The sequence below is a fragment of the Scyliorhinus torazame genome, chromosome 3, assembly GCF_047496885.1.
Source record: "Scyliorhinus torazame isolate Kashiwa2021f chromosome 3, sScyTor2.1, whole genome shotgun sequence".
NCBI lineage: Eukaryota > Metazoa > Chordata > Chondrichthyes > Carcharhiniformes > Scyliorhinidae > Scyliorhinus > Scyliorhinus torazame.
This window is the reverse complement of record NC_092709.1, coordinates 51,331,047-51,475,225: the sequence shown is the minus strand read 5'-3', so window position 1 is coordinate 51,475,225 and position 144,179 is coordinate 51,331,047. Positions and strand designations below refer to the sequence as shown.

The 144,179-nt window shown below is 48.4% G+C and overlaps 1 protein-coding gene and 1 long non-coding RNA gene across 2 annotated transcripts; one reads left to right on the top strand and one right to left on the bottom strand.

The window, feature by feature from the left end:
- Positions 1-55,611: 55,611 nt before the first annotated feature.
- Positions 55,612-138,751, top strand: LOC140408454 (uncharacterized). Its single transcript, XM_072495680.1, has 7 exons — positions 55,612-56,044; positions 56,467-56,873; positions 82,571-82,641; positions 106,292-106,354; positions 119,423-119,565; positions 133,716-133,812; positions 137,438-138,751. Exons 1-7 carry the CDS (start codon positions 55,902-55,904, stop codon positions 137,471-137,473), a joined length of 960 nt encoding a protein of 319 aa, XP_072351781.1. The 5' UTR covers positions 55,612-55,901; the 3' UTR covers positions 137,474-138,751.
- A 290-nt stretch (positions 138,752-139,041) lies between these two features.
- LOC140409492 (uncharacterized) lies at positions 139,042-143,465 on the bottom strand. Its single transcript, XR_011940355.1, has 4 exons — positions 143,117-143,465; positions 141,895-141,940; positions 139,867-139,912; positions 139,042-139,377 (listed from the first exon to the last, which is right to left on the bottom strand). It is a non-coding gene; the product is annotated as an uncharacterized lncRNA (long non-coding RNA).
- Positions 143,466-144,179: the final 714 nt, after the last annotated feature.

Here is a 144,179-nt window from a genome sequence, read left to right as displayed (position 1 = left end):
GTTCTGTTCTTCTGTTTAATCGTTTACGTGGTTTGTATATAGTGTTCATCTCGTTATTCTTGTGACATACTGTTTTTCTGCACCAGGCACCTTCCCATGTAAATAGCTTAGTTCTCATGTACATAGTCCTGTAAATATTTTGCACACATGTAGTCAGAGACATTCACCATACCCTATTTATTGCCACGCAGGTACATTTTTTATAAAAGGGGGGATGTCATAATATACACCAGTATATCATGGTGCAGATACACACTGATGGACACACAGTGGGACCAATCAACACACGCAACACCGCAGCCAATCACCAGTTAGAGCACATGTACTATAAAGACAGGGGCATCAGAGTTCCTGCTCATTCGAGTAGCAGCTAGCTAGGAGGACAGAGCGCACAGCCTGTAACACAGACATTCACCATGTGCTGAGTGCATCGACTGGTTAGGACAAGGCAAAGGTCTTTAGTTAAAGCTAGTATCGTGTTAACCCACAGTCTGAGTATGTTAAACAGTTAATGATTCAATAAAATATTGTTGCACTATTTCAAGTGTTGGCGACCTGCATGTGTTCCACGGATCCAGAACACCCAACACATCAATGATGGGGTGGGCAGCCATTTCATGCTGGAAAGGGGAAATGTGGGCAATGTTTGGGCTAATATTCTGCAAGAGAGCTAGCTGAATAGTCCCAATAAAAGTCTTGAAAGCTCTGAGCGAGAATGCTCTTCAGGCCATCTTTGGATTCAGTCTTTGCTGCCACACCAGAAGTGACAAGTGCTCTTTGAGCCTATTTCTAGAGGTTTTATTAATCTCCTGGGCTATATAGTTTGTCAGGCTGTTCCTCATACCTTGGCATACAACCTGCATCGTGCTCCAACACTGCCACTATCTACACAATATGAGAGTTGTGCACTGCCTGCATTTGAGATCTATGCTTCCAAGTTGTCGACATCGTAAAGATTGTGAGCTAGAAATTATCTGCCCCAATTTCTGTGTGCAGGTTCTGTGATTTGCTACCTGTCCATGCCTGTCTGTTCATATCAATTAAATTAAGACACAAACTTTGTCTATCCATTTCACAATGACTTAGTACTAGCTGGTGTGCTTTCTGTACTGCTTTCACTCCTTCTCAAAACTACAAGCGTGATCTGTGCAAAGAAAGGGGGCCCTGTCAGCCTTGGTGCAGTCCACATGGAACAGGCAGCCTGCTCTTTTTGGAGGCCGGCTGCCTCTCAAAGGGAAGTTGTACATGAATACTTGCTGCAATGGTAATTCTTGCCAACCAAACACCAGGGTGAACAGAGGGATTCAGAATGACAGATCCAGTTCTGGAGACATTAGTGATACAGGTGGGCAGGAGGAGAGAGGTCGTGTTCCCTAAGATGCCAGGAGACTTCCAAGAGCCACCTTGAGAAGGGAGTGGGAGCAGGTGCCCAGACAAATAAACTCCCAGAACTTGAATCAAAGGACCCCTCAACAGTGCCATAAGAGGTGTGAAGACCTCATGTGGTTAGTCAACTTTAGTGAATGCATCTTCACATGGCATCTCTATCGATCACACCCTCAACCTCTCACTCTACTCAATGCACCACATCCCCATCATTGGTTCAGCAACACAGAACATATGAAATGAAAATCACTCATTGTCACAAGTAAGCTTCAAATGAGGTTACTGTGAAAAGACCCTAGTCGCCATATTCCGGCGCCTGTTCGGGGAGGCTGGTATGGGAATTGAACTGTGCTGCTGGCCTGCCTTGGTCTGCTTTAAAAGCCAGCTCTTTAGCCCTGTGCTGAACCAACCCCTGGTTTATGTCTATCATCCAGATACACCACTTCACCTCATGCACCTACCACCGCTGTCAGTGCCGGCAGCCTCATGCCTATCTTTTGCTGCCTCCGAGTACATGTAGCTATTCAGCCACAACAGGCACATCACTCAAATACAGTGCGACACAAACATAGTCTGTTCTTTCTCTTGCAAGACACAGTTAGACATAATAGAAGGGAGCAGAACAGAACTGGTAGGAGACGAGGATGCCCGCATCTCCTGAGCTCTACAGAGGAAATTGTTCTCTGCTGTACGGTGCCAGCTTTCACAGGGTACACAGCATCCAACCTCACTGAAAACATTGAGGATGACTGGATCTTCCTCCCTTATGTCTCTTCTAAACTCCCACCTTGCGATCTGCATGGCGAACAAGGTTGACAATGGAATTCCTGCTCCCCATCATTCCCCTTCCTTCACAGACAACCTTCCCCTTTGTAGTTCCTGCTTTTAGACACCCAACTGCTGCCAGGAGTTCCAAGGTGAGGAAAGAGAGCAACATTACAGAGAGCAACACTGCAGTGTGTCGTGTTGGGTGTTCCGATACACAAATGAACCAACACGGTTGTAGATGGTACAACTCTGTTTTATTGTCTTAAACAATAATAACTAATAACTGCTGGCTGAGGTTCATGCTTCACCAGCTAACCTGTGGACCCAGCCCTTTCACTATCTTGGTGAGGCACTCAGCACATGGTCTATGTCTGAGTGGCACGCTGTGATCTCTGTGTTCTCAGCTATCTCCTGGTAGAATGAGCGGGAACTGTGGTGTTCCCTGTTTTATAGTGCGTGTGCTCTCACTGGTGATTGGCTGCGATGTTGTGTGTGTGTTGGTTGGTCCATCTACCTGTCCATCAGTGTGTGTGTGATTGCACCATGATATGTTAATGTGGATATCATGACATCCCCCCTTTTCACAAGGATATGTCCCTACATGGTAATAAATATTGGTGTGTACTGAGTGCGGCTGAGTATGTGTGTGCAATATTTACAACATATACATGAGACTAAACTATATACAGAGGAAGGTGTCAGGTGTAACAGAGCAACGAGGTTGTACCACGAACAAAACAAGTGCAATCAGCAAACATCGAAAGAGAACTTCTGGAACGACAAGAAAGAAACACGTTAACAGTATTGCAAAACAATTCACTGAGTCCAATGTGCCAACAGGCTCATAAGTCAAGTCTATTAGGTAGGCGACGAATTCGGCTTGACCGCCTCAAGGATGGGTCAGGATCCACCGGCTGAGGAATGGGCCTGGCCACGGGCGAGAGAGGAACAGGCAGAGTGGCAAGGAGCTCAATGAAGTCGACACCAGGGACACCGTTGTCACCGGTGGTGGCACCGGTGCATGATCTCGTAGCGAGCGCGGAACCAGCTGAAGGGCCCGCCGATTACGTCGGCGAATGGAGCCATCAGGCAAGCGAACCAGGAACGAGCGGGGCGCCTAGCGGCGGAGAACCTCGGCGGTTGCCGACCAGCCACCCTCCGGTAGGTGTATGCGGACATTGTCTCCAGGCGCCAGGGCAGGAAGATCAGTTGCCTGAGCGTCATGTGCCACCTTCTGCTGAGCACGCTGCTGTCGCATCCTTTGCAGTACTGGAGCATGGTCGGGTTCAGGAACATGAATGGACGGCACAGTGGTCCTGAGGGTGCGAACCATCAACAGCTGGGCTGGCGAGAGGCCCGTGGACAGTGGGGCCGAGCGATAGGCCAGCAGGGCTAAACAGAAGTCAGATCCGGCATCAGCAGCCTTGCAGAGAAGCCGTTTCACGATGTGGACATCCTTTTCCGCCTTGCCATTCGACTGGGGATGCAAAGGGCTGGACGTCATGTGTGTGAAGTTGTAGGAAGTGGCAAAGGAAGACCATTCTTGGCTCGCAAAACAAGGCCCGTTGTCAGACATGCGGTGAGCAGAATTCCATGGCGAGCGAAGGTTTCTTTGCATGCCCAGATGACAGCTGATGATGTCATGTCGTGCAGGCGTATGACCTCCGGATAATTTGAAAAATAGCCAATCAGAATGACGTAGTCCCTGCCGAGCGCATGAAAGAGGTCCACACCCACCTTTGCCCAGGAGGACGTGACCAACTCATGGGGCTGATGTGTCTCAGAGGGTTGCGCTGGCTGAAACCTTTGGCAGGTGGGGTGGTTGAGCACCATGTTAGCGATGTCGTCGCTGATGCCCGGCCAGTACACAGCTTCTCGGGCCCTCCGCCTGCACTTTTCATCTCCGAGATGGCCTTCGTGCAGTTGTTCGAGGTCAAGCCGGTGCATGCTGTGTGGGATCACAATCCGGTCCAACTTCAGGAGGACACCATCAATGACGGCCAAGTTGTCCCGGACATTGTAGAATTGTGGGCACTGCCCCTTGTGCCACCCTTCCCATCATGTGACGCATTACACGCTGTAGAAGGGGGTCAGCCGCAGTCTCACGGCGAATTTGGGCCAGACGTGCGACAGTAGCCGGCAGATTGGCCGATGTGAAGGCTACTTGTGCGTCGACCTGACAAACGAACCCCTCCGAGTCGGGCAGTGTGTTCACCGCCCTGGACAGAGCATCCGCGATGATGAGGTCCTTCCCCGTGGTGCAGACAAGTTGGAAGTCGTACCTCCGGAGCTTGAGCAGAATGCGCTGGAGGCGAGGGGTCATATCGTTGAGGTCGTTCTGAATGATGCCGACCAGGGGGTGATGGTTGGTCTCCACAGTGACCTGCGGAAGACCATACACATAATTGTGGAATTTGTCGATGCCGGTCAACAAGCCTAGGCACTCCTTTTCAATCTGCGCATAGCGCTGTTCTGTGGGGGTCATGGCCCACGAGGCATAGGCGACCGGGGCCCATGATGCGGTGTCGTCCCGTTGCAGGAGTACCACCCCAATGCCGGACTGGCTGGCATCAGTTGAGATCTTTGTATCCCGAGTGGTATCGAAAAACGCCAGTACCGGGGCGGTGGTGAGCTTGACCTTGAGCTCCTCCCATTCCTTCTGGTGTGCGGGCAGGCACTGGAATTCCGTTGTCTTCTTGACCAGGTGGCGAAGAGCCGTTGTGTGCGAGGCAAGGTTGTGAATAAACTTCCCCAGGAAGTTGACTATCCCGAGAAAGCGCAGCACTGCCTTCTTGTCTGCCGGCTGCTGCATGGCTGTAATAGCTGCCACTTTGTCGGCATCCAGACGTACCCCTGACCGGGATATGTGGTCCCCCAGAAACTTTAGCTCAGTTTGGCCAAAAGAACACTTGGCTCGGTTGAGGCGCAGGCCCTGATCTCGTATCCGTGTAAAGACACGCTGGAGACGACTGATGTGCTCCTTTGGTGTGGTGGACCAGATGATGACGTTGTCTACATTGACGTGTACCCCTTCGATGCCCTCCATCATCTGTTCCATGATGCGATGGAACACCTAGGAGGCCGAGATGATGCCAAACGGCATCCTATTGTAGCAGTATCTGCCAAATGGAGTGTTGAAAGTGCACAGCTTCCTGCTGGACTGATCCAATTGAATCTGCCAAAAGTCCTTTGAGGCATCAAGCTTGGTGAATATTTTTGCCCGAGCCATTTCACTCGTGATTTCTTCTCGTTTGGTATGGGGTAGTGTTCCCTCATAATGTTGTTGTTCAGATCTTTTGGGTCGATACAGATCCGGAGCTCGCCGGTAGGCTTCTTGACACACACCATGGAGCTGACCCATGGCGTTGGCTCCGTGACCCGGGAAAGCACTCCTTGGTCCTGCAGGTCCTGCAGCTGCTGCTTGAGGCAGTCCTTGAGTGGTGCTGGGACTCTACGAGGTGCGTGAATGACCGGGGTGGCGTCCGGTTTGAGCCGTATTCTGTATGTGTAGGGCAGTGTGCCCATGCCCTCGAAAACCTCCTGGTTGTGGGCGAGGAGCGAGTGGAGCTGCGCCCTAAAGTCTGCATCGAGGAAATCGGACGTGCCTTCTGGAGACAGAGTGTGTACTCGCTGAACGAGGTGGAGGATCTTGCACGCCTGTGCGCCTAACAGAGAGTCCTTCGAGGATCCAACTATTTCAAAAGACAATGTGACTTTATGTGAATTGTGTGTAACCGCGAGCTGGCAGGACCCCGTGGCCGGGGTGACGTTTCCGTTATAGTCAACCAGCTGACAGTGGGATGGCAGAATCGGTGATTTGACCTTCAAGGTCTGGAAGGCTGACCATGCAAGGAGATTGGCGGAGGCACCAGTGTCCAAGCGAAATGTGATCTGTGATCGATTGACCGTTAGGGTGGCACACCACTCATCGCCCGGATCAATGCTGTACACTGGCATCGGCTGGTGGTTCCGACTTGGGGACATCCGGTTCTTGTTTATTACCGCAACGCGGAAGGGTTCCCTGTCTTCGGTATCACAGGTCTGTATGTTGTCAGGATATGACTCAGTATATGTGGGTGAATGGTCCGCACGTCCCTGCGAGACTGGCGGAATTGTTGAGAGTTGGCAGGTTGAGCTGCTCGACAGCAGGCAGCGGAGTGGCCCATCCTGCCACAGCGGAGGCATTGCCGCGCTTTGGCCGGACATTGCCGCTTTAAGTGGGCGGAGCCACAGTTGCTGCACGTCGTGACATCATGGCGTTCGTTGCGCCACCGCGCATACGTGGTGCAGTCCTGCGTAGAGCGCGCCTGCGCATCCCGTCCCTCTGCGCCAACGTCCCCTCTTTTGGCGCGTACAAGCGCGGGAGGCCTCGGAAATCGGGCAAAATGGCCGCCCTCGTCCGGGCTGCGGGCCGGGAGGTACTCGATCGATTGGACCCACTCCACCTCGTAGGAGCCCTGCCGTGCCGATTCGGCCGCCTGGATTTGGGAGTACCGGCTGGTCGCATTCTCGTGGAGGACGCAGGTCTCGATGGCAGTCGCTAAGGTGAGGCGCTTTATTTTGTGGAGCTGCTGGCGTAGGGTGTCCAGGTGATCCCAAAAACTATCTGATCCCGAATCATGGAGTTGGAGGTGGCCTCATAGCCGCAGGACTGTGCGAGGATACGGAGGTGTGTCAAGTAAGATTGAAAAGGCTCATCTTTACTCTGCAGGCGCTGCTGGAATAGGTACCCCTCGAAGCTCTCATTGACTTCCACGCTGAAGTATTCCTCAAACTTTAGAAGCACCGTCTTGTATTTTGTCTTGTCCTTGCCTTCCGCGAATGCCAGGGAGTTATAGATGTGGATGGCATGTTGCCCCGCCGTGGAGGGGAGGCGGGCAATCTTCCTGGTGTCCGATGCATTCTCCCTGTCTGTGGCTTCTAGGAAGAGTTGGAAGCGCTGTTTAAACAGCTTCCAGTTGACGCCAAGATTTCCAGCGATTCGCAGCGGGCTGATGTTTTCCATGGAGCAGGATAGCGGAATTCTGAAAAGGTGCAGGTAGGTCTCACAGTCGCTGGCTAGTTTCCACTACTGGTATCATGTCGTGTTGGGTGTTCCGATACACAAATGAACCAACACGGTTGTAGGTGGTACAACTCTGTTTTATTGTCTTAAACAATAACAATAACTGCTGGCTGAGCTTCGTGCTTCACTAGCTAACCTGTGGACCCAGCCCTTTCACTATCTTGGTGAGGCACTCAGCACATGGTCTATGTCTGAGTGAGCTCTGTGCTCTGAGCTATCTCCTGGTAGAATGAGCGGGAACTGTGGTGTTCCCTGTTTTATAGTGCATGTGCTCTCACTGGTGATTGGCTGCGATGTTGTGTGTGTGTTGGTTGGTCCAACTACCTGTCCATCAGTGTGTGTGTGATTGCACCATGATATGCTAATGTGGATATCATGACACAGTGATTTGGCCCATCTCCCAATTCTGCTTATTTGAAGGCTGGTAGAGAGCGATGGAAGTTAAGGCCCTCAGTGATGGGAATTAAAAGTTAAGGCCCTGTGGGATGTTAGTGTATGGCCCCTCAATTTACTTGTTTGAAATTGCTTTTCTGTCATGCTAGTTGGGGTGTTTACCTATTTATTTTAGACATGTTAGCCTTATGAGGCAAAAAAAATCAGACCAGCATATAGATTCACATAACTTATCACTGAGAAGAATCCAAGCGGTTGATCACCTGAAGATCTCTTCCTGCTTCAAAAGTTAAGGGACGAGGTGGAATGAGTAACACCATGGTGTCTACCTTTTATCTTTGCAAGTTGACTTGCTCTTCACTAAACATGCAACAGAGGGTGCTATATGCTTAAAAATAATAAACTTTCTGCATATTCACAGCAGACTTAATAGATCAAAACTCATTTCACTATTTAACTCCAATAGGCAAAAAAATGCCCTAACTCCACCACCACTGCAGATAACACAGCTCCTGGGTGAGCTATCTGTGTTGAACAGGAAGATTCCAGCTTTTAACCTCCATCTATGCTGATTTAGCGAATGACAGCCAGAAGGGTAATATGACCAACACAATTGACTTCAAATTTCCTGGGCTATGGTACGGGCAAGGGTGTGTGGGTCGAACAAAGTTAAACAGAGCTTGGGTTTCCGATTGCTAACAAATGAATCGGACTAGGAAATCAGTGTCAGGTCAGATCAAGATCAGCTCTAATGTACTCATAATCAAATAGCTTATCTCACTGTCTCAACATGTAACTAAAGAACAGTCATTTAAGAAAGATACCAGAGAAAGCAAGGTGCCTGTGAAACTTTACACCAACATCAGCTAATACCTTCAGGAGACGGAGGAGGTTAAAGAGAGAAAATTGCACTTTTTTTTAATTAAAAAAATACCATAAATAAACTCATGATAGCACAACCAATTATACTTAACAGGAAGAGAAAGCAAGGTAACAGGGTTAGCAGTACAACCATATCTATCACTGAACAGGGTTGGAGTAAATATGATACAGATACTGAGATTTTTTTTTCATTAAATATAGGTAAAGGTCATTTCCTGGCTTTTAACTTCTGTTGGCTAATAATGGACACAAACAATAAAACTGGTTCTCTATGTTTCTGATGGAGCTAAGATAACAATGGACTTACAAAGATGAGCTTTCTGTTGAAAACCAGTTCCAATTATTCTTGTATAACATGAGTAATGATTTGGAGAGTCAGCTGTAAATTAATTCAGCAAGTGTAGTACTGAATTTAAAAGGTTGATTTAATTAATGTCCTTTGATTTTTATTATTTAACCAAAATAAGTAAGCTAACTTTTTGTTTAATCTTTCTAAAACTCATTCAAAATGTTAATCTTAGAATTCTAAATTTAATTGATAGCATATTGACTTGCGAATGATTAACATTTCCACCTGAAATTAATTTCTCGGTTGGTTTACTGTTAATAAATTTATTTTAAGCAGCTAGATACTTCTGCTAATGTACCACAGTGAAAAGTACAAGACAAATGTTTCAAGCATCTTTGCAATGGTTTTCTACAGAGTAATGTCAGAGCCTATATTCAGTTCCCCTGTCGTTCCAGAGCGCAAGCTGCCAAACTATCTTCAAACTGTCCTTTTAAAATCAGGAACTAATTGCCAGCATATTACTAACTAACAGAATTTAGGCAATTATTGGGACATAAAGACATTTGGTTTAATTAACAAGCATATTAAAATCCGGGTGCAATTCTACTAAATAGGAACTAAATAGCCACATGTTTCCTGGTGCTCACAGCACATGGCTATAAAACAGCACACACGTTGAATAAGGGGCCTCAGCAGGGCGCCGTGAGGCAGCAGTGCTAACCACTGAGCCACCGTGTTGCCCTTCAAGTATCCCAGTTTTGAAGTCAGCAAAGCAATGCACTGGCTATCAATCCCAGAGGCAGAAATCTCAGAAATGAAAAGTGGGACATTTGTCTCCACCTGTAGGAATGCAGAATAATTCTGACATTGAAATGTTATTGGAAGTCAGACTGCCTGATGAAAGCAATGTTGCATTGGGTATGTTTTAATTAAACAGGAATGCAACAGAGAAATAACTTTATTTATCTTATGTCTTGGTCAAACAGTGCATTTTTTATTGATACAAATATTGGCATGATCAGCTAATTAAAACAAATTCTCACAACATAAAAAGCACTGACATTGTATAACTGGTAATGTAACAAAGCTAAATATTGTTTAAATAGGCTATTCTACCCATTTTAGCTCATCCATATTGAACATTTTGCAGTATCATATCATGCCACCTAACTGCCTTTTAAATGACTAATGTTTTTGCCTGCGAGATCCTATCTAGGAATCTATTTCAAGTACTGATCAATATTTGCATGAGGGAGCACTTCCTGATATCAGTGCTTTCACAAATTTCAATATGTCCTGCTGTCATTTAGATTGAAACATTGTTCCGGATTTATCTTTTTTTCTATTTTATATCTAAATACCTCTAAATGCCTGTCTTCAAGGCTAAGAGACATTAGTTCCGCTAATCTCTCCTCATACTTCAGTTCTCTAGTTCTGAGAATCAGATTTTTGATGCTTCACTACACCTGCCTCTGAATCTTCAGTGTCTCCCTTGTGTTTTGGTGAGGAAAAATGATAAAGTGTGGCCTGACTATAGCAAGGTATATTTTCAACATGAAGGGCAGAATTTAATGTGATCTGCTCAAGTAGGAAGTGAGGGACTCATCCGGTAACAGCCGCATCTTGGGTGGCCCCCATACGGGCTCCGGCACTTTTGTCTGATCTGTGAGGAATTTCTATAATTGGACTTTTAAAAAAATATATATTTTATTAAAATTTTTCAAATACAATTTTTCCACCTTACAAATCAACAAAAAAGATAACACAATAACTAATAAATAACATAATTTAAATAAAATAGTGATATAACAAAGTAACAAAAAATAGTGCTCCCCCCCCTCCACCCCAACCAGAACAAAACAGGTTGCCCCCGCCCCCCCTCTGGGCTGCTGCTGCTGACGATCTATTTTCCCTTAACGTTCCGCGAGATAGTCAAGGAACGGTTGCCACCGCCTGGAGAACCCCTGAACCGATCCTCTCAACGCAAACTTCATCCGTTCCAGTTTTTTGAACCCTGCCATATCGTTTATCCAGGCCTCCACGCCGGGGGGTTTCACTTCCTTCCACATGAGTAAGATCCTTCGCCGGGCGACCAGGGACGGAAAGGCCAGAATATCGGCCTCTTTCGCCTCCTGCACTCCCGGCTCTTCCGCTACCCCAAATATAGCTAACCCCCAACCTGGCTTGACCCGGTCCTTCACCACCTTTGAAATCACTCTTGCCACTCCCCTCCAGTACTCATCCAGTGCCGGACACGACCAAAACATGTGTGTGGTTCGCCGGGCTTCCCAAGCACCTCCCACACCTGTCCTCCACCCCGAAGAACCTGCTCAGCCTCGCTCCCGTCATGTGTGCTCTGTGTAGAACCTTGAATTGTATCAGGCTAAGCCTGGCACACGAGGAAGAGGAATTTACCCTACTTAGGGCATCAACCCACAGACCCTCCTCCATCTCCTCCCCCAGCTCTTCTTCCCATTTTCCCTTCAGCTCCTCTGCCAGCGCCTCCCCCTCGTCTCTCATCTCCTGATATATTTCGGACACTTTGCCCTCCCCGACCCATACCCCCGAAATCACTCTATCCTGGATCCCCTGTGTCGGGAGCAGCGGAAATTCCCTCACCTGTTGCCTCGTAAACGCCCTCACTTGCATGTATCTAAAGATATTCCCCAGGGGCAACTCATACTTTTCCTCCAGCGCTCCCAAGCTCGCAAACGTCCCGTCAATAAACAAATCTCTCGACGGGACGTTTGTGAGCCTAGGGGCATTGGAGGAGAAGTTTGAGTTACCCCCAGAAAATGCCTTTAGATATATGCAGGTGAGGGCTTTTGTGAGGCGACAGGTGAGGGAATTCCCGTTGCTCCCGGCACAAGAAGTTCAAGATAGGGTGATCTCGGGTGTATGGGTCGGGGAGGGCAAGGTGTCGGAAATACACCAGGAATTGAAAGACGAGGGGGAAGCGCTGTTAGAAGAGTTGAAGGGTAAATGGGAGGAGGAGCTGGGGGAGGAGATCGAGGAAGGTCTGTGGGCTGATGCCCTAGGTAGGGTTAATTCCTCCTCCTCGTGTGCCAGGCTCAGCCTGATACAATTTAAGGTGGTCCACAGAGCGCACTTGACGGGGGCGAGGTTGAGTAGGTTCTTTGGTGTAGAGGACAGATGTGGAAGGTGCTCAGGGAGCCCGGCAAACCATGTCCATATGTTTTGATCATGCCCGGCACTGGAGGGGTTCTGGAGAGGAGTGGCGGGAGCAATATCTCAGGTGGTGAAAGTCCGGGTCAAGCCAAGCTGGGGGCTAGCAATATTTGGAGTAGTGAACGAACTGGGAGTGCAGGAGGCGAAAGAGGCCGGCATTCTGGCCTTTGCGTCCCTAGTAGCCCGGCGAAGGATCTTGCTAATGTGGAAGGAGGCGAAGCCCCCCAGCCTGGAGGCCTGGATAAATGATATGGCTGGGTTAATAAAGTTGGAGAGGATTAAGTTCGCCTTGAGAGGGTCTGCGCAGGGGTTTTACAGGCGGTGGCAACCATTCCTAGACTGACTATCTCGCGGAGCGTTAGAGGAAGGTCGGTCAGCAGCAGTAGCAACCTTGGGGGGGGGGGGGGGGGGAACGTCCTGGGATGTACTGGGAGGGGGGTAGAGGGGGGACTGCCTGGAGGGTGGATGAGCAAGAGATAACATGAAGGGTTGGGGAAACTGGCACGTACGGGTGAGGGCCAGTGTACAAAGCTGTGTAAATATATCATTTTGCCATGTATATATCTTGCTCTGCGCGATTTCTCGTTTTTTTTTGTTACGGGGGGCGGGGGGGTTATTGTTTGTAAGGGAGAAAAATTGTGTTAAAAAACTTTAATAAATATATATTTTTTAAATTTAAAAAAATCTCCCAATCTCCTAATTCCTGCCCGATGCCAGCTCTGGAACCCTCCGTCCATCCTTCCTGGGACAAACCTATGGTTGTTCCTGATCGGGGACCACACCGAGGCACCCGTCACACCCCTATGTCGCCTCCATTGCCCCCAGATCCTTAAGGCTGCCGCCACCACTGGGTTCGTGGTATACCTTTTTGGGGAGAGCGGTAGCGGCGCCGTCACCAGCGCCTTTAGGCTCGTTCCTTTACAGGACGCCATCTCCAGCCTCTTCCACCCCGCCCCCTCTCCCTCCCTCATCCACTTGCGAACCATCGCCACATTGGCGGCCTAGTAATAATCGTCCAGATTCGGCAACGCCAGTCCCCCTCTGTCCCTGCTGCGCTGCAGGAGCCCCCTCCTTACCCTCGGGGTCTTCCCTGCCCACACGAAACTCATAACTCTCCTATCTATTTTCTTAAAAAAGGCCTTAGTGATCAAAATGGGGAGACATTGAAACACAAAATGAAACCTTGGGAGGACCATCATCTTGACCGCCTGCACTCTGCCCGCCAATGAGAGCGGCAGCATATCCCACCTCTTGAAATCCTCCTCCATCTGCTCCACCAGCCACGTCAGATTAAGTTTGTGTAAAGTTCCCAAGCTCCTGGCTACCTGAATCCCCAAATATCGGAAGCTCCTTTCCGCTCTCCTCAACGGCAGGTCGTCTATCCCTCTTCCCTGATCCCCGGGGTGTACTACGAAAAGCTCACTCTTCCCCATATTAAGCCTATATCCCAAAAAATTTCCAAACTCCCTCAATATCTGCATAACCTCTGTCATCCCCTCCACAGGATCCACCACATACAGCAGTAGGTCATTTGCGTAGAGTGACACTCGGTGTTCCTCTCCCCCTCTAACCACCCCCCTCCATTTCCTAGAGTCTCTCAATGCTATGGCCAGTGGTTCAATTGCCAGCGCGAACAGTAATGGGGACAGAGGGCACCCCCTGCCTCGTTCCCCTGTGTAACCGAAAATACTCCGATCTCTGCCAATTTGTGACTACACTTGCCACTGGGGCCCCATAGAGGAGTTTAACCCAACTGACAAACCCCTCCCCGAACCCAAACCTCCTCAGCACCTCCCATAAATACTCCCACTCTACCCTATCAAATGCCTTCTCTGCATCCATCGCTGCCACTATCTCTGCCTCCTCCTCCGCTGGGGGCATCATTATCACCCCCAACAGCCGTCGCACGTTAGCATTCAGCTGTCTCCCCTTTACAAACCCTGTCTGGTCTTCATGCAACACCCCCCGGGACACAATCCTCGATCCTCATCGCCAGCACTTTTGCCAGCAACTTAGCGTCTACATTCAGGGGCGAGATAGGCCTATATGACCCGCATTGCAGGATCCTGCTTCAGGATTAATGATATCATCGCCTCCGACATTGTCGGGGGTAGAGTCCCCTCTTCTCTGGCCTCGTTAAAGGTTCTTGCCAACAGCGGGGCCAACAAGTCCACGTACTTCCTATAAAATTCCACCGGGAACCCGTCTGGTCCCGGGGCCTTCCCTGCCTGCATGTTCCCCAGCCCTTTAATCACCTCGTCCACCCCGATTGGCGCCCCCAGACCTGCCACCTCCTGCTCCTCCACCTTCGGGAACCTTAGTTGGTCCAAAAACTGTTGCCTCCCCTCTTTTCCCTCCGGGGGTTGGGACCTATATAGCCTCTCATAAAAGGTCTGAAACACCTAATTTACCTTCCCTGCACTCCGGACCGTAGTTCCCGTTCCATCCCTAACTCCCCCTATTTCCCTCGCCGCTATCCTCTTACGAAGCTGGTGGGCCAACAGCCGACTCGCCTTTTCCCCATATTCGTATCTCATCCACTGTGCCTTCCTCCACTGTGCCTCTGCCTTCCCTGTGGTCAGCAGGTCAAACTCCGTCTGAAGTCTTCGCCTCTCCCTGTATAGTCCTTCGTCCGGGGCCTCCGCATATCTTTTATCCACTCTCAAAATCTCCCCCACTAATCTCTCCCTTTCTTTGCCCTCTTTTTTCTCCTTGTAAGCCCTAATGGAGATCAACTCTCCCCTAACCACCGCCTTCAGCGCTTCCCATACTACCCCCAGCTGGACTTCACCATCATCATTGGCCTCCAGGTACCTTTCAATACATGTCCGCACCCTTCCACAGACTCCCTCATCCGCCAATAGTCCCACATCCAGTCGCCACAGTGGGCGCTGTTCACTCTCCTCTCCTAGTTCCAGATCCACCCAGTGCTCAGGTCATGATCTGAAACGGCTATGGCCGAGTACTCCGTTCCTTCCACCCTCGGAATCAGTGCCCTACTCAAAACAAAGAAATCTAGCCGGGAGTAAGCCTTATGAACATGGGAGAAAAAGGAAATAGATATAGGACAGAGGTCTAGTGCCAGAGGACTGGAGGATAGCAAATGTGGTCCCTTTGTTCAAAAAGGGGAGCAGAGACAACCCCGGCAACTATAGGCCGGTGAGCCTCACGTCTGTAGTGGGTAAAGTCTTGGAGGGGATTATAAGAGACAAGATTTATAATCATCTAGATAGGAATAATATGATCAGGGATAGTCAGCATGGCTTTGTAAAGGGTAGGTCATGCCTCACAAACCTTATCGAGTTCTTTGAGAAGGTGACTGAACAGGTAGACGAGGGTAGAGCAGTTGATGTGGTGTATATTGATTTTAGTAAAGCGTTTGATAAAGTTCCCCACGGTAGGCTATTGCAGAAAATACGGAGGCTGGGGATTGAGGGTGATTTAGAGATGTGGATCAGAAATTGGCTAGCTGAAAGAAGACAGAGGGTGGTGGATGGTGGGAAATGTTCAGAATGGAGTTCAGTTACACGTGGCATACCACAAGGATCTGTTCTGGGGCCGTTGCTGTTTGTCATTTTTATCAATGACCTAGAGGAAGGCGCAGAAGGGTGGGTGAGTAAATTTGCAGACGACACTAAAGTCGGTGGTGTTGTCGACAGTGTGGAAGGATGTAGCAGGTTACAGAGGGACATAGATAAGCTGCAGAGCTGGGCTGAGAGGTGGCAAATGGAGTTTAATGTAGAGAAGTGTGAGGTGATTCACTTTGGAAGCAATAACAGGAATGCGGAATATTTGGCTAATGGTAAAGTTCTTGGAAGTGTGGATGTGCAGAGGGATCTAGGTGTCCATGTACATAGATCCCTGAAAGTTGCCACCCAAGTTGATAGGGTTGTGAAGAAGGCCTATGGAGTGTTGGCCTTTATTGGTAGAGGGATTGAGTTCCGGAGTCAGGAGGTCATGTTGCAGCTGCACAAAACTCTGGTACGGCCGCATTTGGAGTATTGCGTACAGTTCTGGTCACCGCATTATAGGAAGGACGTGGAGGCTTTGGAGCGGGTGCAGAGGGGATTTACCAGGATGTTGCCTGGTATGGAGGGAAAATCTTCTGAGGAAAGGCTGATGGACTTGAGGTTGTTTTCGTTGGAGAGAAGAAGGTTAAGAGGAGACTTAATAGAGGCATACAAAATGATCAGGGGGTTAGATAGGGTGGACAGTGAGAGCCTTCTCCCGCGGATGGAAATGGCTGACACAAGGGGACATAGCTTTAAACTGAGGGGTAATAGATATAGGACAGAGGTCAGAGGTAGGTTCTTTACGCAAAGAGTGGTGAGGCCGTGGAATGCCCTACCTGCAACCGTAGTGAACTCGCCAACATTGAGGGCATTTAAAAGTTTCTTGGATAAGCATATGGATGATAATGGCATAGTGTAGGTTAGATGGCTTTTGTTTCGGTGCAACATCGTGGGCCGAAGGGCCTGTACTGCGCTGTATCGTTCTATGTTCTATGTTCTTTGGCCAACGGCCTAGCAAATCTCCACGGATCCACTCCCCCCATTTGCCCCATAAACCCCCTGAACACCTTGGCCGCTGCCGGCCTTCTTCCGGTCCTGGATCTAGACCGATCTAACCCTGGATCCAGCACAGTATTGAAATCCCCCCCCATTACCAGGCTTCCTACCTCCAGGTCCGGGATACGTCCCAGCATCCACTTCATAAATCCCCCATCATCCCAGTTCGGGGCATATACATTTACCAGCACGACCTCCATTCCCTGCAATCTACCACTCACCATCACATATCTGCCACCGTTGTCCACCACTATATTCCTAGCCTCGAACGACACGTTTCCCCACCAATATAGCCACCCCTCTATTTTTTGCAGCCAACCCTGAGTGGAACACCTGTCCCACCCATCCTTTCCTTAACCTAACCTGATCCGCCACCTTCAGATGCGTCTCCTGAAGCATGACCATGTCTGCCTTCAGTCCTTTTAAGTACGCGAACACTCGGGCCCTCTTAATCAGTCCAATTAGGCCTCTCACATTCCACATGATCAGCCGGATCCCCCCCCCCCCCCACCCCCTCCCCCGACTAGCCATCACCTACTCTAGGCCAGTCCCACGTCCAGGTCCCGCGCACCCACCAGTCCCCCAGGCGGCGCACTCCCGTCTCGACCCTTGCCAGCTCCCTCTCGATCCCAGCAGCAGCAACCCAGTTCTAGCATGATTACTCCCCCATAATGCTTCCGAAAGTCAGCTGACTCCAGCTGACCCCGGCTTCCCCCGCTCTCTCCTTGACCCCCCCCGTGTGTGGAACTCTCCTCCTCCTTGCGCCTATCTTCCTGCCATCATCTCCCTAGTGCGGGAAAAAACCCGCGCTTTCCTTGATCAGCTCCGCCCCCTATGGCGCAGCTCCCACTACAGCCCCGTTCCCGTTCCCCATCCCCCACCTATGTCCCTTTTTCCACCGGCGCCCACATTTCTCAGTGTCCCCCCGTCAAAGAAAAAAGGAATTCTTCTCTTCCCTTTCCCCTCCCCATCTATCATTCTGATACGGTGAACCTCCCATTCCCCAATTTACATTTCTGTACATCAACATCGTCATCTCCCCCACGGCATCAGTCCCTCAGTTCTAGTCCAACTTTTCTTTTTGGATGAAGGTCCATGCCTCTTCTGCGTTTCAAAATAGTAGTGTCTATCTTGGTACGTGACCCACAATCTCGCCGGCTGCAGCATCCCAAACTTTACTTTCTTCTTGTGAAGCACCGCCTTGGCCCGATTAAAGCTCGCCCTCCTTCTCGCCACCTCCGCGCTCCAGTCCTGATACACTCATATCACCGCATTCTCCCACCTGCTACTCCGTACCTTCTTGGCCCAGCTCCAAACAGCTTCTCTGTCCGTGAAGCGGTGAAATCTCACCACTATCGCCCTTGGTGGTTCTCCAGCCTTGGGTCTCCTCGCAAGGACCCGGTGAGCCCCTTCCACCTCCAAGGGGCCTGAGGGGGCCTCAGCTCCCATTAGCGAATGGAGCATCGTGCTCACATAAGCCCCAACGTCAGCTCCTTCCACTCCCTCGGGGAGACCCAGAATCCAGAGGTTCTTTCTCCTCGAGCTGTTCTCCAGGACTTCGAGTCTTTCGATACACCTCTTGTGTAGCGCCTCGTGTGTCTCCATTTTTACCGCTAGGCCCAGAATTTCATCCTCGTTCTCAGCTGCCTTCTCCTTCACCCCACGGAGCTCTATCGCCTGGGCCTTTTGCATTTCTTTTAGCCCTTCGATTGCCAACAACATCGACACCAGCACCTCCTTCTTTAATTCCTCCACACAACGTCTAAGGAATTCCTGCTGATCCGGCCCCCATGTCGTCTGATCTCCACCCGTCGCAATCTTGCTTCTTCCTTCTCTTCTCTGCCGCTGCTCCCGAGGATCCTTCGCAATCGGGCCACTACCACCGATCTTTTCCAGACACACTAGGGGGTGTCCTTACTTCGTCACCCCACACTGGGTTTGGTCCGAAAAATTTCCGTTGGGGCTCCCAAAATGAGCCCAAAAGTCCGTTAAAGCGGGAGCTGCCGAAACGTGCGACTTAGCAGTGCGTCGCCGCAACCGGATGTCTCTATAATTGGACTTGACATCATGGCAGAGCAATCAGCTGGGAATCAGAGATGTCAAAATTGACATCGAAGAGGGTCGGAGGGGTGAAATTTCAAACATCGAGCCTGGACAAGAACACATTAAAGATGGCAGGGGAAGCGGCCATGCCTATCGTCCTCGACATGATGGTGGGGGTGGTAGCGAGATATGGATGAATGCTTCCAGAAACATTGGCTTCACTTATAATTAAGGTGGAAGAAGCTTTGGGCCCAGTCAGGGAGCAACTGAACAAGACAACTAAAGCGGTAGGCATGCAGACGGAGAAATTGAAAGGTGTGGAGGAGATCTTATCTCAACATGAAGACAGATTTATGTCTTTGGAGGCTGAAATGGCGATCGTTGGGGACAGGAATAAGGGCCTCAAGGTGAAGCTGGATAATTTGGAAAATAAGCCCAGATGCATGAACCTGAGACTGGTGGGTCTACCCGAGGGAGGTGAGGGCTCCAGACCAACTGAATACTTTGCTCCAAAGTTCTCTTTGCTGAACGGCGATGAGATATTTGCTGCGCCAGGGCTCAACAGGGCACACAGAGCGGTGATCATTTGGTTTAATTGTTTCCAGAGAAAGGAGCGGGTCCTGGAATGGGCCAAGAAAGCCCAAAACATAAACTGGCACGGTGACATGGTAAGGATTTACCAGGAAATTGGCACGGAACTGATGAAAAGACAGGCGACCTTCAATAAGGTGAATATAGTCCTGTTCAATGGAGGAGTGGATTTACATAGATACATAGAAGATAGGAGCAGGAGGAGGCCTTTTGGCCATTCGAGCCTGCTCCGCCATTCATCAAGATCATGACTGATCATCCAACTCAATAGCCTAATCCTGCTTTCTCTCCATAGCCTTTGATTCCATCCTCCCAAAGTGCTATATCTAGCCGCCTCTTGAATATATTCTATGTTTTAGCATCAACTACTTCCTGTGGTCATGAATTTCACAGGCTCACCACTCTATGGGTGAAGAAATGTCTCCTTATCTCTGTCCAAAATGGTTTACCCTGAATCCTCAGACTGTGACCACTGGTTCTATGTACCCAGCGAATCTAAGGGTCACATTTGACTCAAAAGATTTAGATTTCGAAACTCCCGAGCAGGCTGAGGACTTCATCAGAGATCGTGGTCTGGGCACAGCTTGAGGGATGCGGGCAGGCTGTTGGACGGTTGGGACGTTACTATTTTACTGTTTTTATTGTTCATGCTCATGTTGTTATGAGTTGAGTTGGGTTAATGGTGGAATTGTTTGGATAGGGCTGTTTCCTCTGTCCTTATTTTTTAAGATTATCCTTCTTTCCGGGCTTAGTAGTTGCTGGGACGGCGGGGGATGGGGGCGGGGGGGGGGGGGGGGGGGGGGGGGGGGGGGATTCCTTCGTCAAAGGCCTTGGTTTATTATGGGCAGGAAAGAGGATCAGTGGGGAGAGTCGAGGTTGGAGCAGAATTGAAGGCACTGGATAAGGAATAGGTGGGACCTGCGGTGTGATGGACAGCGTACTAGCACCTAAAGTTAGCTAGTTAACGGAGGTCAAGTGGGGGATGGGGCTGCGACTTATCGGGCCAATTTGCTTAAGCTCAATGGGTCTAGAATGCCGGGACAGGGAAGGGGATTAGAATAGATGATAGGCTATCTGTTGACTGGAGGAGGGAGTGAACTGATAGTGACCAGTTATCTATTTCTGCTCCAGCATTTAGGTGGGATGGGTCGCCATTTTTGTGGGCCTGCTGCCTGGGAATCATCAGAGAAGCTATGACCTTTTGCGGTGGTAATCATAGAATCATAGAATTTACAGTGCAGAAGGAGGCCATTTGGCCCATCGTGTCTGCACCGGCCCTTACAAAGAGCACCCTACTCAAGCCCACATGTCTACCCTATCCCCGTAACCCAGTAACCCACACTTAAGCTTTTTGGACACTAAGGGCAATTTAGCATGGCCAATCCACCTAACCCGCACATCTTTGGACTGTGGGAGGAAACCAAAGCACCCGGAGGAAACCCACGCAGACACGGAGAGGACGTGCAGACTCTACACAGACAGTGACCCAGCTGGGAATCACACGAGGCTGGGAGCGGGGGTTAAGCAACCCCCAAGAAGATTGGTCATCTGTAATGTGTGGGCCCTGGTGGGCCCAGTCAAAAACGGGTGGGTTTTTACACATTTAAAGTACTTGGGAGCCGATGGGACATTCCTCCAGGAGACCACTTGTGCGAGGAAGATCAGGCTTGTCTTCGGAATGCTTGGGTGAGCCAGGTTTTCCACTCAGGATTTGATAGCAGGGCCCAGGAGGGGTGGTGATCCTTATCAATAAAAGGGTCCGGGTTTGTTCTGAGGTCTTAGCAGATGTGGGAGGAAGGCTTGTTACAGTAACGGGAGTCTTAGAAGAGATGCAGGTGATGTTGGTGAATGTGTACACCCTGAATTAGGATGATACAATGTTACCAAAAGGATGCAACATAGATTTCCTGCCAGCTTTCGAGGTGGCAGGAGAGATTCCTAACGTCTCAATAAGATTCTACCTGATGAGTAAGTGAGACGAAGTTGGGTTGAAGGTGGGTTTTTTAATGAAGGAATGATAATAGAAAGTTTTGATGGGAAGGGTACACGCTGCATCAACAGGCCCACCTGTAGCTGAGGCAAGGAAGTTATTTACAATCTCAGCTATCCAGGGACCAGGAAGGGTGGTCCAGAATCTAAGCCAAGGGAGCAAGCAAGTCAGTCTTGTGAATGGGATGAGTTTATAGAGAGCACAGGGAGGTTTGAAAGGCACCAAAGAGAGATATAAGTTCATGGCTAGGAGGAGGACTGGAAGGGGTTTTTGGCTTAATGGGAAAGTGATTCACGCCATCGGGAAGTCAGCCCATTGGGGGCGGATCATCGGGGGAGGGACTTCAGGTGACATTCCAAGGGGATGAAGGAAAATTGCAATGGCAGGTACATCTGGTAATGGATAGCTAAGTCGCTGGTGCACTAGGTAAGATCAAGTTTGTACCCCACCTGATCAGTTACTTTTTTTGTAATCTTTCTAATTTATATAATTTATATCTAGAAGTTTAATGTTACATTATCAGGCTTAAGAGAGGTGGACTAAATACATCTATTACACCTTTCATTTATGATTTCTTCATTTGGCATTTTCACATTCAACGCTCCTGTAAGATTGCCCTGGGTAATTTGAGATGTCAATATTTTTCATGAAGATTTGAATGTCCCAGCAAACATGCAAGGGATAGATAACAGATAAGGGGATAGATATATGAGTGATGTAACTAATCTAGATTAATCACAGTATGGCAAAAATGTATTTGTTTATGTTTAATTTTGGACTTGCATTTTTCATTGTTAGAAATAGCATATAAGGGGTTAACACTAAATCAACCGAAAGCCAATGTTTCAATTTAGACAGTTTAGCAAGATTTTCTACAAGATACAAGATATAAAATTTCAAGGCCGGTACAATAATGATCTAAATTGTGATTGTTTAACTAAGGTAGGCATTACCCTAGTACATCAAAAGCATCCCTGTCACAGTCAAAGATTACCAACAGTTCTTATTGATGTATAGCTGTTTGATCTAATGTAGCAACCTACTTCCTATGTTCAGGATAACTCAGGGGGGAGATAAAAGAAATAGGCCATGCCTGAACTATTGGCATTGAGCGCTTGGAGTCATCTTTGAGAGACAGATTCCTATTCTTATATTAGGCATTGAGGTCTAGTCCCCAGACAATTTCAGTCTTGTATCTGTGATCAAAGTACTGTCTCGAGGTTCTTTTAGCCAGGGGGTAAAAATAAGTGCCAAATGGGTGCCGTGCAAAGAAGAAGCTCCTGTTCGAATGGAAATCTGGATAATCTAGTCCCTAGATCCCCAACCAGTGGGACACATTACTTCTCCCACATTGTGTTTTAGCTCATGATATATAATGGCCAGCATTCCTTTTTGATTATTTTCTGTGCCCATTCTTAACATTTTAATGATCCATGTACTTGGACCCCCTTGCCTCTTTGAACCTCCACTGTTTCTAGCTTTTTTAAATAAAGAATCCTGTTCTACCTTTTTCAGATCCAATGTGGATGACCTTGCATTTGCCAGCATTGAAATCCATTTATCACAGTTTTGCCCAGTCACATAATATATTAATATCTCTTTGTAATTTTATATTTCCACCTACACTGTTTACAATGCCACCTATCGTTGTGTATTTAGACCTCTGTTTTTCTATCCAACATCCAGGATGTTGATAAAAACAGTGAATGATTGAGGCCCCGACACAGGCTCATGGAGGAAATTACTGGTCGCATCCTGCCAATTAGAATACTTTCCCATTATCCCTGCTCTCTGTCTCCTGCTGCTCTCAATTAACCAGAGCAATAATTTTCCTGCAATTCCATGATCTTCAACCTTTATGAGAATTTATCAAATGCCTTCTAGCAGTCCAAATCAACAACATCCATGGACATTCATCTGTCCACTACTACAACAAAAATCAAACATGCTTGTCAAGTATGACCTACCCATTACGATGCATGCTGGCTCTCTCAGATCAACTAAAACATTTTCAAGGTATTCAGTCACTCTGGGTGCGATTCAGTGACTGCGTTGCACCCGATGCAGATCAGGCTCGCCAGCTGAATAGAGAGAGAAGGCAAAATCAAGAATCGCCCTAGGCACGAACCATTTCGTGATTCACCTGGCCCACTCCCAATGGCGAGTTCCGGATCACTTCCAGAAATGGCGAGAATATCATTAACCCTCATTTGCATTCATTTCAATCTCATTAATAAGAGTGAAATCGAATGCAGCGGCTTTCCAGGAATTACCCAACTCCTCAGTGGGAAGTCACACAGGCAGGGTTTAGTACTCCATTTCAAAAATGAGAACCTGGCACAATGGCTACTGAGGGGAAGTGAGGAGGGGAGCAACCATTTCCATTTTCTGGCATGCAACTCAAGGGCACCAGAGCTGCTGCCCCTGCGCTCTGGGTTGGGGGTAACCCACAGGGGAATTGGGCTTGGTCAGGGGGCTGGAGCGTTGCAGGTCAGTGGTTGCCCGAGCCCGGGGAGGGGGGGGGGGGATTGAGGGGGGGGGGCGGTAAGGGGCTTTGAGTCTGTGAGGCCTTCAAGCCATCTTTAAATATTGTGGAGACCCATAACAGGGGCATCCACACCAGCAACCTGTCTGTCCTACCAAACTCCCAGCACAGAGCCCTGCTGCAGCTTGTATGCTGAAATTCAAGCTCACTCCCTTTGACTGTGAGCAGCCTCCAGCTTCACAGTCAAAGTCTATTTCAAATGAGGAATTGGCTTTGTTAGTTGTAAGAGCACTTTACACTCCTCAATTCTCAAGTACCTCCTTGAGGACACATGTGGCCATGCCTCAGAGGATGATTAGTGAACTGCATGTCCAGCAACCTTTGGTGCCTGAAGTGTACCAGAACTCATAGAGGCAGCTGCCAAAGATCAAACAATAAAGAGCAGGGCTTCGCCACTAAGGATTCTCTCATGACCAAAGTGTAAGTGTGTGGATGAACGGAGGGCAGCTGCGCACATACTCGACAGAGGTCTGGGGTCTAAGGGCTGCTGATGTGGCGAGGAGTGAGTGTGCATAGCAAGGTTTGCCAGCAAACTGGCTCACTGGATGGCACTCTGAAAGAAGGAGGGACAATCATGGTGAGGGTGGGCGGGGCTTGGGGGAGTTGAGGGTTTCGGGATGGAAGCCCTAAATGATTGTCGGTCTCTCTCCTTCTCCAATTCCTTCCAGATAAAACTCTGCTTTGGAGTCGAACCCGCAGAGGCTGCCCTCATGGTGCTTGGCACAGCCGAGGCAGGCAGATGTCGTAGAAGGCAGCAGCGACAACGCTGGCTGGAGGCTGCACCCCATGTGCAGGGTTGAATCATGATTTGGTGTTTGTCCTTAGTTCATCTCGCAAATAAAGGCACCGGGGTAAAATGTTTTAGTACTAAACTGGTTGACGTGTTTGATAATTACAGAGAACAGTTATACAGCCACACACCCTGAAGACCCGGTCGCCCATAAGACTGAGGAAAGACCCAGAAGGGGGGCCTAAGGTGTACAGGCGTCATTAGTTATTCAATGGGCTGACCGACACCATGTGCTGCAGAAGACTGCGTCTCAGCAGAGAGACAGTGCGGTACCTGTAGAGGAGGAGGACACCCGCTTCTGGTGGCCTAGAAAGTCACTGCAGCCCTAAACCTCTATGCTACTAGGTCATTCCAGGCCTCGATCGGGGACCTGTATGACTGTTGTCTGCAATTATCAGACACTTCAACCAGTTTATTACTAAAACATTTTACCCAGGTGCCTATATTTCCGAGATGAACTAAGGACAAACACAGATTCACGATTCAACCCAAATTTATTCACAAACACAATTAAACAGTTATCCTCCCAAATTATCCTAAATATAATTTGCCCAAGATTCTAATACTAACCGTGTCGGTGAACTTGATCAAGCTGCAGGTCCAGTATTCTGAGCCTCAGTCATCTCAGGGCTGTCGTCTGCAATGGAGTGTCTCGCTTGCCTCTTCCGTCCATTCTCTGGTCTGCTTTTGAATCTTCTTCGTTGCCTCTGTGTCGTAGCTTTGCTGGGTAGGGTCCCGAATGCTACTTTTTCATCTCCCTCTTCGTGCCCTTCCAGAAGCTTCTCTGGCCCACAACCAATGAGGTAATTGGGCAGGGGTTGCAACACGCAATGGAGTTGCCGATTGCAACTTTGTTGGACACCAGGAACCCCCCCCCCACTCCGGGCTCCATCCTCAGGTGTATTGTCTGCACATAACCTTATCCTATATAAGGTATGGGTGGTAAATCTATGTGCCAGGAAGTCTGGCTTAATCTGGGAAATCCACAACAAATAATCCATTTGACTGGGGCCAATTATGTCCCAATATCAGGCCCAGACTTCCCCCAGCTGTCTGAGTCTGTCCAATGTATTTGAGTTTGGCTGTTTGACTTCCCATCAGACCTCTCTGTGGTTCTGACTGAAGCTTTATTTTGTAAGGGCCACGAAGAATCCAGCACGAGTTTGAAGGATACAAAGTAATAACATTTATTTACTATAACATATATACATAACAGTAGCAGTAACTTCCCTTGCTACATACTCCTTCCTGCTGGTTCCTGAACTGGCCAGCTTTATTTATACTAGGAGTTTACCAGTGGTTTCTCCGCCCCCCTCATTGGGGAAGCTCATACTCCCACAGGATTGTGGGATAGTCATTAGTCCCCAGCCAATGGTAAGTAGGCAGGTTATAACAGGGTCGATTAGGGTAGGCAGGGTTGATTTCGGCGGGAGAACAGCTGGTGAGTCAGTTTCAGCGGGAGCAGTGCGGAAGTGGCTGCTGGGAGGTAAATCTGTCCTTTAAAAGCACTTGTCTTTGCAGGGGCAGGCCAGTCGATTTCGGCGGGAGAACAGCTGGTGAGTCAGTTTCAGCGGGAGCAGTGCGGAAGTGGCTGCTGGGAGGTAAGTCTGTCCTTTAAAAGCACTTGTCTTTGCAGGGGCAGGCCAGTCGATTTCGGCGGGAGAACAGCTGGTGAGTCAGTTTCAGCGGGAGCAGTGCGGAAGTGGCTGCTGGGAGGTAAGTCTGTCCTTTAAAAGCACTTGTCTTTGCAGGGGCAGGCCAGTCGATTTTGGCGGGAGTGGAGCTGGCTGGTTAGTCAATTTCAGCAGGAGCTGAGAATTTTTTTTTTTTAATTTTAAATTAGTGTTTTAGGCGGGAACAGGAAGTCGACCCGCGGACGTCTGGGAAGACCCTCACCAATAAATTCTGGTGGAGAGGAAACCCGAGACACTACACATGTAGTGTCTCCCACCCGCCCTCCTCCTCTAACCTAATAATAAAACCCATTGGTCTGAGGTAAGTACCATATTTTATTATATTATTATTATTTTTTATAAAAATTTAATTTAGTTGTTAGCCAGATCTTGGTAGAAAGTTAGAGGAATGGCAGGGAAGGGAGTGCAATGTTCTTCCTGCAGGATGTTTGAGGTGAGGGATGCAGTTAGTGTCCCTGCTGATTTTACCTGCAGGAAGTGCTGCCATCTCCAGCTCCTCCAAGACCGAGTTAGGGAACTGGAGCTGGAGTTGGAAGAACTTCGGATCATTCGGGAGGCAGAAGGGGTCATAGATAGCAGCTTCAGGGAATTAGTTACACCAAAGATTGGAGATAGGTGGGTAACTAAGAGGGACTGGGAAAAAGCAGTCAGTGCAGGGATCCCCTGCGGTCGTTCCCCTGAGAAACAAGTATACCGCTTTGGATACTTGTGGGGGGGGGACTTACCAGGGGTAAGCCATGGGGTACGGGCCTCTGGCACGGAGTCTGTCCCTGTTGCTCAGAAGGGAAGGGGGGAGAAGAGCAGAGCATTAGTAATTGGGGACTCTATAGTCAGGGGCACAGATAGGAGATTTTGTGGGAGCGTGGATCCTTCCTTCTGTGGGTCTGTATCCTCGTGTCCATTCTTGAGTGAAGAATCCAAGCAGCAAGCATGAGTGCATGATATATTCTGAAAAGAGATCAGGGTATCATCTGTTATTATTGCCCAATATCTGATTCTTTTCCCCCTTTTCCCACCCACTGGATGCTAGCTCACACTCTTACTGACCACCTTTTATGATATTTTTATTCCGGAATCCGAGATGGCCAGGCAACCATATTTAATTTTGCACGTCCTGGGGACAATGAGTTTTGTGGCTAACACCATTAGCCAGAGTCGCCAAGCAGAAGTCGTGTGGCCAAGGAGCGAAGAGTAGGTTTTAGCTAAACACAAACACAGGAAATGAAGGTCTCGGAAAACCCTATGGGCGGGATTCTCCATCGCCGATGCCAGAATCGGGAAACGCGATTGGGCGGAGAATCGGTTTTAACACCAAAATCGTGGCGGCCGCCGTGTTCACGCTAAATTGAATTCCCAATAGCGAGGTTCACTTGTACTTTAAAAAATCGAGAAACAGGCACCATGGCTGATGAGCGAGAGAGAGAAGGTCGGACATGGAGAGACCTGACCGTGGGTTGCCAGTCCGGACACTGGCCGGGCTGGCTGGAGTGCGGAGAGGAGGCCCAGCCAGGGCCGTGGGGTGATGGGTGTATTGGGGGTGATGGGAGGACGGGCCAGGGTCACCCCCCACAGGACTGGGGCAGTGCCTAGGCATGGGCCGCCATTGCTGCAGCCTGCAAGGCAGCAAAATGCTGCGGACCCAACTGGCCAACCACTTTGACCCCGGGTTCTGCAGGGTGACACCAGGTGTATGGGTGCCCCCACCCCTGCACCCAGCCCCCACTCTCCGCCCCACCACCCCTGCACCCCACCCTCTGCCATACCATACCCCTTCCCCAAACGGTTCCCACTGCCTGGCGGGGCATCAAGCGGCAATCCCATGGGCAACGCCTACAGTAGAGCTTACAGAGGGGCGTTGGACAGGACTGCGGACATACCGCGGTGTGGTTGGCTCCTGGCTGACAGAGGTTTTCTGCTCTGGCCGTGGCTGAAGACACCTGTGGGTATGGTGTGGGTGAGGGTGGTGTAGGGGTGGCAGTGGGTGTGATGGTGGTTTGGGGCTGGTGATCGGTGTGGGTGTGAGGGTGGTGGTGGAGGTGTTGGTGGGGGTGGCACACATGCCATGGGGAACTGCGACTCAGCGGGGTCTCACTTCCTTGCCAACACCGACCTCCACCCCGGTGACGGCTCTCTCCTCAGCCCGCCAACCACACCCAGGGCCCGCTGCTCTGCCTAGGTGAGGGGCCACAGATCTGGCGGTCTCCCTCCAGTCTTCTCCCACTCCCGGCGGTAATGGGTGGCCTTCTCCCATCGGGGGGGGGGGGGGGGGGGAAATGCACAGTGTTAGACAGTCCGACGCATGCAGCCCAAGGGGTGGGTAGCTGGTGGCTTCAGTGGCCAGGGCACTGTAGCGATCTGGAATGGCCACTTACAACAAGAAACATGGACGTTCGCAAAGCCTAAAGGGAAATATGGACAATGCAAGATTCAGCCAGGCACAGAGCCTGCATGTATATTCGTGAGCAGAGAATCCAGACAGCATCAAAACCCCCAACCGATTAGCATTTAATGGCCCATTTCCGTAAGACAAAGGACTGATACTCAGGTAACCGACACAATCTCAGACACATCGGCGTCACTCCCTTTACTCAGGAAACATAAACAGCAAGGTCTATGACCACTTAGGACACGCCCAGCCATCAAGGCACCCGCCCCTTTATTGGCTCAGATCGAAGGCAGTGATCGAGAACTGCCCAATTAATTGGGTCAAAACCTAAGGACTGCCCAAAAGGGCGCAAAACCCCCCCAGGATAAAGAGAAACACTGCCATGTGTTCGATCTCTTTTGGACCTGGTGCTCCGGCAACGTCCATCTCCAACTGCAGCACCACGACCAGAAGCAAGTTCAAGTTCAACGCTCGCTACCAGACGGATGAGCCTAGCTGAACCGCAGTTACATCTCCAGAACCAGCAGATCCAGATCCGAACAAAGGCCACTGTTCCTCTGACCTAAGCCGGATGCCTGAAGTTAAGTACAGGTTGTCATTGTTGTTAGGTGTAGTTTAACTCGTGTTTATGGTGCATGTGTAAGTTGTTCTTGTATGTGAATAAAGTATCATTGATCTTGAACTAACTAACTGGTTGTTAGGCTCTTTGATCGATACCCGGTCGAACCTTGTGGCGGTATCATTTGATACCTGGCAACTCTGAAAGCATATCATATCAATATCTAGATAAAAGAAGGGCAACCTTATTGACTGCCATATCTATAGCAGTAAAGATAGCAACAGCACCCAGCCATGACAGCCGGTACATGTGCCGGCATGTGGTGCAGGGTGGGGGTACTGCTGTCGTCTGGATGCAGGGGGGTGGGGTAACGGGTGTGTGGGATGGGGTTGATGCCAGGGGCACAGTGCTGCCTACTCACTCTGGTCGCCCTGAGTAGATCATGCAGTTTCTTCCGGCACCGCTGGCTGATCCGGACAGTGATGCTGATGGCACTGACCGCCTCTGCCAACTGCGCATAGGCACGGTAAATGGCAGAAGCTGGTAGCCTCCTTTCCGGGCCTGGGTATAGGGTCACCTGCCTTTTCTCCACGACGTCCAAGATAGTCACGAGCTCAACGTCCGTAAAATGGGATGCCGCTCTCCTCACTGCCATCTTGCTGGCTGGGATGGTGTGTGTGGGGAGTGAAGTGTGGATATATGATGCTGCACATACTCAGCCTCCTGAGTGTCAATCGTGAAACCAGCAAATCCAGCACCATTTCTCATTGGAATCAATTGTTTTCCACGTGGCGCCGGTGCTAACCCCTTAACGGTCGCTGAATCGGTCCAGCTGCAGAGCCAGCTTTGCTGTCGTAGAACTCCACAAATCCTGCCCCAGCGTCAACACTTAGTCTCAGGAACAGAGAATTCCGCCATATATACCTTCTCTAAATCTGAATAGTCGAGACATCTGTTTAATAGTGTGCTTTTCCTGGGATGATGAGCTGTTTTTGCTTCAAGACAGAGTTTCACAAGCTGAAGCCACATGATCAGGGAGAGATGATGAGAAATGAACTGAGAAGAAACTGGTGGAGGTTAATACTATCCTCCTCGCCAGCAGAAAACGAGCTTATATAAAATTGGCATGACGGCCCAGCTAACGCTCCAGGGATTGGACCTTGGATCTTTCAAGCAAAGCTTGCTCATTGAGCAGAACCAGTGTCTGCTACTGCAAGAAGACTATGTACTTTCCCTGCGTGAATTTTGGGCAGGACAGGCAGTCTTGTGGAGATTATCTTCCGTGAAATCAAAGGAGAAAGAAAATGTGGATCAAGGGAAAGAGAACAAGGAGCCTGTCGCAGGGCATAGAGTTAACACAAAATGAACACTCTACATTCTCTTATTTAAGATGTGGAGATGCCGGTGTTGGGCTGGGGTGGGCACAGTCAGAAGTCTTACAACACCAGGTTAAAGTCCAACAGGTTTGTTTTCTATCACTAGCTTTCAGAGCGCAGCTCCTTCCTCAGGTGAATGAAGGGGCGGGTTCCAGATACACATATATAGACAAAGTCAATGATGCATGACGATACTTTGTGGGGGGGTGAATGTAATGAGACATGAATCCACGATCCCGGTTGAGGTCCCACCTTCTGGCCTGGGCTTGCAAAATCCTACCAACTGTCCTGGCTTGCGACAATTCACACCTCTTTAACCTGTGATTGTCCCTCTCTCCAGTCGCTCCATCTGGACCTGTAAAGACTTAGTTACCTGAAAACACTCTCATTCAAAGTATCATCTTGCATCATTGACTTTTGTCTATATATGTGTTTCTGGAACCCACATCTTCATTCACCCGAGAAAGGCGCAGTGCTCCGAAAGCTAGTGATTCAAAACAAACCTGTTGGACTTTAACCTGGTGTTGTAGGACTTCTTACTGGCCCTTATTTAAAATTAGGGACAGTAGGATCCCTGTATTCCTCCTGGGAAGGTAATTATTTAAGTGGGAGGGCTCTGGCTACCTGGGACCTGCTCATCCACGACCTTCTCAGGCACATCCGGGGATCCCTAAGCCAGATGTCCTTGAGTGTAGGTGGTTTAATCACGAATCCGGGGCATTAGACAGAATTTTGCTTCTGGGGTCTAAGGAGTGGAACTAGCAGCAAGGGGTCAGGGTCCAGACCCGGGGGGTGGGGGCCAGGGGCTACCATCTCAATTCCCTCTAGTGATATATGGAACTTGTGGTAGTTGTTTGGGGAGCCAAATGCCTTCATTCGGTTCACATGGTACCATCCAGCTTTCCCGGAATCCATCAGTAACTGGTAAACGGGTAGGCCCGTCTTATCTGCAACCGGATAGGGTCCTGCATATCGGGGGATAGGGATGTGCCTGGCTGAAAAATTTGAAGCATTACCTTCTGCCAACCTCATACTCAATGGGGTTCACCTTGCCATCGAAGTAGGCCTTACTTTGCTTCTTCCTGTTCCCCATTTTAACAGCTGTTGCCAATTGTGCAGCTTGAACGTTTTCCAGCTGTATTTTGAACTGTGGTCTCATGGCTAAGGACTGCAAGCTTGGCTTCTGATAAATCCAACCCTAGCAGGGGTTCAATCCCTCTCATAGGTTGCCCAGTCATGAGTACATGGGGGGGGGTTGAACCCGGTGGAACTGGAACTGAGTTCCATACTCCCATTATAACAAATGGCAGGACTTTGTTCCAAGTGTGGTTATTTGCTGGACGGTCTTACGGATCATCTCTTTGAGGGTGCGGTTCATCATTTCCACTATCCCACTGGATTGAGGATGATATGCAATGTGGAATTTTTGCCTGATTCCAATAAGCTCATTACCCATTTCATCACCTGGGTGGTGAAATTAGTGCCTTGGTTTGAATTTCTACTACGGCGGAGTCCCCACCTAGTGAAGATTTGCTGCACTAGGATATCTGCCATGATTCGGATCATATTAGTTCGAGTGGGGAAGGCTTCTACCCACTTAATAAAAGTGTCGATGATGACCAGGATGTTCTTGTAACCTCCCGTGCCATGCGGTAGGGGACCGATATAGGCAATCTGTAGATTCATCCAGGGGCCTTCTATGAGTCAGGTGTTCCTCAATTCTCTCTTGAGGGTTTACCTGTCGAGATGTTTTTACGCGCAGACTATACCATTATCGATGTAATGTCACATGTCTTTATCAATGTCTGGCCACCAGCACAATCCCTTTATTCGTTCGCAGGTGGCTCCTGCCTCCTGATGGCCTTGAACATTGTGGTTTTGATAAATAATTTGGTTGCAGTCCCTAGTCGGTAACACCGAAATACCGAAAATGACTTCCAGCTATAACATTCCCCTAAGCTCCCCTCTATGCCTCGGCACCCCAACCAAGTGGGCTAAACAGCTGCTTTGTGATGCAGAATAAGGTCAGCAGCACAGGTTCAAATCCCATACTGGCCTAGGTTATTCATGAAGGCCCTGCCTTCTTAACCTTGCCCCTCGCCTGAGGTGTGATGATCCTCAGGTTAAATCACCACCAGTCAGCTCTCCCCCTGAAAAGGGAAAGCAGACTATGGTCATCTGGGACTATGGTGACTTTACCTTGATTATTCACCAGAATTTGTGCTTTTTTGGGGAATTTTTATATAGTTTTTTTGTTTTGTGTCATCTGTTTTTCTCTTCAGTCATCTATGGGATTTATTTGTTCAGCTAAGCTCTTATCCCTTAAGGGTAGAAACTGGTTCTGAATGACATCAAAATATTTTTGAGCAACTCCAATTGGTCTTCTGTTGCTTTATAATAATAATAATTGTTATTGTCACACGTAGGCTTACATTAACACTGCAATGTGAAAATCCCCGAGTCGCCACATTCCGGCACCTGTTCGGGTACACAGAGGGAGAATTCAGAATGTCCAATTCACATAACAAGCACGTTTTATGGAACTTGTGGGAGGAAACAGGTGCACCGGGAGGAAACCCACGCAGACACGGGGAGAAGATGCAGACTACGTACAGATAGTGACCCAAGCCGGGAATCAAAACTGGGACCTTTACCCAATACCTGACACCCCCAAAATTATAATAGGACTTCCTTTGGCCCCAGTTGCCTTTACATATAACAGAATATCAGCTGCCATTTCTCCCCCTTCCACCATAATGCCACCACCAAACACATCTTCACCTCTTATTTCAGCAAAGGGACCATTCCCGCCAGGACATCCTGGTCCATTCACCTATCACTCCCAATACCTGTTTCCTTCCCCCAAGCACAGGGGATACAAAACCACCATTTTACCACTTCCCGTCTCTTTTTTTTCATGTATTTTATTCCAAGCATATACAAATGGTTACAAAACATAACCAGCCCACGGAGCTTTTCCAGATGGAGAAAGTTTCATGAGTCCCTCTGCCGGGCCACCACCCCCAGTGGCGTTGCCGACCGTCATTCCAATAAAATTCTTCGCCGGGCAATCAGAGAGGCGACCCCCCCCCCCCCCCATCAGCGAACACTCCCACCCGGACTCGCTCCAACTTCTCGCAGCTCCAGAACATATGTGCGTGGTTTGCTGGTCCCACCCACACTTTTTGCACTCGTCTGCCACTCCTTGGAAGAACCAACTCATTCTTGCCCGTGTCATGTGCACCCTATGTACCACCTTGAACTGTGTCAGGCTCATCCTTGCACACGAGGAAGTCACGTTTACCCTTTGTAGCGCCTGACTTCACACTCCATCGTTTATCTCCCCTCCCAGCTCCCCCTCCCACTTCTCCTTAATCTTCACCACCTTCTCACCTCCCTGCTCACCCAGCCATCCATAAATGTCTCCGATCATGCCCTCTCCTTCCACATCCAGAAGCAGCAATCGCTCCAACAGGGCATAGCTCAGTAGCCTGGGGAACTCTTTCCAAACCTTCCACGTGAAGTCACTCACCTGCAAGTATCTAAACTCACTTCCTCTTAGGAGCTCTGCCCCCTCCTTCAGTTCCTCTAGATTGGCAAACCTCTCTTCCAGGTACATATCCCTTACCTTGACCAGCCCCACCTCTCTCCACTTTCTATACATACCATCTGTCCTCCGCAGCTCTAATCCGTGGTTTCGTGTAGCAGCGTCAACACTGACATCCCCTCTATCCTGAAGTGCCTCCTCAGTTGGTTCCAGACCTTCACTGTGGACTGTACCACTGGACTCTCTGTGTATTTCCTTGGCACCAGTGACAGCATCGCCGTCACCATAGCCCTTAGGTTGGACCCCCTACAGGATTCTTCCTCCACCCTAACCCATTTTGCCCCCTCTCCTTCCCACCGCCACCTGCCCTTCTCCACGTTTGCAGCTAATATTAATGCAGCAGGTTTGGCAACGCTAACCCCCCCCCCCTTCTGCCTCTGTCTCTGTAACAGGGTCCTCTTCACCCTTGATACCTTCTCTGCCCACAAAATGTCTGAGATAATCGTATCCAGTTTCCGGAAAAAGGCCTTTGGCAACAAATTGGAAGCGTCTGGAACACAAATAGAAACTTCGGCAAGATGACTTCCGGTGGCGGCCATGGAGGAGTAGGTCGCACATTTGATAGCTCCCGCCTGAATCGGACTTTCGCACCTTTTTTCCTGGGTTTTTGTGGACTTTATGAAATGAATCGGTGGAGTTAGCATCAGTAAGGAGGATTTCCCCCCCCCCCCCGGTGTATGGATAGCTGGACCAGAAGTGGCCGTGTGAAACGAATTAGTCCCGATAGAGGGAAGCGAGGGGAGATGGCAGTGCGGCGAAGCATGGCAGACGGCAAGAACCAGGGAGCGGCGGCTCACTGGCCGAAGGAGCAACAGATGGAATTCTTCAAGAGTTGCTTTGCTGAGCTAAAAAGGGATATGCTTGACCCGATGAAAGCATCGCTCGACCAAATGGTCGCGACTCAGGCAGCCCAGGGGAAAGCGATCCAGGAGATCGAATTAAAACTCTCCAACCAAGAGGACGAGATAACTGTGCTGGAGCATAAGGTGGAGGTGCTAGAGGACCGCCACAAGCAGATGCAGGAGAAGCTGGAGGAGCTGGAGAACAGAACCACGAGGCAGAATTTAAGAATTGTTGGCCTCCCTGAAGGTATTGAGGGATCAGATGTGGGAGGGTATGTGGCGAGTATGCTGGAGTCGTTGATGGGAGGGGGGCCTTTCCCTCGACCCCTGGAGCTGGATGGAGCCCACAGAGCCCTCGCAGGGAAACCCAAGCTGAATGACCCGCCAAGGGCCATGGTAGTCCGTTTTCACCGATTCTCAGACAAGGAGCGTGTCCTGCGATGGGCCAAGAAGGAACGGAGCAGCAAGTGGGAGAATAATGAGGTGCACATTTATCAGGACCTGGGTGCGGAGCTGGCTAAGAGACGTGCGAGGTTTAACCGGGCAAAGACGACCCTCTTTAAGAAGGGGGTGATGTTTGGGGTATTATAACCTGCGAGACTGTGGGTAACGCATGAGGACCGGCACTATTATTTCGAGTCGCCAGATGATGTTTGGACATTTATTAAGGAGAAGAAGTTGGACTCGGAGGCGACGTTTTGTACTTGTACTTGTGTTCTGATTTAATACAAGATTGTGGTTAGTCATGGGCGAGAGAGCGGGTTGGGGGGACGGTTGGAGGGCGCTTTGTTCAGAAGGTGGCTGATACGGTGGGGGGGGGCGGGCGGCCCTGATGCTAGCACTACCTTTCGGGGGATTGGGTTTTGTTTTAAGTGAGTGTGTCTGTTTGGCTTTATGGTTATGCTAATGGATTTTTGGAGAGCTGATGTTTACTTACTGAGGAATGTGATCTTGTAAGTAGGTTTTTTCTACTTGGGGAGAGGGGCCCGAACAATAGGGCAATAGTCTGACCAGCACCAGGGGCGGGGGCTATAGGGGACAGCATGGATCAGCTGACTCTCGGGAGCATGGTGGGGGGTGACTTAGTGTTGAGTTGGCGTTTGATTTGGGAGATTAGGTTTATGGTGTTAGGGGGGGACGGGGTAGGAGGGGGGATGGCTGCTCTAAGGGCAAGGGAGAAATTTTGTTCAGGGAATAAAAGGAGGGTCGGGGGCGGCTGCGGATTGAGGGGGTGCCCAGGGAAGCGGGGGGCGCAGGCTTGGGGCTGGCCAAAAAATGGTGATGGCTAGTTGGGGGGGAGGGGGGTAGCTGATGTGTTGGGTGTTCTGGATGGATCACATACAGGTCACCAACACTTTAAATAGTGCAACACTGAATCATTAACTGTTTAAACTTACTTAGACTGTGGGTTAATACGATACTAGCTTTAACTAAAGACCTTTGCCTTGTCCTAACCAGTCGATGCACTCAGCGCATGGTGAATGTCTGTGTTGCAGGCTGTGAGCTCTGTCCTCCTAGCTAGCTGCAACTCGAATGAGCGGGAACTCTGATGCCCCCTGTCTTTATAGTGCGTGTGTTCTCACTGGTGATTGGCTGCGGTGTTGTGTGTGTTGATTGGTCCCACTGTGTGTCCATCGGCGTGTGTCTGCACCATGATATACTGGTGTATATTATGACATCCCCCTTTTATTAAAAATGTGCCTGCGTGGCAATAAATAGTGTATGGTGAATGTTCCTGACTACGCGTGTGCGAAATATTTACAGGACAATGTACATAAAAACTCAGCTATTTACATGGGAAGGTGCCTGGTGCAGAAAAACAGTGTGTCACATCAATAACGAGATGAACACTATATACAAACCACTTGAACGATTAACAAATAGAAAGTCCACAAAGTTCACAAATTAAGTCTCTGAGGTGGGCGACGAATTCTGGTTGACCGCCTCAAGGGTGGGTCGGGAGCCACCGGTTGAGGAGCGGGCTAGACCGTCAGAGTGAGGAGGATGCAGAGTAACCGGAATCTCTGCATAGTCCAGGTCAGGGTCAACAATGGTTGGAGGGTGGCAATGGTGGAGGATGACGAAGCAAGCGCGGAACGAAATGAAGGGCACGTCGATTACGGCGCACAATGGAGCCATCTGGTAGATGAACAAGGAACGAGCGAGGAGCCACCTGCCGAAGAACCACAGCGGTTGCAGACCAGCCACCATCTGAAAGATGGATGCGGAAGTTGTCATCTGGAGCCAGAGCAGGGAGATCAGCTGCACGGGAGTCATGAGCCGCCTTGTGCTGTGCACGGGACAGCTGCAACCGTCGAAGGACCGGAACGTGGTCGAGGTCTGGGCCATGAATGGACGGCACCGTCGTCCTCAGGGTGCGACTCATGAGCAGCTGGGCTGGCGACAGGCCAGTGGACAGTGGGGCCGAGTGATAGGCCAGCAGGGCGAGGTAGAAATCGGACCCAGCATCGGCACCCTTGCAGAGGAGCCGTTTGACTATGTGGACGCCCTTCTCCGCTTTGCCATTGGATTGGGGGTATAGGGGACTGGATGTCACATGCACAAAGTTGTACCTCCTGGCAAAGTTGGACCATTCCTGGCTTGCGAAGCAGGGGCCATTGTCCGACATCACCGTGAGTGTGATGCCGTGTCGAGCAAAGGTGTCCTTACAGGCACGGATGACTGCAGACGATGTGATGTCGTGTAAATGTGCCACCTCCGGGTAGTTTGAAAAATAGTCTACAATCAAGGCATGGTTCCTGCCCAGAGCATGGAACAGGTCGATGCCGACCTTGGACCAAGGGGTCGTGACCAACTCATGGGGCTGTAGGGTCTCACATGGTTGGGCCGGCTGGAAGCGCTGACAAGTGGGGCAGTTGAGCACTGTGTTGGCGATGTCGTCATTGATGCCGGGCCAGTACACTGCTTCTCGGGCCCGTCGGCGGCACTTCTCCACGCCAAGATGGCCCTCGTGTAGCTGTTCCAAGATGAGCTGGCGCATGCTGTGCGGGATGACAATGCGGTCCAGTTTCAGGAGAACACCATCAACTACCGCCAGATCATCTCTGATGTTGTAGAATTGCGGGCGTTGGCCCTTGAGCCACCCGTCTGTTAGGTGGCACATGATATGCTGTAGCAAAGGGTCAGCCGCCGTCTCGCGGCGAATTTGGACAAGGCGTTCATCCATGGCAGGTAGATTGCAGGCCACGATGGCCACATGGGCGTCAACCTGGCAGACGAATCCCGCTGGGTCACACGGAGTGTTGACTGCCCTGGAGAGAGCATTGGCAATGATTAGGTCTTTGCCCGAGGTATATACCAGCTGGAAGTCGTATCGCCAGAGCTTGAGCAGAATACGCTGGAGGCGAGGCGTCATGTCATTCAAGTCTTTCTGTATTATATTGACCAGCGGGCGATGGTCGGTCTCGACGGTGAATTGGGGAAGGCCGTACACATAATCATGAAACTTGACGACACCGGTCAAAAGGCCCAGGCACTCCTTTTCTATCTGCGCTCGTGGGCAGGGAGCCATTGGAAGTCTGTCATCTTCCTGACCAGGTTCCTGAGAGCCGTGGTATGAGAGGCGAGGTTAGGGATGAACTTCCCAAAAAAGGTGACCATGCCCAGAAATCAGAGGACCGCCTTCTTGTCCTCTGGCGTTTTCATGGCTGTGATAGCAGCCACCTTGTCCACACCCGGCCGCACACCCAACTGGGAGATGTGGTCTCCTAGGAACTTGAGTTCCGTCTGACCAAAGGAGCATTTGGCCCTGTTGAGGCGTAGGCCCTGCTCCCGTATGCGTTTGAACACGCGCTGGAGGCGACTGACATGCTCCTGCGGGGTGGTGGACCAAATGATTATGTCGTCGACATAGACGCGAACACCTTCAATGCCTTCCATCATTTATCCATGATCCTGTGGAACCCTTCTGAAGCCGATATGATCCCAAACGGCATCCTGTTGTAACAATATCTGCCAAAGGGGGTGTTAAAGGTACACAGTTTCCTGCTGGATTTGTCGAGCTGTATTTGCCATAATCCTTTTGAGGCGTCAAGTTTGGTGAAGAGCTTGGCGCGAGCCATCTCGCCTGTGATCTCTTTGCGCTTGGGAATTGGATAATGCTCCCTCATGATATTGCTATTCAGATCCTTGGGATCAATGCAAATTCTCAGCTCGCCGGAAGGCTTTTTTACGCACACCATGGAACTGACCCAATCGGTTGGTTCTGTAACTCTGGAAATCACTCCTTGGTCTTGGAGGTCCTGCAGCTGCTGCTTAAGGCGGTCCTTGAGGGGTGCTGGGACTCTGCGAGGTGCATGCACCACAGGCGTGGCGTTCTGTTTGAGTAGGATCTTGTAAGTATATGGGAGCGTGTCCATGCCTTCGAAGACGTCGCGGTGCTGGTCGATGATGGCGTTGAGTTGCGCCCTGATGTCAGCATCCTGGAAGGCGGGCGTGTCATCGGGAGAGAGAGAGTGAACTCTTTGAACGAGGTTCAACAGCTTGCACGCCTGTGCGCAAAGCAGGGAGTCCTTCGAGGAGCCCACGATCTCAAAAGGAAGGATGGCTTTCTGTGGCTTGTGCGTCACTTCAAGTTGGCACGAGCCGCTAGCAGGAATGACATTGCCATTATAATCCAATAGCTGGCAGGCCGATGGAAGGATGGCTGGTTTGACACGAAGGCTTTGGAAAACAGAACACGCCATGAGATTGGCAGAGGCACCAGTGTCCAGGCGGAATCGTATTTGGGACCGGTTGACCGTCAGGGTGGCACACCATTCATCGTCTGGATCGAAGCTGTATACCGACAGCGACTGGTGTCTTTGCTTTGGGGACCGCCTGTTTTTCGTTACGTCACCGACTCGAAAAGGCGCCTTCGGGTCCTCGGTGTCACTGCTGTGTGGGAGGTCCGCATCGGACTTGGTGACCATGGGTTGAATTGCCTGAACATTCCTGCGAGGCTGGCTGAAGCGATATGAGTTGGCAGGCAGAGCTGTTCGACAGCAGGCGGCATAGTGGCCAAGTCTTCCACATCGTAGGCATTGTCGAGATTTTGCGGGGCATTGCCGTTTTAAATGGGCAGAGCCACAGTTGCCGCACGTCGTGACGTCAGCACGTTCGCTGCGCCACCGTGCATGCGTAGTGCGGTCGTGCGTGGTGCGCGCCTGCGCATTACGTTCCTCAACGTCGCCATCCCTTCGTTTGGTGCGTACAAGCGCGGGAGTCCGCGAAAAGCGCGCGAAATGGCCGTCCTCATCCAGGCTGAGGCCCTGGAAGTGCTCAATCACTTGGACCCGTTCCGCCTCGTGGGGACCTTGCCGTGCCGTTTCAGCCGCTTGTATATGGGAATACCGACTCGTGTTTTCATGTAAGACACAGGTCTCGATGGCGGTCACTAGGGTGAGTTGCTTTATCTTGAGGAGCTGCTGACGTAGGGGGTCCGACTGAACACCAAAAACGATCTGGTCGCGTATCATGGAGTCGGAGGTGGGCCCGTAGCTGCAAGATTGTGCAAGGATGCGGAGGTGCGTAAGAAAGGATTGGAAAGGTTCATCCTTACCCTGCAAACGCTGCTGGGACACGTAGCGTTCAAAACTTTCATTCACCTCTATGCTGCAGTGAGTGTCAAACTTGAGGAGGACCGTCTTGAACCTTGTTTTATCTTCATCATCCGCAAAGGTGAGAGAATTGAAAATGTGGATGGCATGGTCCCTGGCCGTGGAGAGGAGAAGAGCAATCTTTCTGGTGTCCGAGGCACCCTCCCTGTCCATGGGTTCGAGGAAGAGCTGGAAGTGCTGTTTGAAAATCTTCCAGTTGGCCTTGAGGTTGCCGGCGATGCGGAGCGGCGGCGGCGGGCTGATGTTGTCCATGTTGCAGGATGACGGAATGCTGGCGGAAGGCAGATCTCTTGCAGGTAGGTCTAAGAAGTGCTAATATCCCTCAACTCCTGGTATCATGATGTGTTGGGTGTTCTGGATCACATACAGGTCACCAACACTTGAAATAGTGCAACACTATTTTATTGAATCATTAACTGTTTAAACTTACTTAGACTGTGGGTTAATACAATACTAGCTTTAACTAAAGGCCTTTGCCTTGTCCTAACCAGTCGATGCACTCAGCACATGGTGAATGTCTGTGTTGCAGGCTGTGAGCTCTGTCCTCCTAGCTAGCTGCAACTCGAATGAGCGGGAACTCTGATGCCCCCTGTCTTTATAAAATGAAATGAAATGAAAATTGCTTATTGTCACAAGTAAGCTTCAATGAAGTTACTGTGAAAAGCCCCTAGTCGCCACATTCCGGCGCCTGTTCGGGGAGGCTGTTACGGGAATTGAACCGTGCTGCTGGCCTGCCTTGGTCTGCTTTCAAAGCCAGCGATTTAGCCCTGTGCTAAACAGCCCCTAATAACAACCACTGTTATAGTGCGTGTGCTCTCACTGGTGATTGGCTGCGCTGTTGTGTGTGTTGATTGGTCCCACTGTGTGTCCATCAGTGTGTGTCTGCACCATGATATACTGGTGTATATTATGACAATAGCCTCCCGTCCAGGCTGATTATTTGGAACGTGAGTGGTCTGAATGGGACAGTGAAGAGAGCACACGTGTTCGCGCATTTAAAGGGACTGAAGGCAGACGTGGCAATGCCCAGGAGACACATCTGAAGGTCACTGACCAGATGAGACTAAGGAAGGGCTGGGTGGGTCAGGTGTTCCACTCAGGGTTGGACTCGAAGATCAGGGGGGTAGCAATTCTGATCAGCAAGCGAGGGGCATTTGAGGCTGGGAGAATAATGGCAGATAAAGGGGATAGGTATATCATGGTGAGTGGGAAGAGGAGGGGGTCCATGCTTGTGAATGTCAACGCCCCGAACTGGGACGATGTGGATTTTATGAGGCATGTGCTCGGTAAAATCCCGGACCTGAAGTCACACAACTTGGTCATGGGAGGGTACTTTAATACGGTCATTGAACCTGAATTGGATCGCTCAAAATCCAGGACTGGGAAGAGGCCGGCGGCGGCAAGGGAGCTGAAGGGATTTATGGAACAGATGGGGGACGTAGACCCCTGGAGATTTACACGGCCGAGGGTTAAGGAGTTCTCCTTCTTCTCCCACGTCCACAAAGTTTATTCCCGTATTGATTTTTTTTGTTCTGGGCAGGGCATTGATCCCAAAGATGACGGGGACGGAGTACTCGGCGATTACAGTTTCGGATCATGCCCGCACTGGGTAGATTTGCGGCTTGGGGAGGAGAGAGGGCAACGTCCGCTGTGGAGACTGGACGTGGGGTTGTTAGCTGACGAGGTGATTTGCGAGCGGATGAATAAGAGTAACCAGGACTATTTGGAAACAAATGACATGGGAGAGGTTTCGGCAGCGATGGTCTGGGAAGCCCTGAAGGCAGTTCTTTGAGGGGAACTTATATTGATCCGGTCCCATAGAGAAAAGAGGGAAAGGGCGGAGAGGGAGAGATTGGTGAAGGAGTTACTCCGGGTGGATAGGAAATATGCAGAGGCCCCGGACGTGGGACTCCTGAGGGAGCGGCGTAAGCTTCAGGCGGAATTTGAATTGTTGACCACAGGGAAAGTGGTAGAACAGTTGAGAAAGGCTAAGGGTGCGGTGTATGAATACGAGGAGAAGGTGAGTAGAATGCTGGCGCACCAGCTTAGGAAGAGAGAGGCGGCCAGGGAGATTGTGGGAGTAAAGAATAAGGAGGGCAACTTGGTCTCAGACCCGGAGGGGGTGAATAAGGTTTTTGAGGAATTTTACAGCAAACTATATGATTCGGAACTCCTGGCAGGTGCGGAAGGGATGAGGCAATTTCTAGACCAGTTGAGGTTCCCGCGGGTGGAGGAGGGTCAGGTAGAGGGGCTGGGGGCACCGATTGAGACAGAAGAAATTATTAAGGGGCTGGAGGGCATGCAGTCGGGTAAAGCTCCGGGGCCAGATGGCTTCCCGGTGGAGGATTGTTTTTTAAATTTCAGAGGTGTTGAGCCCACTTTTGATGAGGACCTTTAATAAGGTGAGAGAGAAGGGGACCCTCCCCCCTCAATGTCACAGGCCTCGATCTCACTCATTCTGAAACAGGATAAGGACCCTGAACAGTGTGGGTCTTACAAGCCAATCTCGTTGCTAAATGTGGATGCCAAGCTATTGGCTAAGATCTTGGCCACGAGGATAGAGGATTGTGTCCTGGCGGTGATAGGGGAAGACCAGACTGGATTTGTTAAGGGTAGGCAACTTAATGCTAATGTGCGGAAGCTTTTAAATATTGTTATGATGCCCTCGGAAGGAGAGGAAGCAGAGGTTGTGGCAGCAATGGATGCAGAGAAAGCTTTCGATCGGGTGGAGCGGGAGTACCTGTGGGAGGTGCTGGATAGGTTTGGGTTTGGTGAGGGCTTTACCCGGTGGGTGCGATTGCTGTACCAGGTATCTATGGCAAGTATGCGCACGAACCGGCTTAGGTCGGAGTATTCCAAATTGCACCGGGGGATGAGGCAAGGGTGTCCCCTTTCCCCGTTATTATTTGCTCTAGCCATTGAGCCACTGGCCATCATGCTGAGAGCTTCAAGGAACTGGCAGGGGCTGGTCTGGGAGGAGTGGGGGGGCAGTGGGGGGGGTGGAACACCTGGTCTCGCTCTATGCGGATGATCTCCTCCTGCATATTTCGGGCCCATTGGAGGGGTTGGGGGAGGTCATGCGGATCTTAAGGGAATTTGGCAGTTTCTCGGAGTATAAATTGAGCGTGGGGAAGAGCGAGCTGTTTGTGATCCAGGCTAAAGGACAGGAGAAAAGACTGAGAGAGCTGCCGCTGAGGAGGGTAGAGAAGAGCTTTCTGGGTATACAGGTGGCCCGGAAGTGGGATTTGTTGCATAAGCTTAACCTGACCCGGCTGGTGGAACAAATGGAAGGGGACTTTAAAAGATGGGACATGCTCCCGCTGTCACTGGCAGGGAGGGTACAGACCGTGTGTAGTGCACAAAGACTCCGTGAGACGAATAGAGTGAAGTCGATGAGGCTTTATTAAGCGTGTCTGTTCCCCCGCAGCTCGATAGTAGAATGGCCTGCGGGGGAGGACTCCGGCTTTTTATACTCCACCTTCAGGGCGGAGCTAGAGGTTAACGGCCAACCAGGACCCGAGATCTGTCAGCCAATGACATTAGGGCTTCCAGTCCCACATGACCCCTAATACATACTACCACATTCACCCCTTGTCAAAAATGAACCCGGCGGGGTGATGCTTCGTATGGTGGTAAGGGTTTATAGGGCTGGTCCTGGGAGGAAAAACATTCACATGGCAATACAGTATTGTACAATTTAGTCCTGTTTCAACTATTTACAGAAGGTATCGGGAGAAAAGCAAAATGTTCTTGTGAAAAGTCCATATATTGATTTAGATCGACACCACGAGTCGGTCGGGCAGTCTGGTCGTCCGTGTCGATCGCCTCAGCACCGGTGGTGGTGGTGGTGGTGCTTGTACCGGTGTTGTCGTCTCCGGGAGCCTTACGGTTTCCGCTTGGGCTTTATTCTTGGTCGGGCCTGAGGGGAGGGGAACCGATCCTCCTGGGAAGGGGGCGGTCGCGAGGTGCGGCGGTGGCAGGAAGGGGGGGGGTTGGGTGAATGGTGTCGGGGGGGGGTGTGTGTTGCCGGCGGGCGCCAGATCCCGCAGGGAGACCGTGTCCTGTCGGCCGTCGGGGTACTCCACGTAAGCGTACTGCGGGTTCGCGTGGAGGAGGTGAACCCTTTCGACCAACGGGTCCGCCTTATGTGCCCGCACATGCTTTCGGAGCAAGATGGGTCCTGGGGCCGCCAGCCAGGTCGGCAGCGACATTCCAGAGGAGGACCTCCTAAGGAAGACAAGGAGACGCTTATGAGGCATTTGATTAGTGCTCGTACATAATAGCGACCAGATGGAGTGGAGAGCGTCCGGGAGGACCTCCTGCCACCGTGAAACTGGGAGGTCCCTGGACCGTAGGGCCAGTAGGACGGTCTTCCAGACCATGCCGTTCTCCCTCTCTACTTGCCCGTTCCCCCGGGGGTTGTAGCTGGTCGTCCTGCTCGAGGCTATGCCCTTGCTGAGCAGGAACTGGCGCAGCTCGTCACTCATGAAAGAGGACCCCCTGTCGCTGTGGACGTATGCGGGGCAACCGAACAGTGTGAAGATGGTGTTCAGGGCTTTAATGACTGTGGCCGCGGTCATGTCAGAGCAGGGAATGGCGAATGGGAAGCGGGAGTATTCGTCCACCACATTAAGAAAGTATGTGTTGCGGTCGGTGGAGAGAGGTGCGCACCTGATTAAGGCTTCCCGCCCCTTTGAACGCCTTAGTCTCGATTTCAAAGGGCCCCTCCCCTCCACCGACCGCAACACATACTTTCTTAATGTGGTGGACGAATACTCCCGCTTCCCATTCGCCATTCCCTGCTCTGACATGACCGCGGCCACAGTCATTAAAGCCCTGAACACCATCTTCACACTGTTCGGTTGCCCCGCATACGTCCACAGCGACTGGGGGTCCTCTTTCATGTGTGACGAGCTGCGCCAGTTCCTGCTCAGCAAGGGCATAGCCTCGAGCAGGACGACCAGCTACAACCCCCGGGGGAACGGGCAAGTAGAGAGGGAGAACGGCACGGTCTGGAAGACCGTCCTACTGGTCCTATGGTCCAGGGACCTCCCAGTTTCACGGTGGCAGGAGGTCCTCCCGGACGCTCTCCACTCCATCCGGTCGCTATTATGTACGAGCACTAATCAAACGCCTCATGAGCGTCTCCTTGTCTTCCCTAGGAGGTCCTCCTCTGGAACGTCGCTGCCGACCTGGCTGGCGGCCCCAGGACCCATCTTGCTCCGAAAGCATGTGCGGGCACATAAGGCAGACCCGTTGGTCGAAAGGGTTCACCTCCTCCACGCAAACCCCCAGTACGCTTACGTGGAGTAACCCGACGGCCGACAGGACACGGTCTCCCTGCGGGATCTGGCGCCCGCCGGCAACACACACCCCCCCCCCGACACCATTCACCCAACCCTCCCCTTCCTGCCACCGCCGCACCCCGCGACCGCCCCCTTCCCAGGAGGATCGGTTCCCCTCCCCTCAGCACCGACCAAGAATAAAGCCCAAGCGGAAACCGTAAGGCTCCCGGAGACGACAACACCGGTACAAGCGCCACCACCACCACCGGGGCCGAGGCGATCGACACGGACGACCAGACCGCCCGACCGACCCGTGGCATCAATCTAAATCAATCTATGGACTTTCCACAAGAACATTTTGCTTTTCTCCCGATACCTTCTGTAAATAGTTGAAACAGGACTAAATTGTACAATACTGTATTGCCATGTGAATGTTTTTCCTCCCAGGACCAGCCCTGTAAACCCTTACCACCATACGAAGCATCACCCGGCCGGGTTCATTTTTGACAAGGGGTGAATGTGGTAGTATGTATTAGGGGTCATGTGGGACTGGAAGCCCTAATGTCATTGGCTGACAGATCCCGGGTCCTGGTTGGCCGTTGACCTCTAGCTCCGCCCTGAAGGCGGAGTATAAGAAGCCGGAGTCCTCCCCCGCAGGCCATTCTACTATCGAGCTGCGGGGGAACAGACACGCTTAATAAATTGTAGCGCACAAAGACTCCGTGAGACGAATAGAGTGAAGTCGATGAGGCTTTATTAAGCGTGTCTGTTCCCCCGCAGCTCGACAGTAGAATGGCCTGCGGGGGAGGACTCCGGCTTCTTATACTCCGCCTTCAGGGTGGAGCTAGAGGTCAACGGCCAACCAGGACCCGGGATCTGTCAGCCAATGACATTAGGGCTTCCAGTCCCACATGACCCCTAATACATACTACCACACCGTGAAAATGACGGTCCTCTCCAGGTTCTTATTTGTATTCCAGTGCCTTCCCGTCTTCATCCCGAAGGCCTTTTTCAAGCGGGTTAATAAGATCATCTCGGGATTTGTGTGGGCGAATAAGACCCTGCGAGTCAAGAGAGTGCTGCTGGAACGCAGTCGGGGGGAGGGTGGGCTGGCGCTGTCGAACTTTTGCAACTACTACTGGGCAGCCAACATCGCCATGATCAGGAAGTGGGTAATGGGGGAGGGGTCGGCATGGGAACATTTGAAAGCGGCGTCATGCAAAGGCACCAGTTTGGGAGCGCTGGTAACGGCACCTCTGCCGTTCTCGTCGGCCCAATATTCCGCAATCCGGTGGTGGTGGCAGCACTGAAGATCTGGGGGCAGTGGAGGAGACACAAGAGGGTGGAGGGCACGTCGGTCTGGACCCCGATATGTAATAACCACAGGTTTCTACCAAGCAAGATGGATGGCGGGTTTCAGAGCTGGCAGAGGGCGGGTATTAGAAGGATGGGTGACCTGTTTATAGATGGGAGCTTTCCCAGCCTGCAGGCGCTGGAGGACAAGTTTAAATTGCCGCCAGGGAACGGCTTTAGGTATTTACAAGTGCGAACCTTCCTGAGGAAGCAGGTGGTGGCCTTCCCGCTGCTGCCGCTACGGGGGTTACAAGATAGAGTAGTGTCCGGTACCTGGGTGGGGGAGAGGAAGGTGTCGGACATCTACCAGGAGCTGTTGGAGGCGGAGGAAACCCCGGTGGAGGTGCTTAAAGGCAAGTGGAAGGAGGAGTTAGGAGGGGAGTTAGAGCCGGACTATGGGCGGAAGCCCTAAGTAGGGTTAATTCCTCCTCATCATGTGTAAGGCTCAGTCTCATACATGATGTGGAGATGCCGGCGTTGGACTGGGGTGAGCACAGTACGAAGTCTTCCAACACCAGGTTAAAGTCCAACAGGTTTGTTTCGATGTCACATCGAAGTGACATTGAAACAAACCTGTTGGACTTTAACCTGGTGTTGGAAGACTTCGTACAGTCTCATACAGTTCAAGGTGGTTCACCGGGCACACATGACGGCGGCGAGGATGAGCAGGTTTTTCGGGGTAGAAGACAGATGTGCGAGGTGTGCAGGCAGCCCAGCAAACCATGTCCATATGTTTTGGGCATGCCCGAAGCTTGAAGAGTTCTGGCGGAGGTTTGCCAGGGCTGGGTACGCGGGTGGTGCCGAGTCCAGAGGTGGCGATCTTTGGAGTGTCAGAAGACCCGGGAGTTCAGGGAGTGAAAGAGGCCAATGTTCTGGCCTTTGCCTCCCTGGTAGCCCGGAGACGGATACTTTTAATGTGGAGGGACTCAAAACCCCCGAGTGTAGAGACTTGGGTCAATGACATGGCTGGGTTTCTCTGCCTCGAGAAAAAAAGTTTGCCTTAAGAGGATAAATGCGAGGGTTCTCCCGGAGGTGGCAGTAGTTCGTCGACTTTCTTGCGGAAATTTAATTTAAAATATCGGCAGTAGCAGCTTTCTGAAGGGCGGGGGGGGGGGGGGGAGGGGGTTAGTGTTGCGTTTGTTTGTTTTTTTTGCTATTTTGGATGGTCTGTGAAGACAGAACTGTTCGGGGAAATGTCTATTTTTGCACTATGTTACTGTTTTACGCCTATTGTTCTTTTTCTGTTTTTGTTATAACATTTTACAAATATTTCAATAAAAATATATATATTTTTAAATAAAAAAACCTCGGCAAAACATTCATCTTCACCGCTTGGACCCTCCCTACCAGAGTCAGGTGCAGCGTGTCCCACCTCTTCAGATCCTCCCTGACCTCCTCCACCAGCTTTGTTAGATTCAACTTTGTAGCCTCGCACACTCTTTTGCTACCTGAATCCCCAAATATTTAAGATATCTCTGGCCACCTTGAATGGTAACCCCCCTAGGTTGGCTCACCGACCCAGCTCATTCACCAGGAACACCTCACTTTTCCCTATGTTTAATTTATATTCCAAGAACACCCCGAACTTCCCCAACAGGCCCATGATCCTCTCCATTCTCTCCAGCAGATCTGACACGTACCGTAACAGCGGCACGCATGCTCGCTATTCCCCCTCGGAATCCCTTGCCACTCTGCCGACACCTTAAGGCCATTGCCAAAGGCTCTATAGCTAGCGCAAACAGCAGCGGTGACTGAAGGCACCCCTGCCTTGTTCCCCTGTGTAGCTTAAAGTTTTGTGAACCCAAATCGTTGGGCCGTACACTCGCCATCGGTGCTACATATAACAGGTGCACCCATGCCACAAACTTTGGCCCAAACCCGAACCTTCCCAGGACCTCAAACAAATACCGCCACTCCACCCGGACAAACGCCTTCTCCGCATTAATGAACACCACTATCTCCAGTACCCAACCTCTTGACGGAGTCATGATCATATTTAACCGCCTCCTTATATTACTAGAGAGCTGCCTGCCCTTTATGGAGCCTGTCTGGTCCACCGTGACCACCTCCGGGACACAACCTTCCATCCTCCCCGCCACCAACTTAGCCAGCACTTTCACATATGTATTTAATTGCGATATGGGCCTCCAAGACCCACATTCCAATGGGTCCTTTCCCTTCTTTGTTATCAATGTGATTGTTGCCTGCGTCATCGTCTCCGGCAGCTCCCCCTTCTCTAACTCCTCATTGAATGCCCCCAAGAGATGCAGTGCCAGGTCCATCGTAAACTCCTTATAAAATTTTGCTGGGTAGCCATCGGACCCTGGGGCCTTCCCCGGCTTCATATCCCTTATCCCTTATATCCCAATACCTCCCTCAGCCCCAAAGACGCCTCTAGCGCCTGCCTATTCTCTTCCTTCAACTGTGGAAACTCCATCCCATCTAAAAGCCACCCCATGTCCACTTCTTCACCCCCCAACCCCGGTTTGTCTGTACAGTTCCTTATAGTAATCCCTAAATACCTTGTTTATCTTCCCTGGCTCTGTCACCACCTCCCCTGTCTCTGTCCGTATCCTCAATATTTCCCTGGACGCAGCCTGCCTCCGTAGCTGATGTGCTAACACTCGACTCGCCTTCTCCCCATGCTTGTACTGCACCCCCCTTGCCTTGCGCAGCTGCCCCACAGCCCTCCCGGTCATCAACCTATCAAACCTCCCCTGCAACTTTTTCCTTCTCGCCAATCCTTCCATGGTGGATGTCCTCTAATATTCCTTAACTACTTCAACTATCTCATTCATTAAGCACTCATATTCCTCCTTTCTTTCCCTATCCGCATATGCCTTGAACGAGATAATCTCCCCTCAGACCACCTCCTTTAGTTCCTCCCAAAATGTGTCAGGCGACACCTCCCCATTCTGGTTCAACTCTATATAGTCTTTAATCACCGACTGCACCAACTACAGAACCCTCTATCTGCCAACAACGTCGAATTGAGCCTCCACCCCGGCCTCTGCTCCCGTCCCGATCTAAGCCGAATCTCCAGCGCATGGTTTGAAATTATTATCCCTGCGTCCTCTGCCCCCTCCACCCCAACCAATACCTCCCGACTCACCACAAAAAAATTGATTCTTGAATACACCCTTGTCATGTGAGAGCACCTTTAAGAAATGGATGTGTAAGCAATGTACCTTTAAGAAAACAGTGATGTCAGAGTGTGGGTGGAGCTGGGTTTTAGATCAGCCATTTTGTAGTAGTTTAGTTTCAGTTTGAAAAGAGCTTGTGTGTGTCTGTGTTTTGCAGTGAGCTGGATTTTCTGTGATCTTTGCCATGAAAGACTATCTCTGGATTATTTGGGTGATTTGAACTCATAATAGTAAAGCCTTTAACCTGATGTGATTCTGTTTAAAGGTGTTTAAGTCTCTTGGAAGTATGAAGGAACATTTTAAGGAAGTATTTACTGTTGCAATATTTTCTGAGTTATCTTTGAAGTAAGGGGTGTTAAGGGATCCAATGTTTATTTAAAAGGTTAAGTTGAGTTCATAGAATAAACATTGTTTTGTGTTTAAAAACCCACGTGTCCATAATTGTAATCCCACACCTAGGGAACAAGCCGTGTACTAGGAAAAGCAACTAATACATTAAAGGGAGAGGTTGGTTGAACTCCATGATACATTTTGGGGTTCTGAAAACGCCTCGCCCATAACACCCTATAAACCTTTCCCCTGGGTTCTTAAAGCACCACGGGTGCACCATATCCATCTTTTCCATGAACCCTTCCAGATCCTTTGCAATTCCCATCCTATCCATCGACCTGGGGTTCGACCTAACTACCCTCGGCTCTAAAACACATTTAAAATCTCCTCCCATAATCAACTGGTACATGACCAAGTCGGGGATTGCTGCCATAAAACCAACATCATCCCAAATCGTTTTTTTATACTTTCACCAATACCACTGGCATCCCCTCACCATCACATAGCCCCACCCTGATCCCTCACTTCCTTCACACTCACAAACCCCGTTTTCTTGCTCATCAAGATGGCCACCCCCCACGACTTTAGGTCAAACCCCTAGTGGAATACCTGACCCATCAATCCCTTTCTCAACCTAACCTGGTCCTTCATGCGGAGGTGTGTCTCCTGCAGAAAGACCAGCTCCGCTTTTAAATGCCTGAGGTGCGCAAAAACCCAAGATCTTTCCACCGGTCCATTGAGCCCTCGTACGTTCCATGTTATAAGCCTTACTTATTCCCCTCTACTGTCAGCCATCCTCCCCTTTCAGTTCTACCCCCTCTGATTTCATCCTGTACTGGGCCCATCCAAGATGGCCCCCTTCTCCACCCCTGACCATGCTTCCTCGCCAACTCTGCCACATTGTATCTCCCTCCATTCCCCCACTCCCCATCAGCCCCTCCCCCCAATGCCCTTTCCCTCCTCGGCCATTTCTCGCGGCCATCTCCTCCACCTCACTTCTGTTAATCCGCATTACCTGCCAGCGTAGCAACTCCTGCCCAAAGGACATACCCCTCCCTCACCCTCACCTCTTTGTTATGTGTAGAAGGCTCCCTGCATCCCTCCCCCTCCCCCATCCAAACAAAGACACATCTCAGACCACAGGCCACCTCCCCAAAGACAAACAAAATAAAAAAACACCGTCACGGGCAGCAGGATTTGGGGGAGGGGGGGGGCTGCACCCCCTTAAAAACCTTTCACCCCTGCTAACCATTGTCGATCCAACAGAAAAAAGAAATATCCTCCACCTGGGAGGAAAGGAACCCCCTCCTCCCTCCAACCCCACTCTACCCGTATCTTCCATCACTCCAGAGAGCCAGCACCTCCGTCTCCCAAAGTTCTCCCCCAGTTTGTGCTCCTTGATAAAGTAATTGGCCGCTTCTGGGGTCTCAAAGTAATCCTGCCCTCATAAATTAATCCGCACTCATAAATTGCCCATAGTTTCGCCAGGTAGAGCATCCCAATCTGCCATCGATAAAGCACTGCCTTAGCCCTGTTGAACCCAGCACACCATTTTGCCAGTTCAGTTTCAGTGTCCTGCTATATTCGGACCTTGTTCGCCTCCCATTCGCAGTTCTGCTCCTCTGACCCACTGCAGGATTTTCTCTTTCTCCACAAACTTGTGGAGTCTTATGATCGCCTCCCGCGGCAGCTCCCCAGCTCTCGACTTATGCCTCACAGACCTGTGCGCTCTATCCACCTCAGGGGCCTTGTCCAGCACAGCCTCCGCCACCAATCCTGCCTACATCGTCGAGACATAGCTCGTGGCACTCGTGTCTTCCAATCTTTGAAGCAGGCCGACTGTTCGCAAATTCAGCCTTCTCGACCTGTTTTCCTGTTCTTCCACTTTTGCTCTCAGCATCTTGCAAAGGTCTCCTAAGAGCCCCACCTCCTCCTCAAATACCACCATTCGATCCCTGTGGTCCGAAATCACCCTCCCGATCTCTCGGGTCTCCAACTCCTGTGCCTCATAGACACTTTTCAACCCTTTCCATCGAGCCTGCAGGGGCGCCACAGCTCGTTTGGTGGCCTTCGATCTGTCCTCCAGCACCTCCGTCCTCTGCTGACGGAACTCTTCCCCAATAAAGGCCATCAACTGTTCCATCTGGGGTCTTCGAACTTATACTGACCCTTCACCTTCCTCCATCTTTCCAAACGCTACTGCATCATAGGTTTCTTGTAACTCCTTGGCCAGATCCTTCACCTTCTTCTGCCAGGTTTGGTAACCAGCAGACATGCCACACCTGGGGGGGGGGGGAACTTCTCCGACCTTCAGCTACACTTTTCCATCGAAGTTACTCCTGATTTGGGGTAAACAGAGCTCTTTTCTATGCCTTCAAGCAGGAGCTGCTCTGTGTGCAACCATTCACCATGGCCGCCACCAAAAGTCACCACTTCCCTTCTCACTAATCAGGGCCCCAAATGCTCCTTGCATATGAAACAAGGAGTATTGTTTGCTCCTTATGATGCTCGTATGTTGTGCAGACCAAATGCAGATTGGGAGATCGCTTTGCTGAACATCTCTATTCATTCTGCAAGCCCAACTCTGAACTTTTTGTAGCTTGTCATGTTAAATCTCTGTCCCTATCTGGCAGCAGTTCTTACACTGTTCCAATAATAATAATCTTTATTAGTGTCACAAGTAGGCTTACATTAACACTGCAATGAAGTTACTGTGAAAAGCCCCTAGTCGCCACACTCTGACGCCTGTTCGGGTACACTGAGGGAGAATTCAGAATGCCCAAATTACCTAACAGCCCGTCTTGTGGGAGAAACCTGGAGCAGCCGGGGAAACCCACGCAGACATCGGGAGAACATGCTGACTCCGCACAGACAGTGACTCAAACCGGTAATCGAGCCCGGGACACTGGCGCTGTGAAGCAACAGTGCTAACTATGCCGCCCACAAAGCGCAACGAAAGCTCGAGGATCAGCATCTCCTCTTTCAATTAGACACTTTAGCCAGCCTTCTGGACTCAACTTCCAGTTCAAAATAACTTCAGGTCATAACCACTGCTCCTATATTTTTCAGACAGCTGGAATCTGCCGTTGCCATTTACCCCACCTGCAGTTCCTTTACTTTAGCATCCCCTCTTGCTTTTCACCATCATCCATCCCTTCTGTCATTTAATCAACCCCACCTTCCCTTTTGTTTTCTCCCACTCCCTCTTTGTAATTCATTATACCCGAAGACATTTTAAATGACTGCACTGCACCCACCTGCTTTGTAATTGAGAACCTTTCTATAGTACTGAACTTAAAACTCCTGTTTTAAAGGGAAGGATATTGAGATATACAGCTTGAAACGAGATAGGGGACGGGATTCTCCCTTTCCCGACGCCGATTTTCTAATCGCCAATCGGACGGAGAATCCCTTTTTACGACTCGTTCCCCTCTGAAATGACACGCCGCCGTTGGGACAGCCATAGGACATCACCTGAAGGCACCCCCCCCAATGCTCTGCCCCCGATGGGCCAAGTTCACAATGGCGCTGGGGACATGTGGTCCCAGCCATGTGGGAACCCGGCATGGTGGCTGTGGACTGTATCCAGCAGTGCTAGTTGGCCGGGAGCCGTGCTGCTGGCCGGGGGAGCTTTGGTGAGGGCTGGGGGGACTTGTGGGGGATGGCCAGAGGGTTTCCAGGGGGGCACTATCTGGCAGGTTGGGTCCACGCACGACCGCGGCATGTTGTACAGCACGACTGCTGCTGGTCGCCGCCGTGCGCATGCGTGGCCACGGACCCGGCAATTCTCCGGCTGTTTATGTCAGGGAGGCCGGGCATTTTACGTGGTGAGGCTGCTAGCCCCCACCAGTCGCAGCATCGATGAGGGGGCAGAGCCGATTTTTTTTCCCACATAAAACGCCACGGATCCAGCCTAAGCCTCAGAATCGGAGAATCTGGTGCAGGCTTATACTAGATGGTTCATGATGTGGAGATGCCGGCGTTGGACTGGGGTGAGCACAGTAAGAAGTCTTACAACACCAGGTTAAAGTCCAACAGGTTTGTTTCAAATCGCTAGCTTTCGGAGCACTGCTCCTTCCTCAGGTGAATGAAGAGGTAGGTTCCATTGTCTGGCATCTTTGAATCTGTCTATATATATGTTTCTGGAACATACCTCTTCATTCACCTGAAGATGGTTCATGAGGAGGAAAACAGCGCCACAGCCTTGATTGGCTGGATGTGCTGTTTCTTGACTTTCTGTAGATCTGTAAAATAGAGTGGACGCGAGTTGGGACCAGCTCTTTGCCCTGTGGGTGGGAGCTCGTGTCACCAGCAGAGGGCTTTGCCCTGTGGGTGGGAGCTCATATCACCAGCAGAGGGCTTTGCCCTGTGGGTGGGAGCTCGTGTCACCAGCAGAGGGCTTTGCCCTGTGGGTGGGAGCTCATATCACCAGCAGAGGGCTTTGCCCTGTGGGTGGGAGCTCGTGTCACCAGCAGAGGGCTTTGCCCTGTGGGTGGGAGCTCATATCACCAGCAGAGGACTTTGCCCTGTGGGTGGGAGCTCGTGTCACCAGCAGAGGGCTTTGCCCTGTGGGTGGGAGCTCATATCACCAGCAAAGGGCTTTGCCCTGTGGGTGGGAGCTCGTGTCACCAGCAGAGGGCTTTGCCCTGTGGGTGGGAGCTCATATCACCAGCAGAGGGCTTTGCCCTGTGGGTGGGAGCTCATATCACCAGCAGAGGGCTTTGCCCTGTGGGTGGGAGCTCATATCACCAGCAGAGGGCTTTGCCCTGTGGGTGGGAGCTCGTGTCACCAGCAGAGGGCTTTGCCCTGTGGGTGGGAGCTCAGAGGGCTTTGCCCTGTGGGTGGGAGCTCATGTCACCAGCAGAGGGCGGCTCCATTTATTGTCTCCAGATTTCCACTGCCACAAATAGTTCCTTGCGAGTATTTGACCATATTAATTTAAACACATTGCCACACAGACCTGCCTTTGTCAAGGATTTAAGGCAGTACTTCGGCGATAGTCCGCTGTGTAATTAGATTGTGTGGCCTGGCCGGCTGTCCGAGTGTCTTTGCAGAGTAATGAATGGGTGGGGACAGTGGCACTTTGGACTCTTTAGTAAACGGCACCGGTCATACACATGGAGCTGGACTGTGACTGCAGGAGGGGGAGGAGCCGGCCCGAGTACTTCATGTCCCACTCAGTGAGTGCACAACTAGGACAAGTTTAGCGATGGTGGCGGCTCTTTCCTCTCAGCCCAGTCTCGGATCCAGACAGCAACTACCCCGGAGAGGTGGCAGAGATAAACTTGCTGGAGGGGGTCAAAGACTGGGGCATGGAAACTGGCAGCACATAGTCCCTGCTCTGATAACGGGGTGAGTGATGCAAGGCATCGCATTTCTCGATGTACTTCTCCTACGTTTATCCCTCCCCATTTCCCAATCCCTTCCCCCCTTTCCCAGTGTGTTTATATTTGACTTTTTTTTCTTGCTGTCACCGGAACCACGGCAGTCCTTTTATATGTGTCATTCGTATATTTAATGATAACGCTTTGTCGTTGCATTTGGAGAAGGCGCAAGTTGATTCGAAAACTTTATTTTTAAATAAACAAGGTCATTTTGAAATGTTTAATGAAGAAAGTGAAGTTTCATGCAAGTCATGCCAGAATTAAAACTTATTTCCCCTTTTGGATTAATGCTCTTCTTTAATGCAGCAATAATTAGTGTTAGAATCATTGTACGAATTGCCTAAGTTATTCTTATTAAAAATGCTGCCTGTTACTTTTTTCTCTCTGTAGAAACCTGGCAGAAGTGCAAACGCTGGTAGAGACTGGAGGTGAAGAGCTTCTGTCTCAGTACGATGAGAAAGGATACACTCTTGTGCATTGGGTGGCTCTCACTGGGTCCATAGCTCTCCTCAGATACCTATTAGACTTGAGGCTCCCTGTCAATCTGCCCAGCCGCTCTGAACCGGCTCAGCGACCCATTCACTGGGCAGCAGTGAAAGGCCAGATCACGGTCGTAGACATCCTACTGCAGGCTGGAGTTTCAGTGGATGAGATGGATGAGAGAGGATGCACTCCTTTCATAATAGCTTCACAATACGGACACATTGCCCTCTGTTGCTACCTGGTGGGGAAAGGAGCCAGACTGCAAGCATGTGACAGTGAAGGTGACAATGCATTGCACTGGGCAGCATTTAAAGGTGAGGTTTAACAATTTTGTTCCTGCGATATAAATGGGTACATTTTTTGAGGTCTGTGCGGATGAGAGATCGGTTGTACTCTGGAGATAAATTATTACATGCAGGTCTGTAATGAATAATTTAGAAAATGTTCACGAAGAGCAATGGGCAGCCAATCAGATAGCAATATCGGTGCTACCAGCCCCTGGGTTAGATTTTCTGCCCATTCATAGTCAAATAGCAGTACTCTATGTGTCTGACCATGATCAATCAGCTGTGAACCTGCCTCCATTTTCTTTACCTATTATATTACAATATAATCTTTTTGCAACCATTTAGATTTATTGCTCACTTTTTAAATCTTAGATTAAAGGTAATTTAGATTAAAAGTGCGGCACAGTGGCTAGCACTGCTGTCTCATTGCACCAGAGATCCGGGTTCAATTCTGGACTTGGGTGGCTGTCTGTGTGGAGTTTGTATGCTCTCCCCGTGTATGCATGGGTTTCTTCCGGGTGCTACAGTTTCATCCCACAGTCCAAAGATGTGCAGTGTAGGAGGATTGGCCAAGTTAAACTGCCCCTTAGTGTCTAACAATTAGGTGGGGTTACGGGGATAAGGCAGTGGAGTGGCCTACATAGCGTGCTCTTTCAGAGGATCGGTGCAGACTTGATGGGCAGAATGTAGGGATTCTATGATTCTATGAAGAGTATCTCTTTCTGAGGCAGAAGTTCTTTTCACACAGGATATCTTGTAAAGAACAACTACCACAAGTCTTCAATCTATGTACTTGTTATGATTTAAAAGCATACAAAACTGGGTTGGTGGCAAATGACATCTTGTTCACTGTCATATAAACCAGATCATGACTTCCCATTCTAATACTTGCTGGACCAAGAATGGTATTGACTGCAGGGATCTGTTAGCAAATTACTCACATCATTTCAAGGCAAGGGATGTGTGCCGTAGAATAAATTTGGAAAGAAAGATAGAAAATAGTTTCCAAAGTGCAGCCTATAGGCTAAAATCACCAGCAGGTTCAGATTTCCATAGAATCCCTACAATGCAGAAGGAGGCCATTCATCCCCTTCAGTCTGTACCGACCCTTCAAAAGAGCACTCTATCTAGGCCCCCTCCCCTGCACTTTGAGACACTGCATTGTATGTAAATGCATGTCCCACAAGACAAACAACCTGCATTGGACAGATTGCAGCTCATCTGAAAAAAATCTGCATTCTTTCCAACAACAAATGTTGCTTGTTTTCAGAGACTTTTAATAATATCTTTTTGTAACCATTGTCATGTGAGAGTACCTTTAAGAAATGGGTGTTTAAGAAATGTACCTTTAAGAAATGGGTGTTTATCAGTGATGTCAGAGTGGGGGTGGAGCTGGGCTGTCTGTCAACTTTTTACTTTCGTTTTAGGCTGTTTGCTGCAGGGTGTGTTTTAGTTTTGTTTTCAGTGTTGGAGCTGAAGCCAGACAGAGCACGTGTACTGTTGATCTCTCTGCCATGAAAAGACTATCTCTTTATCATTTGGTGAATTCAGAATTATAAATGTTCTCAGTAGTGAATGTAAACCTAATGTGCTTCTGTTAAAAGGTTTTTCTTTGTCTTCTGGATGTTGTTTGGGAAGTTATTAAGGATTACGTAGTGTTGTATTCTTTGGGGGTTGTATTTGAATTGATGGTTGCTAAGATGTTCACTGTATGTTTTCAAAAGGTTAACTTGAGTTCATAGAATAAACATTGTTTTGCTTTAAAAAATACTTTTCCATTTCTGTTGTACCACACCTGTAGAGTGGGCTGTATGCTCCCCATACCACAATCTATTAAAAGTTGTGGGTCAGGTGAACTCCATGATACACCTTGGGATTCTCTAAACCCTGGCCCATAACAAATTGGGGGCTCGAGGAGGATAAAAGTCAATCTATTGGATTGGCTTTGTGAACTTAAAGACGGTGAGGTGTGAGCATATTGTGGTTGCTTTTCAGGTGTGATATTTCAGTTAAGTAGAGAGTGTGTTGTGGATAATGGCTCTTTCAGAGGCTCTGAAGTTTTAGGGGGTGGAGACGGTCACACGCAGTGCCTTACGGACAGAGACTAAAAGCAGACTGTTAGATTTGGCAAAAACATTGCAGTTAACATTACCTGACAAAATGCAAAAAGATGAGGTAATTTAAAGTTGCCTGAGATACAGTCTGACTCATTAGAAATGGCAAAGATCCAGTTGCAGATTAAGCAACAGCACCAGGAGAAATAATTAAAGCAGCTTGAATACGAAAGAGAGGAAAAAGAAAGAGAGAGAGCGGAAAGAGAAAGAGATAGAGAGGAAAAAGAAAAGGAGAGAGAAAGGAGAAAAGAAAAAATAGCCCTAGCAGAACAAAAAGAAAGAGAAAGGGAGATACAGATCAGGGAAAAAGATAAAGAGAGAGAGTTTGAACTTCAGAAAATGGCCATGAAACATGACAGTCAGTTAAAATTGGCAGATGTTCCCTTGCGGGGAGAGTCCAGATGATCAAAATGAACGTGCTGCCCAGGTATCTCTTCCTATTCAGATCCATCCCGATCTACATCCGCAAGGCCTTTTTCAAAGCATTAGACAAACTAATTATGGTGTTCGTATGGGGGGGGGGGGGGGGGGGGGGAGAATGCTAGGATCCCAAAGAAGGTCTTACGAAAAACAAAATCAAGGGGAGGGGTAGCCCTCCCAAACCTACAATTCTACCACTGGGCGGCGACGACCGAGCGAATAAGGGGATGGATCAAGGAGCCAGAAGCCGAGTGGGTTCACACGGAATAGGCCTCCTGTAAGGGGACCTCCCTCCGGGCCCTCGCCACGGCGGCACTCCCATCCCCACCCAAAAAACACTCCAGCAGCCCGGTGGTGATAGCCACCCTCCAGTCCTGGAACCAACTACGGCAGCAATTTGGCCTGACCAAAATGTCGGACAAAGCTCCCATCTGCAACAACCATAGGTTCACACCAGCACTGACTGACGCCACCTTCAAAAGGTGGAGACAAAAATGTGAAAATGGAGAATAAAAATATTTTTTTTAAAAATGTTTTTAAAGGTGGAGACAGGACGGGGGGGGGGGGACACTGAGAAGTCAGGGACCTATACACCGACAGGAGGGTTGCAACACTGGACAAACTGACAGAAAAAGTCCAGCTAGGCAGGGGGAACGAGCTAAGGTACCTGCAACTCAAAAACGTCCTACGAAAGGAGACAAAGACTTACCCACAACTGCCACGACAGACATTACTGGAAGAGTTACTGGACGCAAGCATATTAGAGAAAGGAAACTGTAGTGACATGTATGACTGACTGGTAGAAGGGGCCGACACCGTACTGGACGCAACAAGAATGAAATGGGAGGACCTGGGGATCGAAATAGGGTGGGGACTCTGGAGCGAAGCACTGCATAGGATCAGCTCCACCTCCACGTGCGCAAGGCCTAGCCTGACAAAACTAAAAGTGGTACATAGAACCCACTTAACAAGAACCCGTATGAGTAGGTTCTTCCCGGAGGTGGAGGATAGATGTGAACGGTGCCAAGGAGGCCCGGCCAACCACGCCCACATGTTCTGGTCTCGCCCCAGACTTGTGGGGTACTGGACTGCCTTCGTCGAGGCAATGTCCAAAGTGGTGGGGGTGAGGGTGGAGCCATGCCCGAAAGTGGCGGTCTTCGGGGTTTCAGACCAACCAGATCTATTCCGGGGGAGGAGGGCAGACGCCCTTGCCTTTGCCTCCCTTATCGCCCGCCGTAGAATCCTGTTCGGCTGGCGGTCAGCAGCACCACCCAAAGCTGCAGACTGGCTGTCCGACCTCTCGGAATCTCTCCAAATGGAGAAAATCAAATTCGCCATCCGAGGGTCAGACGACGGCTTCCACAGAACGTGGGAGCCATTCTCCCAATTGTTCCGGGACCTGGTTGTGGCCAACAAACAAGCAGGAGAATCACCAGGTCTCCAAGAACCAGGGGAAAGCAGCCAAAGCATGAGAGGGAGAGATAGACCGGGAGAGGGGGGAGGGGGGGACAGCTCAATCTAAGAGGAAGGAAAGGCAAACCACGGGGTGGGGGGGGGAGGGAGGGAAGAGACAGGGAACAATAGAGGAGAGCCAGGGAGGTAGGTGAGGGAGGGGGGGGAAGGGAGGGGCAGGGAAACGTTAACTAACTTGACATCCACAGGAACAGAGAAAAAGGAGAATACAGGCGGAAGACGGGAGGGCCGGCTGAAGCGGTAGTGTGCACGAGAAGACAACGGCGGCGAAAACAGTCTGGGAGAAGCAAGGGGCAGCACCGGTACCAGACCCATTCGAGGATTGCCCTCTGGAATTGTCTCTCCGGCACAAACAGATGCCTACTTATACATATATCATATCCTGTGTACATAATGGCAAATATACTTTGTTCAAAATTCAATAAAAAACATTTATATAAAAATTGGCGGACATAAAGGGAAATGTACAGTTGGATGATAGTGATGAGGATAGTGAGAAAGAGCGTCATAGTCGAAGGCTTGGTAGGAATCTATTTAAATATGTCCAAGCATTTCCAAGGTTTGGCGAGAAGGAGGTGGAAGCTTTTTTCGTTTCATTTGAGAAGGTGGCTAAACAAATGAAATGGCCACAGGACATGTCAACTCCATGATACACTTTGGGGTTCTACAAACCCTGGCCCATAACACCATCTATCATGGGGCGGCACAGTAGCACTGTGGTTAGCACGGTTGTTTCACAGCGCCAGGGTCCTGAGTTTGATTCCCGGCTCGGGTCACTGTCTGTGCGGAGTCTGCACGTTCTCCCCGTGTCCGCGTAGGTTTCCTCCGGGTGCTCTGGTTTCCTCCCACAAGTCCCGAAAGACGTGCTTGTTAGGTGAATTGGACATTCTGAATTCTCCTCTGTGTACCCGAACAGGCGCCGGAGTGTAATGACAGGGGGATTTTCACAATAATCTCATTGCTGTGTTAATGTAAGCCTATTTGTGACACTAATAAAGATTATTATTATCATCAGAAACTTTCTTGTTTGGTTGTAAACAGTTTATTAACAAATATTAATAAACTGTAAATACATGATTTTTATTCACAGCTTCTTCTCACACATTTATACTAACTAGGCCAGTTTACTGCAGCAGGGTTTGGGAAAGTGAATTACTTTTGGCTTGTTTGACTTTTTTTTAATGTTGATGCGTTTTTGTTGGCAAACAATATATGATTGACACAATTTTTTAAAAAGATAAAACTTCTTGATTCTAATTCAATCCTTATCTACAATGCTTCTATAAACCATGCCCAGTGTATTTGTATTACACAATTCTAATTATTTGCCTTTCAAATCACAGAATAGAACCCATCAAAATGATTGAATTTCAACTAAGAGACTCAATACTGTAATAGATCCTGTAATATAAACTAATTTTTAGGTGTTAAAAACGTTTAATCGTCTGCCAGCTGTGAAGACGTTGCGTTCAATTAGTTTGTACATACTTCAACGACAGTCATTCTGCAGATGTGGTGTAGATGTTAAGTGAAACTGGTTCGCGCCAATGCTCCAAATTTCTACTTTCTGTTATGTGGAGGTCAACAATATAGAACCATCCAGTGTAGTACAAATTAGCAATAATTTTGCAGTCTTGAATGAAGAAAATAAGACTGGCATGTCTGGGGAAATTTTTTTAAATCCCACTGTATATTGTTGGGTCCTATTTTATTTGTTTTCCTCGTGGCACTTAGGTTCTCGGTGTCGGTGCGGCACGGTGACGCAGTGATTAGCACTGCTGCCTATGGCGCTGAGGACACGGGTTCGTTCCTGGCCTCGGGTCGCTGTCTGTGTGGGGTTTGCACATTCTTCCTGTGTCTGCGTGGGTTTCACCCCCACAACCCTAAGATGTGCAGGTTAGGTAGATTGGCCACACTAAATTGCCCTTAATTGGAAAAAAATAATTGGGTACTCTAAACATTTTTTTTTTTTAAGGTTTTCAGTGTCAATGGTCGCTATATTTTACCTTCACCACCATTTCTGGCATTAATAGTTATCTTAATAGTTACACCCCTATTTGAGGTTTTATAATAAGATGGGGAAAAGAGGAAGGACCAATGAAGGAATGTTAAACAGGCCAGACTGCATGAGGGATTCTCTGCATCCATGCTTCAGTATACACACAACAATTACTGCATAGGTGAGCGTGCACAGCTTTGGCAGTGATTATCTTGTTTAAAGAAAGTTGAGACAGCATACCCAATGACATCACTAAGATATGGGAATGCCTGACAAGCTACCTTTGGGTGGAAGAAATTCAAGCACAGTACATTGCACTGTCATTCATGTTGCATGAAGGAAAGCATGACAAGGCAATCATTAGCTAATATGTACCTTGCTTGGCTGAACCCACCAACATATCAACCATGTCTTCAGTGTCCAGCAATGACCATGTGGAATTGTCTTCACAAGTCACTGGAGCCAGTTGAAGAATTGTGCAATTTACTGCAAGGACACTTGTTGCTATCATGTAGCACAGTACCGACGTAACCAGTGACACTAACAATCAGCTGCATCCTGAAATTTGGCTCCATTCCTTCCAGGCATGCTGTAATTCAGACCCATCCTTGGAGATGATGCATGGAGTTGCACAGAGGGCAACCTTCTTTACCTTTTTAGCCTTACTTCACACAACACTTCCCCCACTTCAGCAGCCATCAGATATGCATAGCGTACTGGACTGCGCCCCCATTTTCTTGTACATTGATGTCGGCATCTTGCTATCCCTTCATTTTTGTTTTTCCCATTTTAGTATATTCTCGATTTGGATAGTTCATACTGAGGAACATCTGCAGTAGCAAATGGGCAGACACACACATGTAAAGAGTTTGGTTTCATCTTCAGCCATCAAGCAGACAATGTTGTTCTGGACTACAACATAGTCCAGAATGTTGTAATATCATCACACATCAGCATTGACAATGTGACGATGGTGGTTATTGATAGCTTCACATATCTGGGCTCCACAATACCAGTAACGTCATTTGATGCTGAAGTCCAACACATATATCGCAAAGTCTGCAGCAGTTATATTCAAGCTGAGTAAGAGAGTGTGGAAAAGCAGCAACCTGACTGAGAACACCAAACTGCAAATCAACCAAGTCTGCATTCTCAGCTGACTCCTCTTCAGTGGCGAGGCCCGGAAAACATATGCTAGGCAAGAGAAAATGCTGAACAGTTTCCACCTTCACTGTCTCAGACCTGTCCTCAGCATCTCTTGGCTGGACAAGGTCACCAATTCTGAGGTCCCGGGACTTGCCAATTCCATCAGTCTATGATCATTGCTGAGCCAACAATGTCCATGCTTGCTCAGCAACATTTATCAGATGGATGACAGCATTATGCCCAAAGACCTTCTGTACAGTGAATTGGCCATTGGATCACAAATCTCTGGGCATCCATATCTCTGCTACAAGGACTCTTGCAAGCAAGATATGAAGATCGTGGATAATGATACTGACAACTGGAAGGCAGTTGCTGATGGCCATGACACTGGAGGCTGACTGTTTGAAAGAGCATTAAAAAAGGTGAGCAGAAACATAGAGCTCCACTGGCCAAGAAGAGGGTCCAGTGAAAACACCACCATAGCACAAACCATTGTCCTATATTGGAAAGCTGCCACAGATTCCTTATTTGCTTACTGGGAGTTTCCAATTTCTTGCACTCATCCAAATCTATATCTGAAGCTTTACAAATTAACAACCCTGGGAGAATTGGGCACTTTGAGTCCACTTCTATTTGATTCAATCTACAAACCACCATTAGTCTCTCGGATTTGCACTATGCCGTTGGCAGTACCAACGGAGGTACCATCTATTTTCAACAGTGAAGATAAAAGACACTACAATATGATTTGAAGAAGACCGGGGGAGTTCACCTGATGTTCAAACCAATATCAATCTCCCAACCAATGCCATTAAACAGTTTATTTGGTAATTTATCTCAATACTACTTGTGGGGGCTTGCTTTGCGCATTTGAATATCACATAGTAATTCACTTCAGGTCATGTAAGGTGCTTTATAAATGCAAGCTACTTTTACCCCCACAAAGTACATCCAACAGAGAAGCATAGTTAAAGGACATCTTTTGGAAATCTTTTGATCAGATCTTTTGATCGGATAGCACTGTTGCTTCACAGCTCCAGGGTCCCAGGTTCGATTCCCAGCTTAGGTCACTGTCTGTGTGGAGTCTGCACGTTCTCCCCATGTCTGCGTGGGTTTTCTCTGGCTGCTTCAGTTTCCCCCCCACAGTCCAAAGATGTGTAGATTAGGTGGATTGGCCATGCTAAGTTACCCTTAGTGGCCAGAAGAAAATGTTAGGTGGGGTTACTGGGTTATGGGGACAGGGTGGAGGTATGGGCTTAAGTGGAGTGCTCTCTCCAAGGGCTGGTGCAGACTCAATGGGCCGAATGGCCTCCTTCTGCACTGTAAATTCTATGATCAAACAAGGTAAGCATTTCAACTGCACATAGATTTTTAATTCATTTCATTTGTGCCGTTGTTTTTATTCTATAGTGAACAGTTTACAATATGGACAATAATAATATAGACATTATTGTAAAAATGTAGGCAATGGGATGAGGACTTTTCTGGCAAAGAGTGCAAAAAAGGATTATCTGGGTGCTGAGCTAATTTGACACACCAGTTTGAAAGTTTGATTTTGGCACTCCACTCCTAATTGTTGATCACCTAAAATAGACACCTGTTGATTAATCACTCACGTGCTGATGAAGTAACATATGTGGGCGCCATGCACTCACTTCCACTAAGATGTGGCGTGTCCTGGCTGGCAGAGTGGCAGGAATGTTCAGGGGCTGAGTGAGAGGGTGTACAGGTTTTCGGACACTGAAGGTCCTGTTGGAGGAGTCCTGTACCTGCAGAGCTAAAGGAATCTATCTCACCCTCCTGGAGCTCAGCCTGGCCTCATGTCCACCTGCCATCTCTCCTGGCAAGATGCCAATGATCAAGCAGTCTTTTTCTCCTGGTGACTCCAATAAGGTGCCCTGAGTAGCACAGCGCTTATTGTTTTCAGGTAATTTCCTCAGAGAATTTCCAGAATAATTGTTGCTAGAATGTAGATGAAGTCATGATAAAGGGCAAGATCTTCCAGCTGTTCACGCCTGCGCATCCCCCTGCAGCATGGGGTGGATTCAATGAGAAATCCCATTGACAGTAGATCCGGCCAATGGGGAGGACAGAGAATCTCACCCAAAGTGTCCCAAAACATTTCCTGAGTCAAAACTTCATCAGCAAGTGAACAGAAAAGTGATATTTTGAGTTAAGTGTCAGCTGTGGCTCAATTGATACCATTCTCACCTCGGAGCTAAAAGGTTGTGGATCCTCCAGGACATGAGCACAGAAATCAAGGCTGACATTCCAGTGCAGTATTGAGTGAGTGCTGCACTGTCGCAGATGCCTTCTTTCGGATCAGGCATTAAACCGAAGTCCTGACCATCTTTCAGGTGGGCATAAGAGATCACGGGGCACTATTTTAAAAAAGAGGAGGGGAATTATCCCTGGTTTCCTGGTCAATATTTATCCTTCAATCCATATCACAAAAATAAACATATTATCTGGTCATTATCAAATTGCTGTTTGTGGGAGCTTTGTGTGTGCAGATTTGCTGTGTTTCCTACATGACAATAGTACAACTCTCTTTGCCTTCTGGGACTGGGTGCAGTCCCCAGCAGTGGCCATTAATCCTGGTGCCGCTGCTGCGTTTTCTATCTCCCTCCTGCATTTTGACTCATCGTTGTTCGAGATCTGATCCACTACAGTCATGTCATCAGCAAGCTTGTAAATGGAGTTGGAGCCAATTTTGCCACACTGTCGTGTGTGTTTCGGGAGTATAGTAGGGGGTTAAGTATGCAGCCTTGTGAGGCCCGGAATTGAGGACTATTGTGGACTATCAATGAACTCAGTCGAGCCGCAAGTCCAATTCTCTGCGTTTCAGTTGTCTCAGGGCCTTCGTCCGCGATGGGTCCCACACGTTGCTTCCTTCCATCTTTGGTCGATCATCCAATCTTCTCTGCCACCTCTGCGCCGAGTCTTCGTGGGGAGGGTCCTGGGTGGTCGATCTTTATACTCCTCTTCATGCCTTTTCAGAAGGTTCTCTGGCCCTCAGCCAATGAGGTCTTGGGCCTTAGGTCATAATACCCAATGATGTTGCTGATCGTGACTCTGCAGGATACCCGAAACCCAACCCCAGGTGTGTTGCTTGCAAGTATCCTCTCTCCATATATGGTAACTGGGTGCCAGAAAGTCTAGCTTTATCTGGGCAACCCAATTGATCCATATGAAAAGAACTGATCATCTCCTGATGTGTTGTTGACAGGGCCGGCCCAGACATATCCTGGCAGTCTGTCTGTGTTCAGTGTATTTGATCTTGGCCAAGTTCGAATTCCCAGCAGGCCTGACTGTGGTTTAATTTAAAATGTCCAATTTTTAATTTAGCGTCTCCAATTTTATATTGGGCCTAACATTCGGGTCGCTGTCAATTTTATCCACAGTGATCATTCACATTTATTCTGGTTAAGTTAAATCTGTAGGGACAGCAAATTGAGTTGACAGGTAAATGCAAAGATATTGAGGAGGTTGTGGAGGGATAATGACTGTGACCATGTGGCACAGAGACTGTCAGACATGACTTAGGTTAGGGCTGTTCCAATGTTGTGAGAGTGGAAGAAGTTTGATTTGGAGATATTCAAAAAGAGAGGTGCAGGAGAGATGGACGTGAGTTTGGGAGGCAGCAATATGTCTCAGGACTTTGAACAGAAAAGAGGTCCGCAGTAGTTTCAAACTCTGAGATTTTGAGGTTTTCTTTGGCGAGGGTGTGAAGATAGCAGTTTTTAGATGAGTAGAGAGAAAACAGCCAGAGGAGGAACTATTTACATTTTCATGCAAGCATGGGCGGTAGGTATGGAAATTGAGATGAGCTCACAGAAAGCATGCAGGAGATGATAGAGACAATGAAGAGAGGCAGAAGCTCACAGCTAGGTGAATTTTGGCTGAGTGCACAATTGGAAGAGGTCAGAGGGCCAGCAGCAGCTGAACAGATGGTCTCCATTTGGTGGGAAGTAATTTAAGAGCTGCTTGCACTTGTTGGGAATGGGACAATGGGGGCAGATTTATGGAGGTGGCAATGATCAGAAAGAACCTGAGAGTTATCTTTGCTGTCCAGGATAATCCTAGAGCTGTGGATGGTTTTAGCAGACACAAGCAAGGACCAGGAGGGTTTGACATTCTCCTGCCTGCTCTAGTGATGGATGGCTAGTTCAGTTTTGTGGCAAAAATGTTCACTTTATCAAAAAATAGATTCTTTTACAGGACATGCGTGTCACTGGCAGGGCCAGCATTTATTACCCATTGTTAATTGTCCTTGAGAAGGTGGTGGTGACTTCTGCAGTCCATGTAATGTAGATACACCCACTGGAAAGGGTGTTCCAGGATTTTGACCCAGCAACCAGCTGGTTGGGCAGCACGGTAGCATTGTGGATAGCACAATTGCTTCACAGCTCCAGGGTCCCAGGTTCGATTCCGGCTTGGGTCACTGTCTGTGCGGAGCCTGCACATCCTCCCCGTGTGTGTATGGGTTTCCTCCGGGTGCTCCGGTTTCCTCCCACAGTCCAAAGATGTGCAGGTTAGGTGGATTGGCCATGATAAATTGCCCTTAGTGTCCAAAATTGCCCTTAGTGTTGGGTGGGGTTACTGGGTTATGGGATAGGGTGGAAGTGTTGACCTTGGGTAGGGTGCTCTTTCCAAGAGCCGGTGCAGACTCGATGGGCCGAATGGCCTCCTTCTGCACTGTAAATTCTATGATAATCTATGAAACCATGAAGGAACGACAAAAAAGTTCCAGTCAGGATGGTGTGGCTTGGAGAGGAAGTTGCAGGTGGTAGCATTTCCATGTCTCTGCTGCCATAGAGGTCATGGATTTGAAAGGTGCTGTTGAAGTAGCCTTGGTGAGTTCCTGCGGCGCATTTTGCAGCTGGTACACACTGCTGCCACTCTGTGTCAGTACTGAAGAGAGTGAATGTTGGAGGTGGTGGATGGGATGCCAATCAGGTGGGCTGATTTGTCCTGGATGGTGTCAAGTTCCTAAAGTATTGTTGGTGCTACACTCATCCAGGCAAGTGGAAAGAATTCCATTGAAGTCCTGAATGTTTGCACCCTTGGACTTGGGGGAGCAAAGATGGGGCTTGTATCAGAGGGGAACACAGATCTAAGACAGTGGAATTTTTTCTGGGGATGAGGATATGAAAGTGGGGGATGAGAAAGTTGATGAGCAAATCAACAGCTGCAAAGCTTTTCCAAGGCAGATATAAGAGGTTGTTTTGGATAGGCAAAGGTGAATGTTGGTGCTGAAGGATACAAGGAATTATTTGGGGATTGCAATGTTATTGTCTGAGATCACAGGAGTTGAGCAACAGATATTGGGTTGATCCCCCAGCTCGTGTTTCTTGGCAGCGTGGCATTAGCTGGTGGCGGGATTCTCTACATCAATCACCAGAGAGCAACTAAGGGGAGGCACCCTGACTAACTTACATTGCGGCTACCTCAAATCAAGAACATTCATAGAGTAAATGAGAAAACACGGTTTCCAGTGGCAGTTGGGTGGGTAAATAGAGGACAGACGTTTGTGATTAATGGAAAAAGAACCAGAGATGATGTGTGGATAGAAATTGAAACATAAATTATTATGAGCTGAAATGTGCTACCAGAAAGGGTGGTGAAAGAAGATTCGGGCACAAACCTCAAAAGGGAATTGAACAAATACTTGAAAGGGAAAAGAATAAAGACTGTGGGACGAACTGAATAACACTTCCACAGAACCGGTATGATGGGCTAAATAACTTTCTCCTCTGTTCCTAATTCTGAAAACTGGGGTCAACTAACTCAAACGTAGACTGGGAATTTAATCTGCAACTTCCTGGTCTGGATGGCTCTGTTGGGTGAGGCCTTTATGAACTAAACCATCAGCAAAGCTCCCTCAGGAGTTTTAATATGTCAAACAGGATCTGTGGTTGAAAGGATTGTGCATAAATGGTTTGTGGGATGATTTGATTGACTAAATGACTCCTCCCACTTTTTATTTCTTCCTAGATTCTAATAATAATAAAATTCTGTAATCTGAAGTCACCTTTACCTGATATATTCTTGTATTACTGAAGGTACTAAAATAAGTTGCTAATTTTTTTACTGAAGTAAGGTCTTAAAGCATATGAACAAGATAAAATATCAATAGGCCGAATTTAAACACCCTCCACCTCAGTTGGTGTTTGTTGGGGAGTAGGGGCAGATGAACTGAAATAGTCTCCACTCTTTCTGCACAGATATACCTTTCAAATCTATTTTGATTTTGCTGTAGAATCTCAAATTACCTTTAATCACAGAATATTGTCCCAATATATTGCCAATTATATTTGTACATATTTAGTGGATTCTGTTGGAATAAACATTTTATGTACAGTGGAACCCTAATTTGGTGATAGCAAACCACAAATATGAAAAGCCACAGGAGTGAAAGGTTTGAAATGTATTTCTGTTTGTGTTGCCAGTGCTATTCACTGTGACTAGCAACAGATGATGGATCCAACAGGCAACAATGGAATGTCCACTTGTTGTTAAATTATTCCTGCCCTCCACAGACCTTCATTGTTGTGCTTTTCTCACCTTTATGTTGAAGACCATCCAACTCCCACGTACCATTCCCTTTGACTCTGTCCTTGCTTTAAGAATTGTTAATCTTGAACATCTTACAGTTCTGATGAAAGGTCATTGACCTGAAACATAAATTCTGTTCCTCCCTCCACGGATCCTGACTGATTGGCTGATCGAGTATTTCCTGCATTTTATGTTTTTATTTCGAATCGACAGCTCCTGTTTTTGCTTCTCCAAGTAATACTTTGTTTTCTATTTGCTGTTTCTTGGATTTTTGTTCTTGTGCAGCACAGTCAGAGAAGGTAACGTCACATGGGATGTTTGCTTTACTCAGCTAAGCAGTTGAAATACCAATAGGTGCCAGTCAAGGGCACCTTGTCTGTGGGAACATTTGTTTCAAAAAGAATGATTACTCAGTGATTCAGTCGCTCCAACTCTGCAGTCCTTATGTAATAAGGACAGCTGTATGACAGGACTGTTCCACCTGTCAATACAGCATTCATTGATAGAGTAATTGTACTGCACTTGGTACAGCATGGTCCTTGTGCCATAATGACACCGAAATTACAGTTCAACTCAGTTTCTCAGTGTAAGCTACTTAGGTTAATCTTTTTAAATATTAGATCAGATAATTTAGTGTCAGCAGCTTTACTGCTTCATTAAGGGCTGTAAGATTTGCATATTTTCTCTCCTTTCTGTTAGATTGATGCACCAGTAGTGGTAAACATACACGTGATGCATGTCCTTATTACTTACAAGTCCTTGGCATCTTTTGTTCAAGCTTACCACCTTATACCTGAGTTCAAATTTAATGCAGAGAAGTATGGTGTGATTCATTTTGGTGGAAGAACAGGCAGAGAAAATATCAAAACAGAGTATAATTCTAAAGGGGATGCAGGAGCACAGGGAACTAGGTATATGTGCATGGGAAGTGGCAGGACAGGTGAGAGCCAAGTTAATACAGCAAACAGCATCCTAGGTTTTATTTATAGAGTACAGAAGAAGGGATGTTATGTTAAACTTGAAGAGAGCACTGCTTCGTCCTGAGCTGGTATATTGAGGTGGATTCTCTGCTGCCCACTCCAATGGAGAATCGAGCGTTGAGCTAAAAACAGGCTCGCCGCTCATTCCGATGCTCCAGTTTTCCACCAAGGGCGGCAGCGAGCTACACGCCCCGCGCTGGCAAGAGGATGTAATTGAGTAATTTGCACCCACTTGCATCCGTTCAACAGCCCAATGCTCTGGCTCTCTCAGCCAGGATTCACATGAGTGTGGGTTGGTGCAGGTATTTTCAAGATGGCCATGATGCAGTGGAACCTGCAGTGGGTCAAGTGAGTAAGTGTGTAACATAGGTGCCCCCAAAGTCCATTGGAGGAACCCCCATCAGAGACCCTCATCAGACCCCTGTCAGAGACTCCTGCCTGAAAACTGAAGAGCAGTCTAGGCAGTAGAGTGAAAACTCACTGCATTTTCATTTACCCTTTCCTACCATCTGCTGCTTCAGATAGAGGTGTTCAAAGCAGCAGCTGTGCCATGTGTCAGAGGCTTCCTGGAAAGTCCATTACATCGGAGGGCTTTAAATCCCTTGGCAGCCTTTGAAATGCAAATCTTCCATTCAATTACTCACAGCAATACATTGCTTTAGCCAGTGATTGACATTTTATTACCCCAGAGATAGTTGCTTGGTGGATTGTTGATCTATCTTTGTCTGCACACTTGAGTACATCTCCATTAGCCTACTTTGATGCTAAGGACAATGTTTTCAAATACTCTTGCTATGATTGACAGTCCCTCATCACATCAAAGGCAGTTATAAGTACTTCCTGCTGTGAAAAAGAGAAAGTCAAAGCATTAGCATTTGGAGAAGAGAAGGTTGCAAGGAGATATGATACAAGTATACAAAATCATGAGGGGTCTCGACAGAGTAGATAGGCAAAAATGTGTCCCTGCTGGTGGAAGATTGAGAACAAAGGACATACAATTAAGATAATGGGCAAAAGAAGAAATGAAGACATGAGGAAAACCCCTTTCATCCAGTGAGTGGTTGGATCTGGAATGCACTGTCTGAGTGTGTGGTAGGGGTAGTTCAATTAGGGCATTTAAGTGAGAATTAGATTATTATCTGAAAAGGAAATATGTGCAAGGCTACCGGGAGAAGGCAGGGGAGAGGCACAATGTAAATTGCTCCTTCAGAGGGTCAGAACAAACATAATGTGCTGAATGGCCTCCTTCTGTTCTGTAACCATTCTACGATTCTATACATTCTGGCAGCATGGTGGCGCAGTGGTTAGCACTGGGACTACGGCGTTGAGGACCCGGGTTCGAATCCCAGCCCTGGGTCACTGTCCGTGTGGAGTTTGCACATTCTCCCCGTGTCTGCGTGGGTCTCACCCCACAACCCAAAGATGTGCAGGTTAGGTGGATTGGCCACGCTAAATTGCCCCTTAATTGGAAAATTAATAATTGGGTACTCTTAAAAAAAAAATGTTTTCAATGATTCTATACATTCTCAAGTTTTATGCCTCATCGTCACTCAAAGGGTTGTGGAATTTGGAACTCTATACCCCACAGGCATGTGGATATTCATTTGTTGAGCATATACAAAGCTGAGATTAATCCACATTTAGGGACAGTAAGAAGTTTTACAACACCAGGTTAAAGTCCAACAGGTTTGTTTCGATGTCACTAGCTTTCGGAGCGCTGCTCCTTCCTCAGGTGAATGAAGTGGTATGTTCCAGAAACATATATATAGACAGATTCAAAGATGCCAGACAATGCTTGGAATGCGAGCATTAGCAGGTGATTAAATCTTTACAGATCCAGAGATGGGGAGAAACTTAATGTCAGTGTCTATATGCGCGATCTTCTAAGATTTAATCACCTGCTAATGCTCGCATTCCAAGCATTGTCTGGCATCTTTGAATCTGTCTATATATATGTTTCTGGAACATACCTCTTCATTCACCTGAGGAAGGAGCAGCGCTCCGAAAGCTAGTGACATCGAAACAAACCTGTTGGACTTTCACCTGGTGTTGTAAAACTTCTTACTGTGCTCACCCCAGTCCAACACCGGCATCTCCACATCACATTTAGGGAAATTAAGGAATATGGGGATTAAGCAGGAAGGGGAGTTGAAGTCAAAGGTCACCCATGATCTTATTGGATGAGGGAGCTTAAGAGGCTCTAGGGCCTACTCCTGTTCCTATTCCTTAGTTACATTATGTACTTACTTTTGGCTACGCGATAACCATGCATTGTAATTCTGTGTGTACAGTTATACAAAATGGTTTATCTGATTCAGTAAGGACAGTGAAGGTCTTTATTTCTAACTCCAAGGGCTCTGCTCAAACCTCTTGCTCCGAGTCAGGGATGCAGTATTTTCTAACTTTTTTGACTGCAAGCCAACACCGAGGAGGACAAGCTGCTTAAAGAGGGAGGAGGAAAAGGAGGGGATGAAACGTTCTCAGCATGAGGATATATCCACCCAGGTTGCTCAGGAAGCAATTCTCCAATCTCACCAAGTAACCACGTATGTGATGTATCTGCTTCACTAAGAAGGTGTTCACTTGAACATTGCAAGCAAAACTGCAGTCTCAGAGCTGGGCATTATCAGTGGCTGTGACGGTCACCGTGGCAATACAAATTTTGGAGTCAGGTTCCTTCAAGGCTGGGACAGGTTATATTTCCACAATCTCCCAGTTTGTCATTTAATGTTTCATGAGAGAGGTCACTGAGACTCCTTATACAAAGAGAGCTGAATATATTTCATTTTCTCATGTCAGAGAGAAGCGAGCAGAGCAGGCATGTGGCTTACCAGGATAGCAGGCTTCACCATTGTGCAGGGTGCCATTCACTGTAGACATGTCACTTTGCGGGCACTGCATTCGAATTCAAAGGTGTATCACAACCAGGAAGGATTTTATGATGCATTTACTCTGCAGCTGCCCATCATAAGAGTTTGAACCATCACAAGAAGCCAGAGAGTGGCTACTGCTATTTGCTAACCACCTGACTCATCTGTCACTGACCACCAAAGTGTTCCTTTGGCCACAAAGCTGAAATAAAAGCCATCATAAAACGGACGGCCGTAAAACCCGGTGCGAGGCGCGAGGGAAGGGAGTCCCCCCCGAAAGACGGAGGGAAAAACCGGCGCCGGCAGCTGCAGCCTGAAGAATCTGCAGCCAGAAGATCAGAGAGAGAGAGAGAGGGAGTGAAACAAAATGGCGGCGGAGAAACCACAGGTGACATGGGGGCCTGAGCAGGACGAGGTGGTGAGACGGTGCGTGGACCTGCTGAAGAAGGAGGTAATGACCCCGTTGTTACAGGCAATTGAGGGGCTTAAGGAGACTTTAAAGACCCAGGAGACGGAACTTCGCGTGGTGGAGCAGAAGGTGTCAGGTATTGAGGACGAGGTCCTGGGCCTGGCGGTCAAGACTCAGACGCACGAGGCACTTCATAAAAAGTGTGCTGACAGGATTGAGGCCCTTGAAAATGGAGCGCGAAGGAAGAACCTTAGGGTACTAGGACTCCCGGAGGGTGTGGAAGGAGTGGACTGTGGAGCGTACGCAAGTAAGATGCTGAGCTCACTGATGGGTGATGAGGCCCCATGGAGGTGGAGTGGGCAAATAGGATCCCGGCGAGAAGACCAAAAGCGGGAGAACCACCGAGGGCGATAATCGTGCGATTCTACCGCCTTAAGGACAGAGAAGAGGTCCTGAGATGGGCCAAAAAGGTGCGGAGCAGCAGATGGGAGAATGCGGTGGTAAGGATCTACCAGGATTGGAGTGCAGAGGTGGCGAGAAGGAGGGCGAGCTTCAACCGAGCCAAAGAGGTTTTGCACAAAAGGAAGGTGAAGTTTGGGATGCTGCAGCCGGCAAGACTATGGGTCACGCATCAGGAGAGACATTATTATTTCGAGACGGCGGAGGAAGCATGGTCCTTCATCAATGAAGAGAAACTGGACCGGAACTGAGGGACTGATGCTGCAGGGAACTGTTATTGTTGTTATTATTGTTTTTGTTAATGGGATGGTGAAAGTTAAGTGAGAAGTAAACAGGGAAGGGGGGGGACACTGGGGAAATGTGGGCGCCGGCGAGGGGGGAGAGGCGGGACATAGTCAGAGAATGGGGAAGGAGAGGGGGAGGGGAAAGGGAGCTGCGCCATAAGAGGCGGGACAGGTAAAGGGATGTTCCCGCGCCAGAAAGAATAAGGCGGGAAAACAGGCGCAAGGCGGATGGGAGTTCCCTCACACCGGGGGGGCCGAGGAGCGAGCAGGAGTAACCGGGGTCAGTTGAAGTCAGCTGACTTACGGAAGTGATATGGGGGGAGCAATCAAGCTAGATAGGGATCTAGCGGGGCGGGGGGGGGGGGGGGGGGAATGAGGGGACACCTGGGTTGCTGCTGCGGAAATCCAAAAGGAAATGGCGAAAGAGAAGGTGGTCGGGGGCGGAATGCGACGCTGGGGGAGTGTGCGGGAGCGCGGAGGCGGGATATGGGACTGGCCTAGAGAAGGTAATGGCTAGTCGACACGGGAGGAGGGCAGGTAGCCCCCCAGTGAGGCTGATCACGTGGAACGTGAGAGGCCTGAATGGGCCGATAAAAAGGGCCCGAGCGCTCGCGGATTTGAAAGGACTAAGGGCAGACGTGGTTATGCTCCAAGAGACGCACCTAAAGGTGGCGGACCAAGTTAGGCTAAGGAAAGGATGGGTGGGACAGGTGTTCCACTCAGGACTGGACGCAAAGAACAGAGGGGTGGCCATTTTGGTGGGGAAACGGGTAGCATTTGAAGCAAAGAACATCGTAGCAGATAGTGGAGGTAGATATGTAATGGTGAGTGGTAGGCTGGAGGGAATGGAGGTCGTGTTGGTTAATGTGTATGCCCCAAATTGGGACGATGCAGGGTTCATGAGACGGATGCTGGGGCGTATTCCGGACCTGGAGGCAGGAAATTTGATTTTAGGAGGGGACTTCAATACGGTGCTGGACCCGGGGCTAGATAGATCCAGCTCAAGGACTGGAAGAAGGCCGGCAGCGGCCAAGGTACTTAAGGGGTTTATGGACCAAATGGGGGGAGTGGATCCATGCCGATTTCTTAGACCCAGGGCTAGGGAGTATTCCTTCTTCTCCCACGTCCATAAAGTGTACTCCCGGATAGATTTTTTTGTTCTAGGAAGGTCGTTGATCTCTAGGGTGGAAGAAGCTGAATACTCAGCCATAGCGGTTTCGGATCATGCCCCACATTGGGTGGACCTGGAAGTAGGAGAGGACAGGGAGCAGAGAACACTCTGGCGATTAGATGTGGGACTGATGGCGGATGAGGGAGTGTGTGCAAGAGTGAGGGGGTGTATCGAGAGATACCTGGAGGTCAATGACGATGGCGAGGTCCCTGTGGGAGTGGTCTGGGAAGCACTAAAAGCGGTGGTCAGAGGAGAGCTGATTTCTATTGGGGCCCATAAAAGGAAAACAGAGGCCAAGGAAAGGGATAGATTACTGGGGGAGATTTTAAGGGTGGACAGGGAATTTGCAGAGACCCCTGAGGAGGAGCTGTACAGGGAGAGGAGACGACTCCAGACCGAGTTTGACCTTCTGACCACCAGAAAGGCGGAGGTACTGTGGAGGAAGGCACAGGGGAGTAGGTATGAATATGGGGAAAAGGCTAGTCGCCTGTTGGCGCACCAACTGCGAAAGAGGGCAGCAGCGAGGGAGATAGGAGGAATTAGGGATGAAAGGGGAGACACCGTGCGAAGGGCAAGAAAGTTAAATGAGGTGTTTAAGACCTTTTATGAAGAACTGTATAGGTCTCAGCCCCCAGAGGGAGAGGAGGGGATGCGGCAGTTCCTGGATCAGTTGAGGTTCCTGAAAGTGGAGGAGCGGGGGGTGGCAGGCCTGGGGGCGCCGATTGAGGTGGACGAGGTTATTAAGGGACTGGGAAGCATGCAAGCAGGGAAGGCCCCGGGGCCAGACGGGTTCCCGGTGGAATTCTACAGAAAATATGTGGACTTGTTGGCCCCGTTGTTGGCGAGGACGTTCAATGAGGCCAGGGAAGGGGGGATACTACCCCCGACAATGTCGGAGGCGACGATATCGCTAATTTTGAAGAGGGACAAAGATCCGATGCAGTGTGGGTCCTATAGACCTATTTCACTATTGAACGTGGACGCCAAACTGCTAGCAAAGGTGCTGGCATCGAGGATAGAGGACTGTGTCCCGGGGGTGGTGCACGAAGACCAGACAGGGTTCGTAAAAGGGAGACAATTGAATGTTAACGTGCGACGGCTATTAGGGGTGATAATGATGCCCTCAGTGGAGGGGGAGGCAGAGATAGTGGCGGCAATGGACGCAGAGAAGGCATTTGATAGGGTGGAGTGGGAGTATTTATGGGAAATGTTAAGGAGGTTTGGGTTTGGGAACGGATTTATTCGCTGGGTTAGACTACTTTATGGGGCACCAACGGCAAGCGTAGTTACAGGTCGACATAGATCGGAGTATTTCCGATTATATAGGGGAACAAGACAGGGATGCCCGCTGTCTCCATTGTTGTTTGCGCTGGCAATTGAACCTCTGGCCATGGCGCTGAGAGACTCCAGGAAATGGAGAGGGGTGACTAGAGGGGGAGAAGAACACCGAGTCTCGTTATACGCGGATGACCTATTGCTATACGTGTCGGACCCAGCGGGGGGGATGATAGAGGTTATGCGAATCTTGAGGAGGTTCGGGGAATTTTCGGGGTATAGGTTAAACATGGGGAAGAGTGAATTATATGTGATACATCCAGGGGACCAGAGTAGAGAGATAGAAGGCTTACCGCTAAGGAAAGTGGAAAGAAACTTCCGATACTTGGGGATTCAGATCGCTAGGAGCTGGGGAACCTTGCACAGACTTAATCTGACACGGCTGGTAGAACAAATGGAGGAGGACTTTAGGAGGTGGGACATGCAGCCTTTATCGCTGGTGGGCAGGGTGCAGGCAATTAAGATGATGGTCCTCCCGAGGTTCTTATTTGTATTTCAATGTCTCCCTATTTTAATCACCAGGACCTTTTTTAATAAAATAGATAGGAGCATTACGAGCTTTGTGTGGGCAGGGAAAGTTCCGAGAGTAAGGAGGGGGTTCCTGCAGCGCAGTAGGGACAGAGGAGGACTGGCACTACTGAACTTGGGAGATTATTATTGGGCCGCCAATGTGGCAATGATACGTAGATGGATGATGGAGGGTGAGGGAGCGGCGTGGAAAAGGCTGCAGAGAAGGTCCTGTAAAGGGACGAGTCTAGAGGCGCTGGTGACGGCGCCGCTACCGTTCTCACCGAAAAAGTACACCACGAACCCGGTGGTGGCGGCAACACTGAACATATGGGGACAGTGGAGGCGACAGAGAGGGGTGCGGGGAGCCCTGGTGGGGTCCCCTATCAGGAACAACCATAGGTTCGCCCCAGGAAGAATGGATGGAGGATTTCAGAGCTGGTACCAGTTGGGAATTAGGAAGGTGGGAGATTTATTCATAGATGGGACTTTTGCGAGCTTGGGAGCACTGGAGGAAAAGTATAAGTTACCCCAGGGGAATTTCTTGAGATATATGCAGGTGAGGGCGTTTACTAGACAACAGGTGAGGGAATTTCCGCGGCTCCCGACACAGGGGATACAGGACAGGGTGCTTTCAGGGGTGTGGGTCGGAGAGGGCAAGGTGTCAGAGATTTATAGAGAGATGAGGGAAGAGGGGGAGGAGTCGGTGGGCGAACTAAAAAGAAAGTGGGAAGAAGAATTAGGGGAGGAGATAGAGGAGGGTATGTGGGCTGATGCCCTAAGCAGGGTAAATTCCTCTTCCTCATGCGCCAGGCTTAGCCTGATTCAATTTAAGGTGCTACATAGAGCACACATAACGGGGGCAAGATTGAGCAGGTTCTTTGGAGTGGAGGACAAATGTGGGAGGTGTGGCGGGAGCCCGGCAAACCATGCACATATGTTTTGGGCGTGGCCGGCACTGGAAGGGTATTGGAAGGGAGTGACGGGAGTGATTTCACAGGTGGTGAAGGCCCGGGTCAAACCAGGCTGGGGGTTAGCTCTATTTGGAGTTGCGGAAGAGCCGGGAGTGCAGGAGGCGAAAGAGGCCGATGTCGTGGCCTTTGCGCCCCTCGTAGCCCGGCGCAGGATCCTACTCATGTGGAAGGAGGCGAAACCCCCCGGACTGGAGGCCTGGGTAAACGATATGGCGGGGTTTATTAAACTGGAGCAGATAAAGTTTGTCCTGAGAGGTTCACCAGGCGGTGGCAGCCATTTCTCGACTACCTAGGGGAACGTTAGAGGGAAGACGGATGACCAGCAGCAGCAACCCAGGGGGGAGGGGGGGGGGGGTGGGGAGGCAGTTGAGTATAGGGCAATAGAGTACGAGGTTTTGTTACTTGTATATTATTACTACTATTATTACTATTGTTAAAAAGTTTAAAATTTTCTGTTTTGTTACTGTTATCGTTTCGCTTGTTTTGTAAGCGGGAAAAATGTTGCTCAGGGAAAAAAATTTCAATAAAATATATTTTTAAAAAAAAAGAGAAGGTGGTGGTGAGCTACCTTATTGAACCACTGCAGTCCATATGATGCAGGTACACCAACAGCAATGTTCCCTCTAAGTTGCATATCTGTGCAGAGACCTGAATGTGTTCATGAAGGCCACACACCAAATAGTCCCTTTTAAATTATCTCACATGAGCAACAGTTCAAAAAAGTTTAAAGGGACTGTGAACCTAAAGAAATTGCCTGTGCCCGCCACAAAAGAATTGGAGGGAAGGTGGTTGGTGCTGCTAGGTAGGGTGTTACAAGGTTTTCACCCAGTAACATTGAAGAAATGACAATAGTCATTGAGGCTTGGAGCAAAATGTACAGATGGTGCTGTTCCCAGGCACCTCTGCCCTTGTTCTTCTAGTCAATAGAGGTTACAGATCTGGAAGGAGCTGTTAAAGCAGTCTTGGCAAGTTACTGTAGTGGATATTCGAGGTGGTACACATGGCTGCCAGAGTGTGCTGGTGGTGGTGGAGGGAATGAATGTTTAAGATGGTAAATGGGGTGCGATTCAAGGTGGTTCCTTTGTCCTGGATGGTACAGAACTTCTTAAATGTTGTAGACAGTGCTCATGTGGACATGCCTTGTAGGCAGTGCATAGGGATTGGAGAGTCAGGAGGTGAGTAACTTACTCAGAATTCCCTGCTCTTGTAGCCAAGTATTTATGTGTCAGATTCAGTTTATATTCCGGTCAATGATGACGCCAAAATATTGACGGTGAGGGGATTCAGTGATGGTAATGTCATTGAATGTCGAAGGAGGTGTTGGAGATGATCACTGCCCAACGCTGGTCTCTTCAGTATCAGCGGAGTTGTGAGTGGAACTGAACACTGTGCAATCATCAGCGAATATCCCATTTCTGACTGTATGATGAAGCAGCTGGAATAGCTGGTCCTATGATACTGCCCTGAGGAAATCCTACAGCTATGCCCTGGTGCTGAGATAATTGGCCTCTAACAAATACCATTAAATAAAAAGAAACAACATGCCGTAAAACGGAAATAAAAACAAATGGTTTCAGAAAAATTCAATGGGCTGGCTCTCCGCTGTTGGGATTCTCCGTTGCGCCAGCAGCCCAGGGATTTCCCAACGGTGTGGGGCTGCCCACAATGGAAAACCTCATTGGCCGGCTGGAGAGATGGAGAATCCCGGGGGCGTGGCGCTCAGAAATCTGGTTCGGCGGGATGAAGATTCCCGCCCAATAGGTCTAGCAACATTTATGTAGAGAGAAGCAGAGTTAATGGCCTGTAACTTCTGTGGAGTGGCAATCATTCAGATTTTCTAACAAAATCTAGATGCCCCTTTTTTGCCTGACATTCCTACTCAGGCTGGGTGAGAACTGTGCAGTTTAGTGGGTTTCCAAGTCCTTGTGTGGTGGCCGCTGAATTGTAGGTTAGGAGGACACATCCCCATTTTACAGCACTAGCTGCAAAGCGGGTCATTTTAAAGGTCCAGCCACTTTGAGAAACCAGAGAAAAGGTTAGCTTGGAAGATAGGTGGGCAGGATTGGGGACTGGGGAAGGTCAGTAGGTCGGGGGTGGGCCGGGTGATCAGGGGACCGAGTGGTGGGGGTGTCGAGTGGTCAGTGGGGTGGTCGTGGTCAGTGGGGACGGGTTAAGGGGGGGTCAGGTGGTCAGGGGATGATCAATAGTGGGGGTTCGGGTAGTGAGTGGGGGTGTGGTCAATGGGGAGGTCAGGTGGTCAGTGGGATGTGGCCAGTGAGGGAGGTTGGATGGTCACTGGGGCTGATCAATGGTGGGGGGTTGGGTGGTCAGTGGGGGTGTGGTCAGTGAGTGGGTGGGGTCCAGGTGGTCAGTGGGGTGTAGTCAGTGGGGGGGCAGATGGTCATTGGGACTAGGTCAGTGGAGAGTCAGGGGATGATCAATGATGTGGGTTCGGGCGGTCAGTCTGGGTCTATCAGTGAGGTGGCTACAACGGGAAACCCCATTGGCTGCGGACACGGAGAATCTCTCTTCCGGCGAGGGAGAGCCATGTGGGAAAACATGACTGGCGGACAGGAGAATCCCTCCCCTTCAATTGTCCTCTGACCAATGACCCTCCTAACATTGTTTTCCTATCTAAAAAGACCCTCATGTCAGTGATTCAGTGGTCAGTGTGACAGCTAATCAGATGCCCCTTTGTCTTTGTGATCTGAAGCTGACTTACAAGCTGACTGGCTCCACTGTTATAATAAACTCAGGAAAGAAATTTAAATTTTAGAATTTGCACTCCAACTTTAATGGTTTTGAATATAAAAGTGCATTTCCATGCGTTAACCATCCAAATATTGTTCTTTAGAGTATTGTGCATGCCTTGATCTGTAAGGAATGACAGATTCCCAGTCATAATCAGTTCATGGTCAAATATATAATAAACCAAAACAGAGCATGATTTAGCTGAATGCAATAATAAATAGTCCTGCTCAATCTTAACTTTGTCCCTTTTTCCTACATTCTTATTTTTGCATAGGGCACGGTGAGTTAATTCGCCTCCTGATATATTTCAGCTTAAATCCTAGACAACTGAATGGCTTTGGTCAGGTAAGAGCTTTTTTTGAAAACCACCAAACACCCCCACCATGCACCCCACCCCACCCCCATCCTCCCCTCCCCCCTCAACACCAAATTCACCTATTTTCTATTGACGAAATTTTAAAAGTACATCGCATGGGTGCTGACCACCTTCAAGTATCTCACCTAAAGAGGTATTCTTCGTGTGGGAACATATGATGTATCAATATTAGTAAGCTCTACAAATATCAAAGTTTGAGAAGCTGGGGAACCTGAAGGTTTCAATGAAAGTATGTGGGCTAAGCATCTATATACCATTTTTTGTGTGTTTAGAATTTTTAGCATTTGATCAATTAGTTCAAGAATTGGCGAGCTTGGAAGTAATGAAGTACAAGCATCAGGGAAAGAGATCAAAACACCTAAAGTGGCATCAACACAAGGGAAAGAGCTGTGTGGTGAGTAGCTGGAGAGAGTTTTTTTTCTAGATCAGGGACAAGTCTTAAGTTTATTTCTGATAAAGTTTAGATAGCAGTCCAATAAATAGAAGTCTGGCAGGGCACCTAATTCCTGTCAAATGCACTTTGGGTGCCATGTGAAAACCCAAGACACTTTTCACAACTGGGACAAACACATGTAGGACATGATGTCACCTGGAGGAAGTCGAGTTCTGTGTTTTGGAATTTGAGCAGCAGTTGGTGTCACTACAGTGCATCTGTGAGGCTACGAGCTATGTCAATATCTCATTTCGAGAGACGGTTATCCATAGCTTATGGGATTCAGATATAAAGGAAATGGATGACTGCCAGACAGACAAGAAGAACAGGGTAGGTTGTGGAAAATTCCCCAGTACAACGCACTTTTTAAACTGGTATTCAGTAATGAGTAGCGGTTAAGGGTGAGAATCATCAGAGCAAAATCGATAGCATCATGGGTAGCTCAGCTGTACATAGGGGGAGGAAGAAAGTCAGAAAAGCAATAGTGACAGAGGGTACAGACAGGCATTTCTGTGGCCGCAGACATGATTCCAGGATTGTATGTTACCTCAGTGGTGCCAGGGTCAATGTCAGTAAGTGGCTGCAGAATATTCTGAATGAAAAGGGTGATCAGCCGAACATTGTGATTCACACCAGTATCAACAATAGGGAGAGAGGAAAGCAGTCTGCAATCGTATTTAAGGGAGCTAGGAAAATAAATAATAAGCAGTACCTCAAAAGTAATGGCCACAATTTAACCACCGTGTTTTGCCTGCCGCGCATCTGAGTGCGCCGGTTAAATAGCGGGAAAGACCAAAATCGAGATTCGCGCCAGGCGGAATTGGGTTTGCCACTTTACCACCCAGCTCCCGATGGCAAGCTCCGGATCTCACCCAAATATGGAAAGCATATCACTAACCCCAATTTGCATAAATTTCAATCTCATTAGAGAGATTAATGTTGAATGTAACGGCCTCCCGGGAATTAACCAGCTCCCCAGCAAGAAATATTGCAGGCGTCGTTTAGTACTCTTTTATTAAAATGTGAAGTTGACGCAATGAATGCTGAGGGGATCCGAGGATGTGAGCAGTCATTTCCATTTTTTGGGCATGCAGCTGGAGGACACTGGAGCTGCTTCCCCAGTGCTCAGAGGGACTGGGGACACCCCTCAGAGGGGGCGGACTTGGTCAGAGGGCTGAAGCGTTCCAGGTTTAGGGTTGCCCCTGGGCTGAAGGGGGGGGGGGGGGGGGCGGGGGGTTGGAGGAAGGGGCTTTTCATCTGAGGCCTTCAAGCCATCTTTAAATATTGTGGATATCCATAACAGGGGTAACTTCAGCTGTTGCCTGTTGTCCTACCAAACACGTCCAGGACAGAGCCACGTTCTTGGTTACATTCTGAGGGTAATTTTAACTCCCCTTGATTGTAGCTTCATAGTTGCAGGATATTGCTAATAAGGAATTCACCTTGTTAGTTGTGGGAGCACTTCCCAGCTGCAAGTTCTGTTTGCTTGCTGCTCCAATTGGAGCAGCAAATGCCTGGAGGCTGCTGTAGCTGAGAGTTTGTTTGCTGCTTGCTGCTGCCTTTTTCTGCTTGCCTGCTGCCTCTTCCCCTTGGGCTTACTTGCTGCTTTCTGGATGAAGAGAAGGAAGAAAGAAGTTTGTTGCCTTTTGATCTCATTTACCTGGAGTGTGGTGAGAGGTGGATTTTTGCAGGCCTGCTACTGGGCTGAGGATGCAGGTCTTGTTCGAGCAGTCTGTGGATGTTTTATAAAGGCCTGTTTTGTGTGTTGAACTGTATTTGGTTCAGGACCTGTGGGTCACCTGTTAGTGCCCCGAATGCCCTGTGTTCCTGTGGCCCGGTCCTCGGAGATGGAAGATCAGACGGCGATAATGCAAGAAAGGACGGGTGGTGGCCCGGCTCAACTGCGCAGCCCGGAGGTTGCGCCAGGACACTTTCATGGACTACCGGTGACTTTATGTTCATTGGCCATCGCTGGTGTTCATTGGTTTCCTTTTGGTCTATGTTTGTCGGGGGGGGAGGGAATTGTATGATGGATACCATGTAACTGGGGATGATCTTTTGTGACAATTGCAGCCCCTCCTGACTCTGTAGCCTGGGAGTTGCTGGATGACGCTGCCAGTGCTGTAGAGGGGGAGGTGGTTTTCGCTCTCTCTCCCTATTCCGCTATGTTCCAGTTCTGTTAGACCTTCGATGGCTGGCTTACCAAGTGGATTTCCACTTATGCAGGTCCACTGTAGGGGCTACAGGGAGGGGAGTAATTTTTGTACCGTTGGCTCTTTTGCCTGGCTGCTGTGTGCTTGTCTGCTGCGATCCCTCTCGCTTCTACACTTCTACAGCCTGGATACCAGCAAATTACCAGTGCTGGAGGTGTGGGGTGTTCCCTCTCCTTCCACTGTGCCCCGTGTTGGTGTAACTTTATCCGGTAGTCTGTGCTGCTCGCTCTCACACACGTATACTCTAAGTGACACGTACACGCAGTCATTCATGCCTATACTCTTTATGCATGCATACTCTCGCCGATATGCAGGCACTGATGTTCACTCGCATGCTTTCCTGTACATGCATTGGACACCTTTCTGCCGATGTTGGTCTGCTGTTGGGGCCGCTGGGGGTGGGTGGGTTGCGCTGACTCCACCTTGGTGTACAGCTGGTATCTTCATTGTCTTCCTCCAGTTTTGTATTTTCCTTCAGTGGTTGTTCTGGACTGAACTGTGCCCCTCTTGGGAGGGGTGGAATGGTTTTCTCTCTCTCTGCTCCACCATGCTTCGTATTGGAGCAGCCCTTTCCAGTGTTCTGGGTTGATGAACCTTCTGCTTATGTAGGCCGGGGAGGGGGAGGGGGGGGGGGGGGGGGAGGCGGGGGGGGGGGGGGGGGCGTAGTGTGTTCTGGACTCCAAATGCTTGGTGTCCTCATTGTATTGTTTTTTGTATTTTGATTCTGTCAATAAACTACAATAAAATACAATGAAACCTCTATGGTGCCTTGCTGTTGCTCCTTTTCCCTGTGGGTGCCTCCTGTCTTGGCCCACTCCCTTTTGTTGTGTGCGTTCTTATCCTGCAGACAGAAGGAAAGATTGAGGATCATCCCTGTGGTTGCATGAGCAATTTAGGAGCATGCATGCTTTTTAAAAAATATATATTTTATTCAAATTTTTCGGCCAAAAACAGTACAAAGGTTTTTCCCTTTTTACAGCAACAAAACAATATAAATAACAGCAACCGTTTTTTAACAAATAAGTAAATATTATATATACTAAATGACAACTGCCATGATAAAAATAATAACTCTCCCAAATAATAAAATCAAACAATCCAATATACATAACCAAGTACAAATATCTATACATAAACACCCCTGAGGACCCGCCCGAGCCCTCTCCCCCCCCCCCCCCCCCCCGCCTCCCCCCTGGGTTGCTGCTGTTACCTGGAGCATGCATGCTTATTTGCAGATTGTGATTGCTATTGCTCCTGCTGGTGGCTGCAAATGCCTGGAGGCTGCTGTTGCTGTTTCCTTCCTTTTCTGTAGCCAGAAAGAAGGACAGTTTTTTCTAAGATACCTGGGTCCTGGAACATTGGCTCCGGGGGACATATGAGTCCAGAAGGAAATCCGGTTTGAAGCAAGAAGGCCCTCCGGGACCTGGGTCGACATTGTTCCAAATGGGCCACCTATTGATGCCATTGAAGAAATGCTTTTGCAGACTGCTGATGCTTTTGTTGCTCGTGTCATGAGTGCTGCATGTAACTAGCATGTCACCATGGGCTGAACACTCTGGAAGTCATGAATAGTCAACTGCACCTTGACTGCCAGTGGAATATGTGGATTTGGTTCCAGTGAAATTGGGTCATGTGGGAGGGTCTGCAGAGCTGCGGCTCCTGGACGGAGAATGGCACTGATGTGTGGAACAAGTCACATTGATGGACAGATCATTTCTACGACAAAGCACTGGACATGGTAACACATTCTATGGGCGGGATTCTCCGTTGCCTGACGCCGATATCGTAATCGCCGATCGGGTGGAGAATCGACTCCAACGCCCAAATCGGGGCTGGTGCCGGTTTGATGCTGATCAGCCATGCTCCGTCCCTTCAAAAATAGCGTCGTCGTGTCATGCGCAGTGCGTCGTTGCAATGGTGTTGGCATGACATCGGCCGGCCCACCCGTGATGCTCCGCCCAAATGGGCCGAATTCCCGATGGTGCGGGACACGTGTGGTCTCAGCCATGCGGGAACCCGGCATGGCGGCTGCGGACTTTGTCCAACGCCGCCACACTCGGCCGGGATCCGTGCCGCTGGCCGGGAAGGACTGGTAGGGGGTGGCTGTGGAGTCGCGGATGACAGGTCGGGATCCACACTCATTGGCGCCATGTTGAAGGGCGCGACCGCTGCAAGTCGTTAGTCGTGCGCATGCGCGGCTAGGGACCTGGTAATTTTCCGGCTGTTTTTCACCCAGCAGCGCTACTAGCTCCTCACCAGTCCCAGAATCAGTGAGGGTTTCAAGCAGAATTTTTGGTCGTAAAAGACCATACATGCTCCATTGGCATCAACACTTAGGGCTATGTGTTTGGGGTTTTTTGTGAAAATGAGCTGATATAGCTTTGTATTGGTACCAATATGGAACGGTGACATTTCCTTGTTTAATGATTAGTGTGATACAGTTTGTGCTTATACTCGCTGGAGCTTAGAAGGATGAGAAGGGATCTGATCAAGGCATATAAAATACTAAAAGGAATTGATAAAGTAAAGGTAGATCAAATGTTCCACTTTCTGGGGCAATCTAGATCGAGAGGTTACGAATATAGGTTGAGAGGCGGTAGATTTAGAACTGAGATGAGGAGGAACTACTTCTCGCAGAGGGTGATGAATTTATGAAACTCGCTGCCCCATAGTGCAGTGGAATAAGAGTAATTAAATGGTTTCAAGAAGGAGATAGATATATTTCTGATTTTTAAAAACGGGTTAAAGGGTTATGGGGAACAGGTGGGGAGGTGGATTTGAGACCAGGAAGAGATCAGCTATGACCTGATTGAATGGCGGAGCAGGCTTGAAGGGGATATGCCTACTTCTGCTCCTAATTCCTATGTTCCTATATGTGGAATGTTACACAGTTGATTTTTAAATCTTTGTTACTATTGACCGTTTAATAAACAAAATATTCTCAAATGCATTCTCGTGGGTACATATGCCATGTCTCAGACGATGATTAGAGAATCGCAGTTCAATCAAACTTTGAATTCCGATCACTTTTGCCTGATCTCGAAAAGCATCAGCACCACAGAGGCAGCAGCCAACAATCAAACACTCAAGAGCTGGGCTTCCACACAGGAGATATCCTCGCAACAAAAGGGTGTGTGCATGGATCAGGGGAGGAGACCTGAGCATAGTCTCCCTAATGTTCCTGGCAGAGGTGTGAGGTCTGGGGTGTCGGGGTTCCAGCTGTGGCCGAGGGTGAGTATGCAGAGTGAGGTTTTCCAGCACCACTGGCTCGCTGGATGGCACTCTGAGAGAAGGGGGGGACAAATTAGGGTGGGGGAGGCTTGGGGGATTTGAGGGTACCGTGGTGGAAGCCCTAACTGATTGTTGGTCTGTCTCCTTCTCCAATTCCTTACAGAGACCAAAATGGGTGTCGGTGTTGGTTCCACAGAGGATGCCCTTGTGGTGGCAGCCCAAATGGCCAGACGCCAGAGAAGGCAGCAGCGTCAACGCTGGCTGGAAGCGGCACTCCATGTGCAGGGGGCCGCTGCACACCCTGAAGACCTTGCCGCCCATCAGGCCATGGAGGAACCCAGAAGGGGATGCCTGAAACTGCCCAAGATGTCCAGGCGTTGTTGGTCTTTTGAGGTGACGATGGACAGCATGTGCCGCAGGAGATTCCGTGTCATCAAAGAGACAGTGCAGCACCTGTGCCACGTCTTTGCGGATTTGATACCCCATGGAGGACACCTGCTCCCGGTGGCCATGAAGGTCATCGCAGCCCTGAACCTTTATGCCACTGGTTCATTCCAGGGCTCGAGCAGGGACTTGTGTGACATATCACAAGCTACAACCCACAAGTGCATACGTAAGGTCACAGATGCCCTGTGTGCCCGGGCAGCAGACTATGTCAATTTGAGCTGGGCCAAGTCCACCATGAATCCCAGGTTGCAGGATTCTCCACCATCACTGGGATGGCCTAGGGCCGCGGGGTAATTGATGGCATTCATGTCATCTTGCGTGCAACTGGGCATCAGGGAGTGCTCTTCATTAACAGTTCCACCCCCTGAATGTTAAACATGTCCCTCCCACCACCTCCTGGACTATTGGGCAGCCCTTGCCTGCTAAGGCCCCTGTAGAGATGCAGGTACAGCCTCCTCAGCCTGACCTGCTGGAGGTGATGGGGTCACTGGCCGAGGGGAGGTGAAGTGGTCGGGCACCAATGGAGTGCCCTGGGATGAAACCTCTATGGTGCCTTGCTGTTGCTCCTTTTCCCTGTGGGTGACTCCTGTCTTGGCCCACTCCCTTCTGTTGTGTGCGTTCTTATCCTGCAGACAGAAGGAAAGATTGAGGATCATCCCTGTGGTTGCATGAGCAATTTAGGAGCATGCATGCTTATGCCAGCTCCTGAGTCCTCAGTTTGCAAGCTATGCTACTTATCCTGACAGAGCGCAGCAGATCATTAATCCATTTTCTAACTTGCTGGACAGTTCTCCTGGGAGTCCCACGGGTTCTAACCTCCCATACAAACTCTGTTCAGGCCGCCATGGTCAGACAGGAGTGCCTCCTGCTGCCACCCATTGAAAACAGCACCTCCTGTTTTTTCAGTGGCCAGGAGGACAGTCTACAGGGAGGCTAGGCTGAACCGTGGGCCACATGTTGTTTTCTCTATCACACTCTGGTCTCAGCAGGGTCTTGACTGATTCTTCTGACCTTCAGGGAGTGAATGGCTGTCCAGGTACCCTTTAAATATGGTATCAGATCTTTGACTCCATGAGGTTTTTTTCATTTGTTCACAGGATGTGGGCGTCGCTGGCTAGACCAGCATTTATTGCCAATCCCTTGAACTGAATGGCTTGCTAGGCCATTTCAGAGGGCATTTAAGAGTGTTGCATCTGTCCAGATACTTTCAACCAGTTCACTTACTCAAAGGTTTTACCTGGGTGTCTTTAATAACGAGGAGAACAAACCACAAACACATATTCAAGTTCAACAATATTTATTTAACACTCAATTTATCCATACACTACCCACAAATATAATCTAAAGGTACCTAACATTGGTTTGTGCCACCCGTAAGGATGGCTTGGTAGGTCGTGGATCAGATCCGTGAATCCCTCTCGTTCATTGTCACAAAGATGGTTCTCGCATGCTGTTCCTTCCTTCCTTCGCTGGTCAGCCATCTTGATTGCCTCTGCATGGAGTCTTCGCTCCTGATGTGCCTCAGGTGCCTGTTTTATCCCCCTTCCTTCATGCCCTTTTGCCATTTCCTCTAGCATTCTGCCAATGATGCCTCAGGAGGGGGTCTCAGCAGCCAGTGGTCCGGTTGATGACTGGTTGACATGCCACCTGAGCCCACCCCAGGTGTCCCATCTCTGGTGTTGTGGGCTGCACATAACCTGTTCCCATATATGGTAACAGCAGAAACTCTGGGTGACAGAAAGCCTGGCCCATTCTGGGTTACTGCCAATAGACCGGTGCATATCAATAGCATGTGATGATCTCCTGATGGGTGATTGACAGGGCAGGTCCAGACATGTTCTGGCAGTTTGTCTGTTGGTTGTGTATTTGAACTTGGCCAGTTTGACACCACACGGTGCTGTGTGCTGGAGTGTCTGTGGCTTGATTTAAAGTGATCAATTCTTCAATTTAAAATACCCAATTTTAATCGGGCCTAAATGTAGGCCTTTCCAGGTTACATCAAGAGTCAACCACATTGCTGTGGGACTGGAATCAAATGTAGGCCAGACTAGGTAAGGATGCCAGATTTCCCTCCCTTAAAGGCATTAGTGAACCAGATGAGGTTTTATAACAATCAACTGTAGCTTCATGATCGTCATTAAACTTTTAATTCCAGATTTTTATTGACTTCAAATTTCACCATCTGCCGTGGTGGGATTTGAATCCAGGTCCTCAGAGCATTTTCCTAGGTTTCTGGATTACCCGTCCAGTGACAATGCAACTACACCACCAGCACCCCGGTAACAGCGGGACCACGATTTTCTGTCTGCCCCACCGCAAGAAACAGTAAGATCCTTGCAGGTGAATAAGTAATGAACTGAACAGCACAAGATTGCCTGTGCCACACCCCCCCCCCCAACCAAAATCATTCACTTCTGCTACCGCCCCCAAACTTAGACCAGCTGCAGACGTTGGAGAGTTTGCAGAGAAGATTTACAAGGATTATGCAAGGATATATGACCAATGTGACTGCAGACCCACGGCAATGTGGTTGACTCTTAACTGCCCTCTGCAATGGCCTAGCAAGTCACTCAGTTCAAGAGCAATCAGGGATGTTCAATAAAAGCTGCGCTTGTCAATGATGACAACATTCCACGAAAGAATAAATAAAAAAAGAGGCTTGAGTGGAGCATGAACACTGGTTGGACCAAATGTACTTGGCTGAATTCTCCGTAGCCCCACGCCGAAATCGCATTTGGCACGGAGGCGGAAAATCCACTTTCACGCTGAAATCGGGCCCACCGCCAGTGCGGCGATTCTCTGGGACCCGAGAATTGGCGTGTTCGCGGAGTTCTCCACCGTCTAGAGGGCCATTGCCAGAGGCACGCCCAGCGATCCTCCACTCCCGGCCGGCCGAGTTCCCGACGGCATGGTTCTAACCACCTATCACCGTTCGGGAAGCTCGCGTGGCGGCGGCGGACTCAGTCCGTGGCCGCCCTGGTGGGGAGCAGGGGGATCGGACACGGTGGGGGTGCCTTATGGGCGGCCGGGGGACAGATCGGGCTGGTCGGATCTTCGGGGGGGGAGGGGGGGGGGCCTACATTTTGCAGCTATCTTCGCAGTCCGGGTCCACCATGGCGCTTGACACGGCCGCGGCAACACTATTTTATTGAGTCTTTAACAGTTTAACATACTCTCACTGTGGGTTAACACGATACTAGCTTTAACTAAAGACCTTTGCCTTGTCCTAACCAGTCGATGCACTCAGCACATGGTGAATGACTGTGCTGCAGTCTGTGAGCTCTGTCCTACTAGGAAGCTGCAGCTCAAATAAGTTGGAACTCTGATGCCCCCTGTCTTTATAGTGCATGTGCTCTAACTGGTAATTGGCTGCGGTTTTGTGTGTGTTGATTGGTCCCACTGTGTGTCCATCAGTGTGTGTCTGCACCATGATATACTGGTGTATATTATGACGGAGCAGTGCTCCGAAAGCTCATGAATTGAAACAAATTCTAACTGCTACACGAAGACTTGTGCCTCAGAATAAATGTGCTCCTAGCCAAGCTATTGCAATGCAGCTATAACACTGGCATTTACCGGACAGTGTGGCAAATTGCTCTGGTATGTTCCGTAGACAAAAAGCAGGATAAATAATAATCTTTATTATTGTCACAAGTAGGCTTACATTAACACTGCAATGAAGTTACCGTGAAAAGCCACTAGTTGCCACATTCCAGCACCTGTTCGGGTACACGGAGGGAGAATTCAGAATGTCCAAATTACCCAACAGGATGTCTTTCGGGGCTTGTAGGAGGAAACCGGAGCACCCGGAGCAAACCCACGCAGACACGGAGAGAACGTGCAGACACTGCTCAGACAGTGATCCAAGCCAGGAATCGAACCTGGGACCCTGCCACTGTGAAGCAACACTGTGCTACCATGCCACCCCAATCAGGCCAATTACTGCCCTATCATTTCACAGTCATCATTCTGTGATCATCAGTGCTATGGACGAAAACTTACACACCAATAGCCTGTTTATCAGTGCTCAGTTTGAGTTCTGCCAGAGCTACTCAGCCTGAGTCCAAACATGAACAGAAGAGTTGAATTCCAAGGGTGAGTTGAGCATTACTATCCTTGACATCAAGAAAGCATTTGACCGCATTTTGCATCAAATATGCTTACATGCCATGGAAGCCACATTGAAGATGAATGGGCATCTATACAGCCCAAGTAAGGTCAATTTCTTGCCCATTGTGTTTCAAATATAACTTTTCAGCAAATTAAATGAAGTAGTTTTGATGGGGCAGAACAGGAAGCAAAGTTAGATTACATTCAACACTTTCCTCCCAGCTCCTGTTTAAATCAGTGCCCACCCGAGTTAGGTTTTGTGGCTTTTATTCTGAGCTACAATAATATTGATTACAACATGTAAATTGCACTGAAAGAATTGATGTCAACCAATATTGAGCAAATCAATCATGGGTCACATTTATATAACGATGACTCAGCGAGATGCCAGATGGCACCTGGCCTGTGGAAAAAGTCAGTGGTTCGAGGAGAGCAGAAAAGGACAGCCACAAATTGCACACAGAACTAAGTAAAACTGTCTTCTTTAACTCGGAAAGATCCACTCCATGACAGCAAGAAGAAAATAATGTAATGTGACACTTAAATTGAAATTTTAAGACCTGTATAACGTTCAGATTTAAGATTCAGGCTTTGAGACAAACATTTTACACCAGAAACAGAAGGATTTGTGTTATAAAGAAAAGGTTTGAAATCTACACCAGAGGTTCACAAATCAGTTCAAGTTTTTAAATCTCATATATCATTGATAGCCTGGCATGAGGGTTAGCATAGAACAATTTAGATTTCAAAATAAAACTTGTCATGTATTTTGAATGCTAAATAATCTTTATCGTCTTTATAAACTTTCTGCTGAGAACATACATAATCTGTAGTGTTTTGAAGGAATTTGATGGTGTCAATTCTAATGAATGCTTTGACATGTGTTTGCAAAGTAATGAAACTATTCTCACAACATTGTTTGGGTAACTGTGGAGTTCTTTGTGTTGCTTATTTCGGGATGGTTGGTGTAGTGTTCACAAAGACCACAAAGTAGCCTTAGCTTAAAGCTATGATTTTATTTATACTACTAAACTGGGGTATGACACGTAGTCCTTTAGAATACACAATTGATCAATAACATCTAACCACCATCATCTACTGCTAATCTCACTACTGGTATAAACTATAATCTAACCTTAGTTGCACTATCTGCTCTTCTGACCTTCACGAGCTAACTCCTGCATACATTGCTCCCCTAAGATCTAGCATCACTGCCTTATATAGTTGTAACTGTAGCTCCCTCTAGTGGCTACTCTCAAAACTACATGAACCCTTGCAATGTTGATAGTTATGATAATACCACAGTAACAAGTGGAAGCTTTTCGCACCCACTTTTTTGCTGAAATGTACTTTGTGTATTGAGCTAAAAACTTATTTTGTTCATAAACAGTTTGCATTTATTTATTTTGGGAATATATTCATATTTAACATATGGATGCAAACTATTTGATCGGCACTGGTGTGCTTCAACATGAGTGCCAGGAGGTTATCTGCTAGAAGCTGTTTAGCTTAAACTTTTTGCTGCTTGGTAGTTAAAATGGACCTGGCCAAAAAGGGTCCTAGAAAACTGCAGCATCACTGTGTCTGTGTTTTTGCTGCGCTCATTTAAGAATGGCAGGCATTAATGCCCTTCATCTCACCTTACTGCACTTTCTCCTGTTTCAACTTGCTGTCCAGGGATTGGTTAGACTAAGGATTCCTTTTCAGTTCCATTTCCGTTCCCACTGGACACTGAAGGGACTGATATATGGGCTTTGACGTACAATGTATTAAATGTGTCCACTGACGCCACATAAACGGAAATCTAACTGGCATGTGGCCTATGTATGAGTTTCAGAGCATAGGTTATGACCTTCATCTAACGAGACACAATTAACAAATTGTGAATGATTGCACAGTTGAGCAATTACGAGAGAATGCTCCAGTACTGGAGGTCCTGAGATTCTGTGAAATAAAGCTACCTTATTGACATTTGCTTAATGAGGATCTTTATCTGCACATTAAATGTAAAAAACATTATTTTCATGCAACATCTAGTGGATTTCATATAAAATATGATTTCAACAGATACAGGCATTTAACACAAAAATACTTAATTTAAAGTCTTTATAGGTAAAGGTAGAGAGCTGATCGATTTAAATTTAAATGCGAATGTCCAATATAAAAAGTGATTACTATTAGCTGTCCAAGTCCTTTATCTTAGAAAATGTTCTGTGCAGACAGTTTAACAGAAGGTTTTACACACAGCTGTTTGCCACTGGCATACAGGCCATAAGACCATAAGACATAGGAGCAGAAGTAAGGCCATTCGGCCCATCGAGTCCACTCCACCATTCAATCATGGCTGATTTCAACTCCATTTACCCGCTCTCTCTCCATAGCCCTTAATTCCTCGAGAAATCAAGAATTTATCAACTTCTGTCTTAAAGACACTCAACGTCCCGGCCTCCACCGCCCTCTGTGGCAATGAATTCCACAGACCCACCACTCTCTGGCTGAAGAAATTTCTCCTCATCTCTGTTCTAAAGTGACTCCCTTTTATTCTAAGGCTGTGCCCCCGGGTCCTAGTCTCCCCTGCTAATGGAAACAACTTCCCTACATCCACCCTATCTAAGCCATTCATTATCTTGTAAGTTTCTATTAGATCTCCCCTCAACCTCCTAAACTCCAATGAATATAATCCCAGGATCCTCAGACGTTCATCCTATGTTAGGCCTACCATTCCTGGGATCATCCGTGTGAATCTCCGCTGGACCCGCTCCAGTGCCAGTATGTCCTTCCTGAGGTGTGGGGCCCAAAATTGCTCACAGTATTCTAAATGGGGCCTAACTAATGCTTTATAAAGCTTCAGAAGTACATCCCTGCTTTTATATTCCAAGCCTCTTGAGATGAATGACAACATTGCATTTGCTTTCTTAATTACGGACTCAACCTGCAAGTTTACCTTGAGAGAATCCTGGACTAGGACTCCCAAGTCCCTTTGCACTTCAGCATTATGAATTTTGTCACCGTTTAGAAAATAGTCCATGCCTCTATTCTTTTTTCCAAAGTGCAAGACCTCGCACTTGACCACGTTGAATTTCATCAGCCATTTCTTGGACTACTCTCCTAAACTGTCGAAATCTTTCTGCAGCCTCCCCACCTCCTCCATACTACCTGCCCCTCCACCTATCTTTGTATCATCGGCAAACTTAGCCGGAATGCCCCCAGTCCCGTCATCTAGATCGTTAATATATAAAGAGAACAGCTTTGGCCCCAACACTGAACCCTGCGGGACACCACTCGTCACCGGTTGCCATTCCGAAAAATAACCTTTTATCCCAACTCTCTGCCTTCTGCCTGACAGCCAATCGTCAATCCATGTTAGTACCTTGCCTCGAATACCATGGGCCCTTATTTTACTCAGCAGTCTCCCATGAGGCACCTTATCAAAGGCCTTTTGGAAGTCAAGATAGATAACATCCATTGGCTCTCCTTGGTCTAACCTATTTGTTATCTCTTCAAAGAACTCTAACAGGTTTGTCAGGCACGACCTCCCCTTACTAAATCCATGCTGACTTGTCCTAATCCGACCCTGCACGTCCAAGAATTTAGAAATCTCATCCTTAACAATGGATTCTAGAATCTTGCCAACAACCGAGGTTAGGCTAATTGGCCTATAATTTTCTATCTTTTTCCTTGTTCCCTTCTTGAACAGGGGGGTTACAACAGCGATTTTCCAATCCTCTGGGACTTTCCCTGACTCCAGTGACTTTTGAAAGATCATAACTAATGCCTCCACTATTTCTTCAGCTATCTCCTTTAGAACTCTAGGATGTAGCCCATCTGGGCCCGGAGATTTATCAATTTTTAGACCTCTTAGTTTCTCTAGCACTTTCTCCTTTATGATGGCTACCATATTCAACTCTGTCCCCTGACTCTCCGGAATTGTTGGGATATTACTCATGTCTTCTACTGTGAAGACTGACGAAAAGTACTTATTTAGTTCCTCAGCTATTTCCTTGTCTCCCATCACTAGATTACCAGCATCATTTTGGAGCGGCCCAATGTCAACTTTTGCCTCCCGTTTGTTTTGCATGTATTTAAAGAAACTTTTACTATCATTCCTAATGTTACTGGCTAGCCTACCTTCATATTTGATCCTCTCTGTCCTTATTTCTCTCTTTGTTATCCTCTGTTTGTTTTTGTAGCCTTCCTAATCTTCTGACTTCCCACTACTCTTTGCCACATTATAGGCTTTCTCTTTTGCTTTGATGCATTCCCTAACTTCCCTTGTCAGCCATGGCTGCCTAATCCCCCCTCTGATAACCTTTCTTTTCTTTGGGATGAACCTCTGTACTGTGTCCTCAATTACTCCCAGAAGCTCCTGCCATTGCTGTTCTACTGTCTTTCCCACTAGGCTCTGCTCCCAGTCGATTTTCGTCAGTTCCTCCCTTATGCCCCTGTAGTTACCTTTATTTAACTGTAACACCTTTACATCTGATTCTACCTTCTTTCTTTCAAATTGGAGATTGAATTCTACCATATTATGATCACTGCCTCCTAAGTGCTCCCTTACTTTAAGATCTTTAATCAAGTCTGGCTCATTACATAACACTAAGTCCAGAATGGCCTGTTCCCTCGTGGGCTCCATCACAAGCTATTCCAAAAAGCCCTCCTGCAAACATTCAATGAATTCCCTTTCCTTGGGTCCACTGGCAGCATTATTTACCCAGTCCACCTGCATATTGAAGTCCCCCATGATCACTGTGACCTTGCCTTTCTGACATGCACTTTCTATTTCGTGGTGCATTTTGTGCCCCCGGTCCTGACCACTGTTAGGAGGCCTGTACATAACTCCCATTATGGTTTTTTTGCCTTTGTGGTTCCTCAACTCTACCCACACAGACTCCACATCATCTGACCCTATGTCGTTTAGTGCTATTGATTTAATTTCATTCCTAATTAACAAGGCAACCCCGCCCCCTCTGCCCACCTCTCTGTCTTTTCGATAGGTTGTGAATCCCTGGATGTTTAAATGCCAGTCCTGAACCCCATGCAACCATGTCAACAAAGAACAAAGAACAAAGAAATGTACAGCACAGGAACAGGCCCTTCGGCCCTCCAAGCCCGTGCCGACCATACTGCCCGACTAAACTACAATCTTCTACACTTCCTGGGTCCGTATCCTTCTATTCCCATCCTATTCATATATTTGTCAAGATGCCCCTTAAATGTCCCTATCGTCCCTGCCTCCACTACCTCCTCCGGTAGTGAGTTCCAGGCACCCACTACCCTCTGCGTAAAAAACTTGCCTCGTACATCTACTCTAAACTTTGCCCCTCTCACCTTAAACCTATGCCCCCTAGTAATTGACCCCTCTACCCTGGGGAAAAGCCTCTGACTATCCACTCTGTCTATGCCCCTCATAATTTTGTATACCTCTATCAGGTCGCCCCTCAACCTCCTTCGTTCCAGTGAGAACAAACCGAGTTTATTCAATCGCTCCTCATAGCTTATGCCCTCCATACCAGGCAACATTCTGGTAAATCTCTTCTGCACCCTCTCTAAAGCCTCCACATCCTTCTGGTAGTGTGGCGACCAGAATTGAACACTATACTCCAAGTGTGGCCTAACTAAGGTTCTATACAGCTGCAACATGACTTGCCAATTCTTATACTCAATGCCCCGGCCAATGAAGGCAAGCATGCCGTATGCCTTCTTGACTACCTTCTCCACCTGTGTAGCCCCTTTCAGTGATCTGTGGACCTGTACTCCTAGATCTCTTTGACTTTCAATACTCTTGAGGGTTCTACCATTCACTGTATATTCCCTACCTGCATTAGCCCTTCCAAAATGCATTACCTCACATTTGTCCAGGTTAAACTCCATCTGCCATCTCTCCGCCCAAGTCTCCAGACAATCTAAATCCTGCTGTATCCTCAGACAGTCCTCATCGCTATCCGCAATTCCACCAACCTTTGTGTCGTCTGCAAACTTACTAATCAGACCAGTTACATTTTCCTCCAAATCATTTATATATACTACAAAGAGCAAAGGTCCCAGCACTGATCCCTGTGGAACACCACTGGTCACAGCCCTCCAATTAGAAAAGCATCCCTCCATTGCTACCCTCTGCCTTCTATGGCCTAGCCAGTTCTGTATCCACCTTGCCAGTTCACCCCTGATCCCGTGTGACTTCACCTTTTGTACTAGTCTACCATGAGGGACCTTGTCAAAGGCCTTACCGAAGTCCATATAGACAACATCTACTGCCCTACCTGCATCAATCATCTTAGTGACCTCCTCGAAAAACTCTATCAAGTTAGTGAGACACGACCTCCCCTTCACAAAACCGTGCTGCCTCTCACTAATACGTCCATTTGCTTCCAAATGGGAGTAGATCCTGTCTCGAAGAATTCTCTCCAGTAATTTCCCTACCACTGAAGTAAGGCTCACCGGCCTGTAGTTCCCGGGATTATCCCTGCCACCCTTCTTAAACAGAGGAACAACATTGGCTATTCTCCAGTCCTCCGGGACATCCCCTGAAGACAGCGAGGATCCAAAGATTTCTGTCAAGGCCTCAGCAATTTCCTCTCCAGCCTCCTTCAGTATTCTGGGGTAGATCCCATCCGGCCCTGGGGACTTATCTACCTTAATATTTTTTAAGACACCCAACACCTCGTCTTTTTGGATCACAATGTGACCCAGGCTATCTACACCCCCTTCTCCAGACTCAACATCTACCAATTCCTTCTCTTTGGTGAATACTGATGCAAAGTATTCATTTAGTACCTCGCCCATTTCCTCTGGCTCCACACATAGATTCCCTTGCCTATCCTTCAGTGGGCCAACCCTTTCCCTGGCTACCCTCTTGCTTTTTATGTAAGTGTAAAAAGCCTTGGGATTTTCCTTAACCCTATTTGCCAATGACTTTTCATGACCCCTTCTAGCCCTCCTGACTCCCTGCTTAAGTTCCTTCCTACTTTCCTTATATGCCACACAGGCTTCGTCTGTTCCCAGCCTTTTAGCCCTGACAAATGTCTCCTTTTTCTTTTTGACGAGGCCTACAATATCATTCGTCATCCAAGGTTCCCGAAAATTGGCGTATTTATCTTTCTTCCTCACAGGAACATGCCTGTCCTGTATTCCTATCAACTGACACTTGAAAGCCTCCCACATGTCAGATGTTGATTTGCCCTCAAACATCCACCCCCAATCTATGTTCTTCAGTTCCCGCCTAATATTGTTATAATTAGCCTTCCCCCAATTTAGCACATTCATCCTCGGACCACTCTTATCCTTGTCCACCAGTACTTTAAAACTCTGTGATGCCTACCACATCATACCTGCCAGTCACAATCTGGGCCACAAGCTCATCTACCTTGTTCCGTACACCGTACATTTAAATATAGCACCTTTAATTCTCTATTGACCGTCCCTTTTTGTTTTCTTAGTGTGGTGGACCTTGGTTTACTGAGCCTTTCCATACACTGTGTCATATTTTGTGGGATGGGGACTATCGTAACCTCTCCTGATTTCTGTCTTTTCGTGCTTTTTTGTATTCCTAAGCAGCTACGCTTCCCACTGATTACTTCACCTCTTGGTTCCCTGACTTTCCCTTCCACCCCAATCTCTAGTTTAAAGTCCTATTGACCACCCTAGTTACTCTTTTCGCCAGAACACTGGTCCCAGCTTGGCCCAAGGTTTCATAAAAATAGGAACCTCTTTGTTTTCAAATGCAGTATTATCCCTAAGACTGCACGAGGAAAAGACAGTTTTATGTACAGCAATACAAAGTGAAACATTAATAAAGTTACTGAAATGATTTTTAAAAGTAGATTTATCGCAGAAGTGTTAATTGTAAACTACAAAAATAAATATTTGAAATAACTTTAACTGAGAATGGTAAAATTAAACATCTGTTCAAACCTCATTGCCCCACAACCTTTATTGTACTTGTCAATGAGGTACAAAAATGTTGAGGTTCCAAATAATAAAAAAAAGTCTACCCACAGATAATGAATGTAAATCTTGAAATTGATTTCTGCCACACAATGTTTGATATGCTGATATGAAATTTTCTACTTTTTCAGTGGGAAATTAACATGTTTATTTTAAGCAAGGCAACCAACTCTGTTCAAACACAGGAATTTCATACCACTGCATTGAGTGTTCAAATGCTAATATTGCACAGCACAAGGCCACAGCTTGGCAGGGAGCTGACTGGATCAGATTAGCTGCCTATTTTACATTCTCCCAGTTTGAAAGTAAGATCAAATAGGGTGTAACATAAGCTGTCAAATTGATCAGTGTTAGTTTACCGCCAGAAAGGTTAAATGAAAGTTACTCCCCGCGCCCCCCCCCCCCCCCCCCCCCCCCCGCAATGCAATTCATTCCCGCCCCTCCAATGCAATTCAGCCTCCTGTCCCCAGAGTTTTCTCGGTCACCCCACCCCCGCTTCACCAATATGGGGGGGTGACCAGACCGCCCCCACCAGAGACCCCCTAATTAAAGAGACCCACCAATGACCCCTTAGTTAAAGAAACCCCCCACAGATCCCCTAATAAAGAGACCCTGCACAGAAACCCCCTAATTAAAGACAACCCTCCAGAGATAGCCCCAGAAGAGGGACCCCTATTTAGAAGCCCCCCAGAATAGAGATCTCTGTCAGGAAGCTAGAGAGCAGCCCAGACAGAGGCAGTGAAAAAACAATCACTGCTTTAAAACTCACCTGTGCAATACAGCTGCTGGCTTAGGCAAAGGAAGCAGAACCTGTCAATTCTTGCAGAACAAACAAAAGGCACATAACTCTCTTTGATGTGGTCCAGGAGCTGTCAATCGATGTTTATAAACATTGAAGTTAGTTTTACAGCTGACCACTTCAAAGTCACTCAAGCAGAGGGAGATGAATGGAACATTGCGGGCAGCTGGGTGGGTGTGTCAATCACAGTCTAGTACTATCACTATCAAAGAGAAATGAAAGAACTCCTTGCAGATCAATGATCTGAGGGGATTTAAATCCAGGTGACTGATTTTCTCCTTCCAGGAATTGATAGGTGCTTCTTCCTCTGCCTGAGCCAACAGGTACATTACACTGGTGAATTTTGCACTGCCTCTGAACTACTCTTTGGCTTCCAGACAAGGATTTCTGTTCTGGGGGCCTCCAGATAGGGGTCTCAGTTCAGAAAAGTCTTTGGGGGGGGTCTCTTAATTCGGGGTCCCTGGGGGTCTCTTTAATTAGGGAATGTCTGTGTGGGGTCTCATTAATTAGGGAGTCTCTGGGGGTCTTTTTAATTAGGGGGTATCTGGAAGTCTCTTTAATTCGGGGGATATGGTGGGGTGACGGTGGGGGGATCTGTTGTGGGTGGGGTGGGCAGGTCTTGTATTGTAGGGGGGAAGGGTGGCCCTCTGATGGACTTTGGGGGTAACTCCCTTAAAGAGTTACCCCTTTGCCCACCACGAGGTCAGTCACATGGGGGTGAGATTCTCCGGCCCCCGCCGGGTCGGAGAATCACCGTGGGCCTGGCGTGAATACCGCCCCCGCCGGTTGCTGAATTCTCCGGCACTGGATATTCGGCGGGGGAGGAATCGCGCCGCGCCGGTTGGCGGGACCCCACCCCCCCGCGATTCTCCGGCCCGGATGGAAGTCCCGCTGCTAGAATGCCTGTCCCGCCGGCGTGGATTAAACCACCTCTCTTACCGGCGGGACAAGGCGGCGCGGGCGGGCTCCGGGGTCCTGGGGGGGGGGCGGGGTAATCTGGCCCCGGGGGGGTGCTCCCACGGTGGCCTGGCCCGCAATCGGGGCCCACCGATCCGCGGGCGGGCCTGTGTCGTGGGGGCACTCTTTTCCTTCCGATTTTGCCACGGTCTCCACCATGGCGGAGGCGGAAGAGACCCCCTCCACTGCGCATGCGCAGGGATGCCGTGAGCAGCCGCTGACGCTCCCGCGCATGCGCCGCCCAGCAATGTCATTTCTGCGCCAGCTGGCGGGGCACCAAATGCCTTTCCCGCCAGCTGGCGGGACGGAAATCAGTCCGGCGCGGGCCTAGCCCCTCAAGGTTAGGGCTCGGCCGCTCAAGATGCGGAGAATTCCGCACCTTTGGGGCGGTGCGATGCCGGACAGATTTGCGCCGTTTTTGGCGCCGGTCGGCGGACATCGCGCCGATTATGGAGAATTTCGCCTCGGTACTTCCACTTGTGAGAGGACCAGAGAATCATGCGAGCCTGGAGAATCATGGATCATAGATCATAGAATTTACAGTGCAGAAAGAGGCCATTCGGCCCATCGAGTCTGCACCGGCTCTTGGAAAGAGCACCCAACCCAAGGTCAACACCTCCACCCTATCCCCATAACCCAGTAACCCCACCCAACACTAAGGGAAATTTTGGACACTAAGGGCTATTTAGCATGGCCAATCCACCTAACCTGCACATCTTTGGACTGTGGGAGGAAACCAGAGCACCCGGAGGAAACCCACGCACACACGGGGAGAACGTGCAGACTCCACACAGACAGTGACCCAAGCCGAGAATCGGAATAGGGGGCGGAATTCTGCAGTAATGGGGCTATGTCCCCACGCCCTCGGAAAAATGTACGCGAGTCACTCTGGACTTACCTGGAATAGGTCCAGGGTGATTCTGCGATTTCCAGGGGGCTAGCAGGGCCCAAGTGCTCTTCGCAGCTCAGGCTGCCGATACGGGGCTCTGCACGGCCGGTCGGGGGTCCGCGCATGCGCACGGCGGTGGCCTTCGGTCGGTCGGCCATGCTGCGCTAGATGACCGACCCACACCGTGGACCGGCACCGACAATAGGCACCCCCCAGAACTCGCGTGCCTGCTAATCGGTGGTCCCCGGTCGGAACCCTGGCCATCCTGGAGGCCCCCTCCGGCGAAGGAACCCCCGCCCCTCCCCCGCGGACTGTGTAACGCCGTGTGCCCGCCGGGTGAAACCATGAGAGAACCACGCCGACGAAAACTCGGCCAGTTGACTTTGGAGAGTCACCGCGGGGGTCTTTTTCAATGGCCCCTGACTGACGCCGTGTCGACCGTGTCCGCCCAATTCGCAGCAATTCTCCGGCGACCTGAGATTCGCGGATGCGGCGTCGGAACCGATCACGGGTTTGACACCCATTCTCCAACCCCGCGCCGAGAGCGATTCCGGTGCGGAGGCTCGGAGAATCCCGCCCCCTGATTTTAACGCCAGAGGCGGACCGAAGCATGGGAAAGCGCCAAACCTGTTTTGTCGCCGACACTGGATTCTCCGCTCAATATCAAATTGCCCTGCCGGCATCCGAAGTAGAGAATTCATCCCAAAAATCTTCAAGATTATGTGGGATAGTGGGATAATATGAATAATTTGTATGAATACATGCCTTGCACTTCTTCAACAGAAACAATAGACATAGGAAAGTCAAGGTAGCAAATACACACTATTATTTGGAATTATTTTTCCCCTTACTGCCTGGCAAACCAATATAATCGATACAATGATTTCTTTTCTCACAAGCCCATCTGATAAAATTTTAAAACTGGGGTTACAGAACCACACCCTGCACAGAATAATTGTAATTTTAAGACATCCAGTTATATGGCACTAAAAGGCCCTATCAGTTATTTATGGGGACCGACTTTCAGCATATTTCACTGAAGTAGCAAAATGGTGATTTGGATTATGATATAGCTGAACAAGAAAATTAGTTTTGATCTGCATGAGACGTTTTCTGATCTAAGAGGGAATCAGGGCAGCTAAGTGCAAGTGGTTTGACAAGATTACTGTTCCGGGCCTGTTAATTTACAGCTTTATCTTGAACAAATTCATCCTGGCAATGGTTTCTTTATGCAGAGTGGCAGGGATGATTTCTGTAGCTGCCCTAACCACAATTATATTGCTGGATTTTCTTCCTATCAGTGGAGTGGCAGGGATGATCTTCTGTAGCTGCTCTAACCACAATAATATTGCTGGATTTTCTTCCTATCAGTGAGTTTTGTGAATTTGGAAACTTCCTGGCTTGGCACACCCACCTTGGGAGATCGTGTCTGCAAAGGCAAGACTTTTGTCCCTGGGAGGTGGACGATAACTGGTGTCAAACCTGCCACCCTGGGAAAGAGTTTGGGGGCAGCCACAGGGGTTGTCGGGGTGTCAAGGTGGGCTAGTAAGAATTATCCAAGTACTCTGCAACTTTGTTCCAAGAATGCATAATGAGGTTTGGCTGAGAGCCCCAAAATCACCAGTCTGTTGAAACAGCTGTGCCCAAGGGAAAACATTACCTGATTGACAGCTCTTTCTCTGTGGTCTTTCCTGTCAATATTTAGTCACTCAAGATTAAGAGATAAGAAGTGCTTGTAGTTTCTTCTATTGAAACTTCAAAGGTCTGTATGATTGCTACTTTTATGGGTAGTAGTAAATGAGTTTTTTTAAGAAAGTAGAAAGTTATAAATGAACAACTAGTTTTTGTAGGTTTTCCCATCCATGCTAGTTTAGGGTTCATTAGTTCTGTACAAAATGTATACTAGATGAATGGACTTGGAAGTACCATAAATTGGCATGGATGGTATGATGGGCCATGTGGATAGAGGGCCACAGGTTGGCCTTTTTAGTATGGGGGTGAGTGGAGGGGCATTGGTTGGCAAACCGGTAAGGAACTTACCCGAACTTACCTTTAAAATGTTTTCCTCTTTTATACTATGGTTCATGACACTTCTGAGGGGTAGTGAACCACGATTCTCTGAAGAGCTGGCCCAACTCCATGGAAATTACGGGAGACTAGGAGATGCATATCCCTGCTATGGTGCTGGCCAGATAGGTAGTGCACAATGCACCAGCTGAACCACTGGCACCCTTATCCCAGGCTGGTTGAATTTGGGGATGTCAGGCACCCCAGAATCGGGTCCCTGGTGCCATTTTCAAAGGTCTATGGAGTCTCTCCGACTCCATGAAAATCCAGACCATAATATCTGTCCAGTAGTTGAAAATTAATTCCATATTGGAAAGGCTGTTACGTACTTAAATGTAGCGAGGGAAGGGGGGGTCAATCAATGCACGGCAATACTGCATAGTGCATAGGATCCAAAAAAAGCCTGGTTCATGGACGGGAGGTGCTCTGTGGGTTGGCAAAAAGCAAACTTAGTCTAAAACAGAAAGAAATTTCAAGAACAACAAATTGTCAGATAAATTAAACTGCTATGTGCATCTTTGTTTTCCAGACACCGTTGCATTTAGCCGTCCTTAGCGGAGATTTCCTCACAGTCCAGCTGCTCTGTGAGCAGGTAGGTTAGAAGAATGGAAACATTTCCGCTGGTGCTGCTCAAGTTAAACCTGCTCAGTGTGGTACATCAAAGATCTGGACAAGTTTAGGTCATTGCATCTGATGAAACAACATTCTGCAACATGATTAAGTATCTGTTAGTTAAGAAAAATGAATCTCGCAATAGAAGATATTATAGCATTCAAATTTGAAAAAGAATTGCCAAAGTTAGTGAACCAATCCAACCAGTTTTTTTTAGCATTTAAGATCGAATGCATGTGCTGGGTTAGTGGTGCAACCCAAATCCTGAGGTAAGCATATATCAAATATTGTTAATTGTTCACACATTTCTGTTTGGAAGTGTAACTCACTTATAACTGCGGAATTGTGCACCAGAATACTTTAATTAAGCAGCTTCATTGAAAATGGTGACCAACACAAAAATTAGGGGATTGAGAACTGAACATGAGTAACAGCCAAGAATAGCTGCCCTCATTCAGACCAGGTGGGTATCATCTGACATGCTATTATATAGAAAATAAATCTGTAACTCATTAAGAAATGTTGTTCTAGAAATGAGTACGGGGGCAGGATTCTCCTTCGGCCGAAATCGGGAAAGGTGATTGGGCGGGGAATCGGTCGTGAAGCCAAAATTGTAGCGGGTGCGAGCGCACGACAGAAAGCCCTGCTCCGGTGCCTCGACAGCGCAACAATGCATTCCGGAACGCACGTACAGTAAATACCGTTCGCATATCATTAACGGGCCTGACCCAGTATTCTCTGCAGCCTCCGTGATGCACTGCGTCCGCTGGGAGGAATTACTGATGGCAAGTTTCATTTGTGGTTTCAAAAATTGGGAACCAGACACCATGGTCAATGAGGGAGAGAGGGGAGGTAAAACATGCATAGGCGCAACCGTGGGCTTCCTGTCCTGCCACTCGCTGGCAGGGGCGGGGGGACCAGTGCACCAGTGCACTCTGCACTGTAAATTCTATGAAATGTCTGCCAGGCCCGGGGAGGGCAGCGGGCAGTGAAGGGGGTGAGCAGGGGATGGGCCATGCGGTCAGGGTGACCCCCCCCCTCACGGGACCAGGGTATCCAGCCATGGATCGCCATTGCCGTGGCCTGCTAGATTACCATCTTGGTATTGTCATTGTGAGAGTACCTTTAAGAAATGGGTGCTTATAATGGGTGTGTATATAAATATCTGTAGTGAGAGTACCTTTAAAAAATGGGTGTTTACTACTGCAGTGATGTCAGAGAGTGGGTGGAGCTGGGCTGTCTGTCAGCTTTTTACTGTCGCTTTAGGCTTTTTGCTGCAGGGTGTGTTTTGGTTTCATTTTAGTTTTGGAGAAGCTGCAATCACAGCAGGATGTGTGTGAATCTCTGCAAGCTTATGAGTGACCATTTGCTGATTTCAACATGGTGACTGTTCTCTGTAGTGAAGTTAAGCCGGATGTCTTTCTGTTAAAAGTTGTTTTTAAGTCTTATGGATGTTAAAAGGAAAGTAAGAATTACTTAGTGTTGTATTCTTTGGGGGTTGTATTTGAATTGATGGTTGCTAAGATGTTCACTGTATGTTTTAAAAAGGTTAACTTGAGTTCATAGAATAAACATTGTTTTTGCTTTAAAAAATACTTTTCCATTTCTGCTGTACCACACCTGTAGAGTGGGCCGTGTGCTCCCCATACCACAATCTATTTAAAGTTGTGGGTCAGGTGAACTCCATGATACACTTTGGGGTTCTCTAAACCCTGGCCCATAACACTGTGCACCACACTGAACACCCACAGTGGCCCGTAGTTGTGCAGAATGACACCGGTTTTATGGGTCCCCGACCCCACCAGCTATGCATTCCACCCTCCCCCCCCCCCCCCACAACCCCATCAACTCCTCACCCCCCCCCCCCACCCCCCCCCGCCCCCGCCAACCAGCTGGCACCCCCCGGCATGATCTGGACCATGCAATTAAGGTTGATGACAACCCGCTCTGCGATGAGCTTTGGTGCTCCGCACCATTTGACAATGTCTGACCCGTGCCCACGGTAGCACTTTGCACCATCCACCTGGGTGATCCCTGCATGTGAGCTGGCCATTCCATCACAGGGTCCCACTGAACCCTTGGGTGGTGATGGTGGGGACGGAGTGGCTGGGGGTGTGTGGCATCAAAGCAGTGAGCACTGGCTGAATTGGGGTCCCTGGCCCACGCCCAACCCCAACATCTCCACCCCCCTCCTCACTCCCCATGCCCCCTCTGCAGCCAGCTCAGACCAGACCATGCCTCACACCCTTTTGACTGAGCACTAGTTGAAATGTTGTGAACTTGTGTTTATTGTGCGATGTGAACATACATATATACAGGTTTGTGCCCTAACCCCTATCGCTATACTATGTGCTGCACATGTGCCAACTTAACTGGTTGGCACCTTTCTGGCCTTACGGCCCGAATGCTATGCCTAGATGGATCCCCAGGCAATATATCGAGTGGAGCCGGCCTGCTGCAATTCCCACCCTTTGACTTGGGTCCCCTTTGATGGCCAACTTCTGGGACGACCGGCCTTGATGGGCCCGGCTGCTGTTCAGGTTTCCCAGGTGTGTGGTGCCACCCCGTCTTCCCGCTGTTCATCAGGTGCACCAGGGACAGGAGGGGGAGAGTCCGAGGCGCTGTGGTGTTCGGCACCTCCCCTGCGGGAGTCACCAGCACGGGCCCCATTACCTCCTCCTCCCTCAGGGTGTCCAATGGCCCCCAGGCTACGCGATGGGGCCGGGGTGCAAGCGGAGTGAACTCCTGAGGCTCCTCGCCACCTCGCGCTGCCAGTCCTGGAAGCCTGCTCCCGTCTCGACCCGGGTCTCGATACTTGCGGCCATGGAGCACAGGGAGTAGACCACCTCTTTCTGGGCTGGGACTGTGCCCACATCACGCTGTGACTGTGCCATCATCTTCTGGGTCTGTGTCACATCAGCCAGTGACTGCACCACCTCCCTCTGGATCTGTGCCATGTCAGCCCTGTCCTGGCCTCGGCCACCGCCCACACCGAGTGCTGTTCTCCACTTGGGGTTGGGGTTCTGGTTAGGGTCGGTACACCAGAGGGGCCCGCCTCTTCGCCAGGAGATCCTGCAAGACATTTACATGACGCATGATTAGTTCGCAGGTTGGGGTGGTGGTGGAGGGGGGCGGTGTGGGAGGGGTGTTGGGGTAGAGCTGGGGGTGGCGACATTCATGCCATGGCGAACCCCCAACTAAGCTGGGTCTCACTTGTTCACCTGATACCGACCTCTGCCTCTCTCCGGACCCACCAACCAAGTCCGGTGCCCGCTGCTCTGCTGCGGGGATTGCGAGTCGGGATTGACCCGAACTTAATCTCAGGCACAGCCGATCTGATTGACACTCGAGAGGCTGACGAGCTGCAGCCACAAATAAGCACTCCACTCCACACACACATTCATCCCAGCCAACAAGATGGCAGCAAGGAGAGCGTCACCCGGTTCACTAATGCTGAGACCTTTTTGGACGCCGTGGAGGAGAGGCAGGCCACCCTGTACCCTGGGATGGGAAGGAGGTTGCCACCCGCCACCGTTCACTGAGCTTAGGCTCAGGTGGGCATGGTCATGAGCACTGTGGACAACACCAGCAGGATCGGCCATTGTGCCACAAAAAACTGCACAACCTCCTTAGGGAGGCAGAACTGTGCCCCGGCACCATCCCCAATCTAATACACCCACAACCCGGCTCCCCCCACCCCCACCTGGGGCAACCGAACCCCCACCCTGCACCACCTGCCAGCACTCATACCGGCCGCCATGGCTGGGTGTCCTGGCCACGAAAGCCACCAGCTATCACCCACTGTGCTGCATGTGTCTGACTACCTAAAACTGTGTGTTTTCTGTCTCTGTTGCCCCCGCACCCCCCCAAAGAAAGCGGCCCACAACCACCGGGATTTGGAAAAGACTGGAGGGGAACCGCAGACCGGCAGCCCTTCACCGGAGAAAATAGTTTGTCTATGAGGCACGATCAATTTGGCTGGAGACGAAGTTGAATTCAAACTGAGGCTTTATTAGTCTCTGAAGTGTGGCCTCCTACAGCAGCTGACAAAATGGCTGCTAGCTGAAGGCCACGCATATTTATAACCCGGCTCCTGGGCGGAACCTGCATGCAGGGGCCCAGGTGAACCTGTAGTGCAGGTTCTACCGTACAACCCTTAATATAGGAACACAGCCCTGGCGTGGCGGGGGGACCTGTTGGAATACTTGACCCTTGAGAAGGTTAAGTTCGAACTGAGGGGGAAGCTCGGAGGGGTTCTACAAGTCATGGGCACTATTTATTATGCACTTTCAAGAACTGGATAACATCGAACATTAGTTGGGGGGGGGGGGAGGGGGACTGTGTAGATTAAGGGTGACTATGGGTAATCCCTGATTCCTTTTTGTCAATTGTTGCTGTAAACATGTGGGCTGAGGTTTGGGGGTTGGTGGGCAGATGGGATCGTTGTTATTATGGGGATTGACATATCTTGCTAACTATTGTTTCTTGTTGATGGGTGTAAATGTGGGAGAAAATGTGAAAAAGGAGAATTTTTTTTTAAAAATTCTTTTTTAAATATAGGAACACAGTGGTTTGCCACATTCACCCCCTGTTAAAATTGAGTCCGGCGGGGGTGGTGGATAACTATATACAATTCGCAATCTTTAATATTTACAGAACAGTGAAAAAAAATGTCTCTGGTCATCCGGTGGGCCGGTCAAAGGTTCAGCCGGTCCGGCGCCTTGATCGTCCTCTGGGATCGATGAAGTGGAGCCGGTGATGTTGGTGCTGTCGTGGTCTAAGTTGACTCCGGGAGCGTGCCAAAATCCTCTTCATCAACGGGGGTGGGCAGGGGGAGGACGGACAGTCCTAGGGGGGGTGATGGGGGCGGCGGGGGGGGGGGTGGCGCCGGGGGCGATGGGGGTGGTGTGGGGGCGGAACCTGCTGGTGCCAGGTCCCTGAGGGACACAGTATCCTGGCGGCCGTCGGGGAATGCCACGTAGGCGTACTGTGGGTTTGCGTGGAGCAGGTGCACCCTTCTACCAACGGGTCCCCTTGTGGAGCCGCACATGTTTACGGAGAAGCACGGTTCCCGGAGCTGTGAGCCAAGTTGGGAGTGATACCCCGGATGTGGACTTCCTGGGGAAGGCAAAAAGACGTTCATGCGGTGTACTGTTAGTAGCAGTGCAAAGTAATGAGCGAATGGAATGTAGTGCATCAGGGAGGACCACTTGCCAGCGGGAAGCCGGGAGATTTCTGGACCGTAGGGCCAGCTGGACGGCCCTCCATACCGTCCCATTCTCCCTTTCTACCTGTCCGTTTCCCCGGGGGTTGTAGCTCGTCGTTCTGCTGGAGGCGATACCCCTGCTGAGCAGGAACTGGCGTAGCTCATCACTCATGAATGAGGATCCCCTGTCACTGTGGATGTAGGCGGGGAAGCCGAACAGAGTGAAGATGGAATTAAGGGCTTTAATGACGGTGGCAGTCGTCATGTTGGGGCATGGGGTGGCGAAGGGAAAACGGGAGTATTCATCGATCACACTGAGGAAATACGTGTGTCAGTCGGAGGAGGGGAGGGGGCCTTTGAAATCCACGCTGAGGCGTTCGAAGGGGCGGGAGGCCTTCACCAGGTGCGCGCGGTCCGGCTGGTATAAGTGCGGTTTGCACTCCGCACAGACCTGGCAGTCCTTGGTGATCGTCCTTACTTCCTCGATGGAGTAGGGCAAATTTTGTGCCTTAATGAAGTGGTACAACCGAGTGACCCCTGGATGACAAAGGCTGTCGTGCAGGGTCCGGAGTCGGTCTACCTATGCGCTGGCACATGTACCTCGGGATAGGGCATCTGGGGGCTCGTTGAGTTTACCAGGGCGATACTTAATCTCGTAGTTATAGGTGGAGAGCTCGATTCTCCAGCACAAGATTTTGTCATTTTTTATCTTGCCCCGCTGCGTGTTGTTGAACATGAAGGCTACCGACCGTTGGTCAGTAAGGAGAGTGAATCTCCTGCCGGCCAGGTAATGCCTCCAATGTCGCACAGCTTCAATGATAGCCTGGGCCTCCTTTTCGACGGATGAGTGCCGAATTTCGGAGGCATGGAGGGTGCGGGAAAAGAATGCCACGGGCCTGCCTGGTTGAGGGTGGCGGCAAGGGCGACATGCGATGCGTCGCTTTCTACTTGGAAAGGAAGTGTTTCTTCTACAGCGTGCATTCCAGCTTTGGCAATATCAGCTCTGATCCGGGCGAAGGCCTGTTGAGCCTCGGCCGTCAGGGGAAAATCAGTGGACTGTATGAGTGGGCGGGCCTTGTCCGCATAGTTTGGGACCCACTGAACGTAATACGAGAAGAACCCCAGGCAGCGTTTGAGTGCCTTGGGGCAGTGGGGGAGGAGAAGCTCCATGAGGGGGCGCATGCAGTCGGGATCGGGCCCCAAAACTCCGTTCTGGTCCACGTAGCTGAGGATGGCTAAGCGGTTTGTACGGAACACACACTTCTCCTTGTTATATATGAGGTTGAGGAGAGTGGCGGTGCGGAGAAATTTAGCAAGGTTGGCGTCGTGGTCCTGCTGATCATGGCCTCAGATGGTCACATTGTCTAGGTACGGAAACGTGGCCCGCAAGCCGTTCCGGTCGACCATTCGGTCCATCTCCCTTTGGAAGACCGAAACCCCATTGGTGAGGCCGAAGGGGACCCTAAGGAAGTGATATAGCCGGCCGTCTGCCTCGAAGGCGGTGTATGGCCGGTCCAATTTACGGATGGGGAGCTGGTGGTAAGCAGATTTCAGGTCCACCGTTGAGAAGACCCGGTACTGTGCAATCTGGTTAACCATGTCAGATATGCGTGGGAGGGGGTACGCCTCGAGCTGCGTGTACCTGTTGATGGTCTGGCTGTAGTCCACGACCATTCGATTTTTCTCCCCAGACTTAACCACTACCACTTGAGCTCTCCAGGGGCTGTTGCTGGCCTCGATGACTCCCTCCTGAAGCAACCGCTGGACCTCGGAACTGATGAAGGCCTTATCCTGGGTGCTGTACCGTCTGCTCCTGGTGGCGATGGGTTTGCAATCTGAAGTTAGATTGGCAAAGAGGGAAGGAGGACCGACCTTTAGGGTCACGAGGTCGCACACAGTGAGGGGTGGTAAGGGTCCGCCGAATATAAGGGTCAGGCTCTGGAGGTTGCACTGAAAATCCAGGCCAAGGATAAGTGCAGCGCAGAGGTTAGGGAGGACGTAAAGGCGAAAACCGTGGAACTCTACGCCTTGGACTGTGAGCGTGGCCATGCAGTACCCCCGGATCGCTACGCGATGGGATCCATGGGCCAGGGAGATACTTTGATTGGTAGGGTGTACCTTAAGGGAGCAGCGCCTTACCATATTTGGATGTACAAAGCTCTCGGTGCACCCGGAGTCCAGTAGGCAGGAGGTCACGTGGCCGTTGACTTTCACGCTGGTGGATGCGTTGGTCAGAGTGTGTGATCTGGACTGGTCGATTACCATGGATGCGAGTCGTGGTTGATCGTCGGGTAGTGAGGCAGCCGCTGCATCGGGGTACTGAAACGCCGTTGGTCTCCGTGTGCTGCGGGGTGGACAAGATGGCGGCGCCCGGAGGTCCTGGTGGTCACAAAATGGCGGCGCCCATGGAACACACGTTGCGGGGGTGGAGCAAGATGGCGGCGCCCATGAAACGCACGTGTTGTGCGGGGGAGAAGATGGCGGCGCCCATTGCTCGCACATGGCCTGGGGAGGAGGGGAGGATAGCAGCGCCCATTATCCGTGACTGGGGGGGGTGGGAGCGAATGCTGCCGCTGAGCGGGCCTGGCACACCGCTGCGTAGTGGCCCTTCTTCCCGCAGGCCTTACAAAGGGCAGAGCGGGCCGGGCAGCATTGGCGGGGGTGTCTTTGTTGGCCGCAAAAATAGCATCGGGGTCCCCCAGAGATCACTGGCTGTCGCATAGCGCATGCGTACTGGGTGGGTAGCACACCCGCTGGGGCAGCTGCCTGTGGGGCCCATGAAGCGTAGGAGGAGTGGGCCGCGCGGTTGGGGGCCTAGGACTGTACATTGCGCAGGGCGACCGTCATGGAAAGCGCTAGTGTTTTAGTCTCTGCGAGGTCGCGTATGGCCCCTTCTTGGAGCCGCTGCCTGATAACATCGGACCCAATCTCAGTTTCAAAAGCGTCCCTCATAAGGAGATCTGAATGCTCCTTAGCTGTAATGTCCTGGCAGTCACAGTCTTGAATTAATGGGATCAGGGCCCTCCAGAAGTCCTCGATTGACTCACCAGGTAGTTGAGTACGCGTTGCGAGCGCATGTCTGGCGAAGAGCAGGTTCGTCTTCTGCTCATAACTCTCTTTGAGTCGAGTCATAGCGTCAGCGTAATTGGGCGCATCCTGGATCAGGGGGAAGATTTTAGAGTTGAGTCTGGAGTACAAGATTTGAATCTTCTGAGCCTCTGGAACAGGGGTTGGCGCCGCGTTGATATACGCTTCAAAACAAGCTAGCCAGTGCTGAAAGTCCTTTCTGGCGTCGCTTGCGTGTGGGTCCAGCTGCAGTCGATCTGGTTTAATCCGGAGGTCCATCTTCTGAATCAGAGACTAATAAATTGAGGCACGATCAATTTGGCTGGAGACGAAGTTGAATTCAAACTGAGGCTTTATTAATCTCTGAAGTGTGGCCTCCTGTAACAGCTGACTAAATGGCTGCGAGCTGAAGGCCACGCATATTTATAACCCGGCTCCTGGGCGGAGCTAGCATGCAGGGGCCCAGGTGAACCTGTAGTGCAGGTTCTACCGTACAACCCTTAATATAGAAACACAGTGGTTTACCACAGTCTACACGCTGTAAAATCAGACTTCATTCCTGTTATCCGAAACCGACGTCTTCTACCTCGCAACCAATTTCCAACCAATGTCACAAAGTAGCTTCCAATTCTGTGTACTATGTGGTACTCTGAATGCTTTGTGTGACAAAAGGGCAGTTGCATAAAAATGTTTTAAATCTATCAGAACAAATGCTGGATTAATTTTGAACATAATTTCAACTGTTGTGCCAGAACTTTACCGTCCCTCACCCAGGCAGGTTCTGAGGCGGGGCTGAGAATATAAAATAGCATGGATGGGATTCCCACCACGATCCAGTCCATACTGATCCAGCTGCAATTTTACTGTGGGGTAAACAAGACCTCGGACTTGAAGCCTACCTATGCTCCTGTTAAGGCCCTTTTCCCATCCAGCCTCAATTTTAAGGCTGGCGGGTGCTCAATCCCACCACTCAGTGACCATGCTGCAATTGTCTTTTTAATTCCATGCGCTTTAACTTTGCTGAGAAGTGTGTTATGTGACACTTCATCAAATGCCTTTTGGAAGTCCATGTACACAACTTCAATCACATTATCCCCATCACCCTTCTCTTGCCTCATTAAAAATCTCTGCCGGATGTGCCTGAGTTGTGCCAGTCTCAGGTTAAGGGATTCAGATTGACTGGGCTCTCCCAGAGTCCCCTGGGTGGAAGGTTCCATGAGGTGCTCCAGCAGATCTTCGTCCCTCTGGGTGCACGTGGGTCCCTGGGTTGCTCCATGGGATGGAGGGGCAGCTGGAGTGAACCCCAGAAGCCTAATGTCATCTGGCGCTACCAGTCCTGGAGGTCTGCCATGGTCTGCAGCACGAGTTGAACCCCTCAGCCATGGTCCTCAGGGACTGAGCCATACTTCAGTGTCCTCCCATCATAGATCTGACCTCTTGCCAAAGGCTTTCCACTGTAGATGCCACCCTTGCAGTGTTGGCCTCGGTGCCAACATTGCTGGCAATATATCCTGGGACAGAAGGCTTTGGGACTCCTCCATTCCGCCTTGCAGCCACAGGAATTTCGCTGACAACTCTTGGTATTCCCGGCTCTCCCTTTGCATCTCCAGCACCAAAGGGATGAACATGTTCAGAGGCACAGCATCTGCATCCCAAGATCCAGCAGGCCTCTGGCTGCCCGATTCCTGCGACGTTCCTGCCTCCACCTGTTGCGCATCATAAGCTGTGTGGTGCTTACCAGAAAGTAATCCAGAAGCTAGGTGCCTCTATGATGGTGGATGGTGCAGTGATAGCCATGACACCTCTGCTGTGTCTCCTCCGAGATCTTCTCTGAGGCGATGTTGAGGGTGGATGGTGGAGCACTGCTGGTAGATAGTCCAGAGTCTTCAGTTGATGTTCCTGCAAGGCAAGGGACATGGTTTTAATACATGGCCTGGTCAAGGGTTTGGACTTCTCAGAACTCACTTGAGATTGGTCATCTGGATAAAGGTTCATTGGCTCCTCACTTTTCTGTCATAGCCCCACCTTGCTATCAGCGCAGGCCCGCTCAAGCTCCTCCCCTGCGATCTCCATGGCTCTCTCCTCGAATGGAGTCAGGATCTTCGGCTCGGGCATCCCACAAAGTGTCTTCTCTCACTCACGACAGTTGTGGGTGAGCTTCTCCTGCAGGAGCACAAATGGGGATAATGTAAGCTGGTATCTGGCGGGTCACCTGTTGATGATACCTGGCATGTGTGGGCACTGCACTTAAGCGGGGTGGGGGAGGGGGTCGTGTTGAGGAGTGCCAAGGTAGGTTTGAGGATGGTTGCGGGATATCATGTGCTGGATCCTGCAAGTTGGCAGCATGTGAGATCGAGGTGACATTCTGGGAGGGCAATAGAAGGGTGCAGTGCAGAGATAAGAAAGGGATCACTTAACTTGGCTGATCGGAGTAGATCATTCATTTATTTTCTACACTGAACATCCGTCCTCTTGGTCAGGCTGCTGGCACCAACCAGTCCTGCGAAAGTCTCCCATGTCGGAATTGACACTTTGTTGGAGGACGTCCTGCTAGAATGAGGGTATATTGTCGCCCGCCCCTCATCCACAGCATCCAGCAAACAGCCGAGGTCTTTCTCTGAAAATCGAGGTGCAGGTTTCCTTGCTGCCATCCTCTTTGCTTGAATGATAGCAAGTACTGTGGAACTGTTTAAATGTAGCGCCCCCTTGATTGAAAAGCTCAGATTGCCTCCAAGGCGGGCGAATCAGACACTTTGGGCAGAATTCTCCGTCAACTGACGCCGGAATCGGGAAACCCGATTGGACCGAGAATTTGGCGTCAGCTGAAAATCGAGGTTGGTGCCGTGTGCCAAACGGAATGCCATGCTCCGGTCCCTCGACAGCGGTGTGAATGCATTCCACGCTGTACATGCCAGCGTGGGCAGCAAATTGTTCAGTAAAGGTTGTTGGCATATCATCAACGGGACTTCTGCGATGCTCCGTCTCCGCCAGGAGGAATTACCCATGGCGAGGTTCACTTGTGGTATTTCAAATCGGGGCACAGGAGACATGGTTGCTGAAGGTACAGAAGGGGGTACAAACAGTGTCGAACATCGCTATACTATGCTGATAGTTGTGCCGCTGGCCATGGGTCATGAACCAAGGCCGCAGAGAGTAGTGGCAGACAGCTTGGAGGTGCGCCATGGGGTTGGGGTGGTCGGCAACAGACCGCCATTGCCGCAGCCTGCAAGGTCATGCGCTGCGCACGCCGCTGACTGCCCAGTGGGAACTTAGTGTCACAGGTCTTATCGGTGCCACCCCCCGAGATACCCTCTGGCCCCAGAAGACCTATAAACAGGATGGGGTGTGCTCCAGCGCAATCAGGGCCATCATCTTGGCTGGGGAGAGGGTGGGCATGCATTGGAATTGCACGAGTTCTATGTGGCGCCAGTGTTAGCCCATTAACTGGACCTGAATCGTTCTGGATTGACACCGTTTTCGTCCACGTACAACGTCACGGTTCAGTCCTGGTGTCAGCACTTAGTCTCTCAAATGGAAAATTTGCTCCTTTGTGACTCAGGTGTGGCGTTTTTCACATGAGGGGAAAAAAAGTTTCAAAGTACCTGAAAATTGTGGATCAGATCATACCGCTGGGACTGGCAGGATTCGCACTGATTTTCCCATTGAAAAATTACACTTTGCTATTTTCTCGGAAAATTCCGCCCTTTTACTATTGACTTCATTTGTGTTTCCTGGAGGGAGCATGCATGTTTAGCATATATGAACCCTATCAAGATTCCAAATGGGCAAAATTAAGAAAATCTAACAAGGTTGTATGGAAAGTGGTATGTGAAATCAAAGAATTATTGACTTACTCATTGGGCTGTGCCTTTCAGATACTGGTGTGAACAGATACTGCTGGCTTGTTCAATGGGAGTATTGTATTATGTCTAGCAGGCGCCATTCCTTCCTGTTTGCATAGGTGGTAATCCGTTTTGGGCATGACATAAAATGCTACAATATACAGCTAAATGCCTGGAGCAGTTCAGCACCTGACTACCAGGAATCAGTCTTGGATGTTATTTCCATTTTGGTTAACATTTATAAATATATTTATATGTCATTTTATAGAATTCAATGTTCACCTATGCTAAAACTTGTCACATGTACAACATGAAATACCTCGGGGACCGTTGTGACCCTCAAAACCTGTCCAGCTTTCCCAGCTGCAACCAGAAATATTGCAAACATCTGTACAAAAACACAAATGGGAAATAATAAATAGATGATTTATAGAAAATGGAATATTAATTGAAATGTCTTTATTTTCACATGGGATGTGGGTGTTACTGGCAAGGCCAACATTTATTGCCCATGCCCTTGAACTGAGTAACTTGCTAGGCCAGTTCAGATTCAACCACATTGCTGTAGGTCAGGAGTCACACAGGGGCCAGACCTGGTAAGGATGGCAGATTAGTGAACCAGGGCAGTAGTGAACCAGGTGGGTTTTCACAACAATCAATAATATTTGTCATAGTCACCATTACTGTACACCAGCTTTACATTCCAGATTTATTAATCAAATTTAAATTCCACCAGCCACCACAGTGAGATTTGAACCCGCATTCCCAGAGCGTTAGCCTCGGCCTCTAGGTTACTGGTGCAGTGACATTACCACGACACCACCATCTTCCCAATTACCACTAAGCCACTGTCTTCAAAAGTTACTTTTGTTTTTATTGTATCATTGGTACCTTTGCTTGGAAATCCTTTAATTATTTTTCTCTCATATTGCAGAATGGAGTAGAATTAGAAACTGAAGATATAAGTGGGAACACGCCTCTAAAACTTGCAAGAAGTCGCCGGTCTCAAGATACCGTTGTATATTTAGAAAATATCATAGGTCAATCAAAAAGTCTGATTCCAAAGTTTACTTGGAGGTAAAGTAAAACCATTCAGTTGTATAATTAATCATATTTTGCATAGTGCACATTACTCTGGAGACACAGCCTCAAAAACATATGTTACATCGGACAGTGATGAAATATCTAGAGTTGAATACTCTTACAATTTGACATTTTAAAGAGTATTTGCCATTTCATCATAAAGTACTCGAAAACAGCCATCTTTGTAACTAACGGTTGTTTCCGGTAACAGGGATGTGCTGATAAATCGCACATCAGATAGCTCTCCTCCCACAAACCTGAAAAATAAGCACTTTTTGCCCGAGAAATGCCCACAAACAACTCAAATCATCCCCACACCATTAACAAAGCTCAGAAGGAGGAAACAATAGCCAATCCAGAGGACGAGTGGAGACCAGGGGCGAGATTCTCTGACCCCCCGCCGGGTCGGAGAATCGCCGGGGGCTGGCGTGAATCCCACCCCCGCCGGTTGCCGAAGTCTCCTGCACCGGAGATTCGGCGGGGGCGGGAATCGCGCCGCGCCAGTTGGCGGGCCACCCCGCCCGTTTGGGCCGAAGTCCCGCCGCTAAAATGCCTGTCCCACCGGCGTAAATTAAACCACCTACCTTACCGGCGGGACAAGGTGGCGCGGCGGGCTCCGGGGTCCTGGGGGGTGCGTGGGGCGATCTGGCCCCCGGGGGGTACCCCCACGGTGGCCTGGCCCGCAATCGGGGCCCACCGATCCGTGGGAGGGCCTGTGCCGTGGGGGCACTCTTTCCCTTCCGCCTCCGCCACGGTCTTCACCATGGCGGAGGCAGAAGAGACTCCCTCCACTGCGCATGCGTGGGAAGCTGTCAGCGGCCGCTGACGCTCCTGCGCATGCGCCGCCCGGAGATGTCATTTCCGCGCCAGCTGGCGGGGCACCAAAGGCCTTTTCCGCCAGCTGGCGGGACGGAAATTCGTCCGGCGCCGACCTAGCCCCTTAAAGTTGGGACTCGGCCCCCAAAGATGCGGAGCATTCCGCACCTTTGGGGCGGCGCGATGCCCATCTGATTTGCGCCGTTTTGGGCGCCAGTCGGCGGACATCGCGCTGTTTCCAGAGAATTTCGCCCCAGGAGTGGGAAAAGCCTTGTTAAACAGCAAATGACTGAACCGGCCGATGCACAAGGCGGCGAAACTCAAACTTCGCCAGAGCGAGAGAGACCAATCCGCCACACAAGACGCCTCCCCCAACTACCCACTATCCCTCCACCCCACACCAGGGGATTGGCGGAGGATGTTTCCCTCAAGAGAATTGAGGGAACATTGAGAAGAAACAAAATCGGACATAAAAGCTGCAGTGAAGCGTGCGGTGACCGAAGCTCTGGGTGATCATGCAGGTGGCCCTGGCCAAAGCCGAAAAGCAACTGGAAGCCCAGGAGGCAACAATTAAAGAACTAGAAAGGGCTGCAACTGACCAGGGCGATCGGATCGTCGCCCTGGAGAAGGGGGTGGCAAGGCTGGTCGCGACACAAGGGAACCCAAGAGGAAAAGTCGACGAGCAGGAGAATCGATCGAGGCGGCAAAACCTACGAATCGCGGGCCTACTGGAGGGGATTCAAGGTAGGAATCCCACAGACTATATAGCCCAAATACTGGGCAACCTGGTGGGAGAGAAAGCTGCCCCAATCCACTAGAAATCAACAGAACACACCGGTCGCTCCGACCAAAGCCCAAAAGTGGAGAACAGCCGAGGGCGATAATTGCAAAGATGCACCAGTACCAGGGCCGGAAAAGAATCTTATGTTGGACCAGGCAGTCCAAAAACTGCAGCTGGGAAGATGACAAGTTCCGGATTTATCAGGACATTGGGGCTGACCTGGCCAAATGCCGGGCTGAATTTAATAAAGCGAAGGTCGCGTGGAACAGAAACGGCGTGGGTTTTGGAATGCTGCACCCAGCCAATCTTTGGGTCACGCACCAAGGCAGGGAGCACATTTTCACAGTCCCTGTGGACACGGACAAGTTCTTCACAGAGAACGGACTGGAAAAGTGGCAGCAGGGCAGCGATGAAGAGCCCGCAGAATGAGGGTCTAACAGTACAGTGTTTAAAAAAATTTTGTCCCTTTATTCTGTACAGCTAACAATAAACCATCGCCACAGTGACCACTTTACACAGGAGAACACTGCCTCATTCTGGGGACGGGAGCAATAATAGAGGGAAGGATGAGCGAGTACAGCAAAGCACAGGGGGAGGTGAGGGGAGTAGCGGACAGGGAGCCCAGAGATCAGGCAACGGGAGGATGTACAACAAGCCCCGGGAGGGGTGGCCACCACACTAGCGAGGTAGCTAGCACCGGGATTCACGCAAGAGAGGCCGCGTGCGTCCCCCACAAGGGGTAAGTGCCTGGCAAGGGGGGGGGGGGGGGGTGCTGTCAACGGGTATGGAGGGATAACTAGGGAGAGAAACAGGGAGAAAGGGGAAGGGGGAGAATTAGCTACAGGGTAGGGAGGAGAAAGAAGACAGGGGGGGAGAGAAGATACCATGAGGGGGAGTGAGGTGAAGAAGGATTGGAGAGCATTAGGCTGGCTACAACAGGCGACACATGGCGACTCCGGAGAAACAAAGAGAAACTCCAGAGTGCAGGAGCTCACCTATATGGCGAACTCACAGTTAATTTTCACATTTTGTATCCAACAATTTACAAAACAACGATATACCAACACATAAGCACGGTAACACAGTGGTTAGCACTGTTGCTTCACAGCATCAGGGTACCAGGTTCGACTCCTGCACGTTCTCCCTGCGTCTGCATGGGTTTCCTCCGGGTGCTCCGGTTTCCTCCCTCAAGTCCCAAAAGATGTGCTGTTAGGTAATTTGGACATTCTGAATTCTCCCTCTGTGTACCTGAACAGGCGCTGGAATGTGGCGACTAGGGGTGTTCACAGTAACTTCATTGCAGTGTTAATGTAAACCTACTTGTGACAATAAAGATTATTATTAAAAGCTGATCTATGGGTAAATAGTTTCAGTTTTACTTTTTTTTTATCTCTCTTTTTTCATCTCCTCCTGTTTGTTCATATTTATATTTGTTTTGTACACCAAAAACTCAATAAAAACATTTTTTTTAAAATCTTTGTAACTAAGACCATGGTGACATTAACAACAGACTTGTGCAATATGACTGTATGTGCGCATGAAGAGGTAGGGAACAAGGTGGTTTAGAATCAGCATCCCTTTTGAGGGAGAATCTCTGGTGGTAAACAATATGCATAGGAAAATGTTGCTTTGTTTTGTGAAAAAGTAAGTTCATTATATAATGTGGGGAGGGAAAAGTAATGGGGGAAGTACTTGCAAAGGCTAAAAACAGTCCCATACTTGATTGTGCTGCTTTGCAGGTTTCCCTGAACTGCTGCAGAGTCAACTGTCCTCTGTAACGCCCTGCAGCTAGCTCTATGGTGTAGAGGTTATGGCAGATGCTGCTGTGACCTTTCTAGTAGACAAGTAAAGTCAGAGGAAAGCCAGGGTAATGTTTTATTAAAATGAGCCAAAGGCAGCCAAAATTTTATTGATCTAAAGAATGCTTGCTGTGCAAGATTATCCTGATAATGCAAAAGGTGTTTCTTAACAGTCACAAATAATTCTCAATTATATGTAACCTATTGTAAATGTTTTCTAAATACCCTTGATGTGTTGGGTGTTCTGGACCACAAACAGGTCACCAACTTGGAAGTGGTGCAAGTCTATTTTATTATAAGGTTAACTATATTAACATACTTGAACTGTGGGTAAATGCAATACCAGCTTTAACTGTTGACCCTTGCCTAGTCCTAACCAGGTGATGCACTCAGCACATGGTGAATGTCTGTGTTGCAGGCTGTGAGCTCTGTGCTCCAAGCTGGCTGCTACTAGAATGAGCGGGAACTCTCCTGTCCCGTCTTTATAGTGCGTGTGCTCTCACTGGTGATTGGCTGCGGTGTTGTGTATGCTGATTGGTCCCACTGCATGTCCATAATGTGTGTGTGTTTCTGCACCATGATATACTGGCGTATATTATGACATTCCTCCTTTTATATAAAGGATATGTGCCTGCGTGACAATAAATATTGTGTAGTGAATGTATCTGACTATGTGTGTGTGTGTTATTTAAATGACTACGTTGACTGCCCTGGACAGAGCGTCGGCTATGATCAGGTCCTTGCCCGGGGTGTATAGGAGCTGGAAATCGTACCGCCGGAGTTTAAGCAGAATGCGCTGGAGGTGAGGGGTCATATCATTCAGGTCTTTTTGTATAATGTTGACCAGCGGGCGATGGTCGGTCTCGACAGTGAATTGGGGGAGGCCGTACACGTAATCATGAAATTTGTCGGCCCCAGTCAACAGGCCCAGGCACTCCTTTTCGATCTGCGCGTAGCGCTGTTCCGTGGGGGTCATGGCACGTGACGCATATGCAACGGGGGCCCATGATGAGGCCTCATCACGTTGCAGGAGCACCGCCCCAATGCCGGATTGGCTGGCATCCGTTGAAATTTTTGTTTCCTTCGTGGAATCAAAAAATGCCGATACCGGGGCCGTGGTAAGCTTGGTCTAAAGCTCCTCCCATTTGCGCTCGTGGGCGGGAAGCCATTGGAAGTCTGTCGTCTTCCTGACCAGGTTCCGGAGAGCTATGGTATGGGAGGTGAGGTTGGGGATGAACTTCCCCAGGAAGTTGACCGTGCCCAAAAATCGGAGGACCGCCTTCTTATCCGCTGGCTTCTGCATGGCTGTGATGGCTGCCACCTTGTCCGCATCCGGCCGCACACCCAACCGGGAGATGTGGTCCCCATGGAACTTGAGTTCCGTCTGGCCGAAGGAACATTTGGCTCTGTTGAGGCGAAGGCCTTGGTCCCGTATTCGTTTGAAAACGCGCTGGAGGCGACTGATATGCTCCTGCGGGGTGGTGGACCAAATGATGATGTCGTCAACATAGACGTGCACACCCTCAATGCCCTCCATCATTTGCTCCATGATCCGGTGGAATACTTCTGATGCCGATATAATCCCAAACGGCATCCTGTTGTAGCAGTATCTGCCAAACGGGGTATTAAAGATACACAGCTTTCTGCTGGACCTGTCTAGTTGAATTTGCCAGAATCCTTTCGAGGCGTCAAGTTTGGTGAAGATGTTGGCCCGAGCCATCTCGCACGTGATCTCTTCGCGCTTGGGGATAGGGTAATGCTCCCTCATTATGTTGCGATTCAGATCCTTTGAGTCAATGCAGATCCGGAGCTCGTTGGAGGGCTTCTTTACGCACACCATGGAACTGACCCAGTCGGTTGGTTCCATCACTCTGGAGAGCAGTCCTTGGTCCTGGAGGTCCTGCAGCTGCTGCTTGAGGCGGTCCTTGAGGGGTGCTGGGACTCTGCGCGGTGCATGAACCACAGGCGCGGCGTCTTGTTTGAGCAGGATTTTGTATGTGTATGGAAGTGTGTCCATGCCTTCGAAAATGTTGCGGTGCTGGTCGATGATGGCACTGAGTTGCGCACTGAAGTCCGCATTCTGGAAGGCAGACGTGTCCTCTGGAGAGAGAGAGTGTACTCGTTGAATGAGGTTTAGGAGTTTGCACGCCTGTGTACCTAGCAGAGAGTCCTTCGAGGAGCCCACGATCCCGAAGGGAAGGATGGCTTTTCGCGAGTTGTGCGTCACTTCGAGTTGGCATGAACCGGTAGCAGGAATGACGTTACCATTGTAGTCCACTAGTTGGCAGGTCGACGGAAGAATGGTTGGTTTAACCCCAAGGGTCTGAAAGGCTGACCACGCTAGGAGATTAGCGGAAGCACCAGTGTCCAGGCGGAATTGTATCTGGGATCGGTTGAGCGTCAGGGTGGCACACCATTTGTTGTCTGGATCAATGCTGTGAACCAACAGTGGCTGGTGGTTTTGATTCGGGGACAGCCTGTTCTTTGTTATAACAGCGACTCGAAGAGGCTCCTTCGGGTCTGTCGTGTTGGGTGTTCCGATACACAAACGAACCAACACGGTTGTAGATGGTACAACTCTGTTTTATTATTCTGTACAATAATAACTATTAACTTCTGGCTGTGGTTCGTACTTCACCAGCTAACCTGTGGACCCAGCCCTAGCACTATCTTAGTGAGTGTATGTCTGAGTGGCACGCTGTGAGCTCTGTGCTCTGAGCTATCTCCTGTTAGAATGAGCGGGAACTGTGGTGTTCCCTGTTTTATAGTGCGTGTACTCTCACTGGTGATTGGCTGTGATGTTTTGTGTGTGTTGGTTGGTCCATCTACCTGTCCATCAGTGTGTGTGTGTGATTGCACCATGATATGTTAATATGGATATCATGACATCCCACCTTTTCACAAGGGTATGTGCCTACATGGTAATAAATATTGGTGTGTACTGAGTGCATCTGAGTATGTGTGTGCAATATTTACAACATGTACATGAGGCTAAACTATATACATAGGAAGGTGTCAGGTGCAACAGAGTAACGAGGTTGTACCACAAACAAAACAAGTGCAATCATCAAATATCGAAAGAGAACTCTTGAAACGACAAGAAAGAAACACGTTAACATTATTGCACAACAAATCAGTGAGTCCAATGTGCAAACAGGCTCATAAGTCCAGTCTATTAGGTGGGCGACGAATTCTGGTTGACCGTTAGGTTGGCACACCATTCATCGCCCGGATTAATGCTGTGCACTGGCATCGGCTGGTGGGTCCTACTTGGGGACATCTGGTTCCTGTCTATTACCGCAACGCGGAAGGGTTCCCGGTCGTCGGCGTCACCGGTCTGCACGTAGTCAGGGTATGACTCGGTGTATGTGGGCTGAATGGCCCGCACGTCCCTGCGAGGCTGGCGGAAATGCGGAAATGTTGGTAGGTTGAGCTGCTCGACAGCAGGCAGCGTAGTGGCCCATCCTGCCACAGCGGAGGCATTGTCGCATTTTAGCTGGACATTGCCACTTTAAGTGTGCGGATCCACAGTTGCCGCACGTCGTGGCATCATGGCGTTCGTTGTGCCACCGCGCATGCACGGTGCGGTCCTGCGTAGAGCACGCCTGCATATCACATCCCTCTGCGTCGACGTCACCTCCTTTGGCGCATACAACGCGGGAGGTCTCGGAAGCGCTCGAAGCTCTCATTAACATCCACGCTGAAGTGTTTCTCAAAATTTAGAAGGACCGTCTTTTTTCTTTGATTTGGGACGTTTCCCCTTTGAATGGGCGCGGTCCGGGGCCTCTGACATCATGACGTGCATGACGTAGCACGTAGGAGGCGTTTGCACATGCGCAGATCGCGGTTCCTTTACTGATGGCCGTTTTTGTGATTGTGCATGCATGGCGTCGCGCAACTGCGCAAGTGCAGTCCCTTTAGAAAGATGGCCGCCGACCAAAATAGTTCTCTGCTCCGGGATTTCGGCCTCGAGGTGAGTACTGGCGCTTCTCTTACCTTTCCTTGCTGGTTGGAGTGTGTTTTCCTCACAGTATTTGCTGAATTTGTCCAGGACTGCCTGGAAGTCGCTCCTGCTTTGCCCCTTGGAGAACTTGAATTTTTTAAACATTTCTTCTGCTCTGGCACCGGCGATGGTGAGGAGAAGCTCTGTTTTTTCAGGATCGGCCAAGTCTTCTAGTTCGGCTGCCAGCAGGAAGATTTCAAACTTTTGCCGGAATGCCCGCCAGTTTTCGCAGAGATCGCCGTGGCACTGGAGCTGCTGCGGAACCCGGATCTTGAACATCTTGCCTGGGTATCGTTGCTGGTTGTCACTGTACGCTGAGATGCCGGCGATGCGGTGGCGGCAGTTGATGTTCTCCATACTGCAGGATGCCGGAATGCTGATTAGTTGCAGGTGGGTCTCAGAAGTGCTAGTATGCAACCATGCCTTAGTACCATGATGTGTTGGGTGTTCTGGATCACAAACAGGTCACCAACACTTCAAGTGGTGCAACTCTATTTTATTATAAGGTTAACTATATTAACATTCTTGAACTGTGGGTAAATGCAGTACCAGCTTTAACTGTTGACACTTGCCTAGTCCTAACCAGGTGATGCACTCAGCACATGGTGAATGTCTGTGTTGCAGGCTGTGAGCTCTGTGCTCCGAAAGCTGGCTAGAATGAGCGGGAACTCTCCTGTCCCCTGTCTTTATAGTGCGTGTACTCTCACTGGTGATTGGCTGCGGTGTTGTGTATGCTGATTGGTCCCACTGCATGTCCATCAGTGTGTGTGTGTGTGTCTGCACCATGATATACTGGTGTATATTATGACAACCCTGAAATATTAATCAAACCTAATAATTTGCATAACTGAAGTACTATTACACACAGATATTCATGGCTAGGGAAAGGAATGTTGAAACCAAAAAATTATTTTTTAAACTATGATCCATAAAGGTTGAAAATGAGCTAAATGAGATCAAATGTTCTAACGTACAGAAATCCAATTCTAATCTGCAAACTCCCAATTGATAAAACTGCTTGTTTAGATAGCAGAAGCGTCGGCTCAATGGGGATATAAAGAACAGTCAGATTAGTGCAGCAAGAAAAGTTGTCATTAAATTTGTCTAATTATAATCTGTAGTGACAGTTCTTATTAGCTAAACATCAAGAATGAACCTTGCATTTGTGGAAACTGAATGATGAGCTTGTGAACCTTGGTACTGGCATTGCCTCCAGGAATGAAACACTGACTTAAAAAGAGGTATCTTTTCCACAGAGGTTCTTACCTGGTTGAGCATTTAAGAATGAGATTTACTTACCAGGAATGTTGGGACAAATCATGATCAGGTAATAAATAGAGTTCTCCCGAGTGCTTACACAGGGATTCTCCTGTGCATCTATTGTAGAGTGATGGTAGTCCCAAGAAAATGGTGTGAACATTGTACACGGCCTTTTTCCAGAGTTTATGTGGCTCTTTTTCAAAAGTTATGGCAGACAGGCAGGGAACCACCATGGAAATGCACCCTTTTCAATTTGTCTAGCTTTCTTAATCTAGATGTATTACATGTGAACTTATTATCAGGTGGTTGCTTTGGGTGAGATTTGATCAGAGATGAAAATGATTATTTTAAACCTCTGGTAACTGTATGGCTCTCACAATGCGATATTTTAATTTTAAATTAATGGCAGATGAGCAGGAGTGAGATTTAGGGCAGCATGGGCCAGCTGTGGGGATCTGTAGGATTGGTCCCAGCATTCTGGTAAGTGGTTAGGTCGGACGGGGTTGGTCAGGGAGATATTGCAGTTGGGGGCAGGGGTGGCAGAGCTGTAGAGAGACAAGGGGCAGGGAGACCCATATTCTCTTTTCAAGACACAGAGGAAGGTCCCTGTTCTTCCTGGCCCTCAAAAAAACAATAAAAATATTAACTTGCCACTCCTGGACCTCTTTGGGCCCCAGTCCTCTTACTGCTGGCTAAACCCTTTAATCCGGTTCCAGCGATTCCCATCAGAGCCCAATCTGTGGATCCAATTCTACCAGCAGCGGGAACCCTGAAAGACAGGGAACATAATTTGGCAAGAGGCCAAAAGTCAGTTTCCCAATGAGGGGATGAACTGTAGGAATTTTGTTCCCAGGACCTCGAGAGTGGGTTAAAAGTGGGTCAAGCTTCCCAACGAACAATGTTGGGAAGTCCTTTTGCATGCATCTGCACGTCATGCAGGCTTATTAAAAGGCCGCCTCTCCTGAATTACGTTCTCCACAAGTGAGAAGTGTGTGCAACTGGCTAGCTTCACTTCTTGCATAACTTTGAGGTCACTGGACACTGTTTTAGCCTTCTTGGGGACCTCTCATGACTTTACTCATATCAGGTACCGGTAGCAAAAGCTCCGCCGAGGCTGGAAATCAAAAGCAGGCAAAGACTGGAAGGGGAGGAAGGGTGGAACAGAAGCTGGGCAAAGGTGGAAGGGATAGTGCATTCTGTCTGGGTGCCCTTTCAATATGGTGCCTGGACCTTCGACCTCATGAGGTATGCCCTCTCAAATTTCTCCCCCCATTACTCCAATCTCTTATTCTATTTATTGTCCTGAAACCTCCACCTCCTGACCTCCATCGCATTCAAGCCTCGTCATGTGACTGTAAATGTCAAAGCCAAGTCATCAGCGATGCCTGCCTTCAGGTTCTCCTTCAGGCGATCAGGGAACAGCAGGAGATGCTCTTCATGAGGGGTAGCAACAGAAGACTCTTCTGCCACACCTAAGTAACCTGGATGATGATCATTGAGGATGTACACAACCATCCTTGGTCCAATGCAGGAAAAATGATCTCATTCGATCCAGCTGGGTAAATGTCACTGTAACAAGGGATTCTCTCTTATCTGGGCATCGGGCTCTGTAGTTGTGAGAGTGTGCAGTTAGGCTAGGCGGGTGAATATGTGGTAAGTCTTAGGGCAGCATGTTACTTGAGGTCAAAGCACATGAACGTTTGGCTTATGTGAGAAATTGGGCATAACTTAACACATCAATGGGAGAGAATGTGTGATGGAAGTGCAGGCAAAGGGGTCAGTTGGCATTTGCCAAGTCACTAAATCTCCACTTGCTCCTGCAGGACACGCACCCCCAGAATCTGAAGTAAAGGGCAAAGGCAGGTGAGAGGGTGCCTGACATCAAAGTCCTCATCTCTCCTGAGGAAGAAACTTTCTCAATTGTGGGAGAACAGGCAAAGTTGAACCTTAACTGATGGTGAACCTTAGCTAACTAGCAAGGCAGCAGAGTGAAAATGCCCCACATCTAGTGCTGCCATAATAGGCGCTCAGAGCCACTGGGGAATAGTGTTCTGCTCATAAACTCTATGGAACCTTAATGTCTTTCTTTTCATTCTCCTTTTATAGGTCCCCACAATCCAGACACCAGGCCTCAGCCATGCCAGAACACCGAAGACCCCATCTCTGAGAACCATGACAGCAGTGACCCAGAGGATGCACCATCACCTGCCCCTCCACACCCTCCACTAGTGCAGGCATACCCACTTAGTTCACAGGGGGGTTGCATTTAGAATCGGGTCCACAATCTTGTGAGCATAACACAGACACATCTCAGCACCCGAGAGAGGCTGTGACAGGCCAGGTCCCAGGCTCTCCGTAAAGCCTCTGACTGATCACGGGCCTCTGTTACAGCCACGAAGTAGCCTGCTCAAAGTGCAGCAGAGATTAGGGGAACATATAGTAGAGATGCCAGGGGTTATGCGCCACTTGGGGTGGACTATTGGGAGGGGGGGCTGTGGTGGGCTCAATGTACCCCATGCATTCTGCCATATCTCAGGCATATGAGTGCATGGATTCCTCCATTGAGAGATTGGTGACTGCCTTGGAGAGTCATTACCCCATATGCATTCTTACCTACATTCCATGGTTCGTGGGCTTCATACAGCAGGGTTTAAGCGAGAGGGGGGAAAGGTGCATGGACTCTCAACAGGTGTCCCTTCTCCTCAGAGAGATAGGAAGGTGCCATTGTGAACTCAGCTGGAAGACCACATACCAACTGCCCAAGGGGTTTCCTCTCAGGGAACTCTGAGGGAGGGCAGACTCTCCTCATTCTCTTTGCCATGACCTCATTGCCTCCACTTGGTGTTTCCAAGGAAGTTTCCCCTGAATCCTTGCAGTATCCCCCAGTAGGCCAGAGCCCTTAAGGCCCTGGACCACCAGAGGATGTCCATCAAAGTCATCACTGGCAACATGGCATCACACTCAGTAGCCTGCTTCTACCTCAGTTGTTGATGAGGGGTCACACTAAAATGTAGCAGTAGGAAAGAAAACTTCTGAGTTGTTGAGAGCTCCATGGTAGCTACACAGTAGGACTGAATAAACATCTAGAAAGGATCAGGTCTTTCAAGAAGCGACTGCAATAATTGTGGGTATCTTTAATCTTCACATCAATTAGACAAATCAAATTGGCAATGCAGCCTGGAGGATGGTATATTTGGGCCAGTTTCTTCAAAATATATTTTCTGGCACCTACCAGGATCCAGGTTCTTTTACAACTCGTAATGTGTAATGAGGCAAGATTAACTAAGAATCCTCTATGGAAGAGTGATCATAATTTCACATTCAGTTTGGAAGTGAGAAATGTGAGCCTATTACGAGTGTCTTAAACTTAAATACAGGCAATTACAATGGTATGATATTTCATAACTCTCAACAAAGATATATTCAGTTTGGAAGTGAGAAATGTGAGTCTATTACGAGTGCTTTAAACTTAAATACAGGCAATTACAATGGTATGATATTTCATAACTCTCAACAAAGATATATTCTAATGAGGAAGCAACTCTGCCAGAAGGATGCACCACCCATGACTAAGTAAGGAAGTTAAGGGTAGTATCAAATTAAAAACAAATTCATACAATGCTGCAAAGATTGGCTGTAAGGCAGAAGATTTATAAAATTTTAGAAATCAGTAAAGGATGACTTAAACAAAATGAGGGAGAAATTTGAGTATGAGAGAGAAATAGCAAGAAATATAAAAACAGACAGTAAAAGCTTTACGTATACAAAGTGGAAAAGAGTATCTGAAGTGAGCATTTGTCCCAGAGGTGTGATAGTGGTTCTTTTTCTTCATCTTCATGCAGCTCAGGTACTGTGGAGGTCGAGGGAAAGTGTGACTTGGGTTTTACATCTATACCTGCGGGAAACACGAGAAGAAGCAATGACAGCTAGCCTAGGAGAGTGGAAACATATGCAGTTCTGAGGCTACACAATATTACTTAGTGCAGGACACCATATTGACTAGGGTGGACTGCTCTGCACCCCTTAATGCCCATTTATCCTACTATAATCACCAGGCACACTAGGAGCTCTGGTTTCACCAGGCCCAATTGGCTCCTCTACCGTTCTCCTGGCGAATTACAATGCATCCTGCTCCATGGGGGTTGATGGAGGAAGGGCATTAATTATTCCATCTGGGGCCATTTTCTCACATTGTGCATGTGTTTCATCTGAAAAGACAAAAGGAAATCTTGTCCAATGTCATCTGCCATAATCCATTAAGAGTTGCAAGTCTCAGTGATGATGATAGCTCCTCAGAAGCCATCTGGCTGTGAGCCATTCTGACGGGTCAGTAATGGTTTAGGCTAACACCCCTCCCATCTTTAGGAATAACATGTGCCCTGAGGCTCCTCGGTGTTATGGCTGTTGGAACGTGCAAGCTCTGAAATCTGTCCTGAGGGTTGTGTGTTGCACTCACTTTGCTGTGTCATTAAACCTTCTCTGTACTGGATCTAAGTTCTCCTTGTCCCACTTCTATCACTCATGGTAATAGAAATTTCAAGCCATTTCCACTCAGATGGTGGCTTCCTCGAAGTAACCTCTGTGAAAAAGATGTCCCTTCTGACCCTCTTCACCTCCAATATGATATTCAGGTCCATATTAACTAAACAAAGTCTTCCGTGAGTGCTAGTCTCCATCTCGCTTGAGTCATCGCACCTCCCCTTGAATCAGAGTAAGGTTTTGACATGACCCACAGTTCTCTTCTTCAGGCCAGCCAGGAACCTCAGTGATGGCTGCAGTGGGGATAAAGACACATACTTGGTCTGACCCACCTCCGTTCACACCCCACATTGGTTCTAAATAGACAGGAAGCCATTTCCATATCAATTTAGGGCCCTCACATGAAAATCAAGACTTTAATCAGATTCCCATGGAGGTAGGTTTCTGGTGCTAAAACACTCATCATTGTTTACCTCATCCATTGGAAAAAATCAATTCCACATCTTGCCTTAACCACAAATTATCCTTCATTGGGAACTGGACTAGCTGCTGTATTTGTAAATACAGCATTCAACAAAGTATTGCCAAAGGTAGGGGGCTGTTTGGCTCTTTTTGTTGGCTGGCTGCTTAATGATGTGGAATAACACCAGCTGTGCAAGGTTCAATTCCCACACTGTTCATGAAGGTCTTGCCTTCCCAACCTTGCCTGAGGTGTGGTGACCCTCAGGTTAAATCACCACTGGTCAGCTTTCAAAGGGGAGAGCAGTCTATGGTCATCTGAGACTGCGGTGACATTTACTTTACTTTTACTAAAGATAGCAAATAAAAACACAAGTGTGTCTTCCATATTTATTGTTGGAGAGACTTAATTGAGCAAAATAAAAAAGTGTCTCAATGTTTTTATCGCTGTTTTCCAGAAACCCAACCCCTCAAAACCTGATTAAAGAGAATGTCATTCCTACATTCAATGATGATGATCTCATTCACTTTCTTTAATTCTTTGCAGTTCATTGGTCTTTGGCCCACCTGGAAAATCTAAAGGACTGATTCTTTTTTTTTATGGCTGTTTGCTGTTATGGGGTTACCCTACTTATTTTACACAGGTCAGTAAATGTAGATATGCTAAAGTGATAGCCAGCTGGAGTTCAGCAATGTGTTCAATATCTGACAAGAAATTGCTTCTTAATACAGGATGATATCATTGAATTTACAGTGCAGTAGGAGGCCACTCGGCCCATCGAGTCTGCATCGGCCCTTGGAAAGAGCACCACACCTTAAGCCCACGCCTCCAGCCTATCGCCGTAACCCAATAATCCCACCTTAACTTTTTGGACACTCAGGGCATTTAACATGGCCAATCCACGTAACCTGCACATCTTTGGATCTGCATTTTCCAATACCATATTTTGCTAATAACTGTGACTGTGGGATTTCAATTCCACTCCCTCATAAATCAATTGATATGGATATCTCCGTACAGTACGGTCAATTAACTATATTGACATAATTATCAATAACGAGGGCACAAAGGATAGGGATGTATCTTTAGAGTGTGCAGTGTCAAGATTAATTGATATTTTAATATCATAAAGTCAGAGTCAACGTTCATGTGCTCTTCTTCACACCCTCAATTCCTGTATCTGAATGGATCATTAGAATCCGGCATTGAGCATGGGTCTGGCACTTCTCAAGAGAAAGAATTGGCCAACACTTCTCAAGAGAAAGAATTGGCCAACTCATCATTCCAATTAGCCTACAGTGACTCCTTGTAACTAATTGCTAAATAGTGTGAAATGAGGCAGAGAGTAGATCAGCTTCTGCCTAAGTACTGAGAGCTATGGGTGAAGTAAGGTATCTAAAAAGGGAGGCAGGCTGTGAAAAACAAAGAAAAAATAAAGTTGTATTTGGATAATAATAATCTTTATTATTGGTCACAAGTAAGCTTACCTTATCACTGCAATGAAGTTACTGTGGAAATCCCACACTCCGGCGCCTGTTCGGGTACACCCAGGGGGAGAATTCAGAATGTCCAATTCACCTAACCAGCACGTCTTTCAGGACTTGTGGGAGGGAACCGGAGCACACGGAGGAAACCATGTAGATACGGGAAGAACGTGCAGACTCCGCACAGACAGTGACTCAAGTGGGAATCGAACCCGGGAACCTGCCACTGTGAAGCAACAGTGCTAACCACTGTGCTACTGTGCTGCCCAAAGCTTAGGATTTCAAGGTGCTCAAAAGTGCTTTAATGCTACTGAACTATATTTGAAATGTAGTCACCAGATAGGGCAGAGTAAACCTCAGTTTTATAATATATTTATACATGTTGTATGGCATGACCGCTGGAGGTCGTCATCGTGCGCATGTGCGGCCACGTACCCGGCACTTCTCCGGCCGTTTATTTTGTGAAGGCCGTGTGTTTTATGTGGCATGGCTGATAGCCCCTCATCGGTCGGAGGTTCGGTGCTGGGGCCTCACTAATTTTTTCATCGTAAAGCTAGAAACATCCTCCGGACATAGCCTCAAAATCGGAGAATCCAGCCCTATGTTCTCCTGTCGGAGCCGAATTGCCCCAGTTTTACGATCCCCTTGCTGTCATAAAGCAGGTTGCAATTCAGTGTTCCATGCCATGCAAATTTATGCATGGCGTGGAATACAAGGGTTTCCCAGGGAATGCCGCTATCGGGCCGACATCTTGATTGGGCGGCCCAATAGCGAAATCCCGTGGCCGCCCCCGCCCCCCCCCCCCAACCCACCGCACTCCCACCCCACCCCCCTCACCGTAAATCGGCAAAAAGACCGTTTGGCCCTTTAAAAGGTTTGAAATATTGAGAAATGCCCAAACTGCACTTTCGTCCTCCACAACAGCATTCACAAAAAGATTTGGTGACTTGTCCGATTACTTAGATGCCAATTTCCAGAGACAACAAAATCCTGAACAACATGTGGACTCTGAAATGGGAATGGAACTATAAGATACTGCTCGAGCTCATTGTTGTTCTGCTGCTGAAGTGAGGGAAGAAACCAACCCTGAAGACATTGCCTTATGGCCAAAATCACTGGGTATGGTTGAATATTTTGTAATAAATAGACCAGGGAACATAGGTAACATGGAAATTTGAGAAAAGAGTTGAGGGTCAAATCCGAAAGCAGTTTAGAAGTCTTCATGAGTCTCCTTTTCTGAAGGTGAAGAGAAATAGCGTGATGGATAGGAGAAACTGGTTGATTTTTTTTCAGAAACCTCTAAGGCAGTCAACTGTTACATTTGTAAATTATTCCTTGACCCTAGTAAAGGGAAACAATCATTCATCAATGCACGCTCAAACTGGAGAAATTTTGGAAGAGATATTGCTGATCATTATACTTCCAAAAGTTATATTAAGGCTATGTGTGCCTTCATTCAAAACTGAAAATTATCAGGAAGAATTGGTTCGGCATTATCGGCTCAGTTTGAAAAGGTGTGTTCTTACTGGAGAAAAGTGTTAAGTTGTGTTGTTGCCAAACTGCTGTCTTCATTGGGACTACCTCTAAGAGGACATGATGAGTCATTAGTGTCAAGTCGAAGAGCTATTTTTTTAACCTGTCTTGAATATCTCAGTGAATTTGATGAGCTTCTCAAAGAGCACTTGAAAAGTTATCAATATTGTGGCTCAGTAAGACCAACTTTTTAAAGCATAGAACCTCCAATGACTTCATCACTATAATGGCAGAGCGGCTCAGTAATCAATTCACTAATGAAGTCAAAAATGCCAAATACTATCCATAATAGTTAATTTAACATCAAATGTGGAGAAATTAACATTAATTTTAAGATATGTGACCAGCGATGGTGAAGTTGTCAAGCGATTTCTCTGCTGCAATCCCACACTTCTGAGTGCCCGGGGGCAACAGTTTGGAATATAATTTCAAATTTAGGTTTGGATATCAAAAATTGTCATGCAAAGAGCTTTGATAATGTTGTAAATATGGCATGAAAATATTCAGGTCTACAAGCAAGACTGAACAAGGCAAGCAGCATTATTAATCTCATTTTCAGTCACTCCTTGAATTTAACCTATAATGCAGCAGCTGAATCATGTGAGGAACCGGACATTTTTTTGACTTAGTTCAAAACATGTATGCCTTCATTTCTATTTCCACGCATTTGTGGAATATGCTGCAATCACGGTTGGAGCAGGCACATGGAAACATTTGATGGTCAAAGGAATTTCTGACCCAGGTGTTCCAGTCATGCAGATACTGTTCTGGCTTTGAGTCAAAACTTTGTCGATATAAAGGAATGTTTCTCAGTCATAGCCACATCAAATTCAGAGAAGCCACGTGTGAAAACTGAATCAAAATCCTTAACAGAGAAGTTCGGAACGTACAAAATTGCCGTTTTTACTGTTTTGAGGAACTGTTTACTTCAGATAATTAATGCTGTCAGCAAAGAGCTAAAGAATGTTGGTACAACTTTATAAAAATGGAAGTTCGAAATGACTATATGTCAGTGGAAGCACAGGCACTAACATTAACAATGAATACAGGTCCCTCTGATGAAAAGTGTACAAGACACAGGAAGTTATTGTTTGATAAAACTAGAGGCAATGAAACCACTTTAAAAGGGAAAGAGAAGATCATTGTTGAGACTGCCAATGTTATTTGTGATACAATAATGGTGCAATTGCAGAGTAGAATCTCTGAAGAAGACTGTTGAATAATTTTGTGTGCTTTTTGAAAAATGTTTAGATGATAATCTATGAGCCCCTGCAAGAGGTTAATTGAATTCTACTGGGAGGACATTGACACAAATCTCTTTGAAGGTGAAGTACAACAATTCATTAATTTCATTGATAATGATGAGCTCCATACATCAAGATCACCAGCTGATTTCTAAAGACCTGGATGTGATGGATTGCAACCATTCTGATGTCTTTTTAACAATACCTGTCACAAATGTTTCCAAAGAATGTTATTTCTCCGTATTGAAAAGAATGAAAAATTATCTGCGAAGTACAATGAGTCAGGAACATTTTACAAGTTCAACAATACTGACAATGGAAAATGCATCCTTTCAAGATTTTACCCATTATGATGTGATTGATGATTTTGTGAAGAAAACGTACAGAAGAGTTTGGATATTGGACCAGACCCCAACATATGTACCAATACCAGACAAGAACCCCAAACAATTGTTTTTAATTTGTAAAACTATGATGAAAGGCTACTTCACCCCAGGAGTGATGATTCTGACCAATGGGTATCTTTTATGATAAAACCAACTTTAATTTAAACACAGAATTAACTGCATTAACATCAAAGAATCAGTTTTACAATGATCAGTTGAACAATTCTTAAACAAAAGGAAAAATTTGAACTCACTATTTATACCTGCTACTAGCTCCACTTAAGCAACCTAATACAGTTCAAATGTACCTTATAAATAAAGTTAACAAACAGATCATTTGCTTAGCTGTGTAGAGAGGTTTGGAGAGAGATTCAAAATCTGTGGCAAACTGCAAAGCTAAGACAGACCAGGCTCCTTCAATTAATTATATCATCTTTATCCCACTAAGATGTCACATGACCTGTTTAGGTAGGACAAAATACAACCCCTCATAAATGATCTACTCTCCAGTGAATCTCCAACAATGATAACAATGTTCTATTAGCCCTCCAAATGTAAACATGTAAATGGTTGGAAATAATCGTGACCACACCCTTTCTGACTCCTTAATTACAGCTTTAGAGACACACAGTCTGGATACCTTAACCTAGGTTCTTTCATAATATTATTGCAACAAATAAAAACCTTATCACAGGCTTTCAATAACATTACTACCACAAATATAGGGCAGGATTCTCTGTTGGCCGACACAGAAATTAGAAAAGGCGATTGGGCAGAGAATAGGTTCCGACGCCAAAACCATAGCAGGCGGTGATTTGATGCCAATTATATGACTGCAGTACATGCTATGTAGAAAAGACATTTTGATTCATACAGTGACATGACTCAAGGTATTTCAGATTTGAATGTTTCATACTTCATTTATGAAGCCAGGATCACAGCCAACTTTAAACACATTTCTTCTTCCTCATAAAAATCACCTCCTACCAGGGTTTTGTGTATAGCAGTGATCGTCAAAGTCGGGGGCGCGACCCGTGGGTGGGTCATGGGCGGGTGTCCGCGGAGCTCCTGATCGCGCAAATCCCCGCGCAGCAGCTGGCTTTTCATAACGCCGGCTGCAAGCGGCCACGAACATGTTAAAAAAAAAATTTGGACGCATTGCGCATGCGCGCCGATAATCGGGCATGCATGTGCAGTGCGGCCACTATTTTTTTAAACGGTTGCAGCTTTTTGTTTTACAAATTCTGTAGTGGTTTTTATTCATTTATTCATTTATTTTATTCATTTAATTTTTATTTTTTTCATTTATTTTATTCATTTTTTTTTCACAAGTTCGGGGGAGTTTTGTTCATTTTTTTCATTTATTTTATTCATTTTATTTATATTTTTTTCTGCAAGTTAGACGGGGTTTATTTGATAAAATTTTACAGGAAAAAAAATTCAGAACTTTGTACAGATGGAGACTCCATACTTTCCATACATTACGCAGGTCGGCTGGCGTGGGTCGCGAAGGTCGGCCGGGTTGGGTCCCGAAGGTTGGCCGGTTGGTAAAAATGGGTCCCTGGAAAAAAAAGTTTGAAGAACACTGGTGTATAGTGTTAAAATGCTAAGCTATTTCAATGATATGAACATAAAAAATTAAATAAAACATACCCCCAGCCCTCACCCTACCCAAACCTTACCTGTCAGTTGGCTGTGCGCAGTAAACGGTTGATTTTGCTCCTGAACAGGCTGGTAAGTTGTAGCAGGTCTCACATTTAACATACAATTCACCATTATTATTGAACCTCGAATCTGAAAGTGGTGTTGGGCTGCCAACTGCTGATATTGAACCCATTTGACACCCAGCTCAAATGTTTCTTCCTCACCTTGTGTGATAATGCCCTGTTGAAACCTGTTCTGCTTTCATACTTCAATTACCCAAAACATTATTCTGAGTGACTTTCAGGTCTATAAAGTATTGCGAATAAAAATTACAAAAAGATTCAGGTGAACTCGTCTGCAGGTTTGACAAATATTCTAATTCAAAAGTTAACCATATCTTACTGACCTGTCAAACCTATGTCTTTTGTAATTAATATCAATTGACAGAGATCCTGTGAATGAAAACATAATTGTTAGAATTATGAGATATTAAATCACCAATACTCATAGAAAGTATGATCTGCACCACTTTATGAATTTAATTTCTACCCCATGGTAGGCTTCTGCAGAAAGTAAGGAGGCATGGGATAGTGGGAAATTTGGCCAGTTGGATAAAGAACTGGCTAACCGATAGAAGTCAGAGAGTGGTGGTGGATGGCAAATATTCAGCCTGGATCCCAGTTACCAGTGGCGTACCGCAGGGATCAGTTTTGGGTCCTCTGCTGTTTGTGATTTTCATTAATGACTTGGATGAGGGAGTTGAAGGGTGGGTCAGTAAATTTGCAGACGATACGAAGATTGGCGGAGTTGTGGTTAGTGAGGAGAGCTGTTGTCGGCTGCAAAGAGACATAGATAGGATGCAGAGCTGGGCTGAGAAGTGGCAGATGGAGTTTAACCCTGAAAAGTGTGAGGTTGTCCATTTTGGAAGGACAAATATGAATGCGGAATACAGGGTTAATGGTAGAGTTCTTGGCAATGTGGAGGAGCAGAGAGATCTTGGGGTCTATGTTCATACATCTTTGAAAGTTGCCACTCAAGTGGATAGAGCTGTGAAGAAGGCCTATGGTGTGCTAGCGTTCATTAACAGAGGGATTGAATTTAAGAGCCGTGAGGTGATGATGCAGCTATACAAAGCTTTGGTAAGGCCACATTTGGAGTACTGTGTACAGTTCTGGTCGCCTCATTTTAGGAAGGATGTGGAAGCTTTGGAAAAGGTGCAAAGGAGATTTACCAGGATGTTGCCTGGAATGGAGAGTAGGTCTTACGAGGAAAGGTTGAGGGTGCTAGGCATTTTCTCATTAGAACGGAGAAGGATGAGGGGCGACTTGATAGAGGTTTATAAGATGGTCAGGGGAATAGATCGAGTAGACAGTCAGAGACTTTTTCCCCGGGTGGAACAAACCATTACAAGGGGACATAAATTTAAGGTGAATGGTGAAAGATATAGGGGGGATGTCAGAGGTAGGTTCTTTACCCAGAGAGTAGTGGGGGCATGGAATGCACTGCCTGTGTAAGTAGTTGAGTCGGAAACATTAGGGACCTTCAAGCAGCTATTGGATAGGTACATGGATTACGGTGAAATGATATAGTGTAGATTTATTTGTTCTTAAGGGCAGCACGGTAGCATTGTGGATAGCACAATTGCTTCACAGCTCCAGGGTCCCAGGTTCGATTCCGGCTTGAGTCACTGTCTGTGCGGAGTCTGCACATCCTCCCCATGTCTACGTGGGTTTCCTCCGGGTGCTCCGGTTTCCTCCCACAGTCCAAAGATGTGCAGGTTAGGTGGATTGGCCATGATAAATTGCCCTTAGTGTCCAAAATTGCGCTTAGTGTTGGGTGGAGGTGTTGACTTTGGGTAGGGTGCTCTTTCCAAGAGCCGGTGCAGACTCAATGGGCCGAATGGCCTCCTTCTGCACTGTAAATTCAATGATAATCTATGATTAATCTAGGACAAAGGTTCGGCACAACATCGTGGGCCGAAGGGCGTGTTCTGTGCTGTATTTTTCTATGTTCTATGTTCTAAGATTCAGGTGAACTCTTCTGCAGGTTTGACAAATATTCTTTTTTTTTTTTTTTTTTTTTTTTTTATAAATGTTTTATTGAAAATTTTTTCCCAAACAACAATTTTTCCCCTCTTACAAAGCAAACGCAACAATAACAATACAGAAATTTTAAACAATACACAAGTAACAAAACCCCTTTATCTTTGACCTAAACTAAACCCCCCCTCCCCCCCCCCCCCCCGCCTCCCCCTGGGTTGCTGCTGCTGGTCATCTGTCTTCCCTCTAACGTTCCCCTAGGTAGTCGAGAAATGGCTGCCACCGCCTGGTGAACCCTTGAGCCGATCCTCTCAGGGCAAACTTTATCTGCTCCAGTTTAATGAACCCAGGTTTGACAAATATTCTAATCCAAAAGTTAGCCATATCTTACTGACCTGTCAAACCTATGTCTTTTGTAATTAATATCAATTGACAGAGATCCTGTGAATGAAAACATAATTGTTAGAATTATGAGATATTAAAACACCAATACTCATAGAAAGTATGATCTGCACCACTTTATGATTTTAATTTCTCAAAATTATTATTTTTTCACTATCTTGGATTGGAAAGAAACTCAATGTTTGAAAGACAATGCAGAAGGTATTAGGTTAAGCACACGTATCCCAGAAAAATTAATTAATCTGCCACTAATGACTTCAGTTACTGTCTATTCTATTGCACAGATTGTCTCGATCTCCTTCAACAGGCTATTGAGCTTCCATATTGCCTTCTTGATCGGAAATGTACTGATGTGGTATCTATTTCTAAAAGCTTCCCTGATGGATCCTGGTTTCCTTCTGAGAGACAGTGAGGAATACGATCGTGCTCTTAGGCAGGTATAACTCCCAACCTTTCTTCTGTGCCAAGGAAATTGTATCTTGCAGGAAATTCCCTGGGCTGCCTTCACTAAATGTTTATATCCAAAGGATGTCACAGTTTGTGATTTTAAGTACAGAAATAATCTGCATCCATACAGACCAGAAACAAGTTTTCTGTAAGTATATAAAGCATACTTTACATTTGTAGTAATTATGTTTGGTGTATTATTAAAGTGATGGGGTGAGGGTGACTTAAATGCAGGTATATCTATTATTCAAAATGCAAAATGAATCTCACTTTCTAGCTGGTGAAAATTAATCTTAAATTCTGTTTGAAACTGTCCCAACACATAGCAATTTCCAAAGCTCCTTGGTCAAACTAAAATATATTCTGAGCAACCTTGGGCTACGTTTCGTTATTGCAATTAGACTTTGTGTACTAAAAGATGCAGACAACTCAAACCCAGGTACAATCATTAGTGTAAAATTGCTATCATTTTGAAACAATATTCAATTTGCCTTGATTGACCTGTAGAATTGTACCTTTTAAAATGCGAAAGGTCAGTCATTTAATGCTGGGTACATCTTGCAATTTACAAGCACTTTCCAATCTATGTCATTTGCTGGCCAAAAGTGATAAAATTTTGGCCTGGGCCAGTTACTTAACAACAATCAGCCTGTGCAGATTCAAAAGTATATAGGTCCACCTTTGAAACTCTTCCTTTTGAAAAACTGACAATTAAAACTTCTCGACAGCCTCAGGCCCCACTAGATTTAGTAAAGTGTAAGGTTGTACCTTTTTTGATTTGTCCGATAATCCGGCACCACAATAGATGTGCCACTCCTTTTCAAACTAGGCCCTGTTGTCCACAATGCTTTCGACGAACATAAGGGGGACGATGCAGCCAAGTTCTTGAGCCATACTGCAATTCCTGACACCATGTAGAAGTGTTGGATTCCAATGACTGGCAACCAAGGACTTACAACAGCAATAGTTTATTCAGTACCCTGAATAGCTCTTACATGCTTCTGTTCTGCTCGCGCTCCAGGGAGAACTCCCACGCTCTTATCACATGATCCTTTAAGTAGGCACATCATCAATCTACGCACTCCACCTGATTATTCCTTCCCCCGTGGTGAAAAGTACCTGTAGTTTTTTCCCCATATAACATGAAAACAAGGCAAAACAAAAGATTTTTAACCATTTCACTGGGGCATTTCCAGAAAAAAACATTGTTACTATGTAACAATATGTAACAAAACTTTCAACCTTGAACTTAGACATTGTTTAATCTAGCAAGAAGGTACTGATTAAAAGTCATGATTAAGACAAAACAATTTAGTAACACTCAGTACAATGTAACAAATATTTTACGCTACCAACATGCCCAGTCACACAGTACTACTCGAGTAGTAGTGTGGAAACAAATCATCCTCAACTCCAAGGGAAGACCTAACAAGAAAAAGACAGATATTTTGCAAAGGGAAGATTAAATAGTTTTATCCAAAATTTTGGCTTTACTATAAAGCACACCAATAGAAAAATGAACAATAAAGGGTTATATCTTAAATTTATTTGTTAGCATTGACTTTTTAACCATGCTATGTATTTATCGACCTGTATGAGGTAAGGAAAATACCCAATTTCCAGGATCCAATTAAAAAAAAATATTTTACAGCTTCTGAGGTGACGTCATATAAAATTTTCAGTAATTCTGAATGCAACCAATACATTCTACCATAGTGTCCCTTCCAATACCATAACCTCAGATTGACTGTGAACAACACTACAGGAGAAATGTTAACATAAACATTTTGCATTTAGCATGTAGTTTGCTGTATACTGCCACATCATATCT

What these genes read in the sequence shown, in the direction of transcription:
- LOC140408454 (XM_072495680.1), top strand. Translation starts at nt 55,902, where the DNA reads ATGGTGGCGGCTCTTTCCTCTCAGCCCAGTCTCGGATCCAGACAGCAA. An exon ending in GCACTGGGCAGCATTTAAAG is followed by an intron (nt 56,874 to 82,570) that starts GTGAGGTTTAAC and finishes ATTTTTGCATAG; the next exon opens with GGCACGGTGAGTTAATTCGC. An exon ending in ATTCCAAAGTTTACTTGGAG is followed by an intron (nt 119,566 to 133,715) that starts GTAAAGTAAAAC and finishes AATTCTTTGCAG; the next exon opens with TTCATTGGTCTTTGGCCCAC.